The sequence below is a fragment of the Haliotis rubra genome, unplaced genomic scaffold (assembly GCF_003918875.1).
Source record: "Haliotis rubra isolate DU_JTF1 unplaced genomic scaffold, ASM391887v1 Scf9, whole genome shotgun sequence".
NCBI classification, from domain to species: Eukaryota; Metazoa; Mollusca; class Gastropoda; order Lepetellida; family Haliotidae; genus Haliotis; species Haliotis rubra.
In genome coordinates this window covers 4,820,650-4,961,153 of record NW_025767634.1, presented here as the reverse complement: position 1 = coordinate 4,961,153, position 140,504 = coordinate 4,820,650, and the positions used below count along the sequence as shown (strand labels likewise).

The 140,504-nt window shown below is 40.7% G+C and overlaps 5 protein-coding genes and 1 long non-coding RNA gene across 13 annotated transcripts; 4 read left to right on the top strand and 2 right to left on the bottom strand.

The window, feature by feature from the left end:
* Nucleotides 1-1,667: 1,667 nt before the first annotated feature.
* Nucleotides 1,668-2,616, top strand: LOC124263909 (toll-like receptor 2 type-2). Its single transcript, XM_046698637.1, has 2 exons — nucleotides 1,668-1,739; nucleotides 2,209-2,616. The coding sequence occupies exons 1-2, from the start codon at nucleotides 1,668-1,670 to the stop codon at nucleotides 2,614-2,616; spliced, it is 480 nt and encodes a 159-aa protein (XP_046554593.1).
* Nucleotides 2,617-4,040: 1,424 nt separating this feature from the next.
* On the top strand, nucleotides 4,041-18,056 carry LOC124263875. Its single transcript, XM_046698597.1, has 6 exons — nucleotides 4,041-4,229; nucleotides 13,413-13,512; nucleotides 14,779-14,866; nucleotides 15,318-15,368; nucleotides 16,696-16,878; nucleotides 17,656-18,056. The coding sequence occupies exons 1-6, from the start codon at nucleotides 4,105-4,107 to the stop codon at nucleotides 17,865-17,867; spliced, it is 759 nt and encodes a 252-aa protein (XP_046554553.1). The 5' UTR covers nucleotides 4,041-4,104; the 3' UTR covers nucleotides 17,868-18,056.
* On the top strand, nucleotides 5,583-9,991 carry LOC124263876. 2 transcript variants are annotated; one of them, XM_046698598.1, is made up of 5 exons: nucleotides 5,583-6,526; nucleotides 6,695-6,808; nucleotides 8,075-8,110; nucleotides 8,809-8,868; nucleotides 9,009-9,991. In XM_046698598.1, exons 1-5 carry the CDS (start codon nucleotides 6,221-6,223, stop codon nucleotides 9,072-9,074), a joined length of 582 nt encoding a protein of 193 aa, XP_046554554.1. In that variant the 5' UTR covers nucleotides 5,583-6,220; the 3' UTR covers nucleotides 9,075-9,991. The 2 variants fall into 2 exon arrangements, with proteins under 2 accessions (XP_046554554.1, XP_046554555.1); XM_046698599.1 differs by lacking the exon at nucleotides 6,695-6,808.
* Nucleotides 18,057-25,044: 6,988 nt separating the features above from the next.
* LOC124263798 (5-demethoxyubiquinone hydroxylase, mitochondrial-like) lies at nucleotides 25,045-40,671 on the bottom strand. Of its 2 annotated transcripts, XR_006894938.1 has the most exons (8): nucleotides 40,567-40,671; nucleotides 39,930-40,140; nucleotides 39,436-39,550; nucleotides 38,744-38,828; nucleotides 38,197-38,251; nucleotides 37,357-37,425; nucleotides 25,278-25,461; nucleotides 25,045-25,167 (listed from the first exon to the last, which is right to left on the bottom strand). XR_006894938.1 is itself a non-coding variant. In XM_046698513.1 (7 exons), the coding sequence occupies exons 2-7, from the start codon at nucleotides 40,113-40,115 to the stop codon at nucleotides 25,384-25,386; spliced, it is 588 nt and encodes a 195-aa protein (XP_046554469.1). In that variant the 5' UTR covers nucleotides 40,116-40,140; nucleotides 40,567-40,671; the 3' UTR covers nucleotides 25,245-25,383. The 2 variants fall into 2 exon arrangements, 1 of the variants encoding a protein (XP_046554469.1); XM_046698513.1 differs by lacking the exon at nucleotides 25,045-25,167 and having other exon boundaries at nucleotides 25,245-25,461.
* Nucleotides 40,672-40,780: 109 nt separating this feature from the next.
* On the top strand, nucleotides 40,781-81,850 carry LOC124263797. Of its 6 annotated transcripts, none has more exons than XM_046698512.1 (3): nucleotides 40,781-40,923; nucleotides 76,449-76,608; nucleotides 79,531-81,850. In XM_046698512.1, exons 2-3 carry the CDS (start codon nucleotides 76,461-76,463, stop codon nucleotides 80,625-80,627), a joined length of 1,245 nt encoding a protein of 414 aa, XP_046554468.1. In that variant the 5' UTR covers nucleotides 40,781-40,923; nucleotides 76,449-76,460; the 3' UTR covers nucleotides 80,628-81,850. The 6 variants fall into 6 exon arrangements, with proteins under 6 accessions (XP_046554468.1, XP_046554465.1, XP_046554462.1 ...); XM_046698509.1 differs by lacking the exon at nucleotides 40,781-40,923 and adding an exon at nucleotides 40,936-41,326 and having other exon boundaries at nucleotides 79,534-81,850; XM_046698506.1 differs by lacking the exon at nucleotides 40,781-40,923 and adding an exon at nucleotides 40,936-41,326.
* Nucleotides 81,851-116,169: 34,319 nt separating this feature from the next.
* On the bottom strand, nucleotides 116,170-120,613 carry LOC124263849. The gene is made up of 3 exons (XR_006894971.1): nucleotides 120,601-120,613; nucleotides 120,428-120,429; nucleotides 116,170-116,263 (listed from the first exon to the last, which is right to left on the bottom strand). It is a non-coding gene; the product is annotated as an uncharacterized LOC124263849 (long non-coding RNA).
* Between the last annotated feature and the right edge of the window lie 19,891 nt (nucleotides 120,614-140,504).

Here is a 140,504-nt window from a genome sequence, read left to right as displayed (position 1 = left end):
CGTAAGCTGGGAATGCACTTTGACAAGTAAGAAAAGAGATAATAAATGATATGTAGAAATGATGCTTGCATTATGGTGACAGGACTGACTCACCTTTCTCTTTCAGGAAGCATAGAAGGTATCTTTAACTACCCCTGGACAAATTCATTATTCTTTTTTTTTTCATACTCAATATATGATTTGTTTTGCTTTGTTTATTTCTTCAGAATGGATACATTTAAGAGCTTCGTTTGTTATATTGGTGTGATTTTAATGATAGTTCAACAGTATCTTAGATATATTTGGTATTGTTGATAATTTGTACAGCACGGACTGTTACTGTTGAACAGGGATTTTGCTGATCTGTAGATGGAAAGTGCCGACTTTTGTTTCCTTGTAATGGCTTTTCATACATACAGTGCCATCCAAACGTTTATATGATCTTCAAATGATATATATACAGTATATGATAAATCTGGAAAACCATACTTTGGGTAAAATTACCTTTTAATTGGTCCAGAGGGACCACAGATGCTTTAAATATGCGAAAACTGAAGAATACTATCATATGAAAGAACTGTTGCCACTTTTAATTAAACACATTGCCTTTAATGTTTAATCAAGCTGTCATCCATGTACCATGAGAAAACTCTTTATATAAATGTATCGATGCTCAATTTTGAAACATTGTCAGTTATTTGTAGAAAAGATTGAATGACACTATATTGTGAAAGAGGTTGCTATATATACCTGAAATGAAGAAATTTATCAGCTGGGACCCTTTATTTTGAAGCCACTTATATTTATGACATCGCAGGCAATATCCTAAATTCTGAATAGTCCTTTCTAACCACGGGTATGAGGAATATGTTGCTTGAAAGAAATTGATTTGAAAAGACGATATTTGCCATGTTGACTTTATGATAATTTGCCATGCTTGCTGTTTGAAGTTTTTCTGTAGGGTATTGGCCGAGAATGAAGGTCAATGTTATTAGAACGGAAGTACAAACAGATCTTTTGGTACCATGGGATCGTTTTGTGTGTTTTTGCATTTCGTAAAGCCAGAGAAGGAGGTCATTCAATCAAAATCCTCCTAACCTTGTTAAGTCAAAATATTGCATGAAATTCGATTATTTAATGATAAAAAATGAGGTATGAAACAGTCAATACATTCACAAAGTAAATAATGGAAGACATTAGATGGTTACAGAATAAGACTAAATTGTTTACTTTTCAAAGCTATTAAACGATTCTGGCCAACAGTAAATAAGACTGGTTCTCCTTCGTGCGCTACGATGGACACTACTCCTCTGCTATCAGAACCAGAGGATGATGGATCCATCCAAGAATCCCCGTATCACCTTCCACAGCCTCTTCGGGGTCCATCTCTGGATGAATTAGCTGGATGTGGTGTTGATGTTAAGAAGCCCCGGTGACGACATTACAACGACGGGCATCGACTTCAGGGACGACACGTCTCTCAGCACGAATGTCCAGATCGACAGATTGAAAGAACACGAAGAAGAACACGAACCAACTGTGAGAAAAGTCGTTTTTTCTCCTGATGCGACGACTGCTGATGCAGTTCCTTTGGACATTCCCAAGACGTATCCCCATTCGTTCAGCATCAACATACAGTAATCAGGATCTCAGTGACCTTGACAGCGTATCTACTTCCGCTCGTCACGATGGCCACTACACCCTCTGCCAGTATCGAAGATTATGCACTCCCCCGAGACCTGTTCCATCTTTTAGAGCAGGTAAGACGTTAGACATCCTATGTTTCCTGGGATATGGGTGAAGTGGTAACCGTAGTTTCTTACATGCATATTTCTTCGTTTATGAAGGGCATATAATGCGCTTTGGGGAATAAATACAAGATTGATTTCCATAAAGTAGAAATCTCCACCAAAGACAGAGTCGACTATCATGTGTTATTGAATCAGTATCAAATGTCGATGGTACCAGGTGTTCAATGAAAGAGGGGTATCATGAAATAAACACAAGGGGAAATTAAATGCTTCTAAAAAGAGGAGCGGTGGGTAGTAGCCTAGTGGTTAAAGCGTTGGCTCGTCGCCGAAGCCCCGGTTCGATTCCCCACATGGGCACAATGTGTGAAGCCCATTTCTGGTGTCCCCCGCCGTGATGTTTACTGGAATATTGCTAAAAGCGGCGTAAAACCACAGGCTTCAACACACTGCACAAGTGTTGCTCCTCCGCTATCTGAAGGAAAGAGGTACCACGTCTTCTTTCTCCTATGAAATCTCCGACAGAGAGTGGGTGGAGGAGGTCACCAGACGTCTGGAGTCGCCAGAGATGGGCTTCAGATGCAGCATGCACGAGAGAGACTTTCACGGAGGTAAGCGTATCATCGAAAACATCACCGAACACATCCGGCTGTCGGAGAAGACGGTGTTGGTGCTGTCTCCAGACTTCATACAGAGTCACTGGTGCATGTTTGAGATTGAGATGGGGATGATCCTGAGCATGGAGGAGAGCCAGCTGCTGGTGGTGCCTGTGATGGTGAAGCGTTGCTTTGTACCCGACAGTATCAAGACCCTCACCTACATTGACGCAACTCCTGGTAATGACTGGTGGCAGCGGTTCATTGGGGCCATAGTTTGTAAAGGTGTGTAGTATGTACAAGTACTGTGCCCACTAAAAGACCAGTTCTTTGATATTTGATAATTTTCATATATACGTACTGTCAGTTTTCATGATCGATTTTGCAAAATATCTCTAACACAAAACCATACACTATAGAATCGCATGCATGACTGTGAGTGAGTGAGTGAGTTAAAATTTAACGTCACATCGGCAATATTTCAGCCATATCGTGACGAGAACAATTAATTTTATGGATAATAAGCAATGGCAAACTATAAAAACCTGTCAACGAAGGACAGTAAAATAACTAGATTATCACAGATTCGAATTTAAAACTAGCAATCAAAACTAAAACAGTCTAACTATAGATGACAATACAAGGTAAAAACAGGCTATATATTGCCAACAACTGAAGGTAGATCACCATACTAGGGACCATGGGGACTAACAGTACATTTGCTTCCTGCATGGACCCTAGCTGGATTTACACCATCCCCTCAGATATTAGCAATGTTAGATAATCTAGCCATAAATTAAACGAACATATATTCTACGATTAAAAGAGTAGTAGGTTTAAAGTTACTTTGAATGTTTTGGGACTTACGTACCCTCTCAGGAGGTGCATGACTGTGGATGTGCATGACTGTCGGTAGTTTACTGAAATACTTAGGTGGTGATCTGTTCAAATACTTGATAACTGGTATGTTTAATTGTAGATTGTAGAAAAAAATTATTTCAGTTTGATAGAACAGGCGTTCACATATGCTCTTTACCAAATATAACGCATTAACAGGACGCGATGAGTGAGGATGTATGGTGTGTGAAATTTGTTTAAATCCCGTTTTCCGTGACTTACAGTTTTTAAATATAACTTAAAATCTTGTCTGTGTGTACGTCAACTGCTATACCCTGCCTAATAAACAGTTGGTTGGCTGCTTGGTTTGTTGGTTAATGCCGCACTCAGCAATATTCCAGCTACATGGCGGCGGTCGGTAAATAATCGAGTCTGGAGTGAGTGAATGAGTTTAGTTTTATGCCGCACTCAGTAATAGTCCAGCTACATGGCGGCGGTCGGCAAATAATCGAGTCTGGAGTGAGTGAATGAGTTTAGTTTTATGCCGCACTCAGTAATAGTCCAGCTACATGGCGGCGGTCGGTAAATAATCGAGTCTGGAGTGAGTGAATGAGTTTAGTTTTATGCCGCACTCAGTAATAGTCCAGCTACATGGCGGCGGTCGGTAAATAATCGAGTCTGGAGTGAGTGAATGAGTTTAGTTTTATGCCGCACTCAGTAATAGTCCAGCTACATGGCGGCGGTCGATAAATAATCGAGTCTGGACCAGACAGTCCAGTGATCAACAGCCTGGGCATCTTTCTACGCAATTGGAACACGATGACATCTGTCAACCAAGTCAGCGAGCCTGACCACCCGATCCCGTTAGTCGCCTCTTACGACAAGCAGGGGTTACTGAAGACCAATTCTAACCCAGATCTTCACGCGTGCTAATAATCAGAATAATGCTTACATTTATACAGGAAACATGGACATGCTCACAGAGATATACTCCAACTTCAAATTCCCATCAGGAGAGTTACTCCGAGTACCTTATGTTCCAGATGTTTTATTGGCACCCGGTGTCGAGGTAAGGATTCTTGTCAGGGAAATAATATTTTAATATTCTTGGCGGTGGTGTGTGTGCCTGTGTATACAATATTCAGGTCACGCTCACTTACAGGCTGTACTTCTGATTGGCTGAAAGTAGAATAGTTGGGGCTTGTGCATCTTCCCGCGCCATCTTCTCCCTTGCTGAGCCAAGCTGTGAGTTATATTTTGGCGGTAACATATTTTACATTTGGGATCACTCTTTCTCAGTAAGTGAAAGTGTAATCCTTATATATTATATGTTTACATTTGACCACTTTCTGAATGACATTGTGTATTCATAGCTATCGGCCATGGGAGTCATGCCTATCTACACTTGTCAGAGGGGGACACAAAGTATGTGTTCTAGACTACCAGTAGGCCTCAGTTTTGTGGCTAAGTGGGTTAGATCCCGGACTGGACTCAACCCAACAATGGACTAGATTCATTCGTAACTTCTCGCCTCTTTCCGTGACCTACAAGAAGACTCGTACCCCTGTCGTACGCCATTATTGCCAAGAATCGTGGCAAACCAATCAAAACGCATTTCGAAGCATGAAAATGGCGGCACTGTTGAAGTTTGAAATTTCGCAAAAGTATGCAAAGCACAATTTAAACAAAACCTTTGAGCTAAAGGATCAGAAACTTTAACGTGAAACATATTTACAAAGGGAATGACTGTATTGCTGTTTTGCCCACGGGATATAGGATATTCTAGGAGCCATGTTTGAAAATTCAGAGTTATCTTTCCTTGGCAATAGTACTGAACTATTTTAATCTCCATGCCCGTTTGCGCTTAGACAGGGCCCAGTCGTAAACATGGCCACGAGAGGGGTACGAGACGCCATCCGGCATGCAGGAATGACACGAGTAGTTACGAATGTACTAGATTCTGTACTGTACTGTACTGAGAAAGTACTCTCAGACGCGTGGTCCTGTGCACCGAGCTCAGGTCACGAATCAGTAGAGGTTAAGCAACGTCGAGCTCGGACAATCCTTGGATGGGTGACCGTGTTTGGCAGCTTGACTCCTGAGAGTTTCTAGGACTTCAGTCCTGACCCACAACGAGGCACATGTGATACATGTGGTCTCACCTTAGGTAAGTGAGTTTGTTAAAATTGCCTCTGTTCAGTTTGTTATGTGAATAACCTTGCCTCTTGGGTTAAATAATGAACTTCTATTCTCTTAGAAACGTTCGTAGCCCTTAACTTCTTAAGCCCATTCTTAACACATTGGCTACGATCAAAGATAAGAATTCTTAGGGCTACGAACGTTTCGAGAATAAGGGCTCTGATTCTGATTAAGCGCCCCGAGCAATCACTTGGTGATTGGAGACTGCGCTATAGAAGATGACTTATTATTATTATTATTTTTTTATTAATATGTGTTACATTTGACGATTTAATCAATGACATTGTGTATTCATATTGTGGCTGGACTGTCGGGTGTGGGCCATGCAAATTTCGGTCGTTTGCGGGATTTACAAAACATGTTTACAATCAGCGCCAAAACCCAATCTCTTCTCTCTTTAATTAATATAATTTATGCATTTCGCTAGCTGACCCCTTTTATTCCAATACAGAGTTTAATCACTGATCAGATGGGCGTCTCACTGTTGATTTACGAATGCAAGAGGGGTGGAATCTGATTGGTAAATGGAAGGGACACATTTCGTAATAGCCACTGCTGGCTCTACGATCGAGCCACGAAATTCCAGTCGTATATCACCTTTTCTAGTCCGCGTACTCCCTTACCCCAGGAAGATACTTGAGTGGAATTATTACACTGAACGATTTCGGCGAATTCCTCTTGTTTTCTACACTGATTTTGTGTGAATTATTACATAAGCAGTATAGTAAGTTTGTTTGTGTGTATATGTTTATGGGGATATAACTGTTAAAACAGATGTACACATTATGCGTGCACACAGCGTACATAACGGTCTCTACCTTTCTACCTCCCTACACGAAAATGTCTTGACCTCAGCCCTCAATGTACATAAACTGCATTAAACAAACTCAGATTGTGTACTTTCAGGTTCCTCCAGAGCAGTTTGAACAAGCTATGGACGTAATTCGTTCTTCATCTTGCATCTGTAGACATTGCTATGACAACGTTCCTTGCTGCGTATTCTTCCTGGTTTGCCTGCTCCTCACGGGGCTCGTCATCATGCCAACCATTGTCATTCTGGTAATGGTGTCACCAATCCCGGCGCCTCCTGGATTTCCTGTTTTCATACTAATGACATCTCTACCTTGGATTTTGTTCATCACCATATATTTCGCCCAGAGACTAGTGGTGAGTTGTTATTGTTTGTTTTTATTCAAAGCTTGCAATATTTTTATCCACAGTCGGTATATAATGGTGCAATGCATTGTACCTAATAAATTATACGAATTTTTTAATTAATGCAATATAGACCAGAAACATGCTAGCAAAATATGTTTCCCTGTCCAATCGCTCCAGAGAAAATCCCGACTCCAGAAGGCACTGCCAAAGGCTAACGAGATCCTGCTGAAATATAAGGTCATACTAGGAGCTAGTGTACAGATGACCGGATGTAGGCTCTTCAGGACGTGTGTGAGTATTGTAACGAGTGTAGACCCACAGTAACCTCAAATTCAATTGCCTTAGGGTCAAACCATTTAAAATCCCTATAATGCAATTAACATTATTTAATTTGTTTGGTGTTTAACGCCGCACTTAGCAATGTTCCAGCTATACAGCGTCGGTCTGAAAATTATCGACTCTGGACCACAAATCCAATGATCAAAATGATGAACATCGATCTACACATTCGGGATAGGATGACAGCAATTATCAAAAACCACTAGCACTGCATTTAGACTATCATGCAATATTATTCATGCTTTTCCGTACGGCGGCTATGCTATGCCAATTTTTAATGTGGTTTGTAAATAATGTATTTAATGAAAGAAACAAATACAAACAAAATATTTCATAGATTACATTATTATTGAAATCACATATAATAGTCTTGACATGAATCAGATGGTTAGAGCATAAAGATTGTATGTCAGATTGGTAGCTCTTTGTTGCAAATTACCGTGATTGCATGTACGGGATAGATATTACTCTGACAAATTTGTATTTTGAATATTTGAACATATAGTTTAGCCAGAAATATTTAAGAGCCCATATAGATCCATTTTAAATATGAACTAAATCTATTGACGTTTGTTTCGATAATGATTATTTCATTACAAAGTTCTCAGGACAATTTCCTTTAATATTTAATTACTTTTTTTTATATTTGTCTAACTCCTTCGGGGGACGGTAGATTAGCCTAGTGGTTAAAGTGTTTTTTCACCATCCGTACTACCCGCATGGGCATTTCATGCGTCACCCGCCGTGATATTGCTGTAATATTACTCAAGGGGAATAACTCACAGAAAGTTCCACGCGTACAAATCATATCTTAACGCCGATGGATATCTGCATTGCTCAATGTCATAACATTAATTTGAACGAAAACAATCTCAAAACCCTATTGGAGCGTATGTCTCAATGATAACTATCATATAACTAAAGTATTCAATAAATGATTAAACTATTCATAGACGATCAGGGATTTGGTTAACTGCTACAGTCTGCTACATGTAAATTGCATTACAAGGGATTTATTCCTCTCTTAGAAATCAACATGCAGCCTGTTTATTTTCATGTTGGATACAAGAGATATATTTCCCGCTCAAAAATTTACATGCAGCGTAGAATGGATTTGTTATCCCTTTCCGAATATTCTTCCTAGTACAGTATTGTATCACGATCACGTGAATCAGGTCCCAATATCCCAGTGAATGTACACATTTTTGTTTGTTTCAGATTCGGTTCTGGTTTTATGACGCGTCGGAATGCAAGGTATATAATGTATGCACGATGTTAAAGGGTTATCACAGCAGGTTGTCTTCTAATGCAATCGAAGTGAAAATTCTCTGCTCAACTGAATGAGTGAGCGAATTAAAGTTTAATGTCGCTTCGGTAATATATCAGCCATATAGCGACGATGCAAACGTTTTAGATATATAAAGAAATTAGGTTCTTATTCCCTAAGAAAGAAATACTAGATCTTAAAGTATTGGAGGATATTCTGTCTCATACTAAAACTCCGAGACCCGAACCCAGAATGGTAAATAGTTGGTTTCCTTTTTCCAAAGCAGCGGTAAGAATCGTATTTCTAATCTGACTTTTTTTTAAATCCTGAGGCGTGAGCGCTGGCTGAACCATTTCTATATATTCCACAACTAGTCTGTTTCGGACTGGAATTGGTTATTCTCTGGTGCTGACGGTTTCTGTAATGTTTGGTAAGAATTGAATCGTGTGTGTGGGTATCTAAAGGAAGCCATTGCCTTTATGTGCTATAGTATACCTTCTGCAGTGTTCAGGTTTCATCGGGGCGATGGGGTTGCCTAGTGGTTATAGCGTTTACTCGTCACGGCGAAGACCCGGGTTCGATTCTCGACATGGATGCATGTGCGAAGTCCATTTCAGGAAACATCTGCTAAAGGCTGTATAAACCTACCTCCCTCACTCAATGGTTAAGCTTCATCATTTTTCAGACAATGTTGGCGGCTTTTCTGGAAGAGAGGCATGGCGGGGCGGATGCTGGTGCATTTCAGGTATCAGATTAGTTTAGGCTTATAATTTGCTACAGACAATCTAGTGTTATAAAATAGTTTACAATACTTTAAGGAAGTTTTAGTTTTTGATAATGATGCTGATCGCTTTGGTCTTTACTGGCGATTCCCTATATTTCCAGGCCTGTGCGTCACGTCTCATTCAACAGTACAGTGGTGAATATACTTCCTGTTATCTGCAAGGGTAAGCTGAAGATCAAACAGGGCGTCAGGCATGTCGGCAATGCCTCTTGTCTGTGTCAGTACATTGAAGAGAAGTACTGTAAAGGACAGATCTATCCATTTGACAGTGTCTGATTATCTGTCAGCGCATCGAAGGACAGATCCTTCCATTTGACAGTGTCTGATTATCTGTCAGCGCATCGAAGGACAGATCCTTCCATTTGACAGTGTCTGATTATCTGTCAGCGCATCGAAGAGAAGAACTGTTAAGGGCATTTCACTCCACGTGACGGTGCTTGATAGTGTGTTAGCACATTGAGGAGAAGTACTGTGATGTCGTATCCCTCCACGTGACGGTGCTTGATAGTGTGTTAGTACATTGAGGAGAAGTACTGTGATGTCATATCTCTCTACGTGACGGTGCTTGAGTATCTGTTAGTACATTGAGGCGAAATACAGTAAAGGGCATATTCCTCCACGTGAAAGTTGTTGGTTTTCTGTCTGTGCTTTGAGGAGAAGTATTATGATGTCATATCCCTCCACGTGACGGTGCTTGAGTATCTGTTAGTACATTGAGGACTCCGAGAAATACTGTGAAGTCATATCTCTCTACGTGACGGTGCTTGAGTATCTGTTAGTACATTGAGGACTCCGAGAAATACTGTGAAGTCATATCTCTCTACGTGACGGTGCTTGAGTATCTGTTAGTACATTGAGGACTCCGAGAAATACTGTGAAGTCATATCTCTCTACGTGACGGTGCTTGAGTATCTGTTAGTACATTGAGGAGACATACTGTGATGTCATATCTCTCTACGTGACGGTGCTTGAGTATCTGTTAGTACATTGAGGAGAAGTACTGTGATGTCAAATCCCTCTACGTGACGGTGCTTGATTGTCTGTTAGCACATTGAGGCGAAATACAGTAAAGGGCATATCCCTCCACGTGAAAGTTCTTGGTTTTCTGTCTGTGCTTTGAGTGGAAGTACTATGATGTCATATCCCTCCACGTGACGGGGGTGGTGGGGTAGCCTAGTGGTTAAAGCGTTGGCTCGTCACGCCGAAGACCCGGGTTCGATTCCCCACATGGGCACAATGTGTTAAGCCCATTTCCGGTGTCCCCCGCCGTGATATTGCTGGAATATTGCTAAAAGCGGCGTAAAACTAAACTCAGTCAGTCAGTCAGTCCACGTGTCGCAGAGTCAAGACGTAGCGAAGTGATTTGACCTTGAAACTCCTTCAAAACGAATGCCGATTTCCGAAAGTAATCTGGATTTTTATAGCCAGACAGTACATCCTCTTTGCTGCACAATTTCAACTGGAAGGTGATTTCGGTTGCCTTGTGGCGATGCCTTTTTAATCCTTGTAAGAAATCTCATCAAAATCAACAAATTCGATTTTTTCTTGTGCAATTGTGTAAAATCATGTTATCAACACTTTTGTTACATATTTTGACGATTGTTTGAACACAAAAGGTAATTAATAGATTTTTAAAAATACAAAACGCCTATGCGTTTGTTTTTGGGGATAGTATATTTGTCTTCCTGTCCCAAAAAATCACACTTTGGCAAGACGGTTTAGTAGCTTGCCAGAAAGCTGATGTTCCATCTGACAATTATTTATCACAGTTGTACGATAATCGAAATATTCGCTGAAAGTTTTAGCTGGACCTACCATTTGTTTAGGTGCATTTTCACCATCCAGATGGCGATATCATGATATGTATTGTAAAGCAAACTGAGCTTGAAAACCGTCTGTTGTGCCCTAAAACCCACAATGGTCTTAAGTGCACAGAAATCATGAATATTCATGAGTGGGCGGAGAGTATGTTTTTGTTATGTTGTGGGGATAATATGCACTCTCATTACACGCTATTCAACTTTACACGACTCAGCAGAAGTAGAGACACTTGCGTGTTCAAGTGAGAAGTAGTGCACGTGTGACGTGGTCACATAAGCTCCGCACACTCATGTTTATTTATGATTACTGTGCACTTAAGACCATTGTAGGTTTTAGGGCACCACAACCGTCAAATATCCGTCTTTTAACTGATTGCTAAACTCTGTATTTTTAAATATATAAAGAATACCCTTGTGGGTGAGTATTGTGTTATTTGTCATTTTCATACTGCAGCCTCCCCTTTCGTCGTGTTTGATTGTATGTCAGGACAATGAGGAGAGGTACAGGAGAGATATACAGAACAACGTTTATCAAATATCCCAAACACGTTGCTCTTTCTGCTTGAATGTATACCTCGTCAATCTGGACGGTATAAACAAATGAATGATAAACGCACATTCTACCATGGCAATTTTATGAACAATTTCATTGTCCAATAGCTCTAAATTGTTCATTTAAAACCTCACGCTACGCGTTCGGTTTTAAATGAAATTTAGAGCTATTATAATTTCGTTATATACCTCATGTCCTCCGTTGACAAGTGTTTATGATTTACTTTTAATTATTATAAATCTATTACTTGATTTAGTCACGATATGGCTGACATATTGCCGATGTGACTTAAAATCCTAACTCACTCACTCAATTTTCATATTCTTGAGGCAAAGATTTTTTGGAGGAAAGGAGTAATTATTGCTGCTCGCTGAAATTGAACATTACTCATTACTGTAATCAATGGTTGTTTAAACGTCCTCAAGTAACTGTGGCAACAGAGGTAATGTGACTCCTTAGAGAAACAAGGTCAAGGCAAGTAATTGCGTCACTGCTGTCGGAGAATTCCATTCTACCCTCATTTTTCAACGCTAATAGACATGTTTGTCGTGGAACGCACGCCTGATAAGGAAAATAATTTACTCCAGTAATGGATCCCATCGTGTTATCTGTGTTACTATGAGTCTTCAGGATCTGAAAGGGAGCGGTTCCTTATCCAGGTGAAGAAGTAAAGCTCTTTAGCTAACACGAGATCGGAATGTCTCTTTGGGAAGACATGGTGTAATGTACCTCCTGACTGATGGCTGTGCCATAACACTGGAAGTTTTTATTCTTTAAGGACTGGGGCGATAGCCTCGCGGTGCATGCCTTCGCTCGTCACGCCGAAGGGCCAAGTGCGATTCTTCACATGGGTACCCGAAAGATCCGGGTTAGAATTGGTCTTCACTAGCCCATGCTTGTCGCAAGAGGCGACTAATGGGATCGGGTGGTCAGACTCGCTTACTTGGTTGACACGTCATCGTATCCCAATCGGATGCTCATGATGTTGATCATTGGATTGTCTGGTCCAGACTCAATTATTTACAGACCGTCGCCATATAGATGGAACTTTGCTAAGTGCGGCGTTAAACAACAAATCAAACCAACTATGTTCGCATGGGTACAATGTAAAATCATCCGCCGTCTTAATATTGCTGGAATACTTGATGGTAGGTCATCCCTGGTTATATCATGTCAACCAATAATACAAGATAGGTTGTCTGTCTGTTAGAAATTCAGGCGTATGTGACAAGACGCGCGCCCACACGCACAAACACAAAGACACACGCACGCGCACACACCATTGAACGCATACACAAACGTACTCGTGAAGATCCGGCAACGTATGTTTATCTAAAAAGGCGAATATCGGGTGGTCAGGCTCTCTGATTTGGTTGACATATGTCAGTGTATCCCTATTGCGTGGGTCGATGCTCATGATGTTAATCACTGGATGGTCTGATCCAGACTCGGTTGACAAATCACGAATCACAGGAAAAGTAAGAGGTATTGGCAAAACAGGCGACATTAGCATAATATGAGGCAAAACATGGAAATATAGCCTAATAACGACTGAGTAGTGAGATAAACTGGTGGAGGCATCTTTTATAATACCTAAGGACAACACTATGGGCTAACGAAGACTATTTTGATGCTTGGCAAATGTTGGGTAGTATAGTATAACTATTCAGCGGCCATGCTGTCATCTTCTAAGCATTGGATAAAAAATCCAGTTAAAAAGCGATGTATTCTGAGTCTGATCACCTTTACATTAACAATGCATGGTTTAGCGCCCGAGACATCATTATTCTGAGATAACGTGGGTGAAATAAAAATAAACTCGATAATCCAGCTTTACTAATTGTTTTACATTTCGTTTTGAAATTATGCGCATTTTGAAATTTCACGTTGCTGCAATACGTCGGTTTAGCGTTTTCAATCCAAAAGAGTCATGGCAATGTTTAATACAATGGTGCAGTTCTCGTCTTGCTCGGTGGAGTGGTTCTTCTACATAGGGATCGGGTGCTGTGCTCTCCTTCTAAATCTACTAATCTTATTCATAACAAGTGTGTTCTACGTTTCTGTAAAGTAGGCGTAAAAATGTGCATGAGTAGATGTTTGGAAACGTCTTGGTGCCAATGTATCTTCTATAGACAGGACATTCTCTGGTGTTGTCTGCGGAAAAGCAAGTGCCCCAAGTCCACTGGAGACGTGGGAGATGCCGTGGTCATTGACCGGGACCGACTGGCGAAGGTAGGTCAGAGTATACCATAATGTAGTTTGTACAGTAGATCCGAGATCCCATTTTACCATTATGTTACTTGTACAATAGATCCGAGATTCCTTATTACCATAATGTAATTTGTACAGTAGATCCGAGATCCCTTATTACTATTATGTTACTTGCACAACAGATCCGAGATCCCATTTTACCATTATGTTAATTGTACAACATATTCCTTTTTAGCATTATGTCAGGGTCAGTTTGTTAATATAAAGTTTATTTATTTGTTTGTTGTGTGACGGCGACCTGTAATTAATGATTTCAGTACCAGACAAAAAATTAATCACTAACTGATATTTTGAGTAACGATCCCGGGAACCGTTCCTCAAAGCGATCATAGCGCTACGACAGTCGTAAGTCTATGTTAAAGTATGGGAGTTACAATCATCTTAGCGCTACGATTGCTTTGTGGAACGGAGCCCAGGGCTTCGGGAATGTTGACCCACAACCGACCAAGTCCCAGAGCATCTTTCCTATCCAACGTCGCCCCTCGCAACAAGTATACACCCATGAAGACCCGGGTTAGAATATTGATCTTCAGTAACCCATGCTTGTCGTATGAGGCGACTAACGGGATCCGGTGGTTGACTTAGTTGACACATGTCATCGTATCCCAATTTCGTAGATCGATCACTGGATTGTCCGGTCCAGACTTGATTATCATATAGCTGGAATATCACCGAGTGCGGCGTAAAACGTAACTCACTCACTCACTTTGTTTCTAATGTTCAGGACCCGTGAAGATCCGGGGTAGAATAGGTCTTCAGCAACCCATGTGCTTGCCATAAAAAGGCGACTATCTTGTCGTAAGAGGCGACTAACGGGATCGGGTGGTCAGTTTCGCTGACTTGGTTGACACATGTCATCGGTTCCCAATTGCGCAGATCGATGCTCATGCTGTTGATCACTGGATTGTCTGGTCCAGACTCGATTATTTACAGACCGCCGCCATATAGCTGGAATATTGCTGAGTGCGGCGTAAAACTCAACTCACTCACTCACTCTAATGTTCAGTTTTTAACATAGGAATGGTTCATGGATGATAGTTGAGACGAATATACAGATATCTAGCCATACATTTAACATGAAATCTCGAGGTCTCGCAGCACACACACGCGCAGCGCGCACGCACGCACACACACACACACACACACACACACACACACACACACACACACACACACACACACACACACACACTGGTTTCACTATACAGTAACATATCTTTATGTTAGACGGGCGGCTGCAATGCTATTGACTGTCCCAGTGACCCAACCGCCAGATGTGTGGTAACAAGAGGCCGAACTCTCTGTGTGCCCTTCAGTAAGTATGAATATATGCACTATCACAAGGTAAATATAAACTTTGTTATTTACAATGAGAGATGGGAAGAATTACAATGTGAATTACTGTACTTTGTGTGAGCGCGTGTTTGCGCGCGTGAATGTTTTTGTTGATGCACTTTCGATTTAGTTATAACTTGGTTTTAGTTAATTAACTAAAGTTTAAAGTTTATTAACATGGTGAATGGATAGTTTGGAGGTGTTGGAGCTTTCTTTCAGAAATCTGCCATGGACAACGTAGAAATTCACAGCAAACTAATGTCACACTCAATCAGTAAAAATCTGTAATGAATTTATTTTGTTTTTTGAAGTGTACAAGTTATGTATTCAACTTCAAATAATTCAATGGATATAAAATACACGTTTACTTACACATCGATTAAATTACAATAACACTGGCTATTGCCCTCAGTTTCTGCTATATATTGTAGGTACCTCTGTCGAGTTATCATCACAGCATTTGTTCGTTGAGGAACGGAGAGGTAGGTATTCTTGTTACGTTAGTTTAGGATACAGGAAAGAACGGGAAGCCCGCTCGAACTCGCGCAAAAATCAAACTAAACTAACCCTACGACCGTTTGGTCCGGGTTAGAATTGGGTGGTCAGGCTCGCTGACTTTGTTGACACATGTCATCGTATCCCAATTGCGTAGAACCGTAGAACGATCCTGATGCTGTTGATCACTGGATTATCTTGTCTTTGCTTCGGGAACATTCTTTTGATTAATGTAGAATTAATGTTTTTAATGCGTATGCATACGGACCTTTTACTAACTTGACCACGGTAGGGTTGGCAACGTTGCCAGGGTGAAAATTGTCCCACTGCATCAGAACCAGTGGCGGATCCAGAGGGATAGACTAACAACTAGTCTCTGAAATGAACATATTTTACTGAAAAATGTTCATAGTAAAGTAAAATATAATATAATGAAAAGGAGCCCTGAGACTTTCTTCATTTTCAGAGACCCTGAAGCTGAGGAAATCTAGACTTGCCACATTTTCTAGACTTGCGTGGGCTTTCTTGGATATATTTGCTTCAGGGTCTGTACGAGAGACTACCAGAGGGAGGGTTCAGGGGGTTCGAAACACCCACCCCGCCCACCCCTTTGAAAATGACTAAAGACCACATTAAAGTTAATATTTTGCCAAGGCAGAGCCAAGGTGGGGTTCAGGGGGTTCGAACCCCCTGAAACACACACACAAACACACACACACACACACACACACACACACACACACACACACACACACACACACACACACACACACACACACACACACAGAGTCCTGAAAATTTCTAGATCCGCTTATGAGATCATACACTGTGCTAATCCAAATTTGTGTCAATAACGGGTATATCAAAATGTATCGTGTGGTTATATTATGGCATAGTAAACAGGTATCAGTTAGTTGCCGCATTAAATTTTCATACATCCCATAGGTTGACGTGTGTGCGAGCGTGCGCGTGTGTCTGTCTGTGTGTGTGTGTCTGTTTGTCTGTGTGTGTGAGTGTGAGAGAGATATGGAGATATAACACTCGAGATAATCGAGGGTGAAATTCTGGTCGCGGCTGTAACCGGAAGTGCAGCGATAAGTCAGTATGAAATAGTTTGTACATGAACATAATTGTCCCGCCGTGATATTGCTGGAATATTGCTTAAAGTGGCGTAAATCTCCCTCACTCACCCACCAACCCAGAACTTGCTAACTCACTCACTCACTCACTCAACCACACACTCACTCACTCACTCACTCACTCACATGACTGTGGCAGCTGTATTTCTGGTACGTTCTTTCTTGTCTCCGTCAGAATGTTGTGAAGACCATACCGGGTATACATACAGCATGGAGTTTGATGTCTGCTACAAGATGTATACACATACTAAAAGGTTTACCGAGGGGCGGCGTGTTTGTAAGGAGCACAGAGGGGATCTGGCAATGCCGAAGACTGTGGAGCTGCAGGCTTTCTATGTCGACCATGTCCTGTCTAAGTGTTGAGTATATTATACAGAGATACCCTTTTACTTCACAAGTTTACTACATTCTTCTATCACCCCTCAATACATTGGGACCCGTGAAGATCCGGGATAGAATAATATTTGTATGTACCCTATGCTTGTCGTAAGAGGCGACCGAAAGGATCGGGTGGTAGGGCAGGCTGGCTTTGCTGATGGGTGGGTGACCCGGGTTCGATTCCCCTCATGGGTACAATGTGTGAAGCCCATTTCTGGTGTTCCCCGCCGTGATATTGCTCGAATATTACTAAAAGCGACGTAAAACTAACCTGACTCACTATCCAAAGTTAAAATCAGATCGGAATTCATTTTACAAATGTCAACTCTAAAAGGCCAGTTGTTTGCAAACAGGTCGAGAATACATCCTTCGGTCAGTTTTTACGAGAAAAGACTGATTGTAGCTGAGCACCGCGGTTGGTGATACTCAAGCTATTCCACGTCGGTTTATGTGGGCCAACCAAACCAGTTAATGAGTGAGTGAGTGATTTGGGTTTATGCCGCTTTTAGAAATATTCCAGCAATATCACGACGGGGAACAACAGAAATGGGCTTCACACATGATACCCACATGATGTGGGGAATCGAAACCGGGCCTTCGTCGTGACGAGCGGACATTTTAACCACTAGGCTACCCCACCGCCCAACCAGTTAATGAATATTACGTGAAAAACGTGTCTAGAAACATACCTTCAGCACCTTAAATCGAAAAGATACGGTATACAAACTCGTGAAGTACCAACTATTTCTAATTTCAGCATCCGTCAATGCCTTCTTAGGAGCAATGCGTATTGTTTGCCAATGGAGATGGCTGGACAACACATTCGTGAAGGGAATCAGATTCAAAAGACACGACTGTGTGACAAAGCTGTGTCTCCTGTACAACAGAGACGATAATGCTCTGACCAACGGCAAATGTAAGCACTCATACAACCTCGGGTTTCTCTGTGAAATACCTATGAACGTGTAAAATGTCGTGTAAAAAGACAGTAATATTGTTAGGTAGCCCCAAGCTATTGCACCAGCTTTGTTCAACAGACTTTGTAACATTCCGTTAATAAAAGAATATTCGACTTAAATGCTGACTTTATTTCTACAGTACATGTGTAAAAAGACAGTAATCTACTAATTGTTAGGTAGCCCCAAGCGATTGCACCTGCTTTGTTTGCCAGACTTTGTAACGTTCCGTTTCTACAGTACATGTATAGACGTAAGTATTAACTAAACACCATCGGAATCCATAGCCATGTTTAAGGTTCTTCAAAAACGCATGCTGGAAAGCACGTGCTAAACACAACATCAACTCATCACTGGTTCGCAGTAAACTAGATTATGGCTCCATTGTCTATGGTGGAGCCTGCAAAAGCAATTTAGAAAAATTAGATTCTATCCACCACCAAGGGCTGAGGCTCTGTCTGGGAGCTTTTAGGACCTCTCCGGTAGACAGTCTATATGCGGAGGCCAACGAACCTTCCCTTGAACAAAACCGCATTGAACTTTCACTGCAGTATATCACTAAATTACGTTCAAATGAATCCAATCCAGCATACAATTGTGTTTTCAACCCTCTCTATGAAAACATGTTTCCTAATCTGCAAAGCCTGGTTCCACCACTTGGAATCAGAATTCAACCACACATATCTGCAGCTAAAATCGATCTCAATGTCATTGCACCTTACCGCATTCTGTTCTCGCCACCGTGGCAGATGGTGAAACCACAGGTTGATCTTACCCTCACCAAACTCAAAAAGTCTGAAACAAATCCTTTGGTGTTCCAACAGGAATACAACCAGTTAAGTTCCAAGTATGACACCCATAGATCCATTTTCACAGACAGATCCAAGGATGATGGCCAAGTTGCCAGTGCTGCAGTCATTGGATCCAAGACTGTCTCCTCTAGGATTCCCGTCAACAGTTCCATTTTCACTGCCGAGGCCAAAGCTATCTTCTCAGCTTTGACCTACATTAAACAGCAGAATCATTCCAAAAACTTCATCATTTTTACAGATTCATTATCTTGCCTTCAAGCACTTCAAAATGTTACTTCAAGTCACCCAATCATCCTGGACATTTTAGAACCGATGCTGCAGCTAAAGCAGCTCTTGACAAGCCCTTATCTCCACTGCTGATCCCGTACAGTGATTTCAAACCCGCTATCAGAAGCTATACTCGGGACCCCACGCAAAACAGGTGGGACACTCAAGTAGGAAGAAATAAACTTTATGAATTGAAGCCAACAACTGGTTAAAGCAACTTGGATTGTCAGCCTAGACGTGATGAGGTTATTTTACGACGATGTCGTATTGGCCACAGTCGGTTTACACATGACTATCTGCTGAAAACGGATGGGAATGGACCCCATGTGTCTCTTTGCGATGAAGTTTTCACCATCAACCATATTCTGCTTGACTGTGTGAACTTATCGTCTGCAAGGGACTCACACTATGATGCAACAAATCTGAAAGATCTGTTCTACCGCGTAAGTGCTCATCTGATAGTGAACTACCTGAGGGAAGTTGATCTGTATCATAAATTGTAACTGTGTAATGTCACTAACAAATTACCTGCTTTTAAATTTAGTGCTATGGCTTTTTCTGTTTGTAAATGACAATGTAATGAATATATGTTTTGACTGACTGACTGACTGATTTTGGTTTTTACGCCGCTTTTAGCAATATTCCAGCAACATCACGGCGGGGGACACCAGAAATGGGCTTCACACATTGTACCCATGTGGGGGACCCAACCCGGGTCTTCGGCGTGACGGGCCAACGCTTTAACCATTAGGCTACCCCACCGCCCGAATATATGTTTTGAAATAAAACTCATTTTGACTTTGTACTTACAATGTTTATTAATGCAGACTTGATCTCGTCACTATATGGCTGAAAAAATGCCGATGTGACGTAAAGCCCAACTCAACTCAACTAAACTCAGAATCTATGGTTCGCATGTTCACTTTCTGCGAAGCACATTTGGGTATATATATATTTTATAATTACAGTATGTGCACAACAGTTTTCTGAACTAATATTAAAGTACTTCAAATGAACTTTTCTGCACATGGCAAGACATAGGCATTAAGAAATACATGATTTAACGTTATTGGGATGCATGACACAGGTATGTCATGGCACAACCTCGCTGCTATCTTCAACATTAGCCACACGGTTATTAGTCGCCTCATGAGGAAGCATGTGGTCATCGGTGAAGTAGAGGATCGTCCGAACCTGGCCGCGCTGACTGAGTCTCAACTCGTCCATGCCGATGACTGAGTCTCAACTCGTCCATGCCGATGACTGAGTCTCAACTCGTCCATGCCGATGACTGAGTCTCAACTCGTCCATGCCGATGACTGAGTCTCAACTCGTCCATGCCGATGACTGAGTCTCAACTCGTCCATGCCGATGACCGAGTCTCAACTCGTCCATGCCGATGACCGAGTCTCAACTCGTCCATGCCGATGACTGAGTCTCAACTCGTCCATGCCGATGACTGAGTCTCAACTCGTCCATGCCGATGATTGACTCTCAATTCGTCCATGCCGATGATTGAGTCTCAACTCGCCCATGCCGATGACTGAGTCTCAACTCGCCCATGCCGATGACTGAGTCTCAACTCGCCCATGCCGATGACTGAGTCTCAACTCGTCCATGCCGATGACTGAGTCTCAACTCGCCCATGCCGATGACTGAGTCTCAACTCGCCCATGCCGATGACTGAGTCTCAACTCGCCCATGCCGATGACTGAGTCTGAGTCTCAACTCGCCCATGCCGATGACTGAGTCTCAACTCGTCCATGCCGATGATTGAGTCTCAATTCGTCCATGCCGATGATTGAGTCTCAACTCGTCCATGCCGATGACTGAGTCTCAACTCGCCCATGCCGATGACTGAGTCTCAACTCGTCCATGCCGATGATTGAGTCTCAATTCGTCCATGCCGATGACTGAGTCTCAACTCGTCCATGCCGATGACTGAGTCTCAATTCGTCCATGCCGATGATTGAGTCTCAACTCGTCCATGCCATGCCGATGACTGAGTCTCAACTCGTCCATGCCGATGATTGAGTCTCAACTCGTCCATGCCGATGATTGAGTCTCAATTCGTCCATGCCGATGATTGAGTCTCAACTCGTCCATGCCGATGACTGAGTCTCAACTCGCCCATGCCGAAGAACTGAGCCGGCAATGGTTGGTTGGATGGTTGGTTGGCTGGTTGGTTGGCCGGTTGTTGTTTAACGCTGCACTCAGCAGTTTTCCAGCTATATGGCGGCTGTCTATGAATAATCGAGTCTGGACCAGGCAATCCAGTGATCAATAGCATGAGCATTGATCTACGCACTGTGGATACGATGACATGTGTCAACCAAGTCAGCGAGCCTGAACCGTTGGTTGCCTCTTACGACAAGCATGGGTTACTGATTATCAATTCTAGCCTGGATCTTCACGGGTTGAACTGGCAATGGAGAGTACATGGGGCAGGTACCGTGAAGGCTCCGAGGATTCATTCGTCTGATGAAAGTCGCTAATGTTTTTTTCACGTTACCGACGGCCGTTGTCACGCATGAATCGCCGTAACGATTCACATCACCAGCAGAGTATTCATGCAGCCTAACCCTCTGATGGTAGCCCAGTGATGGTTCCGGGTTATATTGACCCGTGAAGATCCGGGGTAGAATAGGTCTTCAGCAACCCATGTGCTTGCCATAAAAAGGCGACTATCTTGTCGTAAGAGGCGACTAACGGGATCGGGTGGTCAGTTTCGCTGACTTGGTTGACACATGTCGTCGGTTCCCAATTGCGCAGATCGATGCTCATGCTGTTGATCACTGGATTGTCTGGTCCAGACTCGATTATTTACAGACCGCCACCATATAGCTGGAATATTGCTGAGTGCGGCGTAAAACTAAACTCACTCACTCACTCCGGGTTGTATTTCGTATGACTGGACGTTGGATCTCATTACAGCGCCGGGTACACTCAAGGGTCAACGTTACAAACTGGGAGTACTGGATACCGCCGTCGTACCACATTTTGATAAACATGCCCTTGACATTCGTTTGATACATATAGAGGCTTGCAACGCAACAAAATGGCATCAAGGTACATACTGTTACTGACTGGTTCTAAAACACTATGTCAACAAAAAATGGCATCTTAACAGAGTGTTAAGACCCCGTCAGTAACAGTATAAACCTTGATGCCATTGTTATTTGAGTTACAAGCCTCTGTGGCTTGATATTCCTGAATGACAACGCTTGTCGTCACCATTTTTCGAGCCGTCATTGTCCATTTGCAACGCCATTGCAACATTAATAACGCCCGCAAGGAGCCCCGATACGAATTCCATCGAAAATCATTGGATCGAGTTCGAGAAAGAGTGAGTGAGTGAGTTTAGTTTTACGCCGCTTTTAGCAATATTCCAGCAATATCACGGCGGGGGACACCAGAAATGGGCTTCACACATTGTACCCATGTGGGGAATCGAACCCGGGTCTGCGGCGTGACGAGCGAACGCTTTAACCACTAGGCTACCCCACCGCCCTAGTTCGAGAAAGAGATCACCCTGTTCAAAATCAGCAGTATTTGACGCAGACACTCCGCGAGGAATGACAAAGGATTCCGATGTTTGATTGCCAGTATGAGGATATAGAGCATACTACTGTATGAATAGATGCGTTATCAAAATGCACATATTATTGTTATATTTTATAGATTAAGATGAAACGGCTCTGGTGATCCTGGCAAAGTCAGGCTATTTTATCGTTAGGCTCATCATCAGTTCAGGGCCCTTGCCCCCCTCTACATGGAGGCCAGACAGCGAATGGGACTTCTCCCAGGAAACGCTGCCTTGTCGAACCCACCAAGAACTTTCCGGAGAATATGTAGACTCCCCAAAACTGCAGCCTTCTGCATTACCCAGAGAGTCAGAAAGGGCTCCCGGTGGAGAACCCGGCCACTCTCCTGATCTGCGACAAAAGATCAGGAGATATCAAACCAAGGGCACCGAGAACAATGGGGAGCCTGACGACAGTGTACTTGGGATGCACGCCAGACATTTCAAAGGTGAGGTCCGCATATTTAACATGCTTTTCCTAAATCTTACTAATCATGTTGCTGTCAAAAGGGACTGAAAATTTAATTATATAATTAAATTCATTAGTTTTATTGGCCTTTATCAAAAAGGACAAGATGGGTTTGTTGGATGGAATTCTTCTGAGGAGACGGTTAGATGTTACACTGCAAGTGTTGGCTACGCCAGGTATTGATGTTGTCGCCACTGGTGATTCATACAATCACAACAATCATTATTTGAGAATTAAGTGACAATTAAATTGGTGGTGTAGTCATGGGGACCATAGCTTCTGGCATTGTATTAACTTTTTGTGTATTCCTCTCAGGTAGCAAGACAATGGTTACCACATTTCAATTTTGTTTTGTTTATGTTTTCATCAGAGTAGAGTATGCTACAGTTACCATTTTATTTAGTTTTCATAGCAAATACAACAGGTAATGTTTTCGTACTTGTGTGGTCTTCTATTAATGCCTATATACTGAGAGAAACAAATAAAGGAACACAGGAAATTTCAAGCTTTGTATAGCACTGTGGTGATGAAAACTGAAAAATAATAAAGGAACGCTTGAATTTTCCTGTGATCCTTTACTTGTTTCTCTCACTATGTGTATATAAGACTTCAAAAGTGAGTGAGTGAGTTTAGTTTTACACTGCACTGCACTGATCAACAACATGAGCATCGATCTACACAATTGGGAACAGATGACATGTCAACCAAGTCAGCAAGCCTGACCACCCGATCCCGTAAAGTTGCCTCTTACGCCAGACAAGTCAACCAAGTCATCAAGCCTGACCACCCGATTCCGTAAAGTCGCCTCTTACGACAGACATGTCAACCAAGTCAGCAAGCCTGACCACCCGATCCCTTAAAGTCGCCTCTTACGACAAGTGGGTTACTGTAGATCAACTCTTACCCCGATGCCAAGCACTTGTTCTGGTTTCTTTGCATGGAATCATTGATAGTTTGTTAGAGGTTGTTGTTTTTTCCCACTGTTCATCGGTTTGGAGAAAGTTGGTAAGTAGGTGAGTTGGGTTTTAACCTGTTACAGATATTTCCGGATGTGTCTGTTTTTTTGGGAAAACCCGAAGCAATGCATGTCATCAATGTTTACCACTGGAAAATCAGCCCTTTATGAGTACGGTTTAAGCAAATCCAGAAACATGTTTCTATTTGAGTCTGTACCTGTACAAGAGCTTGACCTGGAAGAGGACCATAACAGGTTAACTTCAATCACTTGTCCTGTGACATACTGACTTGCAGAGAGGAACAGGATACCTATCTGAGATTTCCAGTGCTTCCAAAACATTCCCAGAATCAAGAACAAAGTGCCCAAATGAACTGTGACAAACTCGGGGCAGTTGTGAGCCTGTTATCTGTTATGACCACAAACTCAGCGCACTGCATTGCTTTTCTTGATTGTTCACCTAATCATGTGTATTTCAACATAATTAGTTGATAGCTCATAGATCTTGTGTCGTGATTTCACACACTGTTCCTATACCAAGGGGTAGTGACCGCCAGCGTGGTGTAGTGGTTAGAGCGTCCGCCCAGAGAGAGTGGAAGGTCGCGGGTTCGATCCCTGACCGCGTCATACCAAAAGACGTTAAAATATGGTACTTGTTGGTCCCTGCCTGGCGCTCGGCATTAATGGGTACAACAAGGACTGGTCGGCTCGGAGTCAGTATAATGTGTCAGAGTGGGTTATTCATGCTTCGATGCGGCATGGTATCTCAGTGGGCTAGCACTATAAAACCAGCTTCAGTCTGGGCTAGTACAAGCAGCCGCACATACACATACACACGCATGCACGTCGTCATATGAGCAAAATGTTCTCAAGCACGACGTAAAACCCAATTTCACCTCACCTCACCAAGGGGTAGTCTCGTGCTTAAAGTCTCTGCTCATCATGCTGTAGGCCCAGTTCGATTCTGCACAAGGGTGCAATGATTGAAGCCTGGGACCCCATAGCTGTAACATTGCTGGAATATTTCTAAACCTGGTATAAAACCCAACTCACTGATTCACTCTGATTCCGAGTGTTTTGAATTGGAAAACAACACTCAACAAATGTAAAGACAGCATTTATTGTCTGCAACGCTCAACAATGAATCAGCTGGACATGCTCTATCAGATGCATACATATATTATTTTTTCCTCATTTTCTTTCATTAGTAAGGTCTGACAACCACACCTTATTGTCTGCAACGCTCAACAATGAATCAGCTGGACATGCTCTATCAGATGCATACATATATGATTTTTTGCTCATTTTCTTTCATTAGTAAGGTCTGACAACCACACCTCAATCTCAAGAGATGTTGTACAGTTCCTCTGTTCCTTCACTCTCATAACACATGATCCTCCCATGCGGGCTAGACACAATATAATTGACACATTGGACACAGGTTCATATCCTCTCTGATATCCAGATGGCGCCTCTACAACCCACCTTGATCACTTGTGTCAAGGCTGTGTAGAATGGTGCCTGAAAAACACAGGAATGACCAAAGTCATATATCTTTAACCAGCATTTGAAATACCTGCCTACCCGACTGCCCGGGATGGGTTATTTTCAACACGGAATGCCAGATGCTCAAATTCACCTGCCAGTCGGGTTAAAATTTAAATATGTATGTGTAGATATTTTGTGGGCAAGTAATTTTTGGTCAGGGCTTGCAATGTTTTGGAGCTTCATGCCCTGCTTTAACAATACTTTCTGGTACCAAATATATTTACTATTTTCCAAATTTAACAATGCAATAATGGCAGTCCATTTGTCTTTAATGTGACAAAAATTAACTTGACAACACAACTGGCTTACATAGGCTTACAATTGCTTCCAAAAAGATATTTCTATCTGGTGCAAATAAGAATTGTAATGAGAAATGTTGCCATAAATTTCCAAAATTTTACTTTTTATTAAAAATTAAAAATGCAACTTATAGATTTGCTTCCCTTATGTTTATAGTGACTGACATCCATTAGACGTTTTGCCTGAGGAGATTTTGTATGGAGACTGGATCTATTTTTCGATACAGGTACAAAACAAGATTCATTTTAAAATATAATTATGAGCTAAAACTTACCTCATTTATAAAATAAAGAATCAATCTTTTTATTATGGAAGACAGATTCCTTTTGTTTAATGGTCTAAGCCAGAAATATTTTCGAAGTAGTTTCTTAAATCACAGTAATTCAGTTTCATCACCTCATATGTTGTTCATGTTGACTTTTGAAACGATGATGACAGGCACTGGGTTATTTACAAAGAATTTATCACTACTTACTGGAAATCATTTGAATTCTATACTTCCCATCAAAAGTTTAGACTCACTAGTGTATATGTAGCCACTTCCTTCAGTCAGCTGATCTAAACTAGATTTTGCAAAATATTCTATACAGTTTAAGGGTACTGTTTGCACATCAACTGATGTATTGTAAAACAAATTCGTAACGTTGAAAAATGTAATTTTCTGACTAGAATTGATATTTTATACTTATCCTGACTCATGCTAATTATGCTTGTCTCCTTCCTCTTGCGAATGATAGTGGAACACTTGAATCCCTTGAAGTTCCCTTTTAAAAAAGCGGACGTAAAATCACTCACCCAAGAGTAGCGTCCCTTTCCTCCCTTTGGCACCCAAATGGTCACATGATCGGCCATATTTGTCACTCTCTCCGTATGTAAGCCCGACACCCAGATTTACAGGGAAATCCAGAGTGCCATAAGAGGGGAGGTTGGGAGGGCTAACCTCATGAGTCAGGATAAGTATAAAATATCAATTTTAGTCAGAAAATTACATATTTTTCCTTATCCTGACTCATGCTAATTATGCTTGCAGAATCCGTGAGGAAACGGTGGTGGTGGGTCAAGCCAATTCTGGATTCACTGGTTGTAGATTTATGTCCTGTTCTACCCCCCTTGGGAACTTATAATGGCACTGTTGAAGATTCTTCCAACTTCTCTCTGATGAGACTGGGGGGACCACAACTTATCAGATTTCTTCCGAAACTTCTCCTGACATTTTCGTGTGGATTTTAGATATACTAATATTCCATTAGTTATCTATTGCAACTCCATCTCTTGATGTGCGCATCAAGTGGAGATGCGACCCTTCTTCATGTACAAGTATGTCTTATACAAGTACAGGGTCTATCACTCATGCTAGTCTGTCCTAGACATGTGCATGGAGTGGAGATGCGACCCTTCTTCATGTGCAAATAGGTCCTATATAAGTACAGGGTCTATCACTCATGCTAGTCTGTCCTAGACGTGTGCATGGACTTTAACCATTTGCTCTCCAGAGCGTTGGTTTCTACAAGTCAATGTGATAAAAGGGTGAGATTTTCTCAGCGCATTTGTGGAACCGTTAGTTGTTGTGCTACAACAAGTGGCCCAAACTGGAAAATGCCTGAGATGTCTTCGGTGGCAATGTCTCTGAGGTAGTGGTTGGCAAACACCGTGTTCGATCTCCAAAAGGATTCCGTTCTAGAGGCTCGCAGACATCACTGGTGAGATGTTTCAGAACTATGTTGAGATCCCAGGTAGGAGCCTTGAATTTCTTTGTGGGTCTTCCAACTTGAACGAATGTAGTAGTGCCAGTATCTCTGGTACTTTGGTCAGCTTAACACCCGTCTTCATGATGATAACTGTGCTGAGAGCAGCCAAGCATGCGTTGAGAGTGTTGAACCTTTTAAGTGTCGTCTGTCTCGCAGATGACACAGGTATTCCACTACTTGAGGATGGGTTGCTTTTACTGCTGTAAAGCCTTTCCTCGTTGCATACTGTTCAAATCTCTGCCACTTGTCGTAGAACAAGTTACGATTTGATCTGCGTAGAGCTAGTATTACTGCTTTCGCTGCTCTGGCGAGGAACCTCTCTAGTCTTCAGGCAAGCTTTGATCGGCTCCGTGTGTAACTGGAACAATGCCGGATTCCCGTGAGCTTGCTTGGTGGATGGACAAGCAGGTTCGACCACTGTGGTAGTTTCAGGGTTGGATTTCTGAGTTCTTGTATGAGGACGGGAAACCATACCCTCGCTGGCCAATAGGGCGCGACCAAAATCAGTTTCAGCGTTGTCGTCTGCTTGATTTTCTGTATTACATGTGGTAGTAATGCTGGAGGTGGAAACGCGCCAAAGCGTTTAGTCCTTCACATGAGATGCTTAAAGCGTCTGTTGCCCATGCCTGAGGATCCGGAATCGGAGCGACGAATGTTGGTAGTTGTTTGTTGAACTTTGTTGCAAACAGGTCTACCAGTAGAGATCCTATTGTCTGTATGATGAGCCGGAACGCTTCTTGGTGTAACATCCGCTCCGTCGGAAATGGTTGTAGTGGACGAGATAGGGCATCTGCTATGACATTCTTTGCTCCTGGAATGAATGTAGATGTTCAGGTCATCGACGATGCTGCAAAACTGCAATACTGCTTTCATCTCCAACAAGTTGATGTGCAGACTCTGATCCTGACTTGACCACTTCCCTGCTGTCACTTCGTTGTCGAAGTGGGCACCCCATCCTTGTAGCGATGCATCTACGTAGTAATGAGTGTTGCAAACCGGCTCTGACAAAAGGTTCCTCTGTATATCTTTAACCAGCATTTGAAATACCTGCCTACCCGACTGCCGGGGCGGTTATTTTCAACACGGAATGCCAGATGCTCAAATTCACCTGCCAGTCGGGTTAAAATTTAAATATGTATGTGTAGATATTTTGTGGGCAAGTAATTTTTGGTCAGGGCTTGCAATGTTTTGGAGCTTCATGCCCTGCTTTAACAATACTTTCTGGTACCAAATATATTTACTATTTTCCAAATTTAACAATGCAATAATGGCAGTCCATTTGTCTTTAATGTGACAAAAATTAACTTGACAACACAACTGGCTTACATAGGCTTACAATTGCTTCCAAAAAGATATTTCTATCTGGTGCAAATAAGAATTGTAATGAGAAATGTTGCCATAAATTTCCAAAATTTTACTTTTATTAAAAATTAAAAATGCAACTTATAGATTTGCTTCCCTTATGTTTATAGTGACTGACATCCATTAGGCGTTTTGCCTGAGGAGATTTTGTATGGAGACTGGATCTATTTTTCGATACAGGTACAAAACAAGATTCATTTTAAAATATAATTATGAGCTAAAAACTTACCTCATTTATAAAATAAAGAATCAATCTTTTATTATGGAAGACAGATTCCTTTTGTTTAATGGTCTAAGCCAGAAATATTTTCAGTAGTTTCTTAAATCACAGTAATTCAGTTTCATCACCTCATATGTTGTTCATGTTGACTTTTGAAGCTTGATGACAGGCACTGGGTTATTTACAAAGAATTTATCACTACTTACTGGAAATCATTTGAATTCTATACTTCCCATCAAAAGTTTAGACTCACTAGTGTATATGTAGCCACTTCCTTCAGTCAGCTGATCTAAACTAGATTTTGCAAAATATTCTATACAGTTTAAGGGTACTGTTTGCACATCAACTGATGTATTGTAAAACAAATTCGTAACGTTGAAAAATGTAATTTTCTGACTAAAATTGATATTTTATACTTATCCTGACTCATGCTAATTATGCTTGTCTCCTTCCTCTTGCGAATGATAGTGGAACACTTGAATCCCTTGAAGTTCCCTTTTAAAAAAGCGGACGTAAAATCACTCACCCAGAGTAGCGTCCCTTTCCTCCCTTTGGCACCCAAATGGTCACATGATCGGCCATATTTGTCACTCTCTCCGTATGTAAGCCCGACACCCAGATTTACAGGGAAATCCAGAGTGCCATAAGAGGGGAGGTTGGGAGGGCTAACCTCATGAGTCAGGATAAGTATAAAATATCAATTTTAGTCAGAAAATTACATATTTTTCCTTATCCTGACTCATGCTAATTATGCTTGCAGAATCCGTAGGAAACGGTGGTGGGTCAAGCCAATTCTGGATTCACTGGTTGTAGATTTATGTCCTGTTCTACCCCCCTTGGGAACTTATAATGGCACTGTTGAAGATTCTTCCAACTTCTCTCTGATGAGACTGGGGGGACCACAACTTATCAGATTTCTTCCGAAACTTCTCCTGACATTTTCGTGTGGATTTTAGATATACTAATATTCCATTAGTTATCTATTGCAACTCCATCTCTTGATGTGCGCATCAAGTGGAGATGCGACCCTTCTTCATGTACAAGTATGTCTTATACAAGTACAGGGTCTATCACTCATGCTAGTCTGTCCTAGACATGTGCATGGAGTGGAGATGCGACCCTTCTTCATGTGCAAATAGGTCCTATATAAGTACAGGGTCTATCACTCATGCTAGTCTGTCCTAGACGTGTGCATGGACTTTAACCATTTGCTCTCCAGAGCGTTGGTTTTCACAAGTCACGTGATAAAAAGGGTGAGATTTTCTCAGCGCATTTGTGGAACCGTTAGTTGTTGTGCTACAACAAGTGGCCCAAACTGGAAAATGCCTGAGATGTCTTCGGTGGCAATGTCTCTGAGGTAGTGGTTGGCAAACACCGTGTTCGATCTCCAAAAGGATTCCGTTCTAGAGGCTCGCAGACATCACTGGTGAGATGTTTCAGAACTATGTTGAGATCCCAGGTAGGAGCCTTGAATTTCTTTGTGGGTCTTCCAACTTGAACGAATGTAGTAGTGCCAGTATCTCTGGTACTTTGGTCAGCTTAACACCCGTCTTCATGATGATAACTGTGCTGAGAGCAGCCAAGTACGTTGAGAGTGTTGAACCTTTTAAGTGTCTCGTCTGTCGCAGATGACACAGGTATTCCACTACTTGAGGATGGGTTGCTTTTACTGCTGTAAAGCCTTTCCTCGTTGCATACTGTTCAAATCTCTGCCACTTGTCGTAGAACAAGTTACGATTTGATCTGCGTAGAGCTAGTATTACTGCTTTCGCTGCTCTGGCGAGGAACCCTCTAGTCTTCAGGCAAGCTTTGATACGACTCCGTGTGTAACTGGAACAATGCCGGATTCCCGTGAGCTTGCTTGGTGGATGGACAAGCAGGTTCGACCACTGTGGTAGTTTCAGGGTTGGATTTCTGAGTTCTTGTATGAGGACGGGAAACCATACCCTCGCTGGCCAATAGGGCGCGACCAAAATCAGTTTCAGCGTTGTCGTCTGCTTGATTTTCTGTATTACATGTGGTAGTAATGCTGGAGGTGGAAACGCATAAGCGTTTAGTCCTTCACATGAGATGCTTAAAGCGTCTGTTGCCCATGCCTGAGGATCCGGAATCGGAGCGACGAATGTTGGTAGTTGTTTGTTGAACTTTGTTGCAAACAGGTCTACCAGTAGAGATCCTATTGTCTGTATGATGAGCCGGAGCGCTTCTTGGTGTAACATCCGCTCCGTCGGAAATGGTTGTAGTGGACGAGATAGGGCATCTGCTATGACATTCTTTGCTCCTGGAATGAATGTAGATGTTCAGGTCATCGACGATGCTGCAAAACTGCAATACTGCTTTCATCTCCAACAAGTTGATGTGCAGACTCTGATCCTGACTTGACCACTTCCCTGCTGTCACTTCGTTGTCGAAATGGGCACCCCATCCTTGTAGCGATGCATCTACGTAGTAATGAGTGTTGCAAACCGGCTCTGACAAAAAGGTTCCTCTGCATTTGACTTCCTAGTCCACCATAGGAGGTATGGTTTCAGGCTGTCTGGTAGTATCAGCGGATCCAGACTGTTGAGATGGGCGTTCACAAATATTTGTAGTGGGCGCAGCTGTAGTCTCCCTCTGCGAGTCATGTCTTGAGCTGAGGTGAGTAGACCAAGCATGCTTTGCCAAGCACGTAGTGTCAACAGAGAGAGCATTGCTTGAGATATCATATGTTGTATCTTGACCCAATGATCCTCTGGGACGACCGTGTGATTCTGTGGTGTGATGAGCCATATTCCCAGAAATTGAAGATCCTGTTTTGCTTCCAACTCCGATTAGGAGATTACTAGCCATCTACTGCAATCATGTCCTACGTTGTAGGTACATGGAAGCGGAGAGATGATCGATTCTGGAATCATGGCTTGAAGCTTGTCTCATCAATCTTTCGGTACTATGTAATGAAGATGTTGTCACCAGAATCCGAACAATGTGCAGCGATGATGCATAATACGTCATCTCTAGATCAGCAAAAATCTAAGATGTACTGGGACTGCCATCTATGTGAAGTCTATTTATAGCCGACCGGCTGCCGCGAGCAGAAATCATCTCACGCTTGTCGCTGCAAGTCCCCAGATAACCAATATTAAATCTGCTGACAGGGGAAGTCCTCTATGACCCGTGAAGACAGTCGAACCATGCTGTACCCTGCTAACTGGACTGTAAATGGAGCCTTTCCCACGTTGAAAGAGTTGTTTACAACTGCAGACGATTTCCTGACACGTGACTGTGATGTCACCGGGTAAATGATCCTCGTAGAATCTTGTGCAGTCGTTGATTTCTTCGTCAACACTCTGCCCTGTCCGTAACCTCTCTGTTCGGCTTGTGCCGGAGTTACACGAGTAAACACGTGTCTTGATGGCTGAGTGGAAGCGCGCAAAAACTTCGCCGTGTAGTATCGATGTAAGCAGAGAGACTGTTCCCTGTCTGTTGTGACTGTATTCTTCAACTTTATAATCTTTACTGCAGTCGTCATCTTATACAGATGTTCTGTAAAGTTGACCGTAACCGATGTCTCGCTGAGGAACTGTGACAATGCTGCTAACTGTCCCCTCGAAATCTTGTAATCCCATGTGATGAAAATTCATCTGCAGTGTTTCATCGGACGTTATCTGACATCGTTACTTCAGGTATGCGTCTCTTCTTTCACTGATGATCTTGTAATCTCAAACCCTGATGTATCATGAAGGGCTCCGTATGATGAAGGGGAAATCTGCTATCGTTGAACGGTGGGACATGCTGACTCTGTTTATAATCCTCCCCGTAAGTGCCTGCACGCAGGTAGATGAAAGTCCAAGTTGGAAGATCTGTATCTGCGCAGTCTGTAGAATCCTGGAGAACGACTGGATCTACTTCTGTGTTAGAATCCTTCCTGCTGAGACGCTGAAACTGCGTGGAGGCTCCATCGTGGACTGCTAATGCTAAGCTGGCGTTTGTTGAATCCTCCAGGCTTCTAACTGCTGATACTTCTGACAGTAAGGATCTTGGTGAACATAACTGTTCGTGCAGGCCTTCATCCGAGAGAGCTTGTATAGCTAATATTCCTTCGAGCAGGCCGACTGTCATCGAGGGGTCTGCTATGCTGAACTGACGTTAGTAAAGTTCTCCAGACTTCTAACTTCAGACGGTGCAGTTGGACATTTCCTTATCTGAAGATCCATAATGATGTGAGTCTCTGTATGTAGATCTGTATGTGGAGCTGCGTGCAGGTGCACAGTCCTGGTGTGACCGTGTATTCCTCCTGAAGTCTTTGAGATATCTCTCTAAGCCTTCACGAAGGCTGATTGACGTAATCTTTCCTCTCTCTATGGGATGATCTGCGATCGATTCCCGATGCGATCTTGACTCTAGGCCTGGACGTAACTTCCCCTCTGTAGAAGTGCCTTCGCGCAGGCTCTTGATGGTCATCAGAGTTCGATGGAGATGACGACTCATATCTGCGACGTCTGTAGGGTTCGGGAGAACGCCTTGATTCCTTCCTGCGTGAAGACTTCTTAGAAGCACTCTCTGGGGCGTCTACTTCAGATGGGGAAAATCGTTGTGTCCGTGGGCCTTCACGCAGGCTTCCCTCTTCATCCAGATGTGGTGGGGAGACTGTAGAGCCTTCACACAGGCTAGTAGACGTTGTAGCGGTCTTCATAGCATCCTTCTCTTGAGCGAAGCGACGTTCCATCTTCGATATCATCTGGTCTGTAAACTGTTGCATGAACAGTCCCGGGTTGAAGTTCTGCATTGTCTGAAGAGACTGCTGCAGGGATGATGCATCTAATACTGAAGAGACGTCATCTAAGGCTCGCTGCACTCTTGACGAGTTGACGCTGCTGCTATCTCTGGTACCCGATGTCTGCATTGATAGTAGGTCTTCTGTCAAAGTCTGCACTGTTACCAATGCCGATGTAGCTGTAGAAGCAGGCTTCGTCTTCTTACTGACGATGGTGACTTCAGGTATGAGGATGGGTGGATCATCATAAACATCTGCTTCTTCCAGAGGAACAATCTCGGCTGAGAAAGACCTCGTCTTCTGTGTAGAGCTGATATTAGACTTCGCTGAAGTCTTCATGGTAGTAGCCTTCTTCTTCTGCGAAGATGAAGATTTGGCCTTCTTAATCTGCAATGAGGTCAGCTCAGTAGACAATGATCTTTTTATGGCCTCCGGCGTTCACCTCTGGTACATCGACCTGCTCCTGAGAAACGTTCAGCAATTCACTAGAATTTTAAACATCTGCAGGAGTGGTTAACACACGGTATTCAGCGTAATCACTCGATTTAGACATGACTTGTGAATACTTACGTACCCAGTCCTTAGCACGTCTATGGATGGAAAAAAGGTAATTATTAAATTCAAAGAAACCGTAATGTAGAATATAATCCTAAAAACCGTATACAGCAATAATTTTGATTTAAGGTCCCACAATTAAAAAGGATATGTGCCGTATAGGGACCCAGGTGCTCTCACAACCGTCCTCAAGGGCGAAGAAGGAGAGAGTGACAAATATGGCCGATCATGGAACCATTTGGGCGCGCCAAAGGGAGGAAAGGGACGCTAAGGTTCATCTGCATAAGGTTTGCAGTTGGTTTCCCCAAGTTAGTGGAGAAATTCATCTTCGATGTAACCACATATATATATATATATATATACACACACACACATAACAGATAGTGAGTGTTTTAAGTGAGTCTAAACTTTTGATGGGTAGTATATAATTATACATGAGATATTTCATAACATTTAATCCTGCTCTATAATTTGACTCTAAGTAGCCTTGACCTTATGCAGAGGTCACATACAAGTTGAAGTTGTTGTGACCCCACCTTAGAATAGCATACACCAAGTTGTAACTTGAAGTTACATATACTAATGTTAACCTGTACACAAACCTTTGACCCCTACTTCAGACTGGGTGACCATGACCTTCAGTCTGGATCTACTTCTGTGTTAGAATCCTTCCTGCTGAGGCAGCTGAAACTGCGTGGAGGCTCCATCGTGGACTGCTAATGCTAAGCTGGCGTTTGTTGAATCCTCCAGGCTTCTAACTGCTGATACTTCTGACAGTAAGGATCTTGGTGAACATAACTGTTCGTGCAGGCCTTCATCCGAGAGAGCTTGTATAGCTAATATTCCTTCGAGCAGGCCGACTGTCATCGAGGGGTCTGCTATGCTGAACTGGCGTTAGTAAAGTTCTCCAGACTTCTAACTTCAGGCGGTGCAGTTGGACATTTCCTTATCTGAAGATCCATAATGATGTGAGTCTCTGTATGTAGATCTGTATGTGGAGCTGCGTGCAGGTGCACAGTCCTGGTGTGACCGTGTATTCCTCCTGAAGTCTTTGAGATATCTCTCTAAGCCTTCCGCGAAGGCTGATTGGCGTAATCTTTCCTCTCTATGGGATGATCTCGCGATCGATTCCCTCGGCACGATCTTGACTCTAGGCCTGGGCGTAACTTCCCCTCTGTAGAAGTGCTTAGCCAGCGCGGCTCTTGATGGTCATCAGAGTTCGATGGAGATGGCGACTCATATCTCTTTACGGCGTCTGTAGGGTTCGGGAAGAAGCCTTGATTCCTTCCTGCGTGAAGACTTCTTAGAAGCACTCTCTGGAAACGTCTACTTCAGATGGGGAAAATCGTTGTGTCCGTTGGGCCTTCACGCAGGCTTCCCTCTTCATCCAGATGTGGTGGGAGACTGTAGAGCCTTCACACAGGCTAGTAGGCGTTGTAGCGGTCTTCATAGCATCCTTCTCTTGGCGGCGGCGTTCCATCTTCGATATCATCTGGTCTGTAAACTGTTGCATGAACAGTCCGGGTTGAAGTTCTGCATTGTCTGAAGAGACTGCTGCAGGGATGATGCATCTAATACTGAAGAGGCGTCATCTAAGGCTTTCGCTGCACTCGTGGCGAGTTGGCGCTGCTGCTATCTCTGGTACCCGATGTCTGCATTGATAGTAGGTCTTCTGTCAAAGTCTGCACTGTTACCAATGCCGATGTAGCTGTAGAAGCGAGGCTTCGTCTTCTTACTGGCGATGGTGACTTCAGGTATGAGGATGGGTGGATCATCATAAACATCTGCTTCTTCCAGAGGAACAATCTCGGCTGAGAAAGACCTGCGTCTTCTGTGTAGAGCTGATATTAGACTTAAGCTGAAGTCTTCATGGTAGTAGCCTTCTTCTTCTGCGAAGATGAAGATTTGGCCTTCTTAATCTGCAATGAGGTCAGCTCAGTAGACAATGATCTTTTATGGCCTCCGCGTTCACCTCTGGTACATCGACCTGCTCCTGAGAAGCGTTCAGCAATTCACTAGAATTTTAAACATCTGCAGGAGTGGTTAACACCGCGGTATTCAAGCGTAATCACTTTCGATTTAGACATGACTTGTGAATACTTACGTGCCCAGTCCTTAGCATGTCTATGGATGGAAAAAGGTAATTATTAAATTCAAAGAAACCGTAGAATGTAGAATATAATCCTAAAAACCCATTATACAGCAATAATTTTGATTTAAGGTCCCACAATTAAAAAGGATATGTGCGATATAGGGACCCAGGTGCTCTCACAACTGGCAGTCCTCAAGGCGAAGAAGGAGAGTGACAAATATGGCCGATCATGGAACCATTTGGAAGCCAAAGGGAGAAAGGGGCAGCTAAGGTTCATCTGCATAAGGTTTGCAGTTGGTTTCCCCAAGTTAGTGGAGAAATTCATCTTCGATGTAACCACATATATATATATATATATATACACACACACACATAACAGATAGTGAGTGTTTTAAGTGAGTCTAAACTTTTGATGGGTAGTATATAATTATACATGAGATATTTCATAACATTTAATCCTGCTCTATAATTTGACTCTAAGTAGCCTTGACCTTATGCAGAGGTCACATACAAGTTGAAGTTGTTGTGACCCCACCTTAGAGATAGCATACACCAAGTTGTAACTTGAAGTTACATATACTAATGTTAACCTGTACACAAACCTTTGACCCCTACTTCAGACTGGGTGACCATGACCTTCAGTGTCAATCTAGGTCACATAAGTGTGAGGTACAGCCAGTCAATTGCACTGATGGTGACTGGGCTCAAATTTCATAGAAAACAATACCCATCTCCCCATTAACTGGATTTCCATTCATCTTTCCTAAATCTGGTTATTCATTTCTTAAATTAACAGATCCCTCTTGACACGATTTCTCTGAAACTGTGTTACACTCACCTTCTCAGCATCATGTTCTAAGCCTGTATCATGGTGATGAAGCTCCTCATCTCGAAATTTGGTAATCGTCTGCAAAAGATGAACAGAGACTGAGTATGACTCAAATACACCAATGCTGAGTTTTTATAAAACCTAAAACTTCTTTCTTATTTCGTTCTATTATGAGAGAAATACAGGATATCTCTACAAAGTGAAAAAGTGTTATAGTTATATATTCTTGAATACACTCACATATTACAAAGATAAAATATTGCTGAATTAAAGAGAATTTGGTGTGTTTTTTACAAAATCCCAGTTTTAAACAAAATCACAATTTTTCCCCAATGTTTCATAATCAGTTAAACCACAGGTGCACCTATGTCTTCAGCTACTATACAAAAAAGCTGGAATTTTTCATGCTCTGTCATCGTGCCACCAGTTACTATTACGAGTTCTGCCCCTTTTATATCCCTCTATTAACCAGTCAGATTCCATCTTGCTAATGCTTGAACACCTTGATTCAAAGAGAAATAGAAAATACCATCAAACTGACAGAACATATGCATGGCAAATTTTGCAAATCACAGAAATCTGCACTTCTTGTCATGTTGATTACAAAATGGCGTTTGTTAACAAAATATAAAAGGTTTGATACGTGTTTTGACTTTGCAAACAATTATTTGTCCACTTGAAATATTACTAAGAAGTTGCATTCTCGTTCCAAACATGATGATGATGATTTGGAAATTTAACGTGCGCTTTCCGACATAATGCATATTTTACACACGGTAATAGCGAGGCTGGAACTGGACTTTATAGTCAGTTAACTCCCTTTCCTTGCGAAGACATGATAGCACCTACCTTTAGTAACTCTTTGTTCGCCTCAGGATCGTCACTCATCAGTTCTCGAATTTGACTGAAAACATAACGTTTTTATTCCTAATGAGTTGGTTTACATGGAGAACTAACCAGGTTCCTCACCAAGCTGTTCATATCTAACAGCTTTTGAAACTAAGATGGTGTCCTGGAGTCTGTAACATCTCCTGTGATCACCAAGGGGATAGATTGGAATCTTGGTTCCATGGCAACCGAGGATGGATCAATTGCTCAGGCGTTTGTTTAAAACCACACTATTCCAGCTATATGGTGGCAATCTGTAAATAATCGAGTCTGGACCAGACAATCCAGTGATCAATAGCTTGAGCATTGATCTACGCAATTGGGATACAAAGACGTGTCAACCAAATCAGCAAGCCTGACCACCCAATACTGTTCGACGCCTCTTACAAGCTGAAGACAAATTCTAAGCTGGATCTTCAAGAATATACACTGTTGTCAGATACCTTTATGACATATGCATTGCCCTGTGTAAAACACAGAGTTGAGGACAGACAAGATGGCAGCTCACCTGTTATAGTGATCCCCAATGACATCTTCCACTGCAACTGTACAAGCCATTGCCCCTTCCTTGCCAAGTAGGGCAGTGCTAGCCCCTACGGACATAAACCATTTTCTATGACTATCTTTGTCATAAAAGATTCATAACAATGTCATTTTAATGGGTGTCTTTTCAAAAGATTTTCATCCAATCTGTCTGTCAGTCATGACAAAACTAGATCAAAACAAGATGGCTGACACCCACTTCAAACACAGATCTCAGTTCACACTTTCTGTAGATGGAGTAGTCTCCCTTGTTTCATGCATACCCAACACATATGGGCACAGTAAGTACATACTGGAATTTCATCTACTGGAAAAAAACATAATATTTATAAAATAGGTATTTGATTATACTGATGGAAATATTTAAGGCAACACATAAAGAAAGAAGAAATATGAAATAACGATGTTAGAGAATATCATGTTGGTGTCTTATTCATTTTCCAAACCTGTCATGAATTTCAATATGATTGAGTGAGTGAGTTAGTTTAACGCCACTTTTTAGCAATATTCCAGCAATATCAAGGCAGGGGACACCAGAAATGGGCTTCATACATTGTACCCATGTGGAGAATCAAACCCTGTCTTCAGCGTGATGGGCAAATGCTTTTCGACTCCCACCCCACACAGAATTCTGGCTGCTGACAACCACACACCCACCTAACACAAACCCTGCCACATTCCATATTGGCAACAAAACGGTCGGTCGACCACGGTGCTCTTTCATCAATTTTTCAAAGGTTGCCAGGTGTTCTTTTTCTTGTTCCCACATTTCCTGAAAAAATAAAACCCCAGTCAACATGTTCCAGATGGCCAACAGCATATTTGCAATCACTGCTGCTGATAACTGCCCCAACAAATATCAATTTGTACCCATCTTGGAGGTACATGAGACGCAAATAGACAAATTGCTTTCAAATACATCTGTGCCAAAACATTATTCAGAGATTTATCTGGAAGTCCAAACTAAGTAGCCTTTTCATGCAAACTGGTAAAATAATTGTGATATTATTCAGAATAGAATTCTTAAAAATTATTTTATTTTCACTAATTCGTTTGGTACCCCTAACATCAAACCAGTGTGATAAACATGTTTAAGGCACAGGCTGGGTTACAATTCACGGCCCCCATTTAACTTTGGATCAAGATTTAACCTTGATAACAGGACCAACAGCAGTTTTCCCTAGTACTGCTAACTGGCCAGCATATATCCGATCTGCCCCGAGTTCTCCGGCATGGTCAACACGGATGATGCGGTCAAGCATAGCTTTTCTCCTCATCTGCCGCACACTGGTGCTGCTGTAGCGACAACACACGCGAGTCACCAGCGGCAACGACATCGTCCAGAATCAGGTATTCACAAATCTGGAACAGGAGTTTGTGGATTAAGGGGCATTTTACCATGTTTACCTAGGCTAACGTGCACTAAACCCCCCTCAAGCTTTTGATTTGATAGATTCAGTTCCATTAAAACAGATATTAAAAAATTGAATCTACAATTTCTAAGAGTAAGGATGTCTACATAGATATTTTAGATAAATGACACTTTGTTGAAAAGACACGTGCAAACGAAAGAACACTGCCTATGAGATGAGTGAAAGGAATTGAAAGCTTCTTTGGAAACGCGCACTCCAAAAAGAGAAATGTTACCTCCCTTTGCACATCATTACATAAGAAATATCGCACATTGTCACAAAGAGAGTGTCACATTTCCAGATGATGGTGAACAGATTCCAAATTATGACAATGCCGATTCACAATATTCGATCTGGTTCTATTAAACGTCCATACCAGTTAAACACACTCTCTCTCTCGATCCCAGTCGATGACTTCTTCAAGGGCAGCGCCATGACACTGACTAGCAGCAAACGTACTAGTAATTTACATGAACACAAACAAATAGATCAAAACAAAGAGTATTGTATGGAAGTTTCATACTAGAATTTTCACAGTAAGAAATATATTTTTCTATGATATTTAAAGGAATGTTTTGACAATATTCAGTGCGGAGTTCAGGACATAAATGTGTCAGTCAAGACGTGCACATGTGCATCAACACGAAATTCACAGATTCATTTGCGTCATTTTACTTTCATAACAGGATCGACTGAAAATGATGGAATTTTGTCCATAGTTTCAAATTATAACGTGAGTGTAATTCAAACAAACGTTATCAAATTAGTTTGGTTTATAGATATCTGAAAAGTCACGTAGATCTATCATATAAATCCAATCTGTCAGTTCATTCTATAAATAGCATTGATCATATGATCTTCACTGAAAAGAAACGACCGAGGTACAGAGAGTGACACTGGTAATGACATCGACAGCGAGACGATTATTTGGATTTTTTCAAGTTGTATGAATAGTTGGCGTCCTGTTTATTAGATATCAGATCAAGCAAATTTAACATATCATTGGCAGATCTTGTAAAGATCAGGGTGGATATTTTTCAAAACATTACCATTCTCTGATCTTACGAACACTGTGTGATGATAGTGACTTGTTGATGGCTAGCTGGCAGACAATGCAGGACAAGAAGAACCCAAAGGTATTTATCAGCAGTTTCTTTTCTTGATGAGAATCAGAGCTAATTAGGTTCATGGGATCTATTAGTTGCTTTCAAAGGTTTGATTGACTTTTTAATGTGTTTCAAACCATAGTAAGTGTGACCAGGTGTGTGATGTTTGGGGTTGGGAGGTGGGGGAGTGATGGTCGTGACTAGAAACAGAGTTATCATGATCAAATAGTTTGACTATATGTGTGGTATTTTCATTTGACCTATTGACCTACTGTCATGCTGACAGTAAGCATGATAATAAAACGAACAAGTAGATATTACATAGCTGTAGGTAACACATTCAGCCTTTATGGTCCAGTGGGTAAAATGGTTGCCCATGGAGTGAAAGTTCTGTGGTATGATCCCAAACATACAAAGATAACTGTACTTGTTCTCATTGTACTAGTACAATAATATTAACCTGTGAAGATCCGGGTTAGAATTGATCTTCAGTAATCTATGCTTGTCGTAAGAAGCGACTAAAGGGATCGAGTGGTCAGGCTCACTCACTTAGCTGACACGTCATCGTATTCCGGTTGTGTAGATCGATACTCATGCTGTTGATCACTGGATTGTCTGGTCCAGACTCTATTGTTTACAGACCACCGCCATATAACTGGAATATTGCTGAGTGCAGCGTAAAAACTAAACTCACTCACTCACTTACAATAAGATTGGATGTGATGTTAAAATCATTTCATACACAAACAGGAACACTTATTTCATTAGTTCAAGCATTTTATCTTTCTTAAATGTGTAGTTAAAGATATAGTTTTTCTGTGTAGTATTAACATTTTGAAACATGTCCCACCAGCTGTGGTAGTTGTGTTAAACAACGTACATGACTCACACCTTAGTCTACTAGGGGTATGTCACACAAAGGAAATGTCATGCATCTGATAACCTAAGATTGGATACTTTTCAACTAGGGGTGTCGCGATATGCGAATGTATCGATGCATCGATACATTTTTACTGACGATACGATACGCGATACATGCTTGCGTGTATCGATTCCTATTTTAAAACTTTATCGATTCAAATTTTTATGCTATATCCATCTCCGTCAAAGTCTTGATAGTAAAATTATACGAGACCGCTCCGATAAATAGATGTAGCTAGCTTTACTTAAAAAATAGGTTGGAAACTAACAGCTTTTGTGATTGGATAGACTATTTTGATGGACCAATCAGCGAGCGCGTACGTTGCTGTAAGGTAATGCTATGAAAAGGCGTGAAAGTTATGTATCGCGATACGTATCGTATCGTGACCTTAAAATCGTGATACTCGTATCGTGATACGTATTGTATCGTGAGATTGGTGTATCGTGACACCCCTATTTTCAACATTTCTTAGTGAAAATTAATATATAACACAAACTTATATTAAACAATAAAATTAGGTCATCATTTTCCATAGTTGCAAAAGTATATGTGTGTTTTATCTGATTATTTGTGGAAGACTATCGTAGTATCACTTGATATTAAATTCTCATTTTCTATTTAAAACTAAACCTAGCACCAAAGTTAAATATTGTACTGAAATTAATGAAATCTATTATCAAGTTAATCAAAATCATATTGACCAAACAGTTTGATGTTTTAGCAAAGAATGTGTGTGTGTGTGTGTGTGTGCGTGCGTGCATGCGTGTATATGTGTTCGCACACTTATATATATATATATATATGTTTATCAGCTTACTCAGGTCAAGCAAATATTTGATAGTGACTTGTGTACATATTATTTATCCTTCTTCTTTTTCAACCTTTGTTGTAAGAGGTGTCAGTGATGGTGACTTATGGATTAGGTGGTGAACTATTCTGTATATCCTCCAATGGTACTTAACAGACAGCTACTGTACATTCAAAAGAAGGCTTTGAGCAAATTTTACTGGGAATTATTAAACTTAAATTTGACAACTTTTCCAAAGGTTGATTTCAGTTTGATTTTTTTGTGACATCATATGAACATGAGAATACTTTTGGTATAGATGTTTGTCTATTATGGAAAATGCCTAGGTGTCACGAGATTAGGGGATTTCCCTACTGACATCCAAGGTGACGTAAATTTGTTTACATGTATCATCATTGGCGGATAGTTGCTCATTACATTAATCACCTAACTTCAGTTCAGGGCCCGTGAAGATCCGGGTTAGAATATTGATCTTCAGTAACCCATGCTTGTCGTAAGAGGCGACTAACAGGTTCGGGTGGTCAGGCTCACTGACTTGGTTGACACTCTCTAGAACAATTTTCTTGAAGGATTATATTAAAGCATGAGGACGACCATGAAACAGGGTGCAATCCGAGTAGGAAACTGGACTAGGCAAGAACAACTGACTTCAATCGTGGCATCAGTTACCAAGGGTACATTTGATTACAAGGCAGCAGATTAGAATGGCATAGTGACGTCTATTCAGTGTGACGTAATGTGAAAAGTGTACTTTTATCGCCCAATAATGTAGTGTCAGTGCCTTTGATCATTTAGTGAAGCACATTAGCATTACAGATAGGTATCATCCTTGTTCTTGTGTGCTGTAACAAAGAAATATACTCCATTACATACTGAATTATACCTGCTATCCAGTAGAGTAGAAGGTATACCTGTGAAGAATGTATGGGGATTTTTATGAATGTAGCAAAATTATGTTTTTCATTTCCTGTTTTTACAAGTTTAACATGCAGGTCTCTTTCAGTTTATCAGTGTTAGTTTCCATTGACGTAATTCTGCCATGCTCAGTTAATGCTGTCCAAAAACTCACCCAAGACTGCAGTGGTGAGGCAGCCATTGTCTTTCATAAGAAATATCAACAGACATTATTGTCTTCACAGTACTGGGTGTTTGCTAGCTGTAATTTAGATCATTTTGATGATTAGGTCAGTCCTCTCATGTCAGCTGATTGTCAGGTGATTTGCAGTATGTTGATATACAGTGTATGTTATGAAACAATTAGTGTTTCCTATAGAAGCTCAGAGGCCCAGATAAGCTGCGTATCCGGGTAAAATACGCATCCAATTACGCATTGAAAAATAATTGTTGCGTACCAATTACGCTTTTAAAATGTTAGATACGCAAAAAGTTTAAAACAAATGCGTACGGAATACATTTATAAAAATCACTTGCGTAATGAAAAAGACATCGATTGCTATCAAGTTGTACTGTCAGTACAGGATGAGTGATTTTTATGAAACCATTTCCATTATATTTAAGTTGGTTTTGATTAGGTATGACATAAGGCAGAACATACCTGCTTAGTAAACTTACTCAATGACATAATACTTAGGTGAGTAAAATGACTGAAATACGCACATACTTGAAAGCAGTGGGTAACGGAAAATGAAATACCCACTCAACATTCATAATACCCACTCAAAAAAAATACATTGGGTACAGTACCCACATGAGGTAAATCTTATCTGGAGCTCTGGAAGCTAGTCATATAGGGTAAGGAGGTGGGGCAGCCACGTGGTTAAAATGTTTGCTCGTCATAAGAAGGCCAAGGCTTGATAACCCACATGAGTACTATGTGTGAACCCCATTTCTGGTGTCCCCCTGCCATTATATTCCTGGATTATTGGGGGCGGTGGGGTAGCCTAGTGGTTAAAGCGTCAGCTCGTCACGCCGAAGACCCGGGTTCGAATCCCCACATGGGTACAATGTGTGAAGCCCATTTCTGGTGTCCCCCGTCGTGATGTTGCTGGAATATTGCTAAAGCGGCGTAAAACCAAATTCAGTCAGTCCTGGATTATTGCTAAAAGCTGTGTAAAACCTCACTCACACACAGTTTATATAACTGCCCACTCCTGAAGATGTTGTAGTGGATTGTCTACTGGTCACAGTCATGGCCAACAGATTCAGAAAGTTGTGTACATCTGTATTCGTTAATCATTCATGGATAATTTTTTAAATGAATTAGAATCCCCAATTATAATGCTTGTGACCTTCACCTTGTTCACTGCAGTGGTCAGTCAACATTTATGATCCTATGAATCATCTTTATATTTCAAAGACTCTGGATCAAGTGGTCATACAAGTTGTCTCTGACTAGCTTTTGTTCTGTATAGATAGTAATCAGGAAGTATTCAGTAAGTTATAATACTTAAGTCTAGCACGTTTGAATCATAGTTTCCTTTTCATCAATGTATAGGTTATGTTTTCTGGCCTTGGAATGTCATGATTATTGCTGATGTCCAGAGTGAAGGGATATATTGGGTGGGTCAAGTTGATTGAAATGTGAGGTGTGGTTGGCAAGGCAGGTAAACTCATGCTGCTATATTTATGGTAGTTACTGTGTTAAGTAGTTGTGTAATGATACAATATATTATGGTAACCAATTGGAAAGGTTATGATACAGTAAATCAATCTACAATTCCTCTGTTATGACACATGAATTACAACTTATGATGGTGTAGAACATGCGAATAATAACAGATTTAAAACGCTAAACGAAACACATTCTCCTGTAATTACTTCCCTGTTGGTTATAAATATCAAAAAAGTTTACAGCGCCCTCCAGCCCATATATTTCCGCCCTACAATATGTGTGTCTGTGTTTTGGTGGTGATGGTGATCAGAGGTACAGATAAGCTGCGTATCTGCGTAAATTACGCAAATATTTATGTGAAAACTCAATTCCTATTAAGTCTATTGCATACAAGTATGCTTAAATTTTTCTAAATACTCAATAAATTATATCTTACATGCGTGCATACAAAAAATGTCAAATCTTAGCTTGCGTACAGGTGAATTAGTTCCTGTCACCAAACCTACTAGAATTCAGAGTAAGCAGACCCATGTGCTACAGATGGAGGTCACTGAGGGTAGATAAAATAACTGAGGTATATTCAGAGGTACTATTTCAGCACATGAACTTGGCAATTGGCAGTCTTTCTTATTGTTTCTCATATTACAGATCAAATATAGATAACAAACACGTTAACCAACATTTAAACCTTATTATAATTTTACAATTAATGGAAAATGGCAAAATACCCAAAAGAGTTTGAGTAAGGTGGGTACAATATATTTGGTTACTCAAAGGAAAATTAGGATACCCAAATGAGATGAACGCAAGCTAGTACATAACTCAATGACCCTCAAGTTATCTGTAGCTCTGGATGATGATGATTTTGTTCCCATTTTGTTCTGGGGAGGTATTGGGGGTCATCAATTTTGTACACATGTACGAGGGTGATCAGAAATGTTGTACTTAAGGTAGGGGTGGGGGGTGTGATGGTGATTTTAAGTTGGGGTCACCCATTTTGTTCTGGGGAGCTAGGGGGTCATCAATTTTATACACATGTACTGGGGTGGGGTGTCGGCATTTTGTGCATAAAACTATGTTTAAAATTATGCTTAGAAATTATGGGAAGGGGAGAGGGGTGTCATTGATTTTGTACATGACGTGGGGGGTGTCACTTATTCACTTATTTTGTTCGTAGATTTTAAGGGGGTCATTCCAATTGTACATGCTTCTCCATAAAAATCATCATCATCCCCCAGCCATAAATTATGAATGGTCCCTAGGAATATTACAAAAAATTGCTTACAAATTATGGGAAATTAAGGAAAACTGCATTTTTAGAGAGGGGATCATTCGCATTGTACATGCTTCTCCATAAAAATCATCGTCGCCCACCTAGCCATAAATTGTGAACGATCCCTAATTGAAGATTGTGTTTCATCTGCAATGTCAACTTTTGAAGCAAAGGTACTGTATGAGAATACGAATTGTATCACACCCTTAGTATCAGGTTAAATACATTGTCATGACCTCACCAAACAGATGAACCTCAAGTATTCAATGACCTTGTTACATTAAAGATAATTAAGAGCCCCTCACATGTTTTCATCAAATTGTATGTAATCTTTATGCATAATATAGGCTTGTCATTATTTGTCCGAAATTTACATGACCATCATGACAATCCATATTATCTTCCGCAATATATAGATTATCAGGGCTCCAGATAATTTTTCAACATCAGGAGTACGTACTCCTTATTTTTTCAATATAAGAGTACTGGATAAGAAGATTACTGATACGACATTAAATTCCATTCAGTACTCTAAATGTAATCTTGTGTTTCGTTTCATATATGCACCACAATATTGCTAGTCCTGTGTAAACAGGTCAATAAACAATAAAACAATACATTTTCGTTTTTGTTACGTTTTCTGAATTATTTCCTACCGTATCGTGCATATTTTATATCCGTACATATGCCGATACGGCCCTTATCTGGAGCCCTGGATTATTTACCCTCGTCATAAGCAGGTGTGAGGTGGGCTGCATATATTTATGCATATATTGAATTTTGAGTTTATTGTCAAAGCAACAAAAATACTGCAAGTAGGTTAACACATGCCAACATGGAAGAAGCATATGGACAATTCTGTATTGAGGCATGCCATGTAATTCCATCCCTACAGTATTTTTAAGTAATGTCAGAACAGTGTATCTATGCAATGGTGTTAATAATGACTTTCATTAGTATGATTCAATATATATGATAAGTGAAGGGTTTGTTAGAACTTTCAGAGTGAATGAGTATGGTTTTACGCCACTTTTAGTAATATTCGCACAATGTCACGAGGGAGAACACCAGAAATGGGCTTCACGCATTGTACCTATGTGGGAATTGAACCCAGGCCTTTGGCATGACGAGCGAACGCTTTAACATTTAACAACTAGGCTACCCCACCACCCCATAGAACTTTCAGAGGTATCAGCATGATCAGATTAGTGCAAAAGCACACATTTTGTTGAGATTTAATACAGCGTAAAGAGGAGTCTAAGGTATAATGCAGTATGCTTTTCAAACAAGACGCATTACAATATTTTTCATGAGAACCAGAATATTAGGTGAAAGAATATATGGAGTTTTGTGTCAATGATTTCACTGACAAAACAGCAAAACATGTTATAAATTGTATTAAAAAAGAAACTAGAATCCCTAATTGTTCAATCCTTTTTAGTTTGCTGTTAATCAGAACCGTAACATGTATTTTTAGGGTCTGAGGATGTACAAAATAAGATCTGCACATACACTCACTCACTCACTCACTCACTCACTCACTCACTCACTCACTCACACTCACTCCACTCACTCACTCACTCACACCACCATGTCCTGGTACATTAGCATTAGCCTTCAACATGCTTCCTCCTGGTCAAAGACCATTTCACATCACTCCACAAGAATTCTGGACATGTTGCTTTAATGCTTTGAGGTTTGACCTTTGCATGACCATCTACATGATCCTGAACCACCTGTGGCTTCCTCCTCCTCTTCCACCTAACTACAGTCCGTTTGAGTCAGAAACGGACCGATGAATTGCAAATGTTATCATTGTACAAAATTGCCACATAAATATAAATAGTACACGTTTATCATTTACTAATACCCAACAGCTTTCTTATATTTGACATTTTCCCGACTCCACCAAAAAAGTTCTTTAAGAAACTATCATCATTGAAAACGCAAAAGTTGTTATCTGTCACGGCGGGGTGAAACCGCAGAAACGGAACAGCCAGTCATGGCGGGGGACATCTCAAAATCTATTCCGGGAGACCTGTCGGTTCCTCGTCTGTCGTAGTGTCATAGTCACAACTTAAGGGATGACAAGTGGTGCCACAGTTGCCTGTTGTAAGCCATCCCGAGACCAGTAACCTTGTTCAATGACTTTAGCTACCTTGTTAACACAAGTTTCAGTCGTGATTTTGTTAAGGGATTCCTTAACCAAAACCTCTATGTCACGTAATCTAAAAGTTTTGTTTGATCTCACAACATCTCCTTTGACAATACCCCATATCATTTCAATGGGGTTAAGGTCACAGTGATAGGATGGAAGTCGCAGAATATCGTGACCCTTACTTTTTTATGTAACTGTCAACTTTGTAGCAAGGTTCACCTTTGTGGGTTTTTATGATCTCATATAGCTGAGGCTTCGTTGCCTCTGAAATTTGTCGAGCCATGATATCATATCACCTTTTCAACTGTTCGATGTCGGGGCTTTACTGTTGGGGTCCTGCACACTGTGGTATGGGGCATTGTCCATTACGATAAAAGACTTCTCTGGTAGAGCTGGTACCAACTTGTTTTTAACCCAATCGTGGAAAACCGCACCATTCATCTCGGAATGGTAGTCTCTGTTATCTGTGGACTTTGCCCTGAATACCAAGTCGCAGCTTGGGAGAAAGCCTTTGCTGGAGCAACCAGCATGAAGAATGATTAGTCTCTTTCCTTTCCCTAGAGGTAGCTTTCTACGTGACCACTTATCACCCCCATCGGGTACCCACTGACTGCTGGCAGTGTGCGAGGCATTGACCCAGGTCTCGTCCAAAGTACACTGGCTCGAACCCTGCCTCAAGCTTCTTCTTCTATGACCCTGAGAAAATTATTTCTCAAACGAATAGCGATATCAGCTTCACAGAGTACTGACCTATTCTTCCCGAAATTTTCTTATAACGATACCGAAGAGTGTAAGAGTCGCCAGAGTGTGTACTTTGATACTCTGAGGTTGTGTTCTTGCTTCAAATACTTTTTAAAAATTTTCAGCGACATGTATTTGTTTTCAGAATAGAGCTTGTTGATAGACTGCCTTACAAGGTTCTTTTGAAAGTTGTCCAAATGTTTTAATTTGTGTGATTTTGACAGGACCCCTACCTGCTTCGCATCACCCTCACAATGTTTGTGTTCCAGAACATTTGTCAGTACCCTTGCTGATACTCCTAAAGCTTTTGCTGCCCTCTTACGGAATTTATTAATGGCATAAAATGGTTTGCCCCTTTTGGCTTCAGCACGGAAAAAATCATACACTTTAATCATCAACTGTTTCACGTCAGCATTCAACTTCATTTTTCATCAGACTAGTGATAGTGGCTGTTCCGTTTCTGCGGTTTCACCCCGCCGCGACAGATAACAACTTTTGCGTTTTCAATGATTATAGTTTCTTAAAGAACTTTTTTGGTGGAGTCCGGAAAATTTTCAAATATAAGAAAGCTGTTGGGTATTAGTAAATGATAAACATGTGTACTATTTATATTTATGTGGCAATTTTGTACAATGATGTAATTTGCAATTCATCGGTCCGTTTCTTACTCAAACAGACTGTAGTAGTAACCCATGAAGGTCCGGGTAAGAATATTGGTCTTCAGTAACCCATGCTTGTCGTAAGAGGCGACAACGGGATCAGGTGGTCAGGCTCGCTGACTTGGTGGACACATGTCATCGGTTCCCATGATCTATGCTCATGCTGTTGATCACTGGATTGTCTGGTCCAGACTCGATTATTTACAGACCGTTGCTATATAGCTGTAATATTGCTGAGTGCGGCGTAAAATTAAACTCACTCACTCACTCCACCCAACTAGTAGCAGAATGAATAGAAGCTCACTTCATGTTATCATGGATATCCTTGCAAGGGTGTCATTCATAATTGTTTAGAAGATGCTTGATTAGATCTCTGATCTAACTCTGCATAACAGCTTTAGTCCATTATGCATACTATTATTGATTATGTATCGGTGAAATTTTATTTGCAGCATATTTTTCTGATACTAGTAACTACAGATTTTTCCTTATCCTGACTCATGCTCTTTTGCTTGTCTTCTTCTTCTTGTGAACATAGTGGAACACTTGTATCTCCCTAATTGAAGCTCCCTTCAATGTAAAATCACTAATTAGTACTCACCAAGAGTTGCTTCCCTTTCCGAAATGCGCGGGAAAGGAGGCGCCACCTCTTCCCACATGCTTCACTCTCTTCTTCTTCGCCCAGTGAGCAGGATGTGAGAGCGCCTGTGTCTCCCTACACACTATATCCTTTGATTATTCTTATTTAGTTACCTCTTTTAGTCATCTATAGAGGTTTAGCTAGTATCCTTCAACATTATGTATTGATAATTATTCGTATTTCTGCTGTTTATTCACGGGACGCCGTGATTGTTCAGTAGTTTACGTTGATGAAAATCTGTACTGTTTGCAGGTTACGCTTTTCTGCTGTTGATCCGCATTTAATATGCCCTAGCTGTACTTCACCATGTTCATTTTCTTCACGCTGCAATTACTGTAATAATTTGTCTAATTCTGCTTTTGACAAATATTTACTTTGGCGCTTTGAGACGCCAGCAGCAGATAGGTCACGTAAGCAGAGTCTAGCCATGGCTGATACATCTGAACCCTCGCCAGTCAACTGCTGTCGGACTACCCCTCCCGCCTGGTGTTCCGCTACAGTTACCCTCAGAGGAGAGGCGTGGGACGCAGTCCGCCGTCTCCAAGAAGCATCCTGCATCCCCAGACATCCCGTCGTTGCAGCCTAAGACTAAGAGGGCTTCTACTTCAACTCAACGCAGACTCCGCGACTCCCCAGGGCAGCGTCTACCTCCAAGGGAAATCGACGAAGTCTACAAGGACTTTCTCAGCTGAGATTGTTCCCGCCGCAGAACTGGGCCTGTATGATGATCAGCGGATCATCATACCTGATGTGCATCACAAGAAACGACCAGTGTCGGCAACAGTGACGTCAGCGCAGATCTACACGCAGCCTGATGTACCAACGCTGATGTCTGACGATCTTCCTGAGGGTCCCGCCGCTACCAACGCAGATAGGGCAGCAACTACATCTTCGCAGACCGCCCCCAGACGCACCTGGTTCTTCAGATTATGAAGATGATGGAAGACCGCTACGGACTGGAGAGACAACCAGCCCAGAGCCTGAGCCTTCGCTGGAAGGCTCCAACGTAGACGCCACCCCAGAGGGACCCCCCGTCAACGTAGTGGCTGCTACCAAGTCATCGCTGAGGAACCCACCTGCGCGAAGGACGTCACAGCCCACCTCTGCGAAGGACCCAGATGTTCAGCGTTAGCGAAGTCCTTCGCCGGCGGACACCTAGATCGCCACCTACCTCGGACTCCGATGATCAACACTCACTTAAGAGGTTCGCGAAGGAAGATCCTCTCATCCCCGGACTCTGACTCGGACCCCCAGCCTTCACGAAGGTCAAGTCGTCACTCCCCAGGACCGGACTCAGATGAAGCTTCGCGAAGGTCTTCGCTCGAGGGCACCAGTTACAGGCTCCAAGTCATCTTCGCCTAGAAGGTCATCGAGGGATTCCCAAGAGCTTCGCTGGCTATCATCGCTTCACCACATAGATCTCCACGAAGGTCACCATACAGACGCAGCTCGTCAGGCCGTTCTCCACATCGATCTCCTCGCCGTTCTCCACGTCGATCTCCTCGTCGTTCACCTCGTCGATCTCCTCACAGGTCACCACATCGTTCGCCTCACAAGTCTTCACGGAAGACCCCAGACAGGTCTCCGTTGACGTCACCCTGCAGAGCTGTACAAGTATACAGGACTCCACCTCAGTCACCATCGGAAGAGCATCAACCTCTTATCAGCGATCCCGTTACAGAAGATGATGGAGGCATCATATTCTCCGACGCAGAAATACGCTACTGGATGGTTAACAACCTGGACCTATCTTCACCTTCCAAGAGCGGTAACCCGGCCCACACCTATCTCATGAGGGAGGACGACGCAGACACGATCACCCTACCTCCGATCGACCCGATAGCAGTGGTCCCACAGAATCTGGACACAGCACTTACCACAGTTCAACGCCAAAAAGTTCTCAGCCCATAATATGGACCCATTTTTCAAGGCACAAGAAATCGACGATAACTTCAAAGTCATCAACGATGCCAAGACTAAGACGTACAAGATAGACGACCGCAAGCTGGCTCAGATCGAAACCATGACAAGAAGAATGTTCTTCGGCCTTAACAGATCAAGAACGATTAATGAAACTCTCATCACCAGATTTCGAGATTCTACATCAGAAGACGACAGAATGATATACTCGGCCCTCCTTATGCAGAAGAAGGACCAGCAGTTTTTAACGGATCATCTTACATCAGTCTCCGCAGCGCTAACTCTGGCTCGTCGTCAAGGTCTCCTCGCTTCCTGCAGTTGGGGTGAACAGTTCACATCTTCACTCTACACAGCCCCGTGGTCTACGCCATCAATCTTCGCTGGAGGAATAGATAAAGTCTCTAAAGAAGTCACCAAGGATTCAAGGGAAGTCCTTATGATAAAGTCGATGGACACACTAGCTAGCGTCATCAGGCAGACATCACAGAGATATTCAGGAAGATCAAAGTTTACTGGCTTACAGAAAGCACGGGACAGGAAGATGGCCGGTTCAAGAGGAGGAAAAAAATTCTTTTCGTCGCCCATACGGCAACTACAGGGGAGGATCTGGAAGAGGCAGGGCACCCAGAGGCTCCCGCAACTATAAACGATGAAGGACGGGTTCGGAACGACTGGAGTCTTCCACCCCCAGCCGTTCCAGTACAACCGTCACAAGTGGGTGGACGCCTTCAACTGCACTGGGAGAACTGGGGAATTCTACAGGATCCATATGTCTCCAACATCCTACAACACGGATATCGAATCCAACTACAGGCCACGCCTCCGCTTACAGTCAACCCTCACAAGTTCGACTTTCAGGCTCAACAACTACCAAAGTTACGAGAAGCTGTTTCATCTCTCCTAACCAAGCAGGCCATAGAAGTACTGGATCAAGTAAACATCGAACCAGGCTTCTACTCCCCAGTTTTCCTAGTGCCCAAGAAGAACTCCAAGGAAAAGTTCCGACTCATCTACAACATGAGCACGTTCAACAGAGATTATCTACGCAAACCGCCAACGTTTCGCATGATACATCTACCTCAACTACTGCACCTAGTTCGTCCCATGGACTACATGGCCAGTATAGATCTGCAGGATGCTTATCTACATATCCCGATACATCCCGAATCCAGGAAATACCTACGGTTTACACTAGACGGGCTGCATTACCAAATGGAGAGTACTGCCATTTGGAATATCATCGGCCCCCTGGTTATTCACAAGAGTAACGAAACCTATCGCCACTTAACTACATTGTCTAGGGCTACGCAGTGCGCTCTACCGACGACGGATTCAAGTAGATCAAGATCCACAGCGCCTCAAACTACAGTTAAACTTCATCATCAAGCTACTAACGCAGCTAGGATGGTTAGTAAATCTACTCAAGTCGGACCTAGAACCTACGCAAGATCTGCAATTTCTAGGCATTCGATTTCTCACGACACAGAACCGTGATCGTCGCATTCAGAGGACCGATGGCTCAAGATCCAACAGACCATCCCACAAGCCTTACTCTCTCCGCTACCACTACGACAATGGCAGAGTCTGTTGGGTCTCCTCACGCCAGCCCAAGACATGACAGTCAGAGGCAGACTACAGTTACGTCCGCTACAGGTCCTCATCAACGCCATCTCGACGACCTACAACCATTCAGTCTACCGGGCTAGCACATCAGACCTCATCTACTATGGTGGACCAGGAGGTCGAATGTCTCGAAGGCATCTATTTAACAGAGCCGAATTCAAAACCCATCTCTATGTAGACGCTGCCGCCTCCAAGGTTGGGGAGCTCATCTCGCCAACCGGACGGCATCAGGGTTATGGAACCAGCAAGAGAGCAAGCTGCACATAAACATGCTAGAAATGAAAGCAGTAATCAACGCCTCTACTACATTGGAGGACCATTCTACAGAATGCGATCTAATGATTCACACCGACAACTCAACAGTGGCGCTTTATATAAAACAAACAAGGCTCAACGAGATCATTGAACCTATTGACTCTATGCTTTCAACTGTTCGATCTAATCGACGATCTCAACATACATGTCAGAGCATGTCACATTCCTGGAGCCAAGAATGTACTAGCAGACGCGACTCTCTCGCCACATCTACCGCCACCGACAGAATGGATGCTCCATACAGAAATCTTTGCACAGATTATCAAGGAAATAGGAGCTCCGCTTAGTAGACCTATTCGCCACTCGCGCTTCAACAATCAGCTAACAACATTCAGATCACCAGTCCCGATCCACAAGCGTGCAAGCAACGGACGACTAAGCATATCCTTTGAAGGCCTCAACGCTGCAGCGCTTTCCACCAGCGCTTAATTCCAAAGGTGTTACAGAAAATCAGACAAACTTAGAGCCTCCAACTGATTTTGGTCGCGCCCTACTGGCCAGCGAGAACATGGTTTCCCATTCTAATTCAAGAAATCGGACAACCAATACTACAACTACCAAAGCGCTCGAATCTACTAATACATCCTCACACCAAACAAGCGCACGGAAACCCAGAAGCATTCCAACTTCAAGTATGGACTGTATTAAAGTGTGTCTAAACAAGAGAGGTTATTCAGCCAGAGCGGCGAAAGCAGTCACGCTTGCTTAACGCAATTCTACGCGCAACTTGTATGACGACAAGTGGCACAGTTTTGAGACATACGCTGTTAAAAAGGGATTTACAGCTAGAAATGCTACACATCCACAAGTGGCTGACTACCTTTGTTACCTACGACAAACTAAACGTCTAAAAGGCTCGACATTGTCAACATATCTCGCAGCTCTAAGTTCAGTGATAACTATGAGAACGGGTGTCAAGTTAACTAAGACGCCAGAGTTACTGGCCTTGCTACGTTCATTCCGATTGGAGGATCAGAAACAGAGATTTCGCGCTCCAGCATGGGATCTAAATGTAGTGCTCCAACACCTCACAAGTGAGGCCTATGAACCACTGGAATCAACATCGTTTGAATTTCTGACACAGAAAACATTGTTCCTGTTATCCCTAGCAACGGCAGCCAGGATGTCAGAAATTCACGCTCTAGATTATGAGAGAACACGTTTCGATGACAATCAAAACATAGTGCATATGCGACCGCGATGGGACTTTATCGCCAAGAATCAATTGCCAGGTCAACCAGACAGATTATTCCATGTCCCTGCACTTTCCTCAATTCTCGGACCTCATGATACGCTTTGACCTATCATTATGCCCAGTGAGAGCACTCAAAATCTATCTACAACGATCCAAAACGAGGCTGACGACAACTCAAGCGGTTATTCATCCCTCTATCGACAGCTTACTCAGACCAAGTCTCTCGCACCACGATATCGATATGGATCAGAACTGTCATACTTCGTGGCCTACAAGGCTGCAGGACTCGACCCTCCAAGAGCATCTAATCCCCATGAAATCAGAGCACTGGCTTCGACACTCGCCTCTACGGAAATTGCTCGTTGAATACCATTATGGAGGGCTGCTTTTGGAAATGAATATGGTGTTTGCTAACCACTATCTGAGAGATATCACCACCGAGGACGTCTCAGGTATTCACCATTTCGGTCCCATGGTCCTCGCACAGCAGTTGACAGTCCCTCGTAGACGATGAGACATAGTCTCACGAGATTATTCTGTATATATCATACCAGTTTTATCTAGCTTATAACTCTACGGAGTTTTCTGCTAATTATATACATATCTTAAGTCTACATTAGTCTTAAGCCCAGTACTGATGTTACATGTACATTTGATCGCTTCTCCACTTTGGAGTCGCTTTTATACTATTATTATTATTATCATATTATCTAAATATTGTAGTACCCCCATCTATGGCAGCTGGTAGAACTTATGTATTATAGCAGCAGGAATTATCTTAATTACAGTGCCATTATGAAGTTCCCGTAGGGGGTTATTACATATATAAATCACTAATTATTTAAATCCAAAGTATTCTGTTTCCCACCTCCGTTTCATTAGGATTCTACAAGAGCATGAGTCAGGATAAGGAAAAATATGTAATTTTCTGAATAAAATTGATATTTTATACTTATCCTGACTCATGAGGTAAGCCCTCCCATCCTCCCCACATAACACTTTGGATTTCCCTGTAAATTCAAGTGTTGGGCTCGTTAAACAGGAGAGAGTGAAGCATGTGGGAAGAGGTGGCGCCTCCTTTCCCGCGCATTTCGGAAAGGGAAGCAACTCTTGGTGAGTACTAATAAGTGATTTTACATTGAAGGGAGCTTCAATTAGGGAGATACAAGTGTTCCACTATGTTCACAAGAAGAAGAAGACAAGCAAAAGAGCATGAGTCAGGATAAGTATAAAATATCAATTTTATTCAGAAAATTACATAATTCTGATCCCATTTTAAACAATTTCATCATGGTTGATTTGAAGATTATTCAGCATGTTAAGTTTTAAAAAATATACGTATGGCTGATATGACTCACCTTGAAAACTTGCTGAATATTTTATTGTCTCAAAGTGTTTTAGGCTGGATATTTCCATCACCCCATCTGGTCTGTCAGATGGCAGTTGGATAGCCTTGTGGTTAAGGTGTTTGCTTATCACGCCTAAAACATGGGTTTGATTCCCCACAAGAGGACATTGTGTGAAGCCCATATCTGGTGTCCCCCCTCATGATATTGCAGGAATATTGCCAAAGCCTGCTTAAAACCTTACTGAAGGAGTCAGCCTGGTCTGTCATACAGACCTTGATGTAACCAGTACATCCCATTAGGCGTGAAACAGTATTCCGCTGTATTAGTAGAACCACAGTATTTTGTCTTTGGTTCGGTGTACCATAATCCCAAAATTCAGTTTTTTCGTTTTTCGTACCGTCATTTTATTAACCTTTTTAAACCTTTTCTAAAATGTCTAGAAATCAAATCATTTTGTCAAAATCAATGCATTTCTTTGCTAGATGGCCACTATTTTCCCAGAAGTATACGGAACCGAAGGCCTTGTACCATACCATGGTAAGAGCATACCGATTCACCCCTACATCCCATGCAAGTCTACGATAGTTAGCAAGTCAACTGAAGAGAGTTTCTGGGATCCTTCCTGATATGTTTTCTTTTACCACTATAATTTAACAACTGTATCTTCTCCGTAAAATCTTTTCATTTCAGAGACTTTAAGTCCATAATCGGTCTCTTAGTCTTCAACTGTGTCCATTATAACCCCCCAAAAGAGATTGTAATTACACAGTTTCAAACTTGCTTATCAGTCAGGCATTTCTGCTAGCTTAAATGATCAATAAAATACAACATGCTTCACATCACAGGTGAGTGGTGACACATATATGAATATGTTACTAACAAAACAGTGTTCTGAACCTTCTAGTGTGTATTGGGTGTGTAAATTAAAACTATATTTCATCACAATAAGTCATGAAAGGTATTGTCATTGACACAATTTATATGTCAATGATATCTAATAATTTTATCCATCAACAATATTTCTGATAATCAATCTTTTTAGCCATCCCTAGCTGCTACAAATAAATGTAGCAATGGTCCGTTTATATAACAATGTACTCCATACGTAAGCAGGCTCTAAGTGCTTAGAATTATTACCCCTGTCAGTGGATTAGTGTGCTCTCAATATATATCCCAGGGGATCGTACACCCCAAGCAGCCAGGGAGGTTCTAGATGGTCGAAAGTATTCAACAAATACACGTTGAGGCAAATATGATACATATTAATTAGTGGTGTAACGATTCATCGATAGTATCGATGTTTGCATCGTCAACTACACGATACGAGTGCATCGATACAAAACACATTTAGGCAATATATCAGGATATTTATATCGTGAGGGTCCATGATACATCGATGTATCGCCACGAGAGACGATATATCCCGATACTACTTAAATATTACTTAAAGTTGTAGGGAGTATTGCATAAGTAATAGGAAGGGAGTCTCTTTGAAATTTTTCTGAATTTTAAAAACAAACTGAACCTAAAAGGAATTTGTTTGTGTCTGCCATCTTTGTTACATGAACAAAGGAGTTAGTGTATCAGTGAAAGCATGTGAACAATCTCTGTGAACTGTAAAGACTTGTCTTTAAGTAATTGAAACATGTTTTAGTTGTTTGACAAATAACACCATTTATTAACAACTATGAACGATGTCTTAGCTTTGTTAAGAAAGAGAAGATAAAATTTAGAAAGCATACTTATGAGTTTTTTGCAGTGATTCTGGTATAAATTACTGTATAAATTGCCTGTGCAAGCATTGGCAAGGCAAGGTATACTGAATACGCTTGATTGTACTTTCTTAAGCATTAAATGCTGAAACTTTATTACATGAGTGTGTGTGAATGTAACACATGTTCTGCTGAATAACAAAAAAAGATTCAGTCATTTTATCTATTATATATGTCCTGTTTTTAGGATTGTAAAGTATCGGGATAAGTATCGTATCGCCATCACTGTATCATGATGATAATCGTATCGAAGGTTCCTTGCCAATATTTTCATGATATAACGTCTCGCCTCATTAAACTAGTATCGGGATATATCGTCTCGCCACTTAGGCCACCATACTCAGCTCTAATATTAATATGTGGTACTGAATGCGAACATTTATACACCAGTACCACAACCCATCACCAGTGGATGCATTATTCATTATGTTCAGCAAAAAAAATAGCAAAATAAATTACATTAATGTTTTGACCGGGTTGACCAGTTAATTTGTCACAGCCAATGACCACATTACTGTCAAATGAAAAATAGAAATAAGAGTGTTGACTTGGATGTAATCCATTTTGCATATTACGTAGCGCTGGTAGAACAGCCAAGTAATCAACAAGCATGTGTAGTGAAATTTGAATTTAACATGTGCAACTCGCACACCTAGCCTTTCTACCCCTCGTACAAAATAGTGAAAAGTGACAACAAAATAATGATCGTTTGTTAAGCAACTTTATTATTCGGGTGTCCAAAGTTATGAGACAAATGATCAGAGTTGGTCTGTCGATTTTATGTGATTGTGCAAATTTTGTATTCGTTGCAATTATTAGATTTTGTGTTAGTGAGCAATTCATCAGTCTCAAATGAAATCAAATGGACTGTAGTTTGTAATTTGTATGAAATCACTGAGGCAGTGGAACATACGAGGTGGATGAATGTAGATTGCCACATTTGCTGAGTTAGACATGGGCTCCAAGGACCATGAATTTCAGTGCCAGTTATGATACCAGTGATACCAGTGCCATGTGAAAAAGTTCTTTGATGGCAATGTTTATGAAATTGTATCCTGGAATTAGTTCATCAATACTGTTCCATGGATCAGTGTTTTCAGCATGCATCATGTGTCCAGTTTGTGATATTAATTTGCGGCGTTCCTAATGTAGCTGGAAGATTAAGAATGGTAGATCTTACTTATTGCCTGACTCTGTATTTTGGATGAGAGTCACAAGTCAGACATGCAAATACAGGCAATACTGGGGTGGTTTTTTTCAGTTATTTCATCAAATTTGAAACTATTGATATCATGTCAGTACCGATTTCAGAAATAAATATTTTCACTTGTCCTCCATACCTTTGCCATTTGTATTTACAGTGATCGAAAACTCAATCACGTCTTTATAAATAGTCACATTCTTTAAAACTTCCAAAATCATTACCAAATTTAAACATTCTGTAATATGGTAATGAACTTTAATGGCTATTGAGTATTTTCTAAGCTTTCCAGGAGTGTATGGCATTTGATTGGCAAGTCATTTAGGATTAACTGTTAGCAGCCTACCTCACGATGCTGTTTCCATGGCACAAAAATGAATATCACACTCTCGTGAATTATAGCTTGATTTCATTCATGACTTCATTGTCAACACGTTTCAAAATCATTCAGTCCTTAAGCATGCTGAGTCAAGTAGGAAGTTTAAAGGGAATCGTTATTGAATAATTTGTTGTATTTGCAACAGTATAGCTGAGCAGGCTTTGTCAATATTGAAAATTATGTGAGTAAATTATTGACCAGAATTTGTTATCCCTAGCCAGACAACTTCATGTCTGTCAATCAAAGTCACATCACTGGGGAACATGTTGAAATCAATGCAGTCACTCTGCCATTCATAAGGATGGGATGCGTTGCTAGCTGTCCTGTGATTGGTGGAAAAGGCCTGAGAATCATCTGCTAGACCCAGCAGATTTGCTTGAAACATTCGGGAGAGGCTGTTGAAAATCATTGATCTCAAAGCCAGGCACAAGTCTTGCCTGTCAGATGCCAAAAATAGAAGAGCCTGCTAGTTGGAATTGTCTAATGACCCAATTTATGGCTCAAACTCCAATGTAAGAGAGGCTGAACCCTACCAGCAGTTTGTCTACAGTTTGAGCCAAGCCTTCACCTGGGTTGTGCTCACAGATAATTTCTTGGAAAAGTGGAGGATTTTCAGCCAGTATTTTGGAATATTCGCCAGTCAGGTTGTTCCCAGCGAAGAGACAGCTGACCGGTGGATAAGGTATCAGTCTGCTTAGAGTGCAGTGCAAGCAGCCGACAGTCAGGGCAGAGCAGACGACAGGGTGAAAGATTGGGTCAGTGTTTGAGGCACAGGTCAGTAGATTAGCAAACTGTGATACATGGCTGTAGTTATTGTTCACCCCTGTTGGTTGAGTCCCTCTTGCCACATGTTATGCAATCAGACTGCGTTCATATGATGGGAGTTTGTTTGTTTACCTCATTAGCTTGGTAATCGTTAGAGGAAGAGAAATTTTATACGCTCAGCTCATGTAAGAGATTGTTAAATCACCGGAATGATCTTGTTAACAAATTATCAATTCACTCACTGTAGCATATTGACTCAGGAAAGTATGAAACTGATGGTTTGGAAGGAAGGTAGGCTGGTGATAAAAAATATATGCACCTGTCCAAAATTATTTCAGGCTGAAACACTTACACATGATGTTGATAATATAATGCATCAGTTCATACAGATACCAGGTATAAATAATTTTCATGTTGAGATATTTATGTTCATGCAAACAATTTAATTGCATTTGTGCACACCATGCAAATATCTTTTAATGTAGAATTTTGCAGCATGCAGCAGTTTTGCACCAAAGTTTTGCATAAATATGATCTCAATGACCTCTTGCTTTTCTATACTGAGGAGTATGAGAGGTGAGTTCATCTTGAGGATGCAATTTCCTGAGTGGAGTTGTGTCCCTTTGGAATTTTGTTATGGATGCCATGATCCTTTGATTGTGAGTTCAAATCCCAGATTGGCCTGGAATTATTCCAAATGGTTTGTCATCACCATAGCCAAAGTAGTAATCATCTATAGATCTACATCAATCCAGCTTTTCTCCCCACTCAAGCCGACACTCATATGAAATAATATATGTGAGTGAGCTTAGTTTTATCCCACTTTTAGGAATATTTCAGCAATACCACAGTGAGGAACACCAGATATGGGCTTCACACATTGTACCCATGTGGGAAATCGAACCCAGGTCTTTGGCGTGATGCGGGAACTCTTTAACCACAAGGCTTTCCAACTGCCCCGATATGATTTAGAATACTCTTCGAAGTGGTTTCAAACCCTATTCACTCAGTCACTCACTCAGTTGTACAGATGATGCTGGAATATGCTAGATGTATTCAAACATCTTGCTTCGATATGTTACCTGGCTCTGTTTCTTGTGAAGGAATTTATATTTCTATCTATATTTCTAGTTGGGGACAGGGGTGGTCCAGTAGTCTCTTTCGCAGTCCCTGAACCCAATTATTTTCCCTACTCCCTAGCCCTTTCTGCAATGCTAAAACCCTAAATGAAGCAAGTCACTGGGGCTCCTTTTCAATTTAAATGGGTGTATTTGTTATTATCAAAATTATATATATTCAGGGACTAAGCGTTAGTCTAGTGGTCCAGATGTATATGGTGGATCAGTGTGCTTTGCGAATTTGTCTCCCTTGGACATGCCAGGATCCTGTAATCACGAGATTGCTTCCCAGGTTAACTGGTTCATATTAGTTTCAAGGTCGTCAGTGCCATACCCTTGCTGGTTTCACCAAAGTAGTAAATGGATGAAACCAGCATCGATTAAGGCTTTTCTCCCACATTAGATGACGCGGTAGGCGAGCGATCTAAGGCGCCAGGCTAGTGATCCAGTGAGCTAAAGGTGCCGGGATCGAGCCCACCTGTCAACTTTATATGCAGACTCTTTCTGTGTTGTCACAACCCCTAGTCTACAGTACACAACCCTGTGCACTTAAAAGAACCCTCGATTCCGTTGGTAAATGACTAGATGGTGGCCGCATGAATATGTGCAAACACCTAGCACAACGTGCAATAGACTTGGACAAAGTACTGTGACTATGTGTCCCAGTACACCCAGCTATGAATGGGTAAGGATGGGAAAGCCACGTTAACTTAGTGCGACTAAATGGCTGCAAAAGTTGTATGATCCCCAGGGAGTTGAGATTGTAAAATACGATGTGCCGTTGAGATTAACATTCTATGATCGAGGGAAAAACAAAGCGGCTTTGAGCAGCTAAGATGAGCTGGATTTTAGCGCTATGCAATTATATACAGGGCAACAGATAAGGGGCGTACAGGCGTAATGTACGCCTAAAAATCAGTGAAGTACAACATAATATAACATTTCAAGCGTATCATGTACGCACATAAATACCTATAATTCATAGCTGAAAAGTTGTTTAATATTAAAAATAACAAACCACATCACCAACTCGCTCCCACAAAAACATATCAGTACTCCTTCAAAATTCTCAGTACACCTCCACTTGCAATGTGAGGTGTAAGTACACCCGCACCCCCAAAAGTTATCAGGAGCCCTGATATATATATGTATATATTTGCTTCGGTGTAACTGGACTACTGTTCAAGGAGCTGTCAAAATTAACTCGCTCCTACACCAGTGTTGATGTCAGGCATATACTGTTATGGAAGGGTGAGGTGAGGTGAAATTGGGTTTAACGTCATGCTTGAGAATATTTCGCTCATATGACGACGTGCATGCGTGTGTATGTGTATGTGTGGCTGCTTGTACTAGCCCAGACTGAAGCTGGTTTTATAGTGCTAGCCCACTAAGATACCATGCCGCAGTGAAGCATGAATACCCCACTCAGACACATTATACTGACTCCCGAGCCGACCAGTCCTTGTTGTACCCATTAATGCTGAGCACCAGGCAGGGACCAACAAGTACCATATTTTAACGTCTTTTGGTATGACGCGGTCGGGGATCGAACCCGCGACCTTCCGCTCTCCGGGCGGACGCTCTAACCACTACACCACGGAGGCGGCCGTTATGAAAGGGGGGACGGCGAGGTAGCCTAGTGCTTAAAGCGTTCGCTTGTCACGCCGAAGACCAAACCCACATGGGAACAATGAGTGAAGCCCATTTCTGTTGTCCCCCCGGCCGTGATATTGCTGGAATATTGCTAAAAGCAGCGTAAAACTATATTCAGTCAGTCAGTCAGTCAGTTATGGAAGGTTGTGTAAAATTTCCCCATAGGTGGATCCTGTAGTTTCTTCGATCGTGGCGAGAGTGGATCATTTATTGTTTTCATTGACAAAGCTTCATTGTTAATTTATTGCATGTATGCACTGAAATTTATGGGAAAGAGGTATTTAATCAATCCCCACTTTGAATTGTTGGAATGGTTGTGTTAATGAAACTGGTCATTCATCTCTGGAGCTACACCGTATGGCCGACCAGGGCTGTATATTCATATGTTCACTGAGACAGAAACATGGCCCATTTGCTCACTGCATCAATGAGGGATTGAGTGTGATTACGTATTGGTTGTATTTCACTTCAGCAAATTTATGCCCATAAAGTAGCAGGACTGCTACAAAGGATATGTCCTTATCCACGATGTCAGGCTCCGAGGTTACACTAAATAAACATCAGTTTCTATGGCTTTTTTATGGGTCAAGGACAGACTGACATTTTAGTCTCAGAAATAAAGTGATGTTAATTAAAAATGTATAACACATTAAATCTTAACGTAGCGCAGAATAATGCCAGAGCTGCCACAATCCAGACTTACCAAATTGTTCTAGACTTAAATTGAACTCAGTTTTATCATGTATTCTCAAGTGTTCTGGAGACACACTCACTCACAGATAAGTAATGAATGCAGCCAGATAACCCATCTCACATCTCCTCGCTTTGTATAACAGGGCACCTGCTGAAGCTTCATCAGATTTCGTTTGTTGTTGCTCTGCAGAAACATTTTGTGGCAGGCCAGCTGTAGGAACCTGTGCCCTGTTCAGGCAGCGATCTTGACACAAAACTATCATAAGTCTCCAGATTATTCTAAAGGTGGACCATCTAAGCTTTGGATATTTACTCATATACATTTTGATATAGCCTTGCTCCAAGGCTGTACTGAGTTCTAAGCCCATGCATGTATAGTAATTCTATCCTTTAAAGAGGCAAGTCAAGATAAGCGGACTAAGGAACCCAGTCTGTTATTTATATTTCTTTTAGAAATTATCATTTTAATAAACTATTAATTACTATCTTAGAGGCTTGCTAGTCTAATATTGATACTATCGTCTATGTCACCACATCCGACCACCCAATCCACAATGATGCTGTGTAGGACACACATAATGGTGGGGACCAGCTCTATGTTGGAATCAATATGTACAGGTACTGATGCTAAGTACTTGTGACCCATGCTTGTCGTAATAGGCGACTGACGGGATCGGGTTGTCAGGCTCGCTGACTTGGTTGGTTTATAGCATCCCAATAGGTTTGAACGATACTCATGATGTTGATCACTTGTTTGTCCAGTTTACGTTTGATTATTTAAAGACGACCATCATATAGCAGGAATATTGCTAAGTGAGGTGTTAAACAACAACCAAACCAAGCTAAGTACTAGTATTGCCCCAGGGGCGGCGGGGTAGCCTAGTGGTTAAAGCGTTGGCTCGTCACGCCGAAGACCCGGGTTCGAATCCCCACATGGGTACAATGTGTGAAGCCCATTTCTGGTGTTCCCCGCCGTGATGTTGCTGAAATATTGCTAATAGCGGCGTAAAACCAAAACTCAGTCAGCAGTCAGTATTGCCCCTTAGAGAGAAACTGACTACCGGTATATGATGAGAACATTTAGGACACACTTAAGGCCTGATGTGACTGACGTCAATTGTTCATTAGTCAATTCCTGTTTACACCACTACTGTGATCACATCCATCATGGTGCTAGGAAAACCAGCAGCATCTACAGAGAGATGTCCACACAAGGGAGGTAATGTGGGGTTGCAGTCATAGGCCAAACAAAAAAATGTTGTGGTTCCGATTACACCTCTTTAAAATTTAGGGTAGGTAGGTAGGAATTCTTTTTTTTTTTTTTTTAAGTAAAGTACAAACTAATAACACATTTATCAATGTGTAATTGTTTATTCAATCAAGCTTGCGGCCATCATGTCGACTTTCTTTATCAGAATGACCAATGTCCGTTGGTGCCAGGAAAAAACAATGGTATCTGAAAGCTTATTTTATTCATACCTCTAAAAAACCTAGGGTCGGCACCAGAATTCAAGGGTCGGTCGGGTAATCGGAACCACAACATTTTTTCTTTTTTTTAGGCCATATGGCAAATTAACGTGGGAAATTAGTATAATGTGATACTTGTAAGCATAACAGCTCCAATACAGAGGATCTGAGTGGTATCATTTTATTACAGCCAGGCAGACCAATAGATATAGGTGTTAATGTGCACGGTGACAGCTGATGCTGATTATTTACTTCCTGCTACATCATACATACAAACAAATGGACAGCGTAAGATGAGATATTCTAAGCGGAAGAGCAGGTCTGTGTGGAAGATCATGCCACAAACCTGTTGTGCTCACCTAAAAGTTTGGTTTGTATAAGGTATTACATAAAGTGCTTACGTATATTGTTGGAAGATTAGAATTGATCTTCAACAACCCATGCTTGTCGTAAGAGGCGACTAACGGGATCGGATGGTCAGGTTCGCTGACTTGGTTGGCCAAAGTGTGCACAGCAAATTTCCTTCAACTTGATATATTTTTCAGATCCATAGGATACTACCCTTGTGAGTGTATACTAGGACAAGTACTTTGTGATATTTCAAGAGACTTATCCGAAATTCATCCAATTCTAAAAATATTTGTTGTAACACCAGTCTATCCTGAGGATATCGTGTTTGACTGTCTGTTTACATATAGGTGCCACATTGCCCTCTCAGTGTATACATCCCACAACATACCACCAATGAATAAAAGCCCCTCACTTTCCTGTGACACATATATTATTTTATGACATAAAATGTCACCTCATGAAATTTCCAACTCAAATACTGTTGGCAGATGTACATCACTGTATGTGTACAAGGTGAGACTGAGGTCACTGTAATCTGTCCCAGTGTCACTCGGTCATGATAAATATGGTGTAAAGTAATACGCTTGAAAATCAGACTACTTATACCAAATGCGGATCATGTTCATATGTACCTTCATGACTAAGCTGTGTTGTATGTAATAGGCACCATCCAGCTGTCTCAATCAATATCCGTCCATAAGACTGTGACTTTGACTTCATAGGGATGTAATTATGCCCTTGGAAATATGTTAACCACCTTTTATTGTTCGTATTCACATTTCCTCAACTGCAGTGATCATTATGGAGGTAGCATGGTAGTCTGGTGGTTAAAGTGTTGGCTTTTCATGGGAGAAGCCCTGGTTCTATTCTCCACATTGGTACAGTATTTGAGGATCATTTCTAGTGTCCCACTGCTATGATATTATTGGAAGTTTGTGAAAATGGTTTTGAAACCATACAGTGTGAATCTTTAAGACTGGAGGGATGTGTTTATGTAATTAGAATGGGTCAGTCTTGAATTTTAGTGAATTAGAATGGGTCAGTCTTTTTGGATAGCATTTTCTTTATTGTTTGTGGGGCGGTGGGGTAGCCTAGTGGTCAAAGTGTTCACTCGTCATTATCAGATGGAAATCTGGGTTCGATTCCCCACATTTTACAAAGTGTGAAGCCCATTTCTTGTCCCCTGTGTGATATTGCAGGAATTTTACTAAAAGCAACTTAACTCCCTTGCTCGCTGTCTTGCTCACTCGCTTGATCACTCACTCACTCACTCTGTAGGTGGGGTATCTTTGTGGTTAAAGTGTTTTCTTATCATGCCTAAGGCCGAGGTCCATTCCCCTCATGGGTCTAAAGCCCAGTTCTGCTGTCCCCTTCCATGATACTGTGGTTTAAAACCACAATCACCCACTCACTTTGTTTATGTCTTCGATACAACCATTCCCAGTGGAAAAGAACCAGATAGTTACACAGTGTGGGTCATAGATGATGCAAGGAACAGAGGAAGTACTTCAATAAATACCGCAGTTAACCACAGCTACAAGAGACACCATATAATATAATAATTAGATAATCAATTATTTATTTTTTTATTTGTCAATATGTGCACATGTTATAAACAAAACATTTCTTATCAGAATAATCATACATATGGTATGATTTTATTTTGAAGCATATGCTTACCAATAATGACATGTTTTCCTCTAAGCGTATCCTTTCAGCAACTGTAAATGTCTGAGGTAACCATAAATGACCTTAACCTTTAACCTTTCCCTGACCCATACAGTCTGGTGCTCCTAACTATACCCTTGGTTTGACAAAAGCCATCTGCCTGTTAATAGCCCAAGGGGTGAAACAGCTGTGAGTCATGGTGTCTGGAAGTCTTACTAATTCAGCATGACAATGTAGAAATTGTAGTTCAGTCATGTAAGATATGACTGATGGATTTCCATCCCCGCCGCACTATGGAATTGTTGGTTATTGATATTTCCATTAATGCCCCACGCAAGACATAACATATTTTTTTTGAAAAAATGTAATTTATGGCAACAGTAATCCTGCTAATAGACCCAGGGGATGTCGATCAATGGAGCTTAAACTGTAGCTGAGGGCAGTAATTGTTACAGTATGCAATTGCCATTACAGACGCTGAAATAATTTGTTAACATTTCTGAAATAATCATCTTTGCCATGCCATATATTCGACGTGTTTAACATTTTTCACACTTCTGTTATATGAACGTGATAGTTAAGTTTGATCACATCCGGTGGATCACATGGTTCTGAAGCATGGAAACCGAGTGTTTTGATTGACAAGCTGTATTGGCTCACATTTAACATGAAAGGATATATGTTTGATTTTCATCATGCCGACAGCCTGTTGTCAGCGCTGAAGGATTTAATCAATGGAGTTGTGTAGTTTCCTACCTTGTATTGTTTACCGAAGATGTTGCAGGCTGATACAGCGGCGGATGACATTTCCTTATACTCGCGCAGAGTGGGGCCAAGATCTTGACGTGCATGAATCTTTTATTTTTTGTCATTGTACATTTGTCATATGTTATTATGATTATAGACAAAACAATGTTCGAGTCAGTTACATACTTTGAATTTCATTAAAGAGATATTTTTAAAAATCGGTGTAAGATCCACCAACTGTAATGTCAAAAGTTAAATCAAACTTAAAAAGCATATATTTTGATACTTGGTAAGAATACATCATTAGCAACCTGTGCTTGAAACTTGCAAGAAACAAATAAATGTTTAGGACAGTCAGGGTTGTGACTTGGTTGACTGCAAATCATCTCACCCCATCTGCATAATCATTCATGATTACAATATTTTGTTAAAAACAAATCAAATCTGAAACACAGTTTTCCAGTTCCCAGTATGGATATATCGCTAGCAGCATATGATGTTTGTAAAACTTGCTAGAGGTAAAAAAGACATAATCATTCATCATTATGATATTTTGTTGAAAACAAATCAAATCCGAAACACAGTTTTCCAGTTCCCAGTATGGATATATCGCTAGCAGCATATGATATTTGTGAACCTTCCAAGAGGTAAAAAAGACATGAATAGTCATCATTATGATATTTTGTAGAAAACAAATAAAATCTGATAAGCAGTTTTTCAGTTCCGGTTAATGATACTTCCCAGCAACCTAAGATGGCTGTCAAACTTGCAAGAGGTGAATAAATATATAGGGTAGTCATTGGTTGATATTCTATCATCATAACCCATCGGAATAAGACGTCAGTATTCATTATTATGTTTTGTGTCCTGGTTACGAAACATTTCACTGCATGAGAACCATTTTAGCCCAAATACATAGTATTGCAGTTCAAATATATGTGTGTATTGTCATGCTGCCAGCTTCATGACATGACATGACATGTGGAATTAGGGCAGACACTACGCAGAACATTCACATAACAACTCTTCAGCCCTGTAGGAGCCCTGCATCAGCTCTGCATCAATGCAGCAGAAGACAGTTAAATGTCTGGACGTGTTTTTCTCAGTGAGTTATCTGACTTTGGTTAATTGTTTTGAACGTCTTTTTAACGTCAACATTTCCGCCTCAGTTACATCACACTATGTTCCTACTGTGATGGTAATAAACGCTACTTGTTTACCTCTGTTGATGTGCACTGTAGCCTGTGTATATATGAGGATGTTGTTTGTTTGGGGCTTGTGATCACTGACTGATAACTTGATAATAAAAACATGTTTAGCAAGGTCTTACAAGATGTCTCAATCATTGTTAATCTAGCTTGAGCAAAATGGCTAATACACAGTGGTAACATACTTCTAGTACTGTGGTTTGTATAGAATGTGAATCTGTAACACATGTAAATCAGGTTTGTGGTGATGTGTTTATGTAATTAGAATGGTTCAGTCTTGAATTCATCCAACCTTTTTGGATAACATATCTTTATTGTTTGTGGGACGGTGTGATAGCCTCGTGCTCGCTCACTCACTCACTCACTCACTCACTCACTCACTCACTCACTCACTCACTCACTCACTCACTCACTCACTCACTCACTCACTCACTCTTTGTAACTTGTTTGAGGGCTGCTTCAGGTGGAGAGGCAAGAAGCCTTGAAACGTGACAAACATTGAAGATGTCGTTATCCCTAAAAAGATTGATGACTTCGTTTTCTATCAACTTGTAAATGCCAGTCCAAACCACCATATTCTTGTTTTGTTTTTGTTTGTTTTATTGTGGTTTAACATTACACTCAGCAATATTCATGCAAGATCGCAGCAGCCTAAGTAGAATTATGTCTAGACAAGCTAGTGTGAAGATTGTTTGTCAACGATCATATAGGGTATGATGACATGCAAACAACCAGGTCATCGAGCCTGACATTAGGATTCTTTAGAAAACTTGTACCAGATGCATTTGAGGATATTACCTTTTCTTACATGTAATCCCCGTGGAAACATTGGGTGGTGTAATATTGATAAGGTCTAAAAATTATAAGCTACTGTCTCATGCTGATTAAGGTGAGGCAAGAATCTTTAATATTTAGATGAAGTAATGACATTTACTTTGGGTTTTATTAAGTTCTGCAGGACGACATGTTTTTAAGCAAACAAAACCAAGATTGAAATTTAAATAGAATATGGCAATATGGCATTGGTGAATTATCGAATGCTTAACATATATCTGTTTTATTTTTAAATAGAATTTTCTTTGTATGCTGCATTATTCCAGGTAAATTATGGTGGTTAGTAGGTGATCTGTACCAGGCATTTCTAATACCCTGAGAATACAATGAGTGAGTGAGTTTAGTTTTACGCCACACTCAGCAATATTCAAGCTATATGGCGGCGGTCTGTAAATAATCGAGTCTGGACCAGACAATCCAGTGATCAACAGCATGAGCATTGATCTACGCAATTGGGATACAAAGACGTGTCAACCAAGTCAGCAAGCCTGACCACCCAATACTGTTAGTCGCCTCTTACGACAAGGATGGGTTGCTGGAGGTACATTCTAACCCGGAGAGAATACAATGAGAGGCGTCAATGTATTCTTGAATCCATTTTGTCGCTTTTCCTCGGTGGCCATATCTGGGGATCGTTTCTACACTGGATCTTAGAGTTGGGTGTTACAGACATTTTCATACCAAAAGCACAGTATTCTGCCTTGTGTTTCAATATGTACCGTGACCTGTCTTAAGAGGCAACTAATGGGATCGGGTGGTCAGGCTTAATGACTTGGTTGACACATGTCATTGTATTCCGATTGTGTAGATCGATGCTCATGCTGTTGATCACTGGATTGTCTGGTCCAGACTCGGTTATTTACAGACCGCTGCCATATAGCTGTAATTTTGCTGAGTGCGGCGTTTAACAACAACCCAACCAACCAATATGTACCACATGTCTCTGATGACTCTAAACTCATGCGCCATGTTGGTTTCTACCAACAATGCTCAGTTATATATCCCTTGGTTTTATATTCCTGTCTGGATACCAGAGTATAAGGCCTTAAAAAAAATGTTGTGATTACCCGACTGATTACCCTTGAATTCTGGTGCCGACCCTATTTTTTTAAGCGGACTGAATAAAATAAGCTTTCAGATACAATTGTTTTTTCCTGGCACCAACAGATATCGGTCATTCTGATAGAGAAAGTCGACATGATGGCCGCAAGCTTGATTGAATAAACAATTACACATTGATACATGTGTTATTAGTTTGTACTTTCCTTCTAAAAAATATGTGAAAAAAACAATTCCTACCTACCTACCCTTATTTTTAAAGAGGTTTAATCAGAACCACAACATTGTTTTGTTGTTGGCCTAAGTCACGTATGTGCAGTAACCATAATACACCAGAGGTATGCATTTGAGTATTAATCTGTGGAATATGCTTGTATACTGTTTCACCTATACCAGTTTACTGTACCACTGGAATCCCTATAGAGATTCCCCATGAGTGAAGTGAGGCGATGGGGTAGCCTAGTGGTTAAAGCATTTGCTCATCATGCTGAAGACCAGGGTTTTATTCCCCACATGAGTACGATGTCTGAAGCCCATATCTGGTATCCCCCCACCATGATATTGCTGGAATATTGCCAAAACTTTAAAAGTGGGGTAAAAATAAACTCACTCACTCTCCTATGGGCGAAGTGGTTTTGACAAGATCAGTTTGGTGATGTTGGCTTTCTTCTGTGATCCTGCATTTGTTGTGTTGAGCATGCTTGGCTCTGACATCAGCCGATATAAATTGTGTCATAATATTGAGCCAGTATGATACTAATCTTTTCTTTCACCATCGACCAACGTCTGGTCCAGGTTGCCATGACAATGTAATAACACTGTCGAGTCCCAAGACACACTCATGAAATAATGAAATTATACATGGTAATGGACTTGTATTGATTTGACAAAGTTGAGTTGATAATGACTTGATGTTCATTTTCCTCTTTGTCTCACAAACCATTGAAGTAATGGAAGTGATATGATGTATAGTGTCTTGATATTCATGATAAGGGCAGTTGTGAAGCTTATGCCAAAGATCTTGCCCTTCTTCCTTAGATATGTACAAGTATAGAGACCATTCTTGGTGTTCACCTCCTCTATAGGACAGGGCTGACCGAGTTTAATTTTACACTGCTTTTAGCAATATTCCAGCAATATCATGGTGGGGGATACGAGAAATGGTTGTACTCATGTTTGGAGTCGAACCCAAGCCTTCGTTGTGACAAGCAAACGATTTAACCACTAGGCTACCTCACCGCCCTCAATATAACAGGAACATTACAGCAACTTTGTAAAACCCAATTCACTCAACCACTCACTTACCCACTTAACATGCATTCATTCATTCATTTTTTCATTCATTCATTCTGCCTTCCTTCACTCACTCTCACCTCACTTGCCTTCTCACCCGCTAATTCACTTCACCACTCACTCTCCCACCACACCCACTTAAGATGCACTCATTCATTCACTATGCCTGCCTGCCCATGCAGTGACTCACTCGCCTTTTCATTCACTCACCCACCCAACCAATCACCCACTCACTCACTCACTCACTCGCCCACTCTCCTCACATTTACCCACTTAACATGCACTCATTCATTTTTCAAATTTAGTTACAAATATTTCAATGTGCATTTCAAATAAACAGGGTGAGGTGGGATAGCCTAGTGGTTGAAGCTGTCATTCATAAAGCTGAAAACCTGGGTTCGATTCTCCACATGGGTACAATATGTAAAGCCCATTTTGGGTGACCCCTGCCATGAAATTGCTGGAATATTGCAAAAAGTGGCATAAAACCACACTCACTCACTCGAATAATCATTGTCTTCAATGTCCGTGTGAGTGGCAAGTGGCAAGAGTTAACATTTCCCATTGGGGAAGTAGTACTGTAAAAGCAAACACTCTGACATGTGATCCTGCAACAGGGAAGTAGTAACCAGGACTGGTATCTCCTCAAGCCATTTGATATGAAATGGTAGATACCACAGTCAGAGACTGCCTGGCATTGTAGAGGTCAGCAGCTGGACGTGTGATTCAGTCATGGGGCTCGCATCATCCATCAAGAGATGCTATGTATGGAACATTGTTAACTGTAAATACATCAGTGCTATGATCTGTTTATTGTGTATCAGTTCTTTATTACAGGATTAATGATTTAATATAATGCATATCACAATACTATGAGTGTAATATGATTCATATCATGATACTGTTCTTTTCTTTCATAAGTTGATATTCTGTCTTTTTGCAGGTGAATCACAACCCTGAATCATTAGCATTTAAATGTCAAGATCAAAGATGAGATTTTGTACTGTTGAGACATATAGGCTAGAGGGCACAGTACAAGTGATGCTATTTATAGCCAACTAGGAACTATTAGAGAATCTGCATTAGCTAGTCGTTCAGTGGTTTTAAAGTAATATGACTTGTAATGTATTGTGTATAATGTGATACAGGGTTGGAAATCGTATTGTATCGTAGCCATGGTATCGGGATGCTGTACAGAGGTATTACTGCATCACTATTCAGTGTGTCATTGCATGCCATCTATATGTCACTGTAAAACCTGAATTATGTAATTACTCCAAGACCAAATGTAGAGATAGCATCAAAATCAGGTAATGTGATGAACCCGGCCTTATTACCCTCACTCCATATCTCACTCCAGCGCTCGTCACCATCACCGTCACCATGATGTAGCAAAGATAACTGTGTTGTAGCCCAATGTAAAGCCAAAACTGGACTGAAAACTATCATTAGGCTCGTCACCGTCTCTGTCATCATCACTGTCAACATGATATAGCAAAGATAACTGTTTTATAGCCCAATATAACCTAAAATGGACTGAGAAATGTCATTCGGCTCGTCACCATCACCGTCACCATGATGTAGCAAAGATAACTGTGTTGTAGCCCAATATGAAGCCAAAACTGGACTGAAAAGTATCATTAGGCAGCCAGAGGCCCAGATAAGCTGCGTATCCGGGTAAAATACGCATAGAAAATTTCCAATTACTCATTGAAAAATAATTGTTGCGTACAAATTACGTATTTAAAATGTTAGATACGCCAGGCTAGTGATCCAGCGAGCATGAGGTGCCGGGATCGAGCCGACCAGTGACCGGGTATAAAAACCTTGGAGTCAACTTTGTGTGCAGACTCTTTCAGTGTTGTCACAACCCCTAGTGTACAGTACACAACCCTGTGCACTTAAAAAAACATGAATCCGTTGGTATATGACCAGATGGTGGCCACATGAATACGTGCAAACACCTAGTTGCAGGTACCACAACGTTCAGTGAACTTGGACAAAGTACTGTGACTATGTGTCCACCAAGTCCACCCAGCTGTGAATGTGTAAGGATGGGAAAGACGCAATAACTCGGTGCGCCTAGTGGCTGCAAGAGTTGTATGCTCCCCAGGGAGTTCAGATTGACATTAAGATGTGCCTTTGAGATTGACATCCAATGATCGAGGGTAAACAATACCAGCGCCTTGAGCATGCACTAGTGGGTGTATATGTGCGCCATATAAATATCCAATAATAATAAATAATACAAATATCATAGCCCAATATAAAACCAAAAATGGACTGAAAAATGTCATATGGCTGGTCACCATCACTGTCACCATGATGTATCAAAGATAACTGTGTTGTAGCCCAATATAAAGTCCAAAATGGAATGAAAAATGTCATTGAGAAAATTAGGTTTTCTTCACAGAAAGTAATACACATTCACAAGTTTACTCTGGGGAATGTTCTATTAGATATGTTAAGTCATTTTAGCTAAAGTCTCCAAGTAGTCGGACATGTTGTTAGTTGTTAGACCATTGTGAAGCTTCCAGGTTTGAACAGCTTCTGGCAACCTAACTGGTCTTAAGATGCAACTAAATTGATCGGGTGGTCAGACTAAATTAATCAGGTGGTCAGACGTGGTGACTTGTCTGCCCGTAATACAGATCACAGGATTATCTGGTTTAGAATGGATTATTTACACTCAGCTGTCATATAACTGGAATATTGGTGACATCAGACTACAAACAAGCCAAGTAATTATATTTTTCCCTCTGTCCACAGTCCCGGAGTAGAATGGGAGCAGAAGAAAGCCGGAATGGAAACTACGGTCTGATGGGAGCAAGTGCAGTGGTAGCTAATATGAACAGACAGGCTGTTAAGGCAAGGGCCTGGTCACTCCTACATCAGTGCTCTCTTGACCAGTGGAAGGGAGGACATGCAGGTGAGTGCTAACTTGCTGCCATGGTAACACTGACCGGGGATGTCTGCAGGGAATCTGCCAGAGGTTCATGGTCATGCCAGGCTAGTATCCACAGCTTTGTTCTAGCTGTGCTGGGCATGATATAGCCTTGCTCCAAGGCTGTACTTAATGCTAAGCCCATGGATGTTCCGTAATTCTATCCTTTAAAGAGGCAGGTCTAAATAAACGGACAGTACAAGTCTAAGGATGCCAGTTTGTTATTTATATTTGTTTAAATTATTAATTATTACCTAAGAGACTTGTGCAAGTCGAGGTATGTTGCAGAGCTGTGGTATGTCTTCCAGTCTCTCTCACAGTCCCTCAATCCTAATATTTTCCCATAAACCCAACCCCATCTCAAATGCAAAACCTCTAAAGGGAGCGGAGCGTTAAGCTTGTCACGCCGAAGACCGAGGTTGAATCGCCACATGGGTACATTGGTAGCCTAGTGGTTAAAGCTAGATGAAGCAATGTGACTCCTTTTCAAATTAAGTAGACTTAGCCAATCATTCTAGATTTGACCTTTCTGCATAATTTATTCTCTTGGGTCTCATTCTAGATTTGACCTTTCTTAATTTATTCTCTTGGGTCTCGCAGACAAACAAAAGCAGTGTGTGTTTTCTGTTCTGTGTTCACTGAAGAAATGTGGTTCAGGTGATGATGCTTGATAATTCAGAGTCGTCATTTTTATATTTATCCTATTTATTTTTTTGCTTTTTATTTTATTTTTTGTTTGTCTATAAAAGCTAAAATAATGTATGATCAAATCTGAAGTATTATGCCTAAATCAACATGATTGCGATGAAGAACACTATGAAATGAGAAATTTTGAACGGACATGATTATGGTTTCTTCTGACATAATAATGTACCTTATGGATTTACAACTTCTTTATTATTTACAGCATGATGGTGAATGATTCACCTGAGAAATCTACGCAAGAAGTAGCCCAGAAACGTTGTGTTATAGATAATAAAGAAGTTGTAAATCCATCCCATACATTGTTATATTACCTTCCAACCTCTAAATGCCCATCAAGCATCTGGTTTCTTCTGACTTCAGATGTTCTTAGAATATGTTTCATATACAGTCAAAACTGGATTCCACACATAGAGCCTAATATTATTGATCGGGGATACCTATTAGGAAATGTCTGTACAATGAAATTGCATCACAGTGCTTTGCAGACCACTGTGACGTCATCCGATCGGTTACCATGACATCACATGCAAATGATGTCACTTACCTCTATGCCACTGAAGGTAGCTGGCCCACTTTTTACTCAAAAGTCTAATTCTATTTACAAACTTAAAAAAATAGGATTAATGATTGGGATGATAATTAGAATGTCACACAAGTGTCTTACAATATCAATGCACAAGTGTTTACAAGTTCAAGACTCCTCAACAGACAAATAATTTTAATAATGTGTCCATTTATATAGCGCCAAACTCCACACTAGGTATGCTCATAGCGCTAACAATCAAGGCACAGCACATTATTACCCCGGATAACCCAAGCTGCCTGTTAGGCGCTAGAAGGTTATAGTCATATGACTTTTCCACCGGGGTACCCATTTCCTGCTGGGTGAACAGAGACAATTTTGAACAAACTCACTTGCCTAAGGTGAGACCACATGTGTCACATGTGCTTCGTTGTGACTCAAGTCCTAGAAACTCTCACGGTCACCCATCCAAGGACTCTCCGAGCTCGACGCTGCTTAACTTCACAGACCTCAGAGTTTAAAAATGTTATTGTTGCAAAAGCCTGAATAGTTTTTCAGATGAGATGAAAGATTCACATAAATGATGAGTAGAGATACTGATGTAATGGAAGAGGCAATGATGACATAACAAGTGAATGAGTGAGTATAGTTTTACGCTGCACTCAGCAATATTTCAGCTATATGGCGGCGGTCTGTAAATAATCGAGTCTGGACCAGACAATCCAGTGATCAACAGCATGAGCATCGATCTGTGCAATTGGGAACCGATGACATGTGTCAACCAAGCCAGCGAGTAATGACATATAACAAAAGCTGTGATCTGTGATGCTATACCAACAATAAATACATTTAGTAACTAACTCTAATAGTAAATGTATATATACTGCATCAAAATTATTATTATTATTATTGTAGGATATTTATAAAGCCCACATATCCACATAACTAGCACATGCTCAAGGCGCTGGAATTTTTTCCCTCGATCACTGGATGTCAATCTCAATGCCACATCATATTATCAATCTCAACTCCCTGGGGAACATACAACTCTTGCAGCCACTATAGTTCGTTTGGCTCAAAAGCGGACCGATGAATTGCAATCTAACTCAAAAACTAATAAACATATAATACTCAATGAAACGCTGATCATTATCAAAATATCAGACCAACTCTGTGATTTGTTTGCAGAATTTATGTCCTAAAATTAAAAAAGTTGTTTAACAAACTATCATTATAATATTGACTCAGTTCAGTATTTGTTACGAGGGAGGAGTGCAGAGAAAGGGACAGCCAGGTGTTAGAGAAGCACGTGCACAAGTGCCGACAAAGTTATTGATTCATTAACCTGTGCTGTGCCGTCTCAATTCTTTCTCGCACACCTGGCTGTCCCTTTCTCTGCACTTAATTACAGTGATTAACATGAGGTATGTTGTACATGTGTATGTCATGTATGTCACGTGTATGTCACGTGTATGTCACATGTATGTCATGTATGTCACGTGTATGTCATGTATGTCACGTGTATGAAGGTGCAGCATACCTGATACTGCAGCACGTCCAGATAAAAATGCGTCGCCGTATTGATGCGAGCAAGGGGCACTATCACTTCCACCACATATTAATGCCCGCTCAGGATTGATAGTAGTTTCCAGAAGACTAATCAATGTTAACTTTTTCAGAAGCAGCGGGGTTCTCAGAGACGACAATGTTGTGCAACGGTGTTCTGTATAAGGACTGCAGTTTGACATTCTGTACCAGTAGACAGGGTATTATCAATATCAACAAATCTGGACCACTCTTCAGCTTTCGGAGGAAGAGTAAATTTACCAAAATGGCCGAGCACTTTGAGTACAACCACATCCCTGCTCACCTGTCCTCCATACAGAACTTCCATGTTAAGAGTGTGCTGTGTTATAAGAGCAACACAGTTGTGCTACATCTAGTTCGAAACTTGATGACCTTATTTGCAATCATAGATCTGGGTGTGAATAAGTATGTAGGCATTTTCGGGAAGCAGTCTGTCGAGTTTGTGAATGAGGCTGTTCGTGGAGAAATCAGCCCAGATGGAAGCATGTGTATGATTAAGATACCTTCCCTGAAGAGTGACACAAACGCATTTGTTTTTCAACTGTACAGTCTGGAGACTCGGGAACTGATGTGTGAAATCTCACCGCCATACAATCACTCTCTATTTGCCTTTGATCCACGATTTTGTATGTCACGTATTGCAGCCACCAGTTTTGTACATGGTGAGGACAATAGCTTGAGTCTAGTCCAGGTTGGATCATGGGACGTCCTTGCCACAAACTCACGGGTTGATGATGTCCACAGAAGCCTTGATCCCAATCTCAAGGATTTGAAGTTTTCTCGAGATGGACATCTCATCATGGCCTTGATGGTAACAAGTGGATGCCACTGTCGGGAGAAGAAGGCCAGAAGATTCCAGCCAATTGATTTGAGCATTTATATTTTTGATGGTGACAATGCCCGTACTTTGCACTGCATTCAATACCACCGCTATGCGTGTGGGTTGCATTCTTGCCCAATAAACTACATGCCTATTTTCTCCCATTGTGGCAGTCGGATGGCTATAGTTCTCAATGACATGGAGACAACCATTGACCATGTTCAGATCTACAAACTGCCGATGTATGGATCGCTGCAGAATCGGTGCCGTATTCGTATTTTGCAACACTTCCCTCCAGATGTCATCTCCCGACTCCCATTGCCAGCACGCCTCATAAACTATCTCAAGTTCAAACCAGAATACGCATGAACACAATGTTGCACAAAAACTCATTTCCTAGTGATGACATATCCTTGGCAACGCAAACATTTTTATTTTCTCCTTTTCAGCTTAATACCTTGTGGTGCCACTGGAAGCACTATTTTATGCTATATTTGCTAGTTTTCATATATGGCGAAGTGATAAAGACTAGTCCTAGTGTTGGTTTCCAAGGCTGCAAACAGCTCCGGTGTAATTAAAGCAGCACAAAATCATTTTCACCAACTTCCACAAACTTGTCATCTCTTCAATCAGCTTAAGAGAATCATCTATCAAGAGCAAGAAGATGGCAGCCATTTTTTCCCAGGTCAAGTTATTCCTAATCAGTCATCCGTGCCTTGCATTTGATTGGTTGGTATATGCTGCCTTGATGTCAGTCACCGATAGCAGCCTCAGTTATAACAAGATATTACTTGGAGGCAAAATATACCAAAGAGGTAGCAGATGACCTATAGAGGTCTTTGTATTAACACCAATTACTGTATTCAACCTAACAGAAGTGTCCTCGTCATAAGTTACAGGGGAGTTGGTGATGGAGCTTAAGGTGACTTGTATTGGAGAGGGTGGTGGGTCTCAAAAATATGTTTGTAATGACTTAGGAACACTTGTTAGATTGAATACTGTGAATGATTTTTATTTCAAAATGATAAAGTAGAAAGTCGGATACCCATGTAATCTTAGGCCAGATTTTTTTTTACTTTCTGGTATACAGAATTTTGTGCAAAAAGTTATGGTTTGTCGTTATTTTTAGGCGGGGAAAAGTCTACAAACTGTTGTGGACATGAAAGTTTGGTTTCTTTGGAGTGCTTTAAACATTTTTTTCCCCATTTCTTATTATATTATGATCAGATGAACGGTGATGAATCTGTGATCATATTTTATAAAAAGTCTGGCCTTTGTGAATTTTAGATAGAAAAAAACATCATACTCTTTTATATGAATATTTATTTTTGTTAACTCCGTTCTAAAATGCTCAAGAATGTTGTGGACATGAGATACTGCACGACCATTTCCCTGATGAATGGAAACAAGTGAAAATCCAGCATCATACTTGCCTAATGACTGATATTACTTTCATGGCAACTGTGTTTTGTGATTGCTTGGTGTTTTATGTAGGATGACTCTCCTAAGGAATGTTTTTCCAAGTTCTTTAAAATTTGCATTGCAGAGTGGTTCTGAACAAATGTTTTTTGTGTGAACAAGAGACATATTATGTACATTGATTTTTGAGTCATTGTAAAATGTCTTGATTTTAACATAGGCAGTGTCGACAAAAGTCCTGGTTTCAGAAGAAACAGAAGAAATATCATTTCATCTAGTAATTCTGGATACCATTGTGGTGGATATATTTTCACATTGTTTTGGTGACTATTCATTTTAAAATCAAGTTTGTACAAATACATTCATTTAGTCTTAAAATTCCAACTACAAGTTTTACTCTCTGTGTGCAACCACTTCGACAGAGTCATTTTGGCCAAGTACAAGTATGTGTTTCTGTCTTGCTCTGGACTATTCCAGAAGGTTCGAGGAAATATCATACCATGTTTGAACGCTTTCTAGATACCAGATTTAAGAAAACCCAAATTTGGGGGAACAGGGTTACATGTCAAAATACTTGCTTGATGCCAGATTTACGGGAGCCCAAATTTGGGGGAACAGACTGACATGTCCAAATACTTGCTTGGTGCCAAATTTACGGGAACACAAATTGAGGGGAGCTGGGTGGTCAGTGGTCAGTGGTTCGTCTAATTCTGACACTTTTGTCTTTCAATAGTAATGATGATAATGAAAGAGATAATATACATGTACTAGATTAACAAAGATGGGTGTTGATATGATCAGGAATGACAGGAAACGTTAATAGAATCCTTCCTTCATACGTGTTCCCACACTGCAACTTAACAGATTTTGCAGCATATTGTGCTCTCTGTAAATTATGGTTCCTTACATCTGGCATCTTGTGTGTGGTCAAAAAAAATTCAATACTGTACATGTATACAGGGACACTTAGAATGGTTCTCCATTTAAACAAATCTCAGTTCTGAGGTGAGTGTCTGTGAATGTTGATTATTTAACCATACTGATTGTTATTTACTGCTGGGCTTTCAATGTTTGTTACTGGATGTTCCTTGTGGGCAGACTAGTTAATGTTGTTATTTGTAGTAACAACATAACCGATCTCAGCAAAATGACAGAAATAATATCAAGTTTGAACTGACAAAATAATATTTACATACCAAGAAGATATTCTCCTTTAATCAAGACAAACTATATAATGTGACTATATAATCAGAGATCAAAGGATTTATGTTTTGTCAAACATGATTGGTTTGTCGGAGTATTAGAGTTATTTCTCTTGATTTTATTCAAATTACTTCTGAAAGACACATGGACACATGATACCAATTTCATAAGCAAGAAGATTACAGTTCTGTTTATGATTATCATTTCATCATTATTATTTTTATTGTTACACTAGTTACTTAAATGAACTTTATTATATTTATGGATGCAATATTTATCGTTTCCACCTATCAGCATTATAGAAAAATTGGCATTGTTTTAAATGCCTTGGAATAACGTTAGTACAAGATTAATGTCTCCCATTATACTCAGTTTGTTAGCTTTTTAAACCTTCCGACACAACTTCTGAAATGACATGTTATGTTCAGTTTTGTATTGTTGAAATTTGTCAAGAGTCTCTTTTGTCAATCACTGTCATTTTGCACTTGCACGCCTGAGCTGAAAGAGGATGGTGGTGTTATTTTAACCTGAATATGTTATTGATTATGATGAATGTATGTTGAAATTGATGCCTATGTAGTAGAGATAACATGTCACGAAGTTGCCCCGTGCAGCTGAAATTCATTGTAAGATGTGTCACAGAAAGTGAAATGTAACCTTGAGGTTGAAATATACCTATTTTTTGAGGTGATGAAACTGAAGTAGATAGTTTATGATGATCCCAATGAAGTCCTGTTGGAAATGGAAATATATTGATTTTTATTCCCATTTATTCTTAGCATGGAAAGGTTACAGCACCAGTCATGAAAATAACCAATTCAAGTTCTCGTATCCTGGAGGTTTGACTACTGGGTCAGACAGCAGCATGATAGACATGAAAATGTTGTTGAACTTCCATGTCAAAAGAGACAATGGTGGAACTGTAATTAAGATATTTGAAACAACAAACAAACTACGCCATTATCTAATAAGTGCTAATAAGTTGAAAATGATACATGATGGCTGTAGCCTGTCCTTGCCTCTGAGTATGTTTGGATTGTGAGGTAATTGTTAATGTAAACTATGTCATCTGTCATTGGCCATCAGGAGTCAAGCATTGAGCATTTACGCAGTGGGACTCATATTGCCAACATTCACACCAAAATGCTCTCTTTCATTTTTCAGAACCTCTGGGGTCTATGCTTTTGAAAAGCCAAAACAGTTTTACTTGTAAATGTTTTTCCTTAGATGCTTGGACAAGTATGACCCTAGATGAAATTACTTTACCATAAAGTTATTTTAATATATGACACTTATTGCTTTTACATTATAATTGTGGGAGACAAAAATCAATGTATTTCTAGTTCTGGGAAAACCATTGTAGGTAATGCTGGGTGAGGTTGTTATACCACAGGCTGCCAAAATATGCCATATTGCAGGCCACTGTCAAACAGTGCTTGCGTATAGCTTTGTTTGATTAACAGCTGAATGTTTCAACATGACAATGTAATCATTTGTCTTACTGCATGTTCAACCCCTCATGTTATAAAAACAACCTGCATATGATTGAATTATTATAGTTATTCATCACCATCATTATTGTTGTCAATAGTTAATCATAGATTATATGTAAGCCTTGAGAAAATCTCATATTTGACTGAGTTTATTCCAACTTAGAACAGGTAAATACACTCGCAAAAGAAGTAATAGGCAACCTATGACTGAAATTATTCTGTGATTAAATAGGAGATTACCTACAGTCATATGACAATGTCAAGGAGGGTTTTTGTCTATTTTTTCTATGAGTATATTACGTTTACGGCATTATCCGTTTAACTTAAAAAGAAATTAGACAAATCAAATTATTATGGCCAAGTGGACATGTTGCAATGTACTATTTGAGCCTGCAGCCATACTAGTGTAATATATTTATATAACTCAGATACAAACAGTATTTATTTTTTGACCTGTTTCAGGGGCCATCTCAAAAACATAATGTATATCCTGGTGAAAATTGACATGTCAAAGATAAGGTGTATGTGATTGAAATAATTTAGTGAATGAGGTGTATTGTTTTTCCATTCAGATCTTTTTTAAAAATCAGATTTTCTATGTCAGGTGTTCTGCCACAAGTTAGAATTACTCACTGTAAGTTTAATAAATTTGTTGAAATCAGCATTCTATATTTACATTCTAAGTCAATAAAGTATTTCTCAAAAAGTTTTGAAATTTTAAATTGATAACTTATACTTTGACATGATCCCTCAATTCAAATTGAGTTTTTCAATGCCTCATTAATACTTAAAAATATTATTTTACTTATACTAACTCTATTATGTATTTGTATATATAATTTGACAATCGGTATCTATTTATCCTGGAACTGAACTTCGTGACTGTACCATAACAGCTTGCCATATTATATTGCCATGTGGGGGTCGGAACTTGTCTCTCGGCTGAATCCATGGCAAGGTACAACTTGTTGTTAAGTTAACCGAAAGGCCTTGTGCACATGAAGAAAATGTGTCGCCTTGTTTTGTCATTGTTGAAGTATACCTGTACGTAGTAAAACAATTTTGATTTCAATGAAATAAATCCATCAATATTTCATGTCCACTCAAGCCTTGAACCATTTGTTTCTTAAAAAGTAACATTCTGATATTTTTGAAAATTGCATGAAAATCTTAAATTTTGTTGTTGTCTGAACCAAGTAGCAGGACATCACACAGTAACAATCAGGTTCAGAATCTGGGTGGTAGAATTGTTACATGTGGCATCACAGGGCTCAGCTGAGAGATTAAGTGTATATGTATATAAATCTTGTGATGGACTCAAGTGTAATTTCAGGACTGTTTCCTGTCTATCTGTGATTCACGTCTCCACATGCTATCTTCATGTTTGTCCATAACTTTATGATAATGGTTTGGATCAACCACAACTTTCTTCCTGTAAGCAATGGTATGATTTATCCCAGGATTCAGTTTCTGTATTGGTCTGGTAGCCTGCCACGGTTATTCTATAGATACCTTATTTTCTTGAGTATGGTGCACACACATTTTCCCAAAAGACAGCACCTAATGCCCCACAATGAGTTTTAACATTTTTTCCGCCAATGCAAACACATCACATTGAGAGCACTTGGCATATTGTGTCCACAAGTATGTCATGGAATCCTGTTATTCCATATCTCATTCACAAGGGTTCTTTTTATACTTGAGCTTCTGTTTGTAATCTATTTTAGTAATTATATTCAAATGTTTATTGAATTGTGTGTGAAGTGGTCGCAGATGTGCACCAGATCACTGTTATTTGCAGCAAGCATGATCAGATCGCTGCTATTGACTTCTTTGAAAGAAATTTATTGACAGAGGGTAATTCTATCCTATCCTTGTCAGATAGGGTCAGGTTTTTCCTCAAAGCTGTCAGTTATCATAGTTTGGGTAATAGACCTCCATGATCAGTACTTAGATTTGTACATAGGACTGCTTTTCAGTGTAGACTTTATTCAAAATAGTATCTTGAAATTAAATGGACTGTGTATTTTGTTTGTATAAATTTTGGGGTGTGCAAGTGACATGTATTTATTTTCAGTCTGACATTGAAAAGAAGGTGTTGATGACATGAATAACTTGCCGGTAACTCACCTGTATAACACATCTATATAACATATCTATATAACACATCTATATAACACATCTGTATTGCTCACCAAAGTCTCTTAATGCCAGCTGCTGGGATAGACTACTAGCAAGTCTAGCCATCACCTGATACTGAAGCTATGTGTGGATTAGATCACAAGGCTGTGGCACACATACAAGAAATAGTGCCCTATGTGTGATGTAATCCAATGGTCATTCACAGCTCTTTTGTTCAAAGTAACTTACTGGACAAGCAGAAGCACTAGTTTTACCAATATTTGGGCACAATTCTTTAAGAATCTCCTTAACGGATGAATGTTGTGGTTGGTCCAGACCAGTGTTGTAATGTGTATGTGGTTTTCACCAGGAACGGATGGGCTGAAATCTGGTCATTGGAGCTTGGTGCCCTGTCTTTATGAAGAGATCACAGTATCCTAGTCTTGTGAATACCATTACACTAGTCAAGTGTAATCAATAACTTTCCTAGTCACCAAGAAATCTGTCAATTTAGGGTTAAATTCTTCACATGATTTAATGCATTTCTAGGTGTTTGTGCTTTTGTATTTCTTACCATTGAACCAGACAAGCCCCAATGACTAGATTTAAGCAATGACTTCCTTGGTTGCACACTGGTTGTGCGTTTTGTGATTCCGGTGCTACAAGTCACTAAATCATCTTCCACTTGTTATGTCTGTATTTATATTGAGAGTCTGGCTGTATTGTCAGAGGCGATGGTTGAAGTTGTTTGTGTATTACAATTTGGGGTATTGATTGGATACCATGGCTGTCATTAGGTGTCAGTTTTGTACTGTACTGTAGTCTCACCTCACAATGTAATGGCCGGTGTATTTTGACACCTTTGAAGACTGTCGTTACTTTCTGCTGCGACATGTTTGACTGAAATGAAAAGTTACTAACAGTGAAAGAAGGAGGCAGGATATGGGTTGTTTCTGACCCAGTGGAAATATCGATCTTGAAGGTTAGGGAAACTTTCTAGTTATCATAGTAAGAGTATCAGACATGTACAAATGGTTGACAACTTGGCTTTTTATATATCTTTAGCTTTCATTTTTCTTTCTTCCAAAGATTTTCAATTACACATAAATTGCTTACAGAAAGATAGTATTCTGAATTCAAGAGAAAGTTTCATGTTGGGTAAGTCGGTATGACCACAGTGCCAGAAGAACATTTTGGCACAATTTGTAAATACTGTCTTTATCTACATCCGTGAATATCAGCTGAAGTCAAAGCAATGCTCATATTCAAATATTTTTAAAAACCTTAAAATTAGGCTTAGCGGCATGTTTTAGCCTAACATATGTAAATTTACTGTTGTGTGTCTAAACATGTGTTGAAGTCTAGTTCTCACTCATACGAACATGTCTGACAGCATTTGTAGCGGTTACTATAAGACTTCTTTATTTTCTTAAATTATACAGATCATGGGGGTTAAGGAGAGCCTTTCTCATACCTTGTCATACCTTGTCATACCTTGTCCTTCAAACAATTACAATATATATATCCACTTTCAAACTTAAGATGGTGTCACTTCAAGACAATCCTTCATTTTCATTGTTAACATTAATTAGCATGTAATGGGAATCCATCTACCCTAAGATATATCCTTTTAAACCCCATTATTTCATTAAGATGTACATGTATAATTAAAACCTCAACTTTTGCTGTCTGACAGATTTTGGTAAATATACAAAACCTAAGTTTCAAGAATTTGCAAAAATACTTAGCTTCTTGTTAACCTAATATATAGTAATTAGAAAAACTAGTATTATGTTTTAATTGCAAAATACATAGTTTACGAATTTGTTCCCCCTGCTGAATAAGGTTTGTCAGTTTGTAACAACTCTTAGACATTTATTTCAGTATTCAGTATTTATGCTATGAGGGTTGAAATCAGACCTGTAGGTACAATACGATATTGCTCTGCATGATGATGTGATCACATGTCCATAGATGGTCAGGCCAGGTGAACTATTAGCAAACTCTTTATCCAATCTAAATGAAGGATATATGGATTCTTGAGCCAATCAGATGTCAGCTTTTCAAAAGCATTTTTGGGGTCATATATTTATTACTACTTCAGTTCAGAATTTGGATCTTAACAAAAGAATACCTAATCAGAGGGAAAATATACCTTAAACGAAAGTAACTATTAGGTGTTTGTGCCATGGCTCTCCATATCAACCATGTGAAAAAATGTCAGAGACAATATATTGGCATGGCATTAACTATTTACCTGTGAACTGGTATTTCTTTGTTATTTGGGGTGGTATCTTTTTGTTATTGTTGCTACTGAGATACAGTAATCAGATTTGCTGATCTAAATGGTTCACTTGAACAAAGAGCTTAGAAGCCAGCGTGAGAATTGATCTGTTTAAAAGTTCACCTGAAGGATCTGTAATGGAGGTGTAATGGCATCATCATGCAAAGCGAGTGAGGTAGAGAATAAATATCGGCTGTGACATTTGCCCAAATGAAATTGATGATCAGATTTAATAAACAGAACATGGTTGAACTATCTGATAGACGATGAATAATAGGTGAAGATGGTGTGTCTAAGTCACATGATTGGCACTAGTCAACTATGCTGTGATTATGTAGATAAGCCCTGAATACCAGGGCCGGATATTGCTTGTTGATGGGTCCGGGGGGTGGGGGGTGGTTGCACACTTCATTTTCACAAGAGTTTCAATGGTTATGTAATAAACTTTCAGGACAAAAGGTGGGGTGCACACCCCTGCACCCCTCTCTGGATCTGCCTATAAATGCATACTTGCTATGGTGATGCTGTTAACTATTGACTTTGTGAGGGTAGTATAGAGGAGAAGCTGTCAGTCAGGTTTTGGATGTTCAAATTTGAGAAGGAAACGTTTGTTGTGTTATCCTTGGGCTGCAACACTTTAAGAGGGACTTTGATCTATGGTCAGGTAGCCGTATCCATTCACAGTCAGGTTTTATGTTGCAGTTAGCCCTCTTTCTTCATTTGGTTCATGTTCATGGATCCCTCGAACAAAACTACTAAGAAAATAGAAGAAACAGTAATAAAAATCATCCTGTTTCAGAAATATTTTTGCCTTTGCCAACCTGAAAGACTTGTAATAGAATAAGAAAAATCATTTCTAGAGTCCTGCAATGCCTTAACCATATGACTTTGCAATCAAAACTCTCTTTGCGGAAGGAATTGTTTCTGCAACCATTGACACAATGCTGTATTGGCAGTGGTAACTGGTTTCATTTTTCTTTGATGAAACTATTCTCTAATTAACAATGTCAAAATGAGACATTGTCTGTGTTGTATGAAGGTATTTATTAACTGCTATCAAGATACATGCCATTAAACATGAATCACAAAGAAAACAGTTTTTTTATAGGACTGCCAATTGATCTGAGCATAGTCTCCCTTTAAAAAAGTCAAGTAATGCTAGTATTTGAAAATGTTTAGGGGATATATATTCTGCTAAAGTAAATACCAAGAGTTCTCTTTAGAATATAAACAACGACAACATTTTTCATAAACCGCTTATTATTTGACCCTAGTATAGTGGTATTTTGACTCTGTTTTTACTTTTAAAAACAACAACAAAAACTAATTATCTTGCTCTGAAAGTAACTTTTTAGAAGGTAATATAAATTTTAAGATTGCATTGCATTAGTAATTAATTGTGAACAAAAAGGCTTTAGTTGAAAAGTGTTATGTTTGTATGCTATTTTGTTTGTTCATGTATATGTACTGACCTCAAGAGTCCACCAAGAAACTTTTGGACATTCCAGATACTTTTGTTTCTGTTTCTGGTATTAAAACTATGTTTGTGATGTCTTTTGCATTTAATAGTGGCAAGTATGCACTTTACTCCTTGAATGTTTTATCTTTCAAAAGTGTTTTGTATGTAAATCTTGGCTTTATCCACAATCTTTTGTTGTTTTATTTCTCTTTATGACATTGTTCACCAAGTTTTTTTTCATTTTAAATGCATTTGCAGTAGGTGGCGTTATTGAGAGCTAAAAGGTCAAGTTTAGGAAATTCAGAAATCATATAAATTCATGTCCTCCATTTAATTGACATTTTGGCCCTTGATGTTTACAACAATTTGTTCTTATTGCATTTTTATTATTATCAGTAAATTGTTTTTTAAAAAATCCCATTTTTCAATGTCTGTGGTTATATTATTTGTTGAATTTTGTTTCAGTGAGTCCAATCATACATGGGTATGAGGGTTTGTTTATTCACATGGCATATACTACTCAAATGAACTTAAGGAGAACACATTTACTGTCGTCATAGGAAACAAATCGTGAGCTCCTTAACTTTATCGGAGTAGTATTTTTCTTTAATGGTCGTTGAAGGTCTTAACTATTACTGCCATACCTTCCTCCCAGCAGGGAGCATGGGTGCCACTGTCTTCTAAGGTGCTACATATCAATTTGCAGAGTAGTGTCCCTTAGCATGTAAGGATCCACTGCTCAATGGTTTGAACTCCAGATTCATCCAGTTTATGATCTTGGCTTGTGGGTTTTCCTCCATTTGTGTGCCAACAATCATGTAACTGAAATACTGTAAAATTTAAAGCAACTAAAACATTATTCTGATAAAAAGATTTATCTTCCAAATATAAAGTCCTCTTTACAAATCTGAGATGATGTGACAGGATTAACTATGTCTGACATGAAACCTGCACAATAAGGAATTAACTTTTTTAATATCTAAAATATCCATTTGTTACTGTTATCTTATCCTTTCACTGGTAACATATTGGCATTGTGAGATACATCAAACATGCTGTCAAAGTCTAGCATTTTAGTATACTCTTTCAGGAGTCCAGAAGCATGTGGAATATATCTTGGCACATGTGAAACATGCCACTTCTGTAGAAATCGATATCATATAAGCCTGGACATTTGTTTTTATTATTGATGTCCAAATTTCAAATACATTGCTAAGTCTTCCTCAGAGAGCAACACTGTAAAGAGATACCGGTACCACTGTGTTCTCTATATGTAGACATTCTCAAGCTGGTGCATAAGCACCCAAGTCTTGTTCGCCACACAATGGCCCCGAATAAGATTTTTCTTGATACCTACTGCTGAAGTCAATATTAAGTTTCAAAACATGCTGTCATTATTTTGTCTAATGTGACACTGGGTTTCGGGTCCCAAAGTGATCCGAAGGCTAAGGTGATCGTAACTCCCAGATAGGATATAATCACCCCAGCGCTGGCATCGCTTTGTCGAAGTGGCCCTGTTTAAAATTATACAAATTTGTAATTTGAGATCTGGATGAAGTTTAAGTTTCATTGTTAGGATGATGCTTTTGTAAGTGGCAGCCGTTTATTACTAGAATGTGATTGGTTGGGGTAGGTCACGTGATTTTAATCAAATCTGGTCAGGTTGTATCACGTGACTGTAGTTGACGAATGTTGGTCATGTGACTCTTCCCTGATTGGTGTCTAGCTTCCATCAGCAAATTGTCTGTGTCAAAGATTCATGGTATATTTGTATGGTGCTGTTGTTGTATGCAATAATTATTCAGAAATAAATATATATATTCTGTATGTTGTTCTCCTTCCCTGTTTGATAAACAGAGTGAGTGAATGTTGTTTTAGTTCCAAGTGAGCAACCGTGAAGATCCGGGTTAGAATTGGCCTTCATCAACCCATGATCCGGGTTAGAATTGGTCTTCAAGTAACAGTAAGTAACGTGTACAAGGCCACTAACGGGTGGTCAGACTCGCTGACTAGGTTGACACATGTCATCGTATCCTAAATGCCTAGATTGATACTCAATGTGTTGATCACTGGATTGTCTGGTTCTGAGTCGACTATTTACAGATCGCCGCCATATAGCTGTAATATTGCTGTGTGCAGCGTTTAACAACAAACCAAACCAATCCAAGTCGGCAGTGATTAAGCTATTTCTGGTTAATCTGTGACCAATATGCAGATAAAGACCATACCTGAAGATATAGTCTTCCTCAGAGAGCAACACTGTAAAGAGATACCAGTGTGTTCTCTATATGTAGACATTCTCAAGCTGGTGCATTAAATGCATTAGATGCCTAGATTGATACTCAATGTGTTGATCACTGGATTGTCTGGTTCAGAGTTGACTATTTACAGATCGACGCCATATAGCTGTAATATTGCTGTGTGCAGCGTTTAACAACATACCTGAAGATATATAACATTTTACGAATGACATACAGTAAACGTCGTATGCGTATGGAACTGTGGATAAAGCGAACCGTCCCACTTGTGTATGTTTTAGTCGAAATGTGTATGACAAACTACGGTTATAACGAACTAAAATTAGTGGTCCTTTTAAATTAGTCCAAAAGTTTAGACTCACTAGTGTAAATATAGCCACTTACTTCAGTCAACTGATCTAAACTGGATTTTGCAAAATACTAGTATTCAATACAATTTAAGGGTACTGTTTACACATGAACTGGTGTATTGTTAAACATATTCGTAATGTTGAAAAGAGTATTGTCATGAGTTCAATAAATGATGAAACTCAGTGAATATTGGCGAATTCTTAACAAAAGTTCACAACAAAACGCAGCTGTTCACATGCACGATATTTGCACATGCTTTTCAGCTTTTTCATGCATGATGCTCGTGCAGTTCATCTGCAGTTGGTTTCCCCAAGTTAGTGGACAAATTCATCTTCGACGTAACCACATAATATACATAACATATATAGTATGACCAGAAATTATTGAGAATTTTAGGAATATGTTTAATTGGATTTCTAGTATAAACAACCTTGACCAGCTATCAAGTGCTTGGTTTCATTCAAGAGAGACAACTCCGTTAATCCTTTTTTCATTAGTTTGTGAAGAGTTATCCCCCTTTGTTTACTTGCTAGCAGACAACATTTTCAGTGATCCTCAGTATGGATGATTTAGAGAAGAGGAAGTTGATTTTAGAGTATTATAACAAGGACATCAGATCAGCTAAAGGGATTTCAAGTAGAACAGGCATCCCTTTGTCCACTGTTTATCGTGTATGAAAAATATTGCAAATGGATATGGCCTTGAGCACCAGGGAGGCGCAGGTAGGCCCAGAAAATTGACTGTCGGTGACAGGAGGCGGCTTGGTATTCTTGTTTCCAAAAACAAACGAAGGAGTTTAGAAAACTTAAGGCTGGATATGATTGATAAAGGAACAGTGGCTGTCAGTAAGGAGACAATTAGAACTGAGCTGCATGCAATGGGTTGGCAGAAAAGTCGAGGAATTCCATCACCGATCATGAAACCTGAACAAAAGGAGCGAAGGTTGAACTGGTGCTTACAGCATAGAAATTTTAACTGGGACAATGTGATTTTCTTAGATGAAAGTTCTGTGTGGCTGTTTCCTAATACACTGAAATTCTGGACCAAACAAACTGAAAAACCTTTGTATCAGCGCCCAAAGTACAGTCCGAAATTTAACGTGTGGGGTGGCATATCTGTGTTAGGGGCAACGCCCCTCTATGTATTTGAAGGGAATATGAACAGTGAGCGGTACACAGATATTCTCGAGGGACATTTACTTCCATCTGCTCACGTGTTCTATGGAAATTTTTGGATTTTCCAGCAGGACAACGACCCAAAACATCGTTCAAAGCATTCACAGGCCTGGTTTCGGACCCAAAATATGACATTATTAGATTGGCCAAGCTATAGCCCTGACCTAAATCAAATAGAAAATGTTTGGGGACTTATGAAGGAAAGTGTCAATAAGAAAAATCTTGACAAATATTGTTGAAATGAAAGAAGAGGTGGTTCGATATTGGGACAGCATGGACCACGACTTTCTAACTTCTTTGATCAGTAGTATGCCCCGCCGCATTGAAGCCTGCATTGCTGCCCATGGTGACTTGACAAAATACTAACTGTTCACCTGTCTTTTAATCTGGAGTTATTTTCTGCTAATATTCACATTTAATACGTGAGTAATGAGTGAAAAATTAAATTATTTTACAATCTTTAAATTCTCACTAATTTCTGGTTGTACTGTATATAGTGAGTGCTTTAAGTGAGTCTAAACTGTTCATGGGTAGTATAGATGGAATATAGCGTTAAGCAAAAATCAAACAAACATTACCGTTGTCGCTGGAACCAGCATCACTTTAGGCTATACTCCCACCCCTTACCTCCTGCACCCGTGAAGGTCCGGGTTAGAATATTGGTCTTCAGCAACCCATGCTTGTCGTAAGAGGCGACTAACGGGATCGGGTGGTCAGGCTCGCTGACTTGGTTGACATATGTCATCGGTTCCCAATTGCGCAGATCGATGCTCATGCTGTTGATCACTGGATTGTCCGGTCCAGACTCGATTATTTACAGACCGCCGCCATATAGCTGGAATATTTTGCTGAGTGCGGCGTAAAACTAAACCCACTCACTTACCTTATCGCACAAAGGCTTTTGTAAATGTCACGTGTCATTTGCAAGGTGGCAATCATTAATGTCTAACACTGTTTACATGTTAAGTGGTTCACGAGTCTGTACTGAGTGAAAGTCAAGTTGTACTCTGTCGGAAACAAAGCAATCCTCCATATTGCACAAAGTTATACGTGAGGGGATTAGTTACGTTTAAGCAGCCTGCATCCTGACATTAGTGTAAAAACTGGTCAAAGCTGCTTTAAACGTAACTCACCCCCTCACTTATAACTTTGAGCAATATGGAGGATTGCTTTGTAGCTGGCTATATGGAGCCCCCCTGTCTAATAACATTTGTTGTAGTGCCAAGATATCAACCGAATCTGCCATCTAACTCGTGAATCTGAATGGTTTCGTCGTTCACGTGGTAAATCATACTTTTGTGTTTTCCGCGAAACAAGTTGTCTATTTTATATGTCCATGCTTCAGGTGTCTTGAAGTAAGTCTTCAAGGATAATTATCTCAGAATAATTCATTGAAAACTGTAGCATTCTGGCAAGGCAAGTGTTGTTGTTTTTTCTCCGGGATAATTTTCGAATAACAATTATTATTTTTTTCATTTAAAGTTTCATGAAATATGAGCAACACATATGTGTTAAACATGACCAATGACATAATGTATGTTGACAAACAGCTCATTTTGCAAGCTGTGCGAAAGAAATGTAAAGATGAATGATGGCGGAGATTTCGACGAACAAAAAGTGTTTCAGCTTTCACGATAGTCTGTCTCAGTCACGGAACCATGCCATTTTCTCGTCGGTGTAATCGAAAATTCTAAAATGGGCGGCGGGGTAGCCTAGTGGTTAAAGCCTTCGCTCGTCACGCTGAAGACCCGGGTTCGATTCCCCACATAGATACAATGTGTGAAGCCCATTTCAGGCGTTCCCCATCGGGATATTGTTGGAATAAACGCGGCATAAAACTAAACTCACTCACTCTGAAATGAAACAAGTCTACATTTCCTTAGATTCAGTGTCTGAATCTCCCATGTCACTCCCATCTTCTTTTCAATTTGACTGGAGTTATTTGTTTCTCTCAAGGCTACATATTTTCAGGACCCGTGAAGATCCGGGGTAGAATAGGTCTTCAGCAACCCATGTGCTTGCCATAAAAGGCGACTATGCTTGACGTAAGAGGCGACTAACGGGATCGGGTGGTCGGGCTCGCTGACTTGGTTGACACATGTCATCGGTTCCCAATTGCGCAGATCGATGCTCATGCTGTTGATCACTGGATTGTCTGGTCCAGACTCGATTATTTACAGACCGCCACCATATAGCTGGGATATTGTTGAGTGCGGCGTAAAACTAAACTCACTCACTCACATATTTTCAGAGACTAACCGTTAGTCTACTTTCACGACACAATTCCCGACAAGCATATGCGTCTCTGTCTCAGCCGAGACCGACCGCGCAGAGCCGAGATTCCACTCCAGCCACTATCAAGATGGACGTCAAGTTAACACTGTGCAGCTTCCTGAGATGCTCTGGGTAGCTTCAGTTAGCTCCCACAGGGTGGAAATTAAGGTATGAATAATGCATTCCTGAAACTGGCCTCCAGGTAATTTGGCCCCGCTTCATCACGTGAGCTCAGCTGAGTATGTTATTTACCTTGGAGTATTTTGGTTATCTTACCATCGGAACATCTATCCCAGGAAATAATTATTGTCTAACATGAACAACACGCCCTGAACTGCAGTTTCATCGGTCAATGTGTTCCGTGTTGCAAGTACACGGGCCAGTACAGTTCGACCCAGTTGGTGATTATAATGGATAGTTGTTATGTTTGGTTGTTGCTTAACGCTGCCCTCAGCAATATTACAGCTATCTTTTCTGTAAATAATTGAGTCTGGACCAAACAATCCAATAATTGCTATCATGAGCATCGATCAGCGCTGTTGGGATACGATGACGTGTCAACCATGTCAGATCCCCTTAGTCGCCTCTTACAAGCATGGGTTACTGAAGACCAATTCTAACCCGGATCTTCACGGGTATGTAATGGATAGAGCGTGACCGGGTTCGAATCCCGGTACCGTCATACCGAAAAGACGTTAAAGGGGGAGTTTTGTTACAGTGTTCGGCTTTTAAAGAGATAAAATCTAAAAAGTCGGCTGGCAGTCGTATCCTGTTTGAGTGGGTATATAATGGGCTAATATTGTTAATCCGACATTGTTCAACCCGGTAAGTACACGCTGCAATACAACACAAACAGTGAGTGAGTGAGTTTAGTTTTACGCCACACTCAGCAATATTCCAGCTATATGGCGGTGGTCTGTAAATAATCGATTCTGGACCAGACAATCCAGTGATCAACAGCATGAGCATCGATCTGCGCAATTGGTAACCGATGACATATGTCAACCAAGCCAGCGAGCCTGACCACCCAATCGCGTTAGGCGCCTCTTACGACAAGCATGGGTTACTGAAGGTTCATTCTAACCCGGACCTTCACGGGTCCACACCAACAGTGAGTGGGCTTCACACATTGTACCCATGTGGAGAATCGAACCCGGGCCTTCGGCGTGACGAGCGAACACTTTAACCACTAGGCTACCCCACAGCCCTCGCCAACATGCATACATGCACGTAGTTATGTAAGGGCAATAATGTTAATGCCGACGTCACCATCTCGGGGAGTGAGTGAGTATGGTTTTACGTCGCTTTTAGCAATATTCCAGCAACACCACATCGGTGGACACCAGAAATGGGCTTCACACATTGTATTCATGTGGGGAATCGAACACAGGTCTTCAACGTGACGAGCGAACGCTTTAACCACTAGGCAACCCCACTGCCTTCACCATCTCGGGAAGAAAAGGACTGTTGGTTCGGAGTCGGCATTCTGTATCTGGATTGTTTATCCCCCAGGATGCGACATCACTATGGAAACGACATTAAGCAGGATTAGTACAAGTACACACGCACACACGCACAGGTTAATCTTCATTTCCCCTCACCTCACAATATAGCACCAACAATAGACTATCGATATTATAAATACTGCATAACACCGCCTCGCATCCCATGTTAGCCAATAGCATTTCCGACATACCCAATCACACCCAACAGCGTCTTAAATATCACTCGGATGTTAGGTAATGCTATTATGCTACAGGTCTGCATGATTGTATGTATTGATGTTCCCAGATAGTTCAGTCTGATTGAGCTCGGCTTGCATAATCTCCACACAAAGGGTGTCCGTCTCACTTGTGTACTATCTGGGATTGCATCGATGTTTCCATTGGGATGAACGATTCAAACACACCCATTAATCTCTTGGGTCCACGGGGCTTATCTCTTACAATTAATCCCCGAAGACAGATCAATACACGAATTGTTTTCACGTTAGTTTTTGTAATCGCAAACTTTCTTTCCAGATTCAGCTCGTGTTCTCAGATTTTTGTCCAGAACGTTTCTTAATTCAAATTCGAATGAAAAACTACAAAACAACCTTTAAACGACAGGATAGTTATTACGTTCGTGTGTGAACTTGTGCATAAAGCCCAGGGTGCCGTTGTACAAAACAACCTTAGCGCTGAGACTACCTTAAGTCTATGTTAAGGTATGGGAGTTACGGTCACCTTAGCGCTAAGATCGCTTTGTACATCGGCACCCAGGTCACAAATCAGTTGCAGTTAAGAAACGTTGGCCACGGAGAGGCCTTGGATGGGTGACCCTGTTTGGCAGCTTGACTCCTAAAAGTTTCTCCTAACCCACAACGAAGTACACATGACACATGTGATCTCACCTTATTCAAGTGAATTTGTTCAAAACTGTCTCTGTTCACTCTGCAGAAAATGGGTACCCGGTGGAATAAGTCATTATGACTATTAACCTTCTAAAGCCTCACAGGCAGCTTGGGTTATCCGGGGTAATGATGTCCAGCATGTTGTATGCGCTTAGAGCATGCCAGTGCGGCATTGAGTTTAACGCTACATAAGTGGCTTTATCATTATGTTCATGAAGGGTTTGGACATGTTCTACCACTTTCAATTACTATCTTAGCGCTGAAGTCTGATCTAAAACGGCAGTTGACTGACTGACTGAGCTTAGTGTTACGCCGCTTTTAGCAATATTCCAGCAATATCACGGCGGGTGACACCAGAAATGGGCTTAACACATTGTGCCCATGTGGGGAATCGAACCCGGGTCTTCGGCGTGACGAGCCAACGCTTTAACCACTAGGCTACCCCACCGCCCCAAAAAGGCAGTTGAAGTGATTGACGCTATTGTTGATCCACATAAACCTGATATAAGCTAAGTCTGGCCTTAGCTCCAACACTAATTCGTCATAAACGAAATCCATGCACAAGGGAGGTATTGGCAAGGCCAGTATATCATAAACAGGCAGAGAAACCATTCTTTCTTTCAAATTCCGATGCAAGTTTGACAATTGTTGAATTTGACCTTCACAGACCTCAACTGATAGTGTAGTATGTCTCACAGATCCTGAACCACAGGGGCGGTGGGGTAGCCTAGTGGTTAAAGCGTTGGCTCGTCACGCCGAAGACCCGGGTTCGAATCCCCACATGGGTACAATGTGTGAAGCCCATTTCTGGTGTCCCCCGCCGTGATATGCTGGAATATTGCTAAAAGCGGCGTAAAACCAAACTCAGTCAGTCCTGAACCACATTATTTTCCCTTCCGCCCCGGCAGAGCTTTCTGCAATTCCATTTTTAAAGCCCAAAATGAAGCAAGTCTAGATTTCCTCAGGTTCATCTCACTGAGGCTCCTTTACAATTTAAATGGAATTATTTGTTTCTATCAACATGATATATATTCAGAATAAGCTTCCTATTACCGATAGTGGAGTGATACTGCTTTAATGGATGTAGAACCCCAGTACACGATACCGAAGTGTATGACCCCAGCAAGTTTAACAGTCATTATACAACAATTGAGAGAGTGTAGACTAACACTTAGTCTCTGAATATTATATAAGTTTGATAGTAACAAATAATCTCATTTAAATTGAAAAGCACCCCAGTCAGATTGGAGATTCTGAACCTGGGGAAATCTAGACTTGCTTCATTTATGGCTTTAGCATTGCAGGGAGGGCTAAGCAGTAGGGAAAATAATGTGGTTCAGGGACTGTGAGACAGACTAGAGGCAGTGTAACGACGCTTTTAACAATATTCCAGTTATATCACGGTGCGTCGGCTTAATATGGGAGGCAAGCGAGACGTGATGCAGGTCTCAGTTGTTTACCAAATATCGACCGAATTTATTTACATCTGATAGAGTGTCATGGTGTATCGTTCACGAAGGGAACTGAAAAGTGAGTGAGTAAGTTAAGTTTTACGCCGCTTTTAGCAATATTCCACGGCGGGGGACACCAGAAATGGGCTTCACACATTGTACACATAGGGGGAATCGAACCCGGGCCTTCAGCGTGCGGGCGAACGCTGTAACCACAAGGCTACCCCACCGCCGGAACTGAAAAGGCTGCCCTGTCGTGATTGTTTAACTACTACAGAGAACTATATACGTTGATAAGGAAACCGCTTATGGCGAACTGATATAAGGAACGTTTTGTTGTCCAGACAACTTGCTGTATATATTAGTCGAAATGCGTTTAACCAACTACGGTTATAACGAGTTTTAAGAAGTGGCCCCTTTGAGTTCGTTATAACCGTAGTGTATTGAATACTACAAGGCATCATTCATCGCGCCCTGGGTGCCGTCGTGCAAAACAAACTTTAGCGCTAAGACTAACTTAAGCCTATGTTAAGGTGTGGGAGTTACGGTCACCTTAGTGCTAAGATCGCTTTGTACAACGGTCAGTCGTGAAGATCTGGGTTAGAATTGATAACCCGCGTTTGTCGTAAGAGGCGACTAACGGGATCGGGTGGTCAGGCTTGCTGACTTGGTTGACACATGTCATCGTATCCCATTTGCGCAGATCGATGCTCATACTGTTGATCACTGGATTGTCTGGTCCAGACTCGATTATTACAGACCACCGCCATATAGCTGTAATATTGCTGAGTGCGGCGTAAAACTAAACTCACATACTTGTACAACGGTCCTCTTACGCAAAGCGACCTTAGCGCTACCATAGTCCAACATAGCATTAAGGTGGTCGCAGCGCTGTGCAGGTGGACCCTGGTCAGGTGAGCTAAGAGCTGTACACTCCACCCATGTCACACTATGGAATCAGGCTGGCGTTCAACGTCCTCTTCACGTCTCATCCTCTAGCCAATAACAGTGCATTTGTGAAAAACAACTAGTCAGCCTTCTCTAAACGGTAAACCGTGTACTCTGCTTGACGTCAGTGGATCCAGACAGAAATCCTTAAGTCGATACGATTTCCTCGGCACATATCTCAAGTGCCAGCTATCTGTCTCATGGGACTCCAGCAAGAAGGATGCAAAAAGTGCGCTTCTGGCAGTTATCCTGTGCGTTTAACAACGATCGTTATACTCCCAATTGTGCTTGAAATGTTAACGAAGCTTAAACACAAGACAATGAGAGCCTGTTGATGACTTGGCACAAATAAATTTAAATTTCCATGTTCCAAAGACGAGTCTAGCCCTTACTGCATGGGAATAAAACTACCCTGGAAGGGAAACATCATTGCAGCACGTGGGGTGGCACATGAAAAACGACTGAAAAGTGATTGCAAAAGCCATTTCTGTAGTTTCACATGTTTACTACACCGGAACCGAAAATATTTATGCCTCTGCGACTGAACCTGAAATTTACCATTCACAGTGCCATAGTCGTTCACCCGTGAATGTCCAGGTTAGAACTGGTCTTCAGTAACCCATGCTTGTCGAAAGAGGCGACTAACGGGATAGGATGGTCAGGCTCGCTGACTTGGTTGAAACACGCCATCGTGGTGGTGGTGATGATGATGATTTGGAGATTTAACGTGCCCTTTCGACATATTGCGTCTTTCTCACAAGGCACAGGCAGATTATATACAGACCAGGGCCTAGACTTTCGAAGCTCTCTTAGAGCTAGAGATCAGTGTTGGCGACCTGGGAAGAGTAAATCCCAGTAAGTCCCGCCGAACCCTAAATAGTAGCCGTTGTCTGATTGGTTAAATCCGTTCTGTCGTCTCGCGTTTGATTGGACGGTCATAGGTCGCTCAAAGGTTACCTGACGCGACCTTCCATAAGGTTTTGTGAGACTCAGTATAGCAGTGTAACGAATAATACTGAGGCTAAGTTTACTTAGACTGCATAAACGTTGAGAAAAGTAGTATTCTCCATCTTGGCAATGTCGCCCTCTAGGTGCCGTTGTACAAAAAAACCTTAGCACTAAGATCCGCTCACCTTAACGCCACGGTAGCTTTGTACAATTGCACCATGCAGCACAGGTAAAGCTCAGATCAACGTTTCACAAAGCGGACGTAGCTTTAAGACCATCTTAACTCCCACACTTTAACACTGTCCTCAGTCGTAGCGCTACTACAATTACTGGTGTCCACCACCGTGATATTGCTGGGATGTTGCTAAAAGCGGCGTAAAACCAAACTCACTCACGTAGCGCTACGACCATTACTGGTGTCCACCACTGTGATATTGCTGGGATGTTGCTAATAGCGGCGTAAAACCAAACTCACTCACGTAGCGCTACGACCATTACTGGTGTCCACCACCGTGATATTGCTGGAATGTTGCTAAAAGCGGCGTAAAACCAAACTCACTCACGTAGCGCTACGACCATTACTGGTGTCCACCACCGTGATATTGCTGGAATGTTGCTAAAAGCGGCGTAAAACCAAACTCACTCACGTAGCGCTACGACCATTACTGGTGTCCACCACCACGTGATATTGCTGGGATGTTGCTAAAAGCGGCGTAAAACCAAAGCACTCACGTAGCGCTACGACCATTACTGGTGTCCACCACCGTGATATTGCTGGGATGTTGCTAAAAGCGGCGTAAAACCAAACTCACTCACGTAGCGCTACGACCATTACTGGTGTCCACCACCGTGATATTGCTGGAATGTTGCTAAAAGCGGCGTAAAACCAAACTCACTCACGTAGCGCTACGACCATTACTGACCATTGACTGGTGTCTAAAAGCGGCGTACCACTCACGTAGTGATATTGCTGGTGTCCACCACTGTGATATGCTGGAATGTTGCTAAAAGCGGCGTAAAACCAAACTCACTCACGTAGCGCTACGACCATTACTGGTGTCCACCACCGTGATATTGCTGGGATGTTGCTAAAAGCGGCGTAAAACCAAACTCACTCACGTAGCGCTACGACCATTACTGGTGTCCACCACTGTGATATTGCTGGAATGTTGCTAAAAGCGGCGTAAAACCAAACTCACTCACGTAGCGCTACCACCGCTTTATGGGACTGTGCGCAGATCTTGCATTGCCATAAGTGCTCTTATTTCTGTACGAATATAGCCCTCGATCAATCAAGTCAATTATACATGAACGAGTACTTTATTAAAGACTTGGTTTAATAACCTAATTCAAATTTGTCAGGACTGCTAACTTAATTGTCCAGTTCGACGCCTACTCTGATTGCCATGACACTGTTCCCGAAAGACGACAAGACACCTCGTAAATTCAAAAAATTCATCCATGTTGCTGTACCGAAGTATGTATTTTATACTGGTGTTCAATTGTGTGAAACGCTGACCTTTCATGTACAGCTACGCCAAATAACCTAATAACACGAAGGTTATAACTCAAGACCGAGAATTCGAATAATTAATCAAATATAAAAAATAACGACTCATATTTTCACTACCCACACATATTCTGTCTGATTTATCAGATTTTCGGACCCCGTGTCTTGAAGCGCCATTCTGAGAAACTCCAATCATGTCCCGGAATCAGGCCAAGGTAATACGAAACGATCAATCTGCCTACTTTTGAAATTTTCAACAAAATCCCCATTCCCCGTGGTCTTTATTCTTTATTCAAGACCCATGTGCTGTGTCGGTTTATAAAGTTACCTAGAATCTACGACCCGGAATGTTTCATTCCCTTCCGAAAACCCAGTGCTTGACATTAAGTAATCACGCCAGCTGATCGATCTTCCCACTCATTCAACCAGGGCCGGTATTTCACTAACAGCGTAAGCCCCCTCAAGACACGGTTTTGCATTGACGTTACTCTTCACCTAAGATACAATTTCCTCTCGAACGGGAATACTACAATCCGTGCTGGTCACTGACGGAGATTTTCAGACTGGCTCCAGGGCACTCACGCCAGCTGGTCGGGACGTACTTAGTTCACTGTATCGTGCGTCTCAGTTAAGTTAGTGTATGAATGAGATTGGTAGCGTTTCTATAACTGAGTGAGTGAGTTTAGTTTTACGCCGCTTTTAGCAATGTTCCAGCAATATCACGGCGGGGGACACCACAAATGGGCTTCACACATTGAACCCATATGGGGAATCGAACCCGGATCTTCGAGCGAACGCTTTAACCACCAGGACACCCAACCACCAGTTTCTCTAAGAGTTCGTCATGCTCAGCGTTGTTTCAGTTACGACTTACAAGGTTTATTTTGTTTTAGGGTGAGTGAGTGGATGGTGTTTTACGCTACATTTAGCAATGTTCCAGGGGTATCAATGTGGGGAACACCATAACTTAGCATCACACATGTGGTATCCAAGCCCATCTTCGACGGAGGTGGAGCAGCCTCGTGGTTAAACCGTTCGCTCCCCACATGGGCGCAATGTGTGAAGCCCATTTCTGATGTCCCCCGTTGTGATATTGCTGGAATATTGCAAAATAAATTCACTCACTCACTCACTCAAGCTATTACGGCGGCGGTCTGAAAATAATCCAGTCACGACCAGACAATCCAGTGATCAACAGCATGAGCATCGATCTACGCGATTGGGATTCGATGACGTGTCAGCCAAGTCAGTAAGCCTGACCGCTCGATCCCGTTAGTCGCCTTTGCGACAAGCATAGGTTGCTGAAGAACAATTCCAACCGGCTTCAAATCTTTCTGAACCAAATACCAATGCTGAAAGCAGAGAATGTATTCCTTTCATGTCCCGTCAAGACAAATAGATGGTTCATGATGATGTCTTATTAAATACGATGTCGCTAAGCCTTAATGATCGCGAAGACAAATGTCAAAGATTGCTTACTCAATATGTTTGTCATGTCCATTGTAACAGCGTGTGCACTGTAGTTTCGATTGTTAAACGACAACGTGTTCAAATAGTCCATCCATCATTATCTGGTTCTCGTTAAGCATCGTTCCACGACAGCTGGTCATAACGCTTCCTATAACTTAAGTTTCAATTAATGCCCTCCGAAAGATCACAATGTCAGTTTTATGGCCGATATGCTAAACATCAAATGAATATTACGTTGTTACAAGTACAGATTTTCTGATTAATACAATCCTGTGAAATATAGAACGTCAACACTAGACAATAATCAGTCTCTGTTATCTACCGAATCAGATTCTATTAAACATAAATGGCAAAATGGATCACTCACGCTCAGCGATGGCACCAGGTGTTCGCGGAAAGGGTAAAAATTGTATCTGTTTGTTGCCTAGACCTGCCCAAGTGTCTAAGGTAATGATTAATAGTTTAAATGAAAATTTCTGAAAAATATAAATAACAGATTGGCGTCCTTGTACTGTCCCCTTATCTAGACTCGCCTCTTTAAAGGATAGATTTACTATACATCCCTGGTCTTAGCATTCAGTACAGCCTTGGAGCAAGGCTATATGTACTGTCCGCTTGTCTAGACTTGCCTCTTTAAAGGATAAAATTCTATACATCCATGGTCTTAGCATTCAGTACAGCCTTGGAGCAAGGCTATATGTATTAATCCCCTTATCTAGACTCGCCTCTTTAAAGGATAGAATTACTATACATCCCTGGTATTAGCATTCAGTACAGCCTTGGAGCAAGGCTATATGTATTGTCCGGAGCTTGTCTAGACTCGCCTCTTTAAAGGATAGAATTACTATACATCCCTGGTATTAACATTCAGTACAGACTTGGAGCAAGGCTATATGTATTGTCCCCTTATCTAGACTCGCCTCTTTAAAGGATAGAATTACTATACATCCTTGGTCTTAGTACTCAGTACAGCCTTGGAGCAAGGCTATATGTATTGTCCCCTTGTATCTAGACTTGCCTCTTTAAAGGATAGAATTACTATACATCCTTGGTCTTAGTACTCAGTACAGCCTTGGAGCAAGGCTATATGTATTGTCCCCTTATCTAGACTCGCCTCTTTAAAGGATAGAATTACTATACATCCTTGGTCTTAGTACTCAGTACAGCCTTGGAGCAAGGCTATATGTATTGTCCCCTTATCTAGACTTGCCTCTTTAAAGGATAGAATTACTATACATCCTTGGTCTTAGTACTCAGTACAGCCTTGGAGCAAGGCTATATGTATTGTCCCCTTATCTAGACTCGCCTCTTTAAAGGATAGAATTACTATACATCCTTGGTCTTAGTACTCAGTACAGCCTTGGAGCAAGGCTATATGTATTGTCCCCTTATCTAGACTCTGCCTCTTTAAAGGATAGAATTACTATACATCCTTGGTCTTAGTACTCAGTACAGCCTTGGAGCAAGGCTATATGTATTGTCCCCTTATCTAGACTCGCCTCTTTAAAGGATAGAATTACTATACATCCTTGGTCTTAGTACTCAGTACAGCCTTGGAGCAAGGCTATATGTATTGTCCCCTTATCTAGACTTGCCTCTTTAAAGGATAGAATTACTATACATCCTTGGTCTTAGTACTCAGTACAGCCTTGGAGCAAGGCTATATGTATTGTCCCCTTATCTAGACTCGCCTCTTTAAAGGATAGGAATTACTATACATCCTTGGTCTTAGTACTCAGTACAGCCTTGGAGCAAGGCTATATGTATTGTCCCCTTATCTAGACTCGCCTCTTTAAAGGATAGAATTACTATACATCCTTGGTCTTAGTACTCAGTACAGCCTTGGAGCAAGGCTATATGTATTGTCCCCTTATCTAGACTCGCCTCTTTAAAGGATGGAATTACTATACATCCTTGGTCTTAGTACACAGTACAGCCTTGGAGCAAGGCTATATGTATTGTCCCCTTATCTAGACTTGCCTCTTTAAAGGATAGAATTACTATACATCCATTGGTCTTGGAGTACTCAGTACAGCCTTGGAGCAAGGCTATATGTATTGTCCCCTTATCTAGACTCGCCTCTTTAAAGGATAGAATTACTATACATCCTTGGTCTTAGTACTCAGTCCAGCCTTGGAGCAAGGCTATATGTATTGTCCCCTTATCTAGACTCGCCTCTTTAAAGGGTAGAATTACTATACATCCTTGGTCTTAGTACTCAGTACAGCCTTGGAGCAAGGCTATATGTATTGTCCCCTTATCTAGACTCGCCTCTTTAAAGGATAGAATTACTATACATCCTTGGTCTTAGTACTCAGTTACAGCCTTGGAGCAAGGCTATATGTATTGTCCCTTATCTAGACTCGCCTCTTTAAAGGATAGAATTACTATACATCCTTGGTCTTAGTACTCAATTACAGCCTTTGGAGCAAGGCTATATGTATTGTCCGCTTATCTAGACTTGCCTCTTTAAAGGGATAGAATTACTATACATCCTTGGTCTTAGCATTCAGTACAGCCTTGGAGCAAGGCTATATGTATTATCCTTGTCCGGGCCTTGTCTAGACTTGCCTCTTTAAAGGGATAGAATTACTATACATCCTTGGTCTTAGTACTCAGTACAGCCTTGGAGCAAGGCTATATGTACTGTCCCTTGTCTAGACTTGCCTCTTTAAAGGGATAGAATTACTATACATCCTGGTCTTAGCATTCAGTACAGCCTTGGAGCAAGGCTATTATGTACTGTCCGCTTGTCTAGACTTGCCTCTTTAAAGGATAGATTTACTATACATCCTTGGTCTTAGCATTCAGTACAGCCTTAGGAGCAAGGCTATATGTACTGTCCGCTTGTCTAGACTTGCCTCTTTAAAGGATAGAATTTACTATACATCCCTGGTCTTAGCATTCAATTTTAGCCTTGGAGCAAGGCTATATGTACTGTCCGCTTGTCTAGACTTGCCTCTTTAAAGGATAAAATTCTATACATCCCTGGTCTTAGCATTCAGTACAGCCTTGGAGCAAGGCTATATGTACTGTCCGCTTGTCTAGACTGGCCTCTTTAAAGGATAGATTTACTATACATCCCTGGTCTTAGCATTCAGTACAGCCTTGGAGCAAGGCTATATGTACTGTCCGCTTATCTAGACTTGCCTCTTTAAAGGATAAAATTCTATACATCGATCCATGGTCTTAGCATTCAGTACAGCCTTGTAGCAAGGCTAATTATAGCCTGACGCCTGCCAAACGACGTACACAATCATGTCATGACCAGACAATCAACTGATTGTGGTCCCGACAATCCAGTGACACGAGAGCCCGGTTAAAGATTTTGAGGATACTAAGAACGTAAACGTTAATATTGAATTACGTTTGTTACATGGACGCAGGTATTCTGCAAATATTATGCTTGCAAATAAACAGTGATTGAGTAATGTTTTACACCGCTTTTACCAATATTCCTTCCATATCAGGGGCGGGGACACCAGGCGTGGGCTTTGTACATTTTTTTTTTTGTTTTTTTTTTTTTGTTAGAGAGACATGGTGGGGTTTTTTTTGGGGGGTCCATGTTTTTATTCCCAGAATTATGTTAACAGACTTTACCTCAGTAGTACAGTACAGGTAGCTTCTTAGTATGCAAGTACAGTGTTTCTTTGATATCATTGTCAAATAACATGCTGTTCACATATATGTAAAAAAACGGTCAAAAACTAAGCATGTATATGAAGTGTTACATGTTTTCAGATTTTACCTCGGTAGTACACAGTACAGTACAAATAGTTTCATTGTACACAAGTACAGTATTTCCTTTGTCACTCACTGTAACATCATGCTGTTCACAAATATGGATTTGTGCATTGTACCCATGTGAGGACTCGAACCCAGGTCTTCGGCGTGACCACTTTAACCACTAGGCTAGCCCACCGCTCCTTACAATTAAAGAGAAACATATATTCGATTACACTTGACAGCCTCCAATTCCATGAAATCCCGAAAGAAGACGGTGACCCTCTCAACCAAAAGCAATCCAACGTTACAACATACTTCTTGTACAGCGTACTAAAATACCTATTATCTGTGGTGTCGGTGTCGTGTGCAACGGAGTCGGCTTTACATTACCATAGCAACTCAAACGCTGCAGCTAAATTAGACAAAGAAACCGTTGAAAGTAGAAATTGATGTGGTCTTATGATTGAGCTGCTTCACTTAACGTGAACGCCATGTGGTTGATTTCATCTGTGGCCATAATAAAGAGCACCGAGCTTCCTTAAGCTGGTTAATAGGTGGTAGTCCACAATAACCAAGCTCTTTCGGAAACCCGGAGACTACGCCGAGTCTGGTCGACTCAATTACGACCGTTAGGTCCGAGAAAGGCAATCTAAAGCGGCTAATTCTTGCTTCCCGAAGGTCTAACCACTGTCGTGTTCCTCGGTGCTCGTGTAGGACTCCAGACAATCGGAGATGTCTTCTAGGGATCAGATTGGGTTGGTACTAATTACGCATGAAGGTATTGCAGGGTGACTTGACACGTCCCCATGGAAAGAAATGAATTGTTAGTTTTGGTGAATATAAAGTCATTGTTTATGGAGCACAGACTGTTGCGGCTTACACGGTCAAGGTCATGGTGGTCTGCTGGTGGAGAATTAACTTACCCCGTCTAAACAGTGGGTGTTTGGCGGGATCTAGACTAACATCTAGTCTCTGAACTGTGGTAATCTAGACTTGCCACATATTGGAGTTAGAGCCTGCGTGTGTGTGCGTGCTGGCCAAAATTTATGCCCGTATTATAGCGCTATCCTGTTGAGATATAGACTAACAACTAGTCTCTGAAATGAACATATTTTACTGAAAAAGTTCATAGTAAAACAAAAATAAAATATAATGAAAAAGAGCCCTGAGACTTTCTTCATTTTCAGAAGCTGAGGAAATCTAGACTTGCCACATTTTCTAGACTTGCGTTGGCCTTCCTGGATATATTTGCTTCAGGGTCTGTACGACAGACTTTTTTTTATAGTTGAGATACAACGCCACACTGGAACATGGAACACGGGTGGTAACCTTGCTCTAAGGCTGTACTGAATGCTGAGTCCATGGATGAAAAGCAATTCTATCTAAGTCTAGATAAGCGGACTCCAAGGACGCCAGTCTCTTGTATATTCTTAAAAATTATCACTCAAACTATTAATTACTACCTTAGAGACTTTGCACGTCTACACGGGTGTTACCTTTGACGCAGTGTTCAAATAATCTTCAAAGGTTTTCAAAGTTTTAAACATGAATTTAGATGATATTTTGTCAATGCATTGTATTTTATAGTCAAATTATATTACAAATTGTGTCTGTTTATTCTAGTTTTCCAAACCTCATCTACTCATCCACTTGTCTACTTATCCTTTCACACTATGGCTAACGACCAACGTCCAACGTGTATTTTACATTTGTCACCGTACATCAACGCATAACGTACCATTGTTTACCATCAAAGAATAAAACCCTGTGGATGCGAGTTCTTGGTGATTTGTCATTCTTGCGTCTACATAAAGACTCTGGTTGTATCCCCTTCAGACAGGCCAACATCTTGTACCGTCTTTTAAAGTCTTTTTGGTTTGCCACGGCCGGGAATCGAACCACCCATCACAGGCTTTTCGGGCAGCCGCTCTATTCAGTAGATCGGGGAGGATGTCTAGATGCAGGAGTGGGTGAAGCAGAAAGGATGGTTGGTTGGTTGGTTGGTTGGTTGGTTTGTTGCTTAATGCCGCACTCAGCAATATTCCAGCTATATGGCGGCGGTCTGTAAATAATCCAGTGATCAACAGCACGAGCATCAATCTACGCAGTTGGGATATAATGATACGTGTCAACCAAATCAACGAGCCTGTCCACTAAAACCCGTTAGTCGCATCTTACGACAAGCATGGGTTACTGAAGACCAATTCATACCCGGATCTTCACGGGTCCAGGGACACAGGTCGTGGAGTAGGCTGTCTCGCAGTCCCTGAACCACATTATTTACCCTACTGCCTCGGGCGTTGGTTTACGAAAAACAGAAACGAAAGCATCATTCTTTCGCCTAATTCTTTTTACATATAATCCAATCATGGCTTCGCGGAGTTTTATAATATAATGGTTACATGGACTCCCTGGAAAAACAAACGCCAAGAGTTTGGTTTTGTCAGTCAGGTAATGCATCGAAGAGCTTCATGAGATGGAGTTTCTGATATCACGTGGGTATTTACGCTGGACCGTTAACATGTGTCTTCTAAAAACACGAAAAGAATACTGTCATAATTTTCCATTAGCTCTAAAAGCTGTCATTGATGCCTTAACTTGCCTCAGGTAGAATTAGGATTCACGTATATACATGACGTGCTCCTCATCCGTTGTGGTATATATTGTTATATCACGCCAACTTCACCACATAAATCTTTTGTAAAGGCTGGTATTACCTTCTTTTGGCTTTTAATGAGTGGTTTAATATCCCCCGTGTCACAATGAGCCGTTCGTGTCGTTACTGAAATGTCATTGTGTGTAATAGGGAACCGTTAAGAGCACATTATGCCATACGGTTCGGGAAATATTCATATCATATAAAAGCCATATTGAGTGAATATTGATTGATATGTCGTCGTGGTGAAATGTGGTTATTAACGTATATATTATTGTCAGTAATATTTGTTGAACTGAAATCACTCTGTGTACTTACCAGTGCAAGAGATGGTCAACAAAACAACCTCAACATTAAGATGATATTGTATCGTCCCGACTCCTATGTTCCAGGTGACATCGAATCCCAATTATAATTGGTCATTCTCTGTAGGCGACCTGGAAGATGTGTGTACTTCGACGATCTTGAGCATCGGTTTGCCCTATCCTGTATCACTGACACTGTAGGTTCAGGTAACAAGGAGATGTTTAGATGGTACTTGTTGTCTCCCTGCCTGCATGCCGCTCGATTAATTGATTATTGTTTAACACTGCTCTCAGCAATATTCCAGCTATATGGCGGCGGTCTGTAAATACTCGAGTCTTGACCAGACAATCCAGTGATCAACAGCATGAGCATCGTACTACGCAGTTGGGATACGATGACATGTGTCAAACAGGTCAGCGAGCCTGACCACCCGATCTAGTTATTCGCCTCTTATGACAAGCATGGGTTACTGAAGACCAATTCTAACCCGGATCTACACTGGTCTGTAGAATAGAAACGAATCGGAGCTGTAACTGTGTGTGAGTGGGGTGTCCATGGTAACACTGCGGCGTGGTATGCTATATGGTAGCCTTGTATTATTGCTCACACGCACGCACGCCCTCGTATATATACTCATGGAAACGAATAAGGAAATGCTAAATCCCTAACTGTTCCTTTATTCTTTTCCTGCTTTCTTCACAAGGTATATATTGCACTGTGGGTGAAATTCTGGAAATAAATAAAGGTACACTTGTACTTTCATATGCTCCCTTATTCGTTTCCATAAGTATATGTAAAATAAATCTAAATTAAACCCGATTTCACCTTAATACTTCTTCAATGGCGACATAGTGCCTTCCAATGCGACACAGTTGTGTTCTTAATCCGAACTGCCATACACTTTTAGACTATATCTGATATAGAGATGTTTAGCGTGATACTAGACCATTCAGCAGTGGGTGGATTGGCCCTCCATTATAATGTTAGACTTAGTGTTTTCACACCGTCCATTGAGCGCCGGCAGTTTGGGGTTGGTCACCGATATTCCGGATTGGTCAAAATCCAACATGGCGGCCACATCGCGCTTCGAGCCTTTGAATGGGCAAAAGGGGTAATGAATATTCATTTATAACATTTTTATAATTTCAGACTTCGACAACTAAGCAGATCAATTGTTGAACTATATGTGGTTTAATGACAATTGCTCTATTAAGTCCTCAGTTTCCTAAAGTTCACACGTTTTTCAAAGAGTCATCAAATCACGCCACGATTGTCACGAATTTCATCGAAAACATAGGATTATCGTTATTAGGAACGTGTATTAAAGCTTGAGAAATACTCTTTGATATCTTACCAATCAGTGCGCCATATTCAGAGTTACCAGATTTGCTCTCAATTGTTGAAATTGTCCGTCTTGTGAGGCACCCCTCGCCGTTGAGTGTACGGATTGGTCACGTCTCATTTGTTAGTACTCGTAGTGGGTGGGTTGGTCATTTCACGGTATAGGGTTTGGTCATAGCACTTGAATATGTTGTCATTCAATAAAAGTAGATTAATATTTCCTGAATCCCCCAAAATAAGGACCGGTTGTGAAATTCAGTAGGAAGAATAATTGGTGTAAATAGACTTGTTGATGTTGTGTTAATGAAATTTGTACAAGTATTTTCCCAGGAAGTTCTTTGGAGTGATAAATGACAATTAAAACATAGACACAGATGCTATTTTTGAGGACTTTTGAATTGTTTTTAAGTCATTACAAGAGTTGTTTCCGTTGAGATGTGACAGTGAATCTAGTCTTGTCACATTTAAAGTATCCTGAGAAAATATAAAATATAGATCATTGAAAATTGTTCTTCCAATAGTGAGTGTGTCCTTTTTTCTGTTGTAGCAGTGCAACGGTTGTGGGGGCCTTGGGTGAATCTTTCCATGAGGTCAAAAAATATGTCGAAGCTTTTTAGTACATGCGATCGATGATAAACTTACTCGAGATGATCAGGCACTCACTCGGCGTCGCGCATGTCCAGATTTAAAAAAATGGAAAAAATATCTGGCAATTCCAGAGAGAAAAATTTGAATCGAGTGATTTCTGCCCATGGGTGACGCCAGATGAGTGCATGTATGTTTCTCTAGATGTCACGAAGGAGTTATGCGACATGCTTTACAATTAGTTTCCATTAGATTGTCAAGATATTAATTATGCCTATAACATATGCAAAAGTTGTTTTTATGTCAACATTTCACACTTTCATTCACTTAGGCTATATACTTTGAGATATGGTCAAGGCAGCAAACTGATATCTGTGCCTCTGAGCGTGCGAAAAGTTGTGGAAAGTCTCCTTAAAGTAACTGAGATAACTTTTGGTTTATGCAGTATCACAAATGTGTCTTTGAATTCACACTTTACAGTAAAATAGGACAAGTATCTTTAGAAAAGTATTATGACCAACCCGTACACCAACTGTTTAGAAAAAGTGACCAACCCTGCAGTGTATGCCAAACCAACCCGTACATTAATAGCATTGACCGGCGTTAGAAAACGCATTTCTACGGCCAAATGGAGTAGTTTGTCTCAACGATACCGTATTCCGCATGTAGCAGAGGGTTTCCCCTTCCATTATGCGTGGTTACAGTTTCCAACCTTAGCTGGCATTAAAAACAATACCTTATTAAACTCCCAGGGATAAAACGTGTGGCAGTCGCCGAGTGGCCGCCATGTTGGATTTTGACCAATCCGGAATATCGGTGGCCAACCCCAAATTGCCGGAGCTCAATGGACGGTGTGGTTTTGTTGATGTTCAACTCTTCCGTGTAATCTGGCCCATATATCACACGCCAGCCATCTTCAATCAAACCTTCAATAACCTAACATTATTCTAAGTGTTGGTTCTGAACAAGTAGCACAAAAAAACAACCGAAATACTTCCTGCTCTTCTGATGTTTATACTACCACAGTATGCGTACACGTGTTAAGAAAGGGAGGTAGGGTGGGTGAGTGAGATAGGTTTTACATTGCTTTCATCAATATTCCAGCAACATCACGGCGGGGACACCAGAAATGGACTTCACACATTGTACCCATGTGGGGAATCGAACCCGGGTCTTCGGCGTGACGAGCGAACGCTTTAACCCTAGGCTACCCCACTGAACCACGCTCACATGAGTCCGCCCAAAAAACCTGGCAGGCTTTAAGTTCATGTTTCCTTCATTATATCGACCGTTACATTAATATGAGGATATATACTAGGGGTGGGTATTGCATAGAATTTTCATATTCCGATATATTGCGATACGAAAACATGTATTGCGATATGTATTGCAATATATTGCAAGAAGGTTTTTTTAACAAAAAACGACTTATAGTCGAGTTAATGCTTGATTTATAAAGCAAAAACACAACAAAATCACAATGCTTGATTAGGCTTTAATAAAAACTTTTAATCATGACAAAATATAAATGTAAATAATGTTTGGCACAAATGAAACAAGGAAAGGAACAATTTAAAAACGGAAATATTCGAAGATTTCCGAGTGTTACGAAGTTTTCCGATTGCATGTCAAAATACCGGTTTTCGATCAGTGTATCGCAATACGTATCGTTTTCATGTCTGAACCGGTAAATACCGGTAAACCGGTTACCATACTTAATAAACCTTCATACCCCATGCTATAGTCAGATTGTATGGTATAACCCTGATATTTTACCTGTAGTTATTCTTGGGGGAAGAACCTATTATGAGAACACTCTTGATGTATTTTAGTTCCATTAACATGTTCGAAAATACCGAATGAGAAATGTTCTTTATACAGAGTTCCTTTACAGCTATATGCCTGTATCGGGAGACAGACTTGTGAAGCAATTAAAACAGATAGACATGGAAGCTCCGTTTAAATCACACCCCTGATGCAAGTGTGAAGAGTCATCTCTGACCTTTGTGAAGATGTATCACTCCCCATGTTAGCATCACCTCCATGTAATTTAACCACGTCTTATGGACCTGGATCTTGTAGGCTGTCTAGCGGTAACTCAATAATCAAACAACATCGCGTATATGCATGTTGCCAGAAGGATTCCAGATCTTCCTCTTGAGTATTTGTTTCTGGAGAGATAGCCTAGTGTGGTTTCTGTCTGTGTCTGTAGGATGTCTGACTGACTGAGTTTGGTTTTACGCCGCTTTTAGCAATATTCCAGCAACATCACGGCGGGGGACACCAGAAATGGGCTTAACGTAGATGTCTGAAATGCTTATAGAATGAACCTGGATTTTATAGAGGTTGGTGGCAGTGTGGTTGTTTAGAGTTCGTTTGTCACGCGGAGAGTCTGGTTTCGAATCCCTACATGGGTGATGGTGATGGAACATTGCTATACGCGGCACGACCTAGTTGTTGTTTTTTATAATTCTATATAACAGAAAGATATTTTTCAGACTATTCAGATAACTGAACAAAGGACATTCGGTTACAATTCAACAAGCATATGATTTACAAATTATGTGAACAGTTCATGACATGAAGATAAAAACTTATAAAAGGCGCTGATATTACACTCCATTAAAGAAGAGCACTTTGTTATCATATAATAATGTCTAATTTCATTCTGGAAAACATGAAAAGGTGGCACAATGTTTTCTAATCTGCTTCCAAAAATTAGGTTTTTAAAGATAATAATAATAAGCCATGCCTGTGGCTTTGACTCCGAGGTCCATCCATGGTACGACCCTGAACATGTCCAGGGCGTCATGGAAAATGATGCTTTCAAACTTCTCTGGAATAGGCCCATATACAGCCTCAGAAGAATTCCTGCCAACAAACCTGATATTGTCCTTTTTGATAAAGCCAATGAATTTATTTATATCATTGAATTTTCTGTCCCTTATCACAGCAATGTGATTGGCAAGATTCAGGAAAAGCATGATAAATACGCGGACCTCGCCTTTGAAATGTCTCGCTTGCATCCCAAGTACACTGTCGTCAGGCTCCCCATTGTTCTTGGTGCCCTTGGTTTGGTATCTGATCTCTTGGTGCAGATCAGGAGAGTGCCCGGGTTCTCCACCGGGAGCACAGCCCTTCTGACACTCTGGGTAATGCCGAAGGCTGCAGTGTTGGGAAGCCTTCATATTCTCCGGAAGGCTCTTGGTGGGTTCGACTAGGCAGCGTTTCCTGGGAGAAGTCCCATTCGCTGTCTGGGCTGCGTGTAGAAGGGGCGAGGGCCCTGAGCTGATGATGAGCCTTACCAGCCTGACTGTGCCAGGATCACCCGAACCCTCTCTACTGCATTTTTCATCTTTAATCTGTAAAAAATGATAATAATATTGAGAGGGTCATTGTTTTTGTCTGGGAAACCAAGCAATACATGTTTTTTAACATGGTATTGATAAGATCTTTACGATTTCACCAGATATAGTGGCCCACTGATGTAAAGAGCCGCTGTATACACTATTATTCTGTGTTAGTTGCGAGGATCCCCTGATCGTGGTTTCGAATCCCACTTTCGATCCGATTATGACCCTTGGTCCTATCACATTTCCATTATGTCCAACTCGGTAGAAAGGGGCTCAACACACACGTGATTTCGTATGCGAGCCTCTAACATGATCGTTGTCAAAATGTTCGACTAGTAGAATAGTCTTTTATATGTCAAACAATCGTCATGAATGTAAAGTCATTTAAATGTTAAAGGTCACATGCAACGTAAAACACAACTTTGCAGATTCTGATATCTTTCGGTATGGACATACCGAAACAAATCGTCAAAAATGCAAATTCAACTTATAAAGTTGAAAAATAACGCGATGAAAAAAAACGCGCGAAATCGAAGTTCAAACGTTTCACTAATTTTCCCCAGATTTTTCTGGGGAAAACGGGTTTCAACAGCTGGGCTGCGCTCATAGCACGTGCGCAAGTAAATAGGTTCGCGCAAAATCCACCCGGACAAAATCCACCCCAAAATTGCAACCTAGGACAAAATCCACCCCTAATAAAATCCACCCTAAGAAAAAATCAACTAATGACATGTTTAGTCACAGAAATGAATTTTATTCATATCAGTCATTCATAATCGATAACAAAAACAACCAAAATACATATGTAAGCACATTTTCTTAGGGGGCTGACCTCTTTCGGACCTGTAGATGGCTGTACACGCAAGACCGTTGTCTTTTCTCAGACAGTCGATGAGTCTCCACACAGTAGGGTGGGAATGTCCTATCAGTTTCTTAAACGCGTGGTTCAAACCTTCGCACACATTGTTTGTAAGTAGATTATCTCAAACTCATTTAAAATAAACAGGATGATCTCAAACTCATTAAAAAGTATGTAGATGATCTCAAACTCATTTAAAATAAACAGGATGATCTCAAACTTATTAAAAAGTATGTTATATAAAAACATGAGTATAAAGGGCTCCAATCAGGCTTGCAAAAACATCTAGGAACAACAGCCAATTAGGAAAACGTAAATGCTATCAAAACAATGAGAAAAACAACTTGATCAAAGATAAGGACACACTAAAACTTTTAACAACAGCAATTTGAGAAGGGTGGATTTTGTCCATTTTTGTGTTAGGGAGGTGGATTTTGTCCGGGGTGGCAATTTTGGGGTGGATTTTGTCCGGTCACCGAAGCGGGTTGTCGGGTGAATACTCGGTGAAGGCTTTGGTGTGAGCTATTTTTCTAATGTTTTGTTGATATCTCACAGGCGCGAGCTTTTTATATGTTATGACAGTAAATTAACTGTTTATTTAATTTCATTTGTCTATTTCACCACACGTTCTTCTTACCGAGACACTTTCTCAGTTCGATACTTAAAAGCAATGTCATTATTTAGCGTTGACAGAATTTCTAACTGTGATATAGATATGTCGTTGTCACAGACAAAACTCAATGTCTTGTTTTATTGACACCTGTGTGTCTGCCTGCTTGTCTGCTAATGACAATATTCAATACACAGCTGCTATCACTGACCACATGCAATTTGAACTTAACACCAATCAGGCTATACACCATAAACAAAATGCATTGATTTATGGCCCGAGTTCGGTCTCTGTCACATTATGTAATTACACAGACAGGCAGGTGTGATACTTGAACACATGACATGTTATGATGTCTGTTGATTGCAAAAAAATGAGCATGTATTTACAAAACCCAACATCTCTATATATATACAAACACAATTAGCCGTGAAGGCATCTGCAAATGAACCAGCCGTTACACTTGAGTGCACACCCACCCGCTCTGACTGGGTTCGGTATCCCGGCTGCTTCGTTTCTTGGAAAGTAAACCGAAGTACACAATTTTGCACTTTCGATTTGCGATTGTACGCTTATAATTTTGTTTATATATTTTTTCGTAACCAGCAATGTATATTATATGTCATGAATAAGTGATAATTGTGTTTTAATTATGTTTGATGTTTTGGTTGCATGTGACCTTTAAAGAAGTGACCATTGATGTTCAAATCAAGTGCGGAAATTTGAATGCCACATCGTGTTACTGCATTGTGCTATTCTCTTTGTTCTAATCTTCACGCGTCCACGCCTTCTGGGACAGACTACGAATGTTCTATTTTGGACAGCACGTGTTCATTTGCTGCGCGTCTGTGATCTGTTGTGGAACCTGTGCGTTCAAGCACATAAACCAACATCATGTGCTGAATAACAACAGATGTATTTTAAATTGGACCAAATATTTTAGCTTTCGAAAGATATGTATTTGAGAAGAATAGATTATGGAAAGTACATGGGAAGAGTGATATTGTCTGACGAATGATTTGTGAAGCCTACATACTTTGATAATAGCACATATATAGCTTTACTAAATATAACAGAAAACCATTACTTAAATGCATCGTTTTTAACTTGCCTGCACTAGGAGAATGTTACATGTAGAGGAAACACTGATATTCTGCTGGCTAATTTTACCTGGAGCCTTTATCTATGCTATAATCATTATTTATTTGCTTTGTTCTTTCTACAGTGAATCCATAATGATATGCAAGACAATTATGTTACATGCGAGAACACGAGTTGCATTAATAGAACATTGGTGTCCTATTTTTATACATAGCATGCAAAGCTGACCATGCTGACCACATCCGGTCTGCGACAGAACTAGCGTGATGTCGCAATTATATATTTGGCTCACACTTTCGTCTCATGCTGTTGATCGCTGGATTGTCTGGTCCAGACTCGAGTATTTACAGACCGCCGCCATGTATGTGGAATATTGCTGAGTGCGGCGTAAAACTAAACTCACTCACTCAAACTTCCGTGAAAATAGGAATCCATCTGGTTTTGGTTATATTTAGTCGTCGCCCTACTTCAGCAATATACCATCTATATGGCGGCGGTATGTATATAATCGAGTCTGGACCAGACAATCCACTGATCAACAGCACGAGCATCGATCTACGCAGTTGGAATACGATAACATGTGTCAAAACCAAGCCAGCGAGCCTGCCCACCTGATCCCGTTAGTCGCCTCTTACGATAAACATGGGTTACTGAAGACCAGTTCTAACCAAGGTCTGTGGTCTTACGACTGTACAAAAGGATAATTTAATATAGTGCTATGACAATGGCGATAGATACCTGGATGTTGGTGTGGTTACTCTTTAGCAAGGTATAAATTCTAGTATTTTGGAGGCACCATATCCCCAGCACACAAAGTTAGCGATCTAACCCTCTCGGCAACCGAGGCTCGTACTAACTAACTTGTGTGGGTTAGACCACTGACTTAGTGTTCTCGCGATTTGGTGTCTAACTCGGAGAGTATGGGTTCGAATCCCGGATGGAACTCAATCCAAGAAAGTATTAGAATTTGCACTCAACTTCTAAAACAAGCATTGTCTCATCTGAACACTTTGTAAGGGGCATTGTGTATTCATCTAGCTTCAATTGACAGTTTTTGGCAAAGCTTTTAAATTATGAAACAAAACTGAATGTCATGTACATTCATATTTTCTAGCCAACGTTTATAAAGTGGTATGTACGAATTTGAAAACTATAGGACTACGACCAAATACATGCTTGGTGTTGTAGGGCGTTGCAGGTGAGGTGAGGTGAAATTGGGTTTAACGTCGTGCTTGAGAATATTTCGCTCATATGACGACGTGCATGCGTGTGTATGTGTATGTGCGGCTGCTTGTACTAGCCCAGACTGAAGCTGGTTTTATAGTGCTAGCCCACTGAGATACCATGCCGCAGTGAAGCATGAATACCCCACTCAGACACATTATACTGACTCCGAGCCGACCAGTCCTTGTTGTACCCATTAATGCCGAGCGCCAGGCAGGGAACAACAAGTACCATATTTTAACGTCTTTTGGTATGACGCGGTCGGGGATCGAACCCGCGACCTTCCGCTCTCCGGGCGGACGCCCTAACCACTACACCACGGAGGCGGTCGTAGGGCGTTGCAGAGATATGTATGCCATGTAGTCCCTGAAGCATGCGTTTGTCCTAGCAGTTTAACAGATCATCGGAATATACCCAAGAGAAACATCAACGAAACACAACAGCAAATGAAAGGCTTGAAGCCCATGTCAAGTAGTTGACATAAATAGTAACATTTCAAGTACTGACGTCCTGCTTGACACTGCTTCACTGCAGTTCGTAAATATTTATGAAGAACTCTGATCATGACTCACATGTGACTTCAATAGCAACATGATTATGACAAAGGAGGGTAATAAATGTTTCAAGGTTCAGACTTCGTCTGAACAAATTCATATCCATGAATGTATGGTTTCTTACCTCTTAAAAGGACATCTGGTAAATTGTGGAATTAAAATATTTTCTCAACTTGCGCGAAGATGTATTCCTATGTCAGAAGAAATGTAGAATAATTTGTCTGAGTCGTTGTTATTCTGAATCTTCGTGTGGAATATCTCCTGAAAGTCTGACATTGTCTGAATGGAAAGGTTCTTAATATGGTGGGTCAAGACCATCAGTGTTCAATATACATTTTTTACATCCATGGGTTCTGACTAATGTTCAGAAGCAGAAGTGTGTGTCTAAAGTATCCTACAGCATCACATCGCAGGGGTGGAAATAACCCATTGCCCGACGTCCGAGTCCAGTGTTTTTTTCTGTCGGGCAAGCAAATTTGTATATCACACTGTACCGGTGTCCAGTTGACTTTCCAATGTTAATTATGTTGTTTATTTAAAAACTCAGCAGGAAAACGGTCGGTATAGTGGAAAGATTATCAGGGCAAGTGACATTACTTGTGCCACTGTACCGGAATACACTATCAATTTTAAAGTTATTTCCACCCCTGCATCGGGGTTTAGACTTCTCATGACGAATTGTTCAGAGAGATACCGCGAGGTAGCGAGAACCCAATCTCGAGCTGCAAAGTCATTTTTGTATATTTCCAATGTTGGAACATGCTGAAAGAGCAATGCCTGGCAATAGCAATAGCTTGATACAAGTCTTAAAACAGAATCACCTGATACTCCAGTAGGTCAGCAATTGCCGGTAGCTCTCGAAACTCTCGGACTGGAGAGGCCTATGAACATTGATTTTTCATGGAAGCTCAACCGAACATGACACAACCTCATCTTTCATAGATCATTTTAGTTTAATCATGTCAGTTAAATACAATTATCAATTGTATGGAAGGACCAATCTATCCTCAATTAGCCGGTGAATTGTGTGTCCATTCTGTTATAATTAATCCCTGCGTGGGCCCTACAGCATCGTACCGGAAGTCGTGTAACTAACAGATCTCTTCCGGATCAGTCATCCGATTCCGACAATACCATAACCGTGTGTTCATGAATCACTATTAAATAGCGACGACACCAGGTGTTCACGGAAAGGTGAGCGTCACGTAACATCATCTCTATTATCACTTACCAATGAGGGGCTGTGGGGTAGCCTAGTGGTTAAAGCGTTCGCTCGTCACGCCGAAGACCCGGGTTCGATTCCCCACATGGGTACAATGTGTGGAGCCCCACCGTGATGTTTCTGGACTATTGCTAAACTACATTCACTCACTCACTCACCAATGAGCTCACGAGTTCGGCTTATAACTGTATTCGAAATTGGTGTCTACACTCAATAAAGTAAACAAATCACAAATCTATTAACCATGTCTGTATTTTTTCTGTGTTTGCCAACTCTGAAGTTTCATTTCGAATTACAATTTATGCCCTGAATTGTCGATCTACATCAGAGATTAATTCAAAGATTATTAACATGTGGTCTAATTTGTTTTAAATTCATAAAAAGTTACACAATTTGTGAAAAAAACTTTTAAGTTTTAAAATCTTTATTGGTATTTTTCGCCCGCCCGCTCCATCTCTGGTTGAGGTTTGATATGAGAAACACATACAGAAATACAGATGGCTTTGTATCTGTGTTGTCAGCTGTACCATGAAGGTACACAGATGGGGTAGACGGGAGAAGTCCTTGAAACCACTGTTGCTTGTAACGCTAAAAACTGCCATCAAGGTCAACACACCAAGTTCGTTTCTGGGCGAATTCAACAATGCTCACTGTATTTATCCCATTTAAAGAATGCACACATTCAAGCCAATAGATTTACCTACAAAATGAGACATACAGCACAAAAATCTAAGCAGTACTTTGGGAGTTAGGGTCTTCGGAAGCCAAAATCCCTGCTCAGAATTTGTAGCGTTAACTCACCCATTTTCTTGTTTATTTCACAGTATACACATACGACATTCACCAAGACATGTTGAACTTACATCTCACTGTCATAATGAGTTTACTATGGTTTATTTTCTCGCCTCTGAATTTTAAGGCGAAAAAGCGATGGCCCTAATCAGCCACCATAGTTTACGTACATTTAGTCATCGCAAACAGAATTGTGTCGAGCCCGTTCGCCATTGACGATCTTGACCTTACCTGCCCCGCACTTAAAAGAGCAAGGGAGCTCATTGGCTAAAAATAAAATATGTCCCATCAAATCGCTGACTCTTTTCAGTGCAATGAACAATCAAAGTTCCCTATTCACTCCCCTACATGGGTACAATGAGTCAAGCCCATTTCTGATGTTCCCCGTCGTGATATTGCTGGAATAATGTTAATGTATTAGAAAAGCGGTGTGAAAACATTTTCACTCACTCACTGACAATGTTGACCGTCATGTGTAACAAATGTCTTGAAGTTTTGCATTGCGAAATTCATGTATAAATTTCCTTCAATGACTCAGGCGACATTTCTCATTGAGACAACAACGTGGGCGGCAGTCATTAGACAAGTGTGATTTGGTCCGATATTGGGACATCATCTGCACAGGGAAATGCCGAAGGTGAACATCAGACGATGGTCGAGATTGATAATGGATAAATACCACGGCACAATTCCTAGTTTGTCCAATGCCCACACATGCATTTTACCACTGTCCAAACTATGTCATAGTTGACACTGTTTAGTGTCTACAGAAAGACGTCTTACTGAATAGAAAATAGGTGCACACATCTGACGTCCATTATGTGTCAATTGTTTTCCAATGGTAGCCAAAATATATCTAGAAATCATTCCGGCTATCATTAGGGATACAGCTGTCAAGTTGGTGGTCGGGTCTATATGTCAATCACGGTGTTGAGATCGATATCGAGTTAAGCAAAGAGACCGCAAGCGCTTTTTTTTCTTTGTTAATGTACTCAGAGTTAAGTGGAAGGGCAGGACTGAAGTTTGTTTGTTTGGATTTTTTGCTTTGTAATGTTTATTGTTATTGTTCGTTTGGGGGTTTGGGGCTGTTTTTTTTAAAAAAATATTTTACTTTTCTATCTGTCAAATTTGATCCTGGACCAGATAGACCAGTGACCAGATAGGCCAATTCAGCGACAGCGAGCCCGACCACCAGATCCCGTGGGTTGCTGAAGACCAGTTGTAACCCGGATCTTCACAGGCAGCATGAGGTGAGGTGAGGTGAAATTGGGTTTAACGTCGTGCTTGAGAATATTTCTCTCATATGACGACGGGCATGCGTGTGTATGTGTATGTGCGGCTGCTTGTACTAGCCCAGACTTAATCTGGTTTTATAGTGCTAGCCCACTGAGATACCATGCCGCAGTGAAGCATGAATACCCCACTCAGACACATTATACTGACTCTGAGCCGACCAGTCCTTGTTGTACCCATTACCGAGCGCCAGGCAGGGACCAACAAGTACCATATTTTAACGTCTTTTGGTATGACGCGGTCGGGGATCGAACCCGCGACCTTCCGCTCTCCGGGCGGACGCTCTAACCACTACACCACGGAGGCGGTCACGGGCAGCATGAAGAGACTGGGTTGCTTTAATAGTGGGTGAGTGAGGGAAATACATAAAGTAGATATCTACAATTGATGATTGTTAAAACGAAACAAGCAAGAAGTGGTTATAGAATGGCGATGTATTTCAAACAGATATGATACGGTTTTTTGTTCGTAGTCTACTAGACTGTTTTAAACCTAGTAAGATTTTGATAATGTAAATTAACATTCCTTTTTCGAATTTATAGTATTACTTTCGTTTGGGCTTTAGTTTATTTACTACACATTTGTGTCACGTGCTGCAAACAAGATGATGCTGGCAGATGAAATGTGGCACACGTGGACCACGTAATGCTTCGTATTTAAATTAATCGTGGATAAAGGTTTCTTATTCTCTTTGGAAATTCTACATATGTGTCCCACTTCCCAAGGTCTCCCAAACCAACGCTTCTTGACGTCGGGTAATCAGCGTGGGTTGAAAACAACCTTCCACAGATGTGAATATTTAACTAGAATTTAATCCCCAGCCGCTAATTAAAACTTATCAGTTTGAGTTCCAGCTAGCTCATTTCTCAAAGCGATATGAATCTCCCAGACCAATTTGTTTCAAAGAGATATGCCCTCTTGCATAGGTCAAACAATATCTTGCAATACTACTATGTTCCGTTATAACGGTCATCGTATTCAGGTAATCTCAGGTAGTTCGTTTGATGTGTGAACTAATGTCAACTGAAGTTATTTTATGTTCTATTTATCAGATTCGGGTCGAGATTCCTTTCTGAATACACCCACCAGTTGTGGTAGATCACATGACCAATGTATACAATGATGAAATGCACAACTAAATAGATGGGACACTCTCTTTATACAGGATCTTCAGTAACCCATGCTTGTTGTAGGAGGCGACTAACGGGATCGGGTGGTCAGGCTCGCTGATTTGGTTGACACATATCATCGGTTCCCAATTGCGTAGATCGATGCTCATGTTGTTGATCAGTGGATTGTCTGGTCCAGTCTCGATTATTTACATACCGCCGCCATATAGCTAGAATATTGCTGAGTGTGGTGTAAAACTAAACTCACTCACTCACTTATAAAGGATTTAGTTTCACGTGATAATTCGTTATAATCACCACAAATACACGTGCATTCTTTACAGTTATTCGGGTTATTGTGCCTAAAACATTTCTTAAAGTGATTAATATATTATTACAGCGGTGATTTGTTTATGCAATTATCGTTGCTTTCGTGTAGCTCCAAAGATGGCGAAATTTATCTTCAAAATAGGTGAATATCATAGTGATCTCTCCTTATAGATCGATACTGACTGGTCTCAATGGATAGGTTATACTTCCTCACAAACGGAATTTAAAGTTGGCCAAAAATGAGAGAGGTTATGAACAATTTTGTAAATTAAGTGACGTTTTATTATGAAGAACTGGTTCTAAAAAAGCTCAGATATAGTCATTAATTTTCTTCAAATCGTTAACATTGATGTCAAGTATTTTTTCCAGTGATAAAAAAGTTTCTTAAGACTCTAACATCAAACATCCAATGGCATTTAAGACGTTACCATCTGACCACCAAAGCTGCAGCCATGTGTCATACTGGTGAAACTGTAATTCGATGTGTATAGGCTGAAGCAAGTGTAAACCCGTGGTGGATGGCGTCGAAAGAACAAACACACGAGAAGGAGTTATTCGATTGGGTGTCATAGATACGGATGGGTACAATGTGTGAAGCCCATTTCTGATGTCCCCCGCCGTGATATTGCTGGAATATTGCTAAAAGCGTCGTAAAACTAAAATCACAAAATCACTCATAGATACGAACTGTCATACACACCCTGAAACAAGTATGTATATCCAGTACAGCCTGTGTAAGGTTATTTGGTAAGTTTAGATTACTGATTGATCATCTGAAGAAGATGAAAACCCGTGCCTACTCTTTATTACATTACATTATATACAATTTTATTGGGTGTCTGTATTCAGCCGTCGTGAGACAGAAATCAGAGATATTTGTCCAGGGCACCTGCCACAGCAGGACGGAGAATACAATACCCTAGATTATCGAAGATGGTTTTCATGATGCGAGAGAACGGATGTTTCTCTTATATATTGACAGATAAGCCTTTGGAGATACTAACGGTACATCGACCGTATGTATTGTACGTGTAAACATTATAAAACGTACAGGCCGAGAAGAAAAGTTTGAATGATTTTTTTCCAGCTCTGTATGCTTTTCACACACTGTCATTACTTTGGAAAAAAAAATACCCATCCTTCCCTGGAACGTTTCTTTGACTCCTCGGACTGTCAGCCAGTGTATGTTCTATAATGACGTAAATCCTTTAAAATACCAACTTAACGTGATACTGACATTTCTATAAGTAATTAATATCAGGCGAACTTGTGAAAAGCGTCTTTGAAGACACGATGTGAACGACAGAGAGACGGGATGTGGTGCATTTGATATTGACCAGTTCTGTACGGAATATCCTCGAGAGGGGCCATGTACTTTTGGAATCCAGACCTGAAGTAGCTTAAATACCGTCAGAATCGGGTCAGGCTAAAGTCACTGTTTGATGATCGCCCACTAGCCTGGGTGATTTTAAATCATGTCATGGAAGTGTTCCGAGTGCACTGAAAAATCCTCCAGTCGCCCACGGCGATGTCGCAATGGTAGCGTGGGCGTCCTGTCTCCGGTGGACCACGTTTGTAGCGACCAGAACTGGGATACGACCAGAACTGGGATAAACAGTCCACAATTTCGTAAAACCCTATTTACTGCAGTACTGCTCCCGGTTAGCTCTAAAACTTAAGGCGATCTATGCGCGGAATATGATTTAGTTAATGTTTTTGTGAGGAGACACTGAAAATTATCAGTTACATATTTCCATATTCCTCTGCAAATATGTAGCTAACATTTAATTTTCCAATATAGGTTGGAAGCACCTTAAGGGTTTCCAATATTTTTGTACTCGTCAGTTATTCAATCGTTTATATCGTGTGGCAATTCCCACTCAAGCAAACCTCTCATGGTGTACGATGTTTCATTTTCATTAACTGTGTTGTTTTATAATGCAAGCATCATGTAATTTACATCACGTAATAAATATCATATAATCGGCAACGTTAATGGAAATAGCTCAAACACCCCATTGTGTTCTGAAATAATTCTGATTTTTGTCGTAATTAGTTATGTAACTGTGAAAAAATGTCCGTATACAGGTGTTTGTGACAGAATTTGCTGCATTTATACATGATCCTTAACTTTAAATTGGTTGCATAGTTCAGCTGTTTTGGGTACGGCTCAAAGCTGAAGCCAAACAAATCACATTTGGGACCGTTTATAATTTATGGCTGGCGGTGATGATTTTAGGGGGGGTCACCCACTTTGTTCTGGGGAGGTAGAAGGGACATCAATTTTGTACACAAATACTAGGGGTGGGTGGTGTGTGTGTGTGTGTGTGTGTGTGTGTGTGTGTGTGTGTGAGTGTGAGAGAGTGAGAGAGAGAGAGAGAGAGAGAGAGAGAGAGAGAGAGAGAGAGAGAGAGAGAGAGAGAGAGAGAGAGAGAGAGAGAGAGAGAGAGAGATTTTGTACTTTACATGCTGCATGGGGGGTGTCACTTACTTTGTAAATAAATTGTAAGGGGAGTGGGTCATTCACGTTGCACATGCTTCTCCATAAAGATCAGCATCACACCCCATCAATTATGAACTATCCCTTAGATAAAAGTGTTGAAAACAAAATATTGTAATTATCATTCAAGCTGAAAGGCAAGGTGTGTGTGTGTGTGTGTGTGTGTGTGTGTGTGTGTGTGTGTGTGTGTGTGTGTGTGTGTGTGTGTGTGTGTGTGTGTGTGTGTACACACATATATAACTTCCTTCACAGCGAATGAAAGGAGGGAAGGGCGTATATTGGATATATTAATAGAAGAGGCCAAACCTTTTCCACGTCGATAAGTAATCTCTACTAAAAGCAGAGTCGAATGTACAATTCTGACTATATCATGAGCATGTATTTGTTTCAGCAGTATTACAGGTGTGCGATGTTGTTGGTAAACAGTCATTGATTGTCATCATACGACATCTCACAGAATGAAAGTCGGGAAGGGTATATCGGATATATAACTTACACCACACAGAATGAAAGTCGGGAAGGGTATATCGGATATATAATTTACACCTCACAGAATAAAAGGCGGGAAAGGTATATCGGATATATAACTTACACCTCACAGAATGAAAGTCGGGAAGGGTATATCGGATATATAACTTACACCACACAGAATGAAAGTCGGGAAGGGTAAATCGACATATAACTTACACCTCACAGAATGAAAGGCGGGAAGGGTATATCGGATATATAACTTACACCTCACAGAATGAAAGATGGGAAGGGTATATCGGATATATAACTTACACCACACAGAATGAAAGGCGGGAAGGGTATATCGGATATATAACTTACACCTCACAGAATGAAAGACGGGAAGGGTATATCGGATATATAACTTACACCACACAGAATGAAAGGCGGGAAGGGTATATCAGATATAAAACTAACACCAACAGAATGAAAGACGGGAACGGTATATCGGATAAAAAACTAAGCCACACAGAATGAAAGACGGGAATGGTATATCGGATATATAACTTACACCTCACAGAATGAAAGACGGGAATGGTATATCGGATATATAACTTACACCACACAGAATGAAAGACGGGAAGGGTATATCGGATATATAACTTACACCATACAGAATGAAAGACGGGAACGGTATATCGGATATATAACTTACACCTCACAGAATGAAAGACGGGAAGGGTATATCGGATATATAACTTACACCTCACAGAATGAAAATGCGGGAAGGGTATATCGGATATATAACTTACACCTCACAGAATGAAAGGCGGGAAGGGTATATCGGATATATAAACTTACACCCCACAGAATGAAAGACGGGAAGGGTATATCGGATAAAAAAACTAACCACACAGAATGAAAGGCGGAAGGGTATATCGGATATATAACTTACACCACACAGAATGAAAGACGGGAACGGTATATCGGATATATAACTTACACCTCACAGAATGAAAGACGGGAAGGGTATATCGGATATATAACTTACACCACACAGAATGAAAAAGGCGGGAAGGGTATATCGGATATATAAAGACTAACCTTTACACAGAACAGAATGAAAGACGGGAAGGGTATATCGGATATATAACTTACACCACACACACAGAATGAAAGGCGGGAAGGGTATATCGGATATATAACTTACACCACACAGAATGAAAGACGGGAAGGGTATATCGGATATATAACTTACACCTCACAGAATGAAAGACGGGAAGGGTATATCGGATATATAACTTACACCACACAGAATGAAAGACGGGAAGGGTATATCGGAGATAAAACTAACCCCCACAGAATGAAAGACGGGAGAGGTTGTACACCGGCTATGTTCTATTCATTCAGACTGAAGGTGAGGGAGGGTGTGCATAGCATGTTTAATATATACTCATGCCAATAATGGTTGTCACCCCCCCCCCCCACCCCAACCCCCACACACCCAAACCCACTCTCTCTCAATTAAAAATTTGAAGGGGTGACAACCATTATTGGCATGAGGATATTACAAGTCAGTGTGCGAACTGGTTTCCAAATTTTGTTACCCAGTCGGGCTACCTATGCCTGAAAGTTACTAGCCCACAAAATAATTCACTAGCCCGAAATTTGAATGTAGAAAGTGAGCAAAAAAAGATTGCAAAAATAGATGAGAATAAGATAATGTCGGCATGGCATGGGTTTATCATAACTTAACAAGTCGGAGAGAGTGAAATATTTACAAAATGACCCCGAAAATTGGGTGTGGGATGGGTGGGGGCGGGGAAGAGAATGGTTTCTTTGTTGTATTGATATGCTGCATTATGCATGCAAATGCAAGTCACATATATCTTCATAGCTGCTTAAAACCTGTAACATTTATCGGTGCTTGACACAACCTACCACCTGTGTGTGTGTGTGTGCGTGCGTGTGTGTGTGGTTATAACTATCTTCTTCACTTTTATATTTTATTTGTACCATCAAGTAATTAGTGTCTCGTAGGCCAACTGGCTGGGTGGTCTTTTTAATGTATCATACTATGTCTATACAATTTGTATCACAGCATGTGACACTTTGAGAAAATAATTTCTTCTTCTTCTGGCGAGGTGGGGTATCCTAGTGGTTAAGGCTCCGAAGACCCAAGACCCGGGTTCGCTGTGATATTGCTGGAATATTGCTAAAAGTAACATAAAACCATACTCACTCACTCACTCGCTCTTCTTCTTAAGTGCCTTAATCATAAGCGCATGCTCACACACCATTTCACTTTAGACATATATAGGTGCTGGTATTTCTATGACCGAAACCATTTATAGGCATTTTTCTACCATCTATTACTGAACATTCCGATGGTTGATGATTTGCACTGGATATAAGTTGGATATCCCATATATTTCCACATAGCTGCTCCTGATCTGCATAACAAATATTTTATTGAAGAATACCAAGCAGTCCAAACTACTCATTATCACTATTCTTTCACAATTTATAGATTTAAAATCACATCCAGGACCTACACTTTTACCGAATATCTTAAGATATTCAATATCAGTAACATATGTGCCACTATGCTGCTTCATGTCATACCCAAATATATTTAGCCTTGTAGAGTATCTGACAAAAAAAAGAATCTTAAATATAGTAAGCAAAAAATACACAAATGCTGGTCTACTAATGTTTCATTAATTATTATGTGCATTATATACGAAAACATGCCATATCTTAAAAGCTATACATTTTCACTGCATTAAGATGGAATAACATTTGTCCCACCTGTCCTTGTGCACATGGGTGATCCAATGCTTTGTACTCTTGGCCATGTGACCTCTGATACTGAATAAATTTCTTGTTCTTGTTCTATTTTTATTGTTCTTTAATACATAAGTTTTGAAGAAATCAGCTTTAGAATGGTATGCATTGAAAATATTGTAAAGAATGAAATGAATGTTATTTCCACAGAAAACATCCAGAATTTTGCTTAATTGTTGTGATTGAGCACACAGTACATGACATTGTTGTTCATTTTAACAATGAAATACTACTCAAAAGTGTTTTTGTTTTGGAAGCTGCATCATAGGTATGTCATACCATTAGCCATGAGGAAGTTAATGGTCATGATAGTCATGGAATATAAGAAACTTTAGACTTGTGCTGCAATCTAAGAGCTCAATACTTCAAGCATATTCCTATAACCTATTAAGATTGTTAGATAGGTTAGGAAATGGCAAGCATTACTTTTCATAATTACCTTTCCCATCTTCAGTTATAACTGCACACTTATAACTACATGTATATTATTCATGTTTTTTTTTCTTCAATGCTTTGTTCTTGTCAAACAAGTGATAAAACCCCACATATATAATATATTTTAATTCATTTTATCAAATTTAACAACCAAAATCACTGTTAGTCTATCAAACAAAACTTTTCAAGATAAGAGCTTACTCCACAGTCCTTCTTAAATTTACTTGTCCAATAGTATACATATTAATCCAAATTCATATTTAATACCTTAATGGGTCACACTTTAACTTTTCAACATATTGTATACATGGGTTAAAATCAAGACAACATTATCTGTTTACATGCATTGCAAACATTAAGAAATTACCCTAACCATATACATTCCCATCCAAATTGATTCACAGATTTACAAATTATTTCACAAATATTATTATTTCTCCCACAAAATGTCCTATATGAGATAACCACCTTGCTCAAATAAACAGTAGGTTCTCACACCTTTCATAGAGTCAGTTCCTCCTTGGAATTCTTGTTTCAACAATCTGGTGAGCAGCAGCAGATCTGAACAGACAGCTACTCAGTAGCAATTAGGGAAGCATCTGGTGACATGTTTATGGGAAGTCTGCACAGTCAGTGCTAACTCAAGCTGGTCTCTATTCCGTTGATTCAGCCATTAACAGACAGTTTTAACCAATTCCACTTTCACCAATTCAGTTCAAGCACTCATATCCAAAGATGATGGCAATTTATTGATTATAATCATCCTTTGATATACTAGTATAGTACATAATATCATCTGTCAAATACTGGAGTTTGTTTTCTGCAATACATATTACAATGTTTGCAGCAAAAGTGAGAAATACAACCCAGATATGACACTGTATAATTGTATACCTGGACTCATTTGAAAACAATGAAATGTGACTGTGTTTTATAGTACATCTACATAACATAGCATTCAAGTGTAAGGAAAGCATCTTCTTTATTGGGGGAGGTAACATGTAAAAGGTGTGCATGTGTTTGGTGTAACAGATATGCTTTGTTATATACCAAAAAAATGTACTGTGCATGGTTGGCGGTATTAACATACTAGTAGGTAACATGTAATATATTCATCTCACCTTGATATGTTATCAGAGACCATATAATATATTATATGGTCTCTGATGTTATGTAGCAAAACACTCTTAAATATTTCTATTTCAAGATTATATTAACAAAGTATTAAAGTGATGTAAAAGAATTCCACACATACACACGACTTTAGTAGCTAATTAAACTCCTATATATACATGAGACACCTAAAAACCAAACTGATCACCCAATGGGAACAACATTTGTGTTTGCTCTTAATTCTTACAGTTACTGTCACGTCAAAAATGAATGTGTATTCCCAATTACCCAATCACAGCTGCTGTAAAATGCCACCAAATTAGGCTGTGAACTGTTTGCACCACTTCCTCCCTCAGATGCCAAGACCCCCCTCCCTCCTCTACCCATCCCCAGTGTCAGTGTCAGTGTCTAACTGGTAACTAGTTGAGGTTTGATGGAATTAATTAAGAGTGTAAGAACATTTGACCTCTGGGTTTATAACCAAAGGTTTCAGAATACCTTTATCAGATAGTACAATGTTTCCTTCATGAACAGTTGTCAGAGTACAGGCACTGATATAGAAATAACTTCAAAGAAGAAGAAAAAGAAGAATGGCCATCTTCACCTGAATGCTAACACAAATAGGTAAGTTAATATTTCATTTAAATTCTACCAGATTTATGACCACTGACTGAACTGTTCTGTAATATCAGCCTGCAATGATAAAAATACTGTAATTTACCATTTCTTGCAATTTTTCCAATTAATTTTTGTGTTGGATTGTTCCCCACTGTTATACATTCCTTGTGAAGGAAGTATTATTGGTATACTTATTATTTTAATTCTATGTATCATTGTTGTTATTTGTAATTATATATATGGATGGAATTTCAATGATATTTGTATGAGAAATTCTGTCAAGTCTATTTATCCTTGGCATTATCCAGTTAAAAAGGACAAAGGTGGGAAATGAAGATCTATTGAAGGTTTGAGATTATCTCTTACAATTGTATACATATTTTCAAAAGGATGACCCCATGTGTTTTCAAGAATTTGATAATAGTAGTAACATGGGGCTTGAAATTTAGTTTTTGACCCCTCAACTGTTTTAGGAAATTACCACACTGTATAAATATTCCAGAAGCTAAATGAATTGGAATCTTATGACCTAAACTATGCTTGAAGTGAATTGAAACATGAAATGTTACACTTGAAATATAATGAAAAACACACATAAATTTATCAAGGAATTATGTGTTCCCAAACCTGATATGAGTGATATGGAAAATGACCTTTCAGATACATTGATGATTTATTGAGCGATTTAAAGAAAACTCTCATTGAGCAAGAAATAATCATTACAGAATTTCAAAACAGTATTAGAGAAAACTTTAGAAGTGTCAATGAAGGCATGTTATCAAGTCTTTAAAAATATATACTATATCTTGGAGAAACAACACAGAAGATGAGATACACAGAAAACTGATATGACATAGAATGCAATAGTAGAATGAGAAAAAAATATCCAAGAACATCTCACATCAAAAAGAAACTCAATTAGGATTGATACACTACACAATATTTAGAAGCAATCCTAATGAAAACTAATAAGGTTCCTGGGGTGAGAACAATATCCAACGATTCATAAATTCTATGAACATATCCTAAGAAACTGAAGTACAGTCCTCGACTTTACCCACCAGTCTAATAGCCAAGTCTGGTAAAATTTGTTCTTGTCAAGTAAGAGCACACACACTTCCAGTCCATAAAGTGAGACAAAAAAATGCTGAAAATAATGCCAATTTACATTTTCAGTCCAGCAAACTTGAGAGACTTTAGCACAGACTGCAAGTACAGTAACCAAAGTTAAAGGGTGCCAGAAACAGATATATCACTCATCTAGCAAAACATTTAAGGAGCTATTTTCTGTGTACTGTAGACTGAATAATGTTATCCTCCTTGACATGAAAAATATTCTATGTATATGGTGAAATTGAATCTACTAAAAAGAAAATTTTGATTCAAGTACAGAAAATAGCAGCGTTCAACTTCAGAAACTATGCAAGTTCCAAGAGCATTCTTTGAGAACAAGGTACGTACGCAAGATGAATAACAATATAGATATTGTTTACTGTTTTAGCATTATAAAGTGTCATAATGTCACAAGTTTATACAAGTTGTTTCTACACAGTGTTCACTGTTCTTTCTCTATGAGGTGAATCTTGTCATGTATCGACAGAACCTAATACAGGGAAACTTCTGGTAAGAAAATGTAACATGTCTAGCCTGTTCCCATATCCTTGTTCCATGTGATTTCTGCATTGATGTGTAGTTATGTAACAGACTAAACCCAAGAAGTTCTCAACAGCCTAAAAGTTAAATGCACATTCATATAATTCACCTTTGGTATAGCTTACGTTAACATAACTAAATGAAACTATTCCTATTTATTCTTAAAAAATTTCATGGTTTATAAGAAATGAGGTAATTAGTAAGTCAATGTTTCTTCAACCTCGCCTATGTATGTCTAGCAAAAAGTGTTCTCTCCTTACAGTGGCGACGGAAATGGGTGCGGAGAGAGTCACACAATGTTTCTCCAGAGATATCTGTATCAGGAAGTAAAGGCAGGATTTGCATCCTGTTACATACATGTAAAGGTAACTGAATAGTTAATGATAAGATACAGTGCATGAGTGAAGATGTTAAGTTTAATGTTACACTTTTAAGTGTCCCAAATACCAGTTTGGTAAAATAAATGTTTCATATGACTAAAATTCTCACACCTCTCCAATCACTCTGCTCCGCTCCCATCAACTCAATCCGCTCCACTCCACTTTCCACTCCTCCCCACTCCACTTAAATCCAGTCATTCCCTCCACCTATTACACTACTCTCACTACACCTCTTTCCTCCTCCCAGTCACTCACTCACTCCTCACCCACCTCTCACTCACTCGGCCCCACCCACTCCACACTACACTACTCACTACACCCTCTTCCCTCGCTCGACTCACTCCGCTCCAGTCACTCAACCCACTACACTACTCTCACTACACCCTCTTCCCTCGCTCCACTCACTCTGCTCCAGTCACTCCACCCACTACACTACTCTCACTACACCCTCTTCCCTCGCTCCACTCACTCACTCCGGCCCACCCACTCCACCCACTACACTACTCTCACTACACCCTCTTCCTCTCAGCTCCACTCACTCCGCCCCAGTCACTCAACCCACTACACTACTCTCACTACACCCTCTTCCCTCGCTCCACCACTCTCACTCCACCACTCAACCCATACACTACTCACTACTACACTCCTCTTCTCTTCCTCCACTCTCACTCACGCCCCAGTCACTCAACCCACTACACTACTCTCACTACACCCTCTTCCCTCGCTCCACCCACTCCGCCCCAGTCACTCAACCCACTACACTACTCTCACTACACCCTCTTCCCTCGCTCCACTCACTCTGCTCCAGTCACTCCACCCACTACACTACTCTCACTACACCCTCTTCCCTCGCTCCACTCACTCCGCTCCACCCACTCCACCCACTACACTACTCTCACTACACCTTCTTCCCTCGCCTCACTCTCCTCCTCCACTCCACCCACTCCACTACTCACTCTCACTACACCCTCTTCCTCGCTCCACTCCACTCCCAGTCACTCCACCCACTACACTACTCTCACTACACCCTCTTCCCTCTCCACTCCCTCACCCACTCACTCCACTCCAGTCACTCAACCCACTACACTACTCACTACTACACCTCTCTCCCTCGCTCGCCCTCACCCACTCCCCAGTCACTCCACCCACTACACTACTCTCACTACACCCTCCTCCCCACTCACTCCCCACTCACCCACCCACTCCACCCACTCCACTCACTCTCACTCACACCCACTACACCTCTTCCCACTCCCTCCACTCCACCTCCAGTCACTCCACCCACTACACTACTCTCACTACACCCTCTTCCCTCTCCTCACTCACTCCTCTCCACCCACTCACTCACTCACTACACCCTCTCACCTCCTCACTCCCTCTCACTCCACTCCACTACCCACTCACTACTCTCACTCACTACACCTCTTCCCTCCTCTCTCACTCCGCCTCCACCCACCCACACCCACCCACTACACTACTCACTACACCCTCTTCCCTCGCTTCCACTCACTCCGCTCAGTCACTCCACCCACTACACTACTCTCACTACACCCTCTTCCCCTCACTCCACCCACCCGCTCAGTCACTCAACCCACTCACTACTCACTCTCACTCACCTCCCTCGCTCCACTCACCTCGCCCCACCCACTCCACCCACTACACTACTCTCACTACACCTCTCTTCCCCTCTCCTCACTCACTCCAGCTCCAGTCACTCAACCCACTACACTACTCTCACTACACCCTCTTCCCTCGCTCGACTCACTCCGCCCACCCACTCCACCCACTACTCACTACTCTCACTACACCCTCTCTCCCTCACTCCAGACTCCACTCACTTCCACTACACCCACTGCACCCACTACACTACTCTCTCCTACCCTCTTCCTCACCCACCTCACCTCTTCCCTCACCACTCCACCCACTACACTACTCTCACTACACCCTCTTCCCCTCCTCTCGACTCACTCCGCCCACCCACTCCACCCACACTACACTACTCTCACTCACACCCTCTTCCCTCACTCGACTCACTCCTCCGCCCACCCACTCCACCCACTACACTACTCTCACTACACCCTCTTTCCCTCACTCCACTCACTCCGCTCCAGTCACTCCACCCCACTACACTACTCTCACTACACCCTCTTCCCTCACTCTCACTCTCACTCCGCCCCACCCACTCCACCCACTACACTACTCTCACTACACCCTCTTCCCTCACTCGACTCACTCCGCTCCAGTCACTCCCCACTATGCTACTCTCACTCACTAGACCCTCTCTTCCCTCACACACCACCCACTCCTGTCAAGCCAACTCCACTCAACTTCTCTCACTCACTCACTCATTCCCCAACCCATCCACACACTCTCTCATTTCACTTGCACTACCCATTCCTCTCCACTCCTTCTTGTTCAATCCACTCACTTGGCAACTGCCATTCCAATTTATTCAAAGTACTTTCCATGGTTTTAAGTATGTTGGTGGCCATTTTCTTGAATGTTTTGATGTAGTTAGTTAATGCAAACATGGTACATTGATTATGTCTTTCTGTTTTCTTCACAGTGCAACACCACACCACACTTTGTAATGAAGCAGTGAAAGAAGCATGTCATTTTCTGATTGAGAAATTCAAGAACTTTAATTACAAGCATCTCAACAATGAAAGTTCAGAAATGGAGTCCATCCCAAGTGTTTGTGACTGTATTGAGTTTTGATACAGAGGGGCAGAAGGGCAAGAAGGCTTATGTTAATGTCTAACTCTGTAACTGGAAAAGTGTAAATGGAGGAATGACTGAAAACATGACTTTTAAAGCTTTGCAGATGCCATATCTTCATTATATTTCAAAGTTACCATGTGCAGATTTACATTTCAGAAATGGAAACACACTAAGCTGAAATTCTTAATTTTTAACTATTAATATTAATCACATGCATTTGACCAGAAATGGGATAATGCCTTTAAAACCTACAGTTTATGGAATTTCAAGAAGTTGTCTGGGCTGATGATAGTAAATAGCATTTCAAACCTACAAGTAAATTATTAATGTACTGGGTCAATAATTCAAATTATTCAGAGATTTTTAACTATTATTATTAATCACATGTAATTGACCAGAAGTGGGATAAAGCCTTTAAAACCTACAGTTTATGGAATTTCAAGAGGTTTTCTTGGCTGATGATAGTAAATAGCATTTCAAACCTACAAGTAAATTATTAATGTACTGGGTCTATAATTCTATTTTACAGAGATTTTTAACTATTATTATTAATCACGTGCCTTTGACCAGAAGTGGGATAATGCCTTTAAAACCTACAGTTTATGGAATTTCAAGAAGTTGTCTGGGCTGATGATAGTAAATAGCATTTCAAACCTCTGAGCAAATTATTAATGTACTGGGTCTATAATTCTATTTTACAGAGATTTTAACTATTATTATTAATCACATGCATTTGACCAGAAGTGGGATAATGCCTTTAAAACCTACAGTTTATGGAATTTCAAGAAGTTGTCTTGGCTGATGATAGTAAATAGCATTTCAAACCTACAAGTAAATTATTAATGTACTGGGTCAATAATTCAAATTTTCAGAGATTTTTAACTATTATTATTAATCACATGCATTTGACCAGAAGTGGGATAATGCCTTTAAAACCTACAGTTTATGGAATTTCAAGAAGTTGTCTTGGCTGATGATATAGATTAGCATTTCAAACCTCTGAGCAAATTATGAATGTACTGGGTCTATAATTCTATTTTACAGATATTTTTAACTATTATTATTAATCACGTGCCTTTGACCAGAAGTGGGATAATGCCTTTAAAACCTACAGTTTATGGAATTTCAAGAAGTTTTCTTGGCTGATGATAGTAAATAGCATTTCAAACCTACAAGTAAATTATTAATGTACTGGGTCAATAATTCAAATGTTCAGAGATATTTAACTATTATTATTAATCACATGCATTTGAACAGAAGTGGGATAATGCCTTTAAAACCTACAGTTTATGGAATTTCAAGAAGTTGTCTTGGCTGATGATAGTAAATAGCATTTCAAACCTACAAGTAAATTATTAATGTACTGGGTCAATAATTCAAATTTTCAGAGATTTTTAACTATTATTATTAATCACATGCATTTGACCAGAAGTGGGATAATGCCTTTAAAACCTACAGTTTATGGAATTTCAAGAAGTTATCTTGGCTGATGATAGTAAATAGCATTTCAAACCTACAAGTAAATTATTAATGTACTGGGTCAATAATTCAAATTTTCAGAGATTTTAACTATTATTATTAATCACATGCATTTGACCAGAAGTGGGATAATGCCTTTAAAACCTACAGTTTATGGAATTTCAAGAAGTTGTCTTGGCTGATGATAGTAAATAGCATTTCAAACCTACAAGTAAATTATTAATGTACTGGGT

Coding starts and splice junctions, on each gene's coding strand:
- LOC124263909 (XM_046698637.1), top strand. CDS start 1,668: ATGGCCACTACACCCTCTGCCAGTATCGAAGATTATGCACTCCCCCGA. Junction 1,740..2,208: donor TGTTCCATCTTTTAGAGCAG/GTAAGACGTTAG, acceptor CGCTATCTGAAG/GAAAGAGGTACCACGTCTTC.
- LOC124263875 (XM_046698597.1), top strand. CDS start 4,105: ATGCTTACATTTATACAGGAAACATGGACATGCTCACAGAGATATACT. Junction 4,230..13,412: donor TATTGGCACCCGGTGTCGAG/GTAAGGATTCTT, acceptor TATCTTCTATAG/ACAGGACATTCTCTGGTGTT. Junction 15,369..16,695: donor GTTCGTTGAGGAACGGAGAG/GTAGGTATTCTT, acceptor TGTCTCCGTCAG/AATGTTGTGAAGACCATACC.
- LOC124263876 (XM_046698598.1), top strand. CDS start 6,221: ATGTACATAAACTGCATTAAACAAACTCAGATTGTGTACTTTCAGGTT. Junction 8,111..8,808: donor ATGACGCGTCGGAATGCAAG/GTATATAATGTA, acceptor ATCATTTTTCAG/ACAATGTTGGCGGCTTTTCT. Junction 8,869..9,008: donor CGGATGCTGGTGCATTTCAG/GTATCAGATTAG, acceptor CTATATTTCCAG/GCCTGTGCGTCACGTCTCAT.
- LOC124263798 (XM_046698513.1), bottom strand. CDS start 40,115: ATGTCGTTGCCGCTGGTGACTCGCGTGTGTTGTCGCTACAGCAGCACC. Junction 39,551..39,929: donor CTGTTGGTCCTGTTATCAAG/GTTAAATCTTGA, acceptor TTATTTTTTCAG/GAAATGTGGGAACAAGAAAA. Junction 25,462..37,356: donor TAGAACATGATGCTGAGAAG/GTGAGTGTAACA, acceptor TGTGTTTTTCAG/GCACCATTCTACACAGCCTT.
- LOC124263797 (XM_046698506.1), top strand. CDS start 41,285: ATGGCTAGCTGGCAGACAATGCAGGACAAGAAGAACCCAAAG. Junction 41,327..76,448: donor AGGACAAGAAGAACCCAAAG/GTATTTATCAGC, acceptor CTCTGTCCACAG/TCCCGGAGTAGAATGGGAGC. Junction 76,609..79,530: donor GTGGAAGGGAGGACATGCAG/GTGAGTGCTAAC, acceptor TAACTTTTTCAG/AAGCAGCGGGGTTCTCAGAG.